This window comes from Manis pentadactyla, chromosome 3, assembly GCF_030020395.1.
Source record: "Manis pentadactyla isolate mManPen7 chromosome 3, mManPen7.hap1, whole genome shotgun sequence".
NCBI classification, from domain to species: domain Eukaryota; kingdom Metazoa; phylum Chordata; class Mammalia; order Pholidota; family Manidae; genus Manis; species Manis pentadactyla.
Genome location: NC_080021.1, coordinates 131,438,644 through 131,560,539, shown reverse-complemented (window position 1 = coordinate 131,560,539; position 121,896 = coordinate 131,438,644). Strand labels below are relative to the sequence as shown.

The 121,896-nt window shown below is 45.2% G+C and overlaps 1 protein-coding gene across 4 annotated transcripts; it reads right to left on the bottom strand.

Moving 5' to 3' along the window:
- Positions 1-2,203: 2,203 nt before the first annotated feature.
- Positions 2,204-87,824, bottom strand: SYK (spleen associated tyrosine kinase). 4 transcript variants are annotated; one of them, XM_057498456.1, is made up of 15 exons: positions 87,365-87,824; positions 51,310-51,762; positions 49,233-49,393; positions 36,265-36,403; positions 32,861-32,942; positions 32,413-32,462; positions 30,737-30,805; positions 24,673-24,754; positions 23,140-23,317; positions 20,438-20,674; positions 19,549-19,758; positions 18,435-18,624; positions 12,247-12,387; positions 11,460-11,572; positions 2,204-3,021 (listed from the first exon to the last, which is right to left on the bottom strand). In XM_057498456.1, exons 2-15 carry the CDS (start codon positions 51,721-51,723, stop codon positions 2,949-2,951), a joined length of 2,139 nt encoding a protein of 712 aa, XP_057354439.1. In that variant the 5' UTR covers positions 51,724-51,762; positions 87,365-87,824; the 3' UTR covers positions 2,204-2,948. The 4 variants fall into 4 exon arrangements, with proteins under 4 accessions (XP_057354439.1, XP_057354440.1, XP_057354441.1 ...); XM_057498457.1 differs by lacking the exon at positions 30,737-30,805 and having other exon boundaries at positions 87,365-87,823; XM_057498458.1 differs by lacking the exon at positions 20,438-20,674 and having other exon boundaries at positions 87,365-87,621.
- Positions 87,825-121,896: the final 34,072 nt, after the last annotated feature.

Genomic DNA, 121,896 nt, shown 5'->3' with positions numbered 1-121,896 from the left:
AGTGCATGGTGTGTGTGGTGTGCATGCACACGTGAGTGTGTGAGTGTGTGTGTATAACTTCCTTGCAAACAGGAGGTGACAGGGGCTCTGGAAGCCATTCCTCAGCTCTCCCAGTGCTCCACAAGCTATGGCCTCATAGGCAGGGAAAGCTCACAATCCACTCCCCACTTTGGCCCCTTCCGGGTTTCTGAATCTTGTCAGTTCACCTCCATAGGGGTACAGTGTGGGCTGTCAGGCTTTCGCTGGGCAATCCCCACCCTGAGCAGAGGATGGCAGCCACCAGGCACCCCTCTACCAGGCCTGCTCCTAACATGCAAGAGCTCCCAAGCCTGCTCCCAGGGGTCTGCGCCCATCCTTTCTGTTAAGACACAGTTAGGGACTTAGCATTTTGTTAGGAAATGTGCTCTGCACCTTACAATGCTGGTTAACATTTTTGACAGTGTAGTCTATCATATTCTAATAACATCCATGAAAATCATCACAAAGCTTATTTCAAATTTGTATTAAAGATCAGTTAAAAGAAGTCCAGTGTTGAAAGTTACCTCTTCTGAAATGGGTGGAGCATGCTGCTCAACCGGCCGGCGTACTCTGGGGCTGTGGGCCTGAAAATCTGGCGGCCGCCTGTGTATATGAAAACCCTTGGGCTGGTGGAAATGTGAGGTGGCTATCCAAAAGATAAAAGGCAAGACTGGGGGACAGCAGGTGCAGAGAAAGGACATGCTCAAATGAAAAACATACAATTATTTTACCCGTAGAGTGTATTATGTGGGCTCTGCTATAGAAACACTGGGTCCCACTGGGGTGCAAGGTGTTTGTGACACCAGCAGTCAACTGGTGCAGCTGGGGCGGCCTGCATATCCTCAAGGCCCTTTTGTTCCCAGTGAACAAGGACTGGAGGGTGCATGAAGGCACAGGGGGTGAGCCCAGGCCCAGGCAGATGTGGTTAGGACCAGCAGAAGGACAGCACACGTGTGGGAATGTCACCCAGGCCACATGCCCGGTAGGCAGCCCTTACTTCCCAAATGGAGCTCAGCCACATTATCAATCTTTCTTCACTTAAGTGGCCCTCCACACCCTCCTCTGTGGCCCCAGGGGAGAGTCACTGGTGTCCACAGGATAGGGCTAGACAATAGACAGGACTCGTGCCCTGGACCACCGTGTGAACGTATACCCGGAGCTCTCTCCCCAGCAGGAGGGCATGGAGGTGGGAGGCAGAGTGGCTCCACTCACATTTCAGATGCTCTCCATCCCCAGTTCCCGGTGGGGGAAGGGGAGGGCACTGTGGAGCCGAACAGCCCAGAGCACAGAAGGAAAGAGCTCTGTGTGCCTACTGTGTGCATGCCATCTGCCTCCTGTGACGGTGTGGCTTTGCTGAGGACACAGTCTGGGGCGGAGAAGGAAAACCTCCGCCATCTGGGCACCAGCTCTTGCTGAGATGTCACCACCACTCCACCCAACCCACCCTTTAGGATTCTAAGTGTACATATGTAAGAGACGCTATCATGCATCTTTTTAATGTCAGGGGCTCTGCGTGTGTATCGTGTTTTGCATGGCTGCTCAGCATGCAGGGACCCTAGCTAACAAAATGACTGAACCCCAGGCAGCTGACTCACAAAAGCCTGGGTGGCTTCTAAAATCATCTCCACACATGTTGCACCAGTGAACCGTGTCTTCTGGCTAAGCAAGGGTGCTGCTTCCACTTGCCTCTGTGTCCCCCCTCAGGAGTAGGGACAGCGCTCCCATCCACAGGCTGGATGTCCACCTAAAATGTCTCAGGTGCAGCTGAAGACTAGACAGTGAGTTTGTGTCTGACTGACCTAGGAAGGATAGCTGTCTCCTGCAGGGCCATGGAAAACTGCTATCAGTGGGCTGATGACTTGTCTAATCAAACACTTATCAAGGACTAACTGAGACCAGGAGACTAGGAAAGGATTCCCGAGTCTTGTATCTTCAACCCCGAGTCACATTCAGCGAGGCATACCTGCAGAGGGTCAGGCTCTGTGGCTTTATTATGAATTAATACTTTCTTTAGAAACTCATTTGTAGGTGGCTTTGGCCACCAGCTTGTCCCCCACTAGGGGGACAAGTCAGGAAGTCCTGGCGACACCTTCTCTCTAGGGGAGAGGAAGTTGCGCTGCCTAAGTGGACTATGTGGCAGCCTTGCCTGGCGGGACCTGAGATGACAGACATTCTCTCCCCCACATGATCTCCACAAACTTTATTTACTAGTCCCCAAGTGCAGACCCCAGAGAGTCCATGGGAGCAGCACCAGGAGGAGCGTCAGCCAAGCCGGCCCATCCCCAGAGGCTCCTCACATGCAGACAGAGTCTTCTGCCTCAGACACACAGAGCAAATGCAGAATCCAGACTTTTCCCGTCACTGGCTATGTGCTGAGAAACTGCAGTGGTCCAGCGTGGCTGCTTTTGAAGCCTCAAATGGTTTTTTGTGGTCAGGAAAGCCTCTCAGGGTAGGGCTCAGTCCTGCGGCCGTGCCGTCAAGTTCTGGAGGCAGCGCCACCCGCCCAGGCGCAGCCTTCCTTCCTCCGCAGGGGCTCAGGCTCACAGCCTTTGGGCCACTGCCAACACCCGGGTGGGCGAGGCCACCACCTCACATGATGCTCAGGGCCAGAGGGCTGGAAGGCACATCGGGACTCTGGAAACAGACCCTGGGAAGACCACACCATGAAAACCACAGGCAGCGCTTCTATCGGTGCTCAGATCCGGGTGTGCATCTTTCTTCCTGAAGCTCTTCTGACACGGGTTTGCTGTGCACAGGCTGGATTTCGGGACAGGCCTAGGGAGCAACAGCCAGGGGTATGTTCCACCTAGGTCGGTTCTCCTGCCAGGCCAAGGGAGGTGGAGACTCAAAATCGACACGCGACACGCTGGGCCATGTCTCCCTGCGGCTGCCCTTCTGCTCACAGGCGGCCACAGACAGGCGCGGGGCGCTTAGTTGACCACGTCGTAGTAGTAATTGCGCAGCTTCAGTTCCACCGCTACAAATCCTGGCCTGTTCTCCACCCTGGGAGGGAAGAGGTGTGTTACTGTTTTGTCCCTGCCCTTGGGAAAAGCCCATCCCAGCTGGGTGGCAGCTGTGCAGATGACTGCGCCCCCAGGCGGCCTCCTCCAGAGCGCCTGCATGCCCCAGCACCCTGCTTGGGGACCATGAGCCTGTGCAGAACATTGTGCCAGGTTGACCACAGACCCACAGAACCCTCCTGCACCCTGCAAGATCCCGCAGTGGCCCATGTCCACCTTAAAGGTGCAGACAGTTTGTTCCAACTGGGGTCTTTTACCCCTAGGTTCACAGACTGGCCCTCAGAACATCTTGTAAGGCTTCCTTAGGACTCCCTCCTTTACACCACAGAGAGGCTGCTGCTAGGGAGCCAGGACAATGCTGAGCCTCAGCAGAAGGGGGTGGGCAAGTGTCCTGCCGGGTGCTGGCTTCCTGTGGGCCCCTTGCCACCTGTGTCTGCCTCCCTGGCCTGGGTTGCTCTTTCCACTCTGGACCTTGTGCTGGAAGCCCCCTCCTTTCCTGCACCAAGCCCATCATCCTGCAGTTCTGGGGATGCCACTCCCTAAAGGAGGCAACGTGGATCCTAAGGGACTTCTGCAGCCTCACTCAGAGCTCCCATGATTTGCTCTGCAGTAGCTATCAGGTGTGATAATGTGTTTATGTGGGTTGATTTGTTGCATGTTTGCCTAGCAACAGCCAGCCCAGCCTGCAACCACCATGAGGTGTGTGCTCAACCCCTGGTCGGCAGTCAGTGGAGTGTGCCTGTGATAAATCTCAAAGTGCAGGAGAGGGGATTAAAGCTGGCAGCGTGAGAGGTGAGACAGAGGCTTCCTCCTAAAACCGCATATAATACGAAAATATAATTAATACAACTAATCCTGAGAGAGCAACAGGAAAGAGGACTGCACCAGACTGCATACACCTGGAGAAAAGAGCAGACCTCACCGAACGGGGTAACATACCAAAGCTGTGGCCCGGCGGGACCCAAGCCCTTCCCCCAACCTAGCTCACCAGTGGGAGGAAGAGAAACGGAGTGGGAGAGGGAGTGGAGGCCTGGGACTGCTGAATACCTAACTCCAGAGATCTGCTCTGGGAGCACAAACCTACATTTCATGGTGCTTTCATGATAGTCTCGTGATTACAGGGTTGGAAAGCTAGGACAGACAGAATTTCTGGAGAGACAGATTCCAGCTGCTTGTGGAAAGCAGGGATCCATATCCAGCTGCTCTGGGACAAAAGCTTATACCTTTGTGCTCAGCCCACTGGTTCAGGCAGTGGAGACAGGCATAGCAGCCAGGAAGCGGGGAACAGCTCTTTCCTCCCCCCAGGCATCAATCCCACTCCCCGTGACCCCTGACATTGCTTCAGGGGCTGAGCAGCTCCAGAGAGTAGAGCTTCTGGACACAAGAGGGCGCCATATACAAATATGAAACGCCAAAGGAACCTGGTACAGAGTGAAATTAATATAACCCCTGAGAAAGATGACGTGGATCTCATGACTCTTCCTGAAAGGGAGTTCAAAATAAAAATCATTAACATGCTAATGGAGGTATGGAAAGACATTCAAGAACTCAGGAATGAATTCCGGTTGGAGATCCAATCGTTGAAGAACATGATGGAGGGTATTAAAAGCAGGTTGGGTACAGTGGAGGAGACAATAAATGAAATAGAAACTAGAGAAGAGGAATACAAAGAAGCTGAGGCACAGAGAGAAAAAGGATCCCTAAGAATGAAAGAATATTGAGAGAAATGTGTGACCAATCCAAATGGAACAATATTTGCATTATAGAGATACCAGAAGAAGAAGAAGAGAGAGAGAAAGAGATAGAAAGTGTCATTGAGGAAGTAGTTCCTGAAAACTTCCCCAATCTGGGGAAGGAGATAGTATCTCAGTCCATGGATATCCACAGATCTCCCAACATAAGGAACCCAAGGAAGACACAACCAAGACATATAGTAATTAAAATGACAAAGATCAAGGATGAGGACACACTGTTAAAAGCAGCCAGAGAGAGAAATAAGATAACATACACAGGAAAGCCCATCAGGCTAACATCATACTTCTCAGCAGAAACCTTACAGGCCAGAAGGGAGTGGCATGATGTATTTAATGCCATGAAGCAGAAGGGCCTGGAACCAAGATTATTTTATCCAGCAAGATTATAATTTAAATTTGAAAGAGGGATTAAACAATTTCCAGATAAGCAAAAGCTGAGAGAGTTTATGTCCCACAAACCATCTCTACAGTCTATTTTGGAGGGACTGCTATAGATGGAAGTGTTCCTGAGGTTTAATAGCTGTCACCAGAGGTAATAAAACCACAGTAAAGAAAGTAGAACAGCTAATTACTAAGAAAATGCAAAATTAAATTAACTATCCCCAAAGTCAATCAAGGGATAGACAAAGAGTACAGAATATGATACCTAATATATAAAGAATGGAGGAGGAAGAAAAAGGAGGAGAAAAAGAAAAGAACCCTTAGATTATGTTTGTAATAGCATATTAAGTGAGTTAAGTTAGACCTTAGATAGTAAGGAAGTTACCCTTGAACCTTTGGTAACCACAAATCTAAACTCTGCAATGGCAATAAGTACATACCTATCAATAATCACCCTAAATGTAAATGGACTGAATGCACCAATCAAAAGACACAGAGTCACTGAATGGATTAAAAAACAAGACTCATCTATATGCTGCCTACAAGAGACTCACTTTAAACCCAAAGACATACACAGACTAAAAGTGAAGGGATGGAAAAAGATATTTCATGCAACTAATAGAGAGAAAAAAGCAGGTGTTGCAGTACTTGTATCAGACAAAATAGACTTCAAAAAAAAGAAAGTTACAAGAGACAAAGAAGGACATTACATAACGATAAAGGAGTCAATCCAACAAGAATATTTAACCATTATAAATGTCTATGCTCCCAACACAGGAGCACCTACATATGTGAAACAAATACTAACTGAATTAAAAGGGGAAATAGAATGCAATGCATTCATTCTAGGAGTCTTCAACACTCCACTCACTCTGAAGGACAGATCAACCAGACAGAAAATAAGTAAGGACACAGAGGCTCTGAACAACACATTAGAACAGATGGACCTAACAGACATCTACAGAACTCTACACCCAAAAGCAGCAGAATACACATTCTTCTCAAGTGCACATGAGATATTTTCAAGAATAGATCATATACTAGACCACAAAAAGAGCCTCCATAAATTAAAAAAGATTGAAATTGTACCAACCAGTTTCTCAGACCACAAAGGTATGAAACTAGAAATAAATTATGCAAAGAAAATGAAAAATCCCACAAACACATGGAGGCTTCACAACATGCTCCTAAATAACCAATGGATCAATGACCAAATAAAAACAGGGATCAAGCAATATATGGAGACAAATGAGAATAATAATTAAACACCGCAAAATCTGTGGGACGCAGTCAAGGCCGTGCTAAGAGGAAAGTATATTGCAATACAGGCCTACCTCAGGAAAGAAGAACAATCCCATATAAGCAGTCTAAATTTACAATTAATGAAACTAGAAAAAGAAGAACAAATGAGGCCCAAAGTCAGAAGGAGGGACATAATAAAGATTAGAGCAAAAATAAATAAAATCAAGAATAAAACAATACAAATAATCAGTGAAAGCAAGAGCTGGTTATTCGAGAAAATAAACAAAACAGATAAACCCCTAGCCATACTTAGCAAGAAAAAAAGAGAGTCTATATACATAAACAGAATCAGAAATGAGAAAGGAAAAATCACTATGGACACCACAGAAATACAAAGAATTATTAGAGAATACTATGAAAAATTATATGCTAACAAACTGGATAACCTAGAAGAAATAGACAACTTTCTAGAAAAATACAACCTTCCAAGGCTGACCCAGGAAGAAACAGAAAATCTGAACAGACCAACTACCAGCAATGAAATCGAGCTGGCAATCAAAAAACTACCTAAGAACAAAATGCCTGGACCAGATGGCTTCACTGCTGAATTTTATCAAACATTTAGTGAAGGCCTAACACCCATCCTCCTCTAAGTTTTCCAAAGAGTAGAAGAAGAGGGAATACTTCCAAACTCATTCTATGAGACCAGCATCACTCTAATATCAAAACCAGGCAACAACACCACAAAAAAAGAAAATTACAGACCAATATCCCTGATAAACATAGATGCAAAAATACTCAACAAAATATTAGCAAACTGAATTAAAAAATATCATCCATCATGATCAAGTAGGATTTATTCCAGGGATGCAAGGATGGTACAACATTAAAAAATCCATCAACATCATCCACCATATCAACAAAAAGAAGGACAAAAACCACACGATCATCTTCATAGATGCTGAAAAAGCATTTGACAAAATTCAACATCCATTCATGAAAAAAACTCTCAACAAAATGGGTATAGAGGGCAAGTACCTCAGCATAATAAGGGCCATATATGACAAACCCACAGCCAACATCATACGTAACAGGGAGAAGCTGAAAGCTTTTCCTTTAAGATTGGGAACAAGACAAGGATGCCCACTTTTCCCACTTCTATCCAACATAGTACTAGAGATCCTAGCCATGGCAATCAGACAACATGAAGCAGTAAAAGCCATCCAGATTGGCAAGGAAGAAGTTAAACTGTCCCTGTTTGTAGATGACATGATATTGTACGTTAAAAAAAACCCTAAAGAATCCACTCCAAAACTCCTAGATCTAATATCTATATTCATCAAAGTTGCAGGATACAAAATTAATACACAGAAATCATGCCATTCCTATACACTAACAATGAACTAGCAGAGAGAGAAATCAGGAAAACAATTCCATTCACAGTTGCATCAAAAAGAATACCTAGGAATAAACCTCACCAAGGAAGTGAAAGACCTATACCCTGAAAACTACAAGACACTTTTAAGAGAAATTAAAGAAAATACCAATAATTGGAAACATCCCATGCTCATGGATAGGAAGAATTAATATTGTCAAAATTGCCATCTTGCCTAAAGCAATCTATAGATTCAATGCAATTCCTATCAAAATACCAACAGCATTCTTCAATGAACTAGAGAAAATCGTTCTAAAATTCATATGGAACCACAAAAGACCTCGAATAGCCAAAGCAATTCTGAGAAGGAAGAATAAAGTGTGGAGCATTATGCTCTACTACAAAGCCACAGTAATGAAGACAAATTGGTACTGGCACAAGAACAGACCCATAGACCAATGGAACAGACTAGACAGCCCTGATATAAACTCAACCATATGTGGTCAATTAATATACAATAAAGGATCCATGGATATACAACGGGGAAACAACAGCCTCTTCAACAGCTGGTGTTGGCAAAAATGGACAGCTACATGCAAGAAAATGAAACTGGATTATTGTTTAACCTCATACACAAAAGTAAACTCGAAATAGATTAAAGACTTGAATGTAAGTCATGAAACCATAAAACTCTTAGAAGACAACACAGGCAAACATCTCCTGAATATAAACATGAGCAACTTCTTCCTGAATGCATCTCCTCGAGCAAGGAAAACAAAAGCAAAAATGAACTCATGGGACTACATCAAACTAAAAAGTTTCTGTACGGCAAAGGACACCATCAACAGAACAAAAAGGCATCCTACAGTATGGGAGAATATATTCATAAATGACATACCCGATAAAGGGTTGACATCCAAAATATATAAAGAGCTCACATACCTCAACAACAACAAAAAAGCAAATAAGCCAATTAAAAAAATGCACATAGGATCTGAACAGACACTTCTCCAAACAGGAAATTCAGATGGCCAACAGGCACATGAAAAGTAGCTCACATCGCTAATCATCAGAGAAATGCAAATTAAAACCACAGTGAGATATCACCTCACATCAGTTAGGATGGTCATCATCCAAAAGACAGACAACAACAAATGTTGGCGAGGATGTGGAGAAAGGGGAACCCTCCTACACTGCTGGTGGGAATGTAAATTAACTCATCTATTGTGGAAAGCAGTATGGAGGTTCCTCAAAACCTCAAAATAGAAACACCATTTGACCCAGGAATTCCACTCCCAGGAATTTACCCTAAGAATGCAGGAGCCTAGTTTGAAAAAGATAGATGCACCCCTATGTTTATTGCAGCACTATTTACAATAGCTCAGAAATGGAAGTAACCTAAGTGTCCATCAGTAGATGAATGGATAAAGATGTGGTACACAATGGAATATTATTCAGCCATAAGAAGAAAACAAATCCTACCATTTGCAACAATATGGATGGAGCTAGAGGGTATTATGCTCAGTGAAATAAGCCAGGTGGAGAAACACAAGTATCAAATGATTTCACTCATCTGTGGAGTATAAGAACAAAGAAAAAACTGAGGGAACAAAACAGCAGCAGACTCACAGAACCCAAGAATGGACTAACAGTTACCAAAGGGAAAGGGACTGGGGAGCATGGGAGGGAAGGGAGGGAGGGAGAAGGGGAATAAGGGCCATTACGATTAGCACACATAATGTAGCGGCGGGGGGATACGGGGTAGGCAGTATAACACAGAGAAGATGACTAGTGATTCTGTATCATGTTTCTATGCTGATGGACAGTGACTGTAATGGGGTATGTGCTGGGAATTTGATGATGGGGGGAGTCTAGTAACCATAATGTTGCTCATGTAATTGTACATTAATGATATCAAATAACAAAACAAAACAAAACAATCCAGGTGTGGTAAAGAGCTGCTAGTTCTAATTTTAGGTGTGCGCTGTCACCACTATTTCTGTTCAACTGATAGTGAAATCCTGTGGCTGGTTCCTAGATATGGACGTGGGGCTCACAGAAAGCCCTCCTGCAGCTGGGGGTGATGTCAGCTGGGCTAAGGCACCTTGGCCTGTAAGCGTACTTGGACTGTACCCGAAATCTCCAGGTGGGAAAGTGCTTAGAGAGGGTATGTACTCAGCTCCAGCTCCAGAGAAGAGCCAGGGGAACTGATTTCCCTTCGTGTCTTCCCTGTGGACCATCCTGGCAGTAACAGCACAAGGGGCCGTGTGTGTCCAGGGGACCCAGACAGGCAGAGAAGCTCCCGATTATCTCAGTAACAAGCAGATCTGCCCAGGAGCTAAGCACATCTGGCAGCTCACCACACCCCATGAGGCCAAGTGGGCTGTGCCCTGGCTGCATCACCCCTTCCCCCGGTTCACCCCGCCTGCAGGCCACATCTGCCAGCACCCTGTCCCTGTGTGGAGCTCTCTCCCCTGCCTGCCCTTCCACTCCTCACTGGTAAACACAACAAACAGCCTGCAGAAATAGCTTCAGCGCTAACATTAAAGGCAAAAACGTTGATTAACTATCTCCCTGACAGTTCACTTGGATTCCAGATTTTCATTTGTTGAAGTATGATTTAAAGTTCCTGTTCCCTGCAGAAGCGAAACCATTCAAAGGAAGTTGATGGCAGGGCAGGAGAGCACTTGTAGCAAATGCTCACAGGCTTACGTGCCCTGGTGAGGTAGGGGTGGGCATCATGCTCCAGTCACTGCTGCTGGCGTCACTTGACCCAGCATCCTCAGGCAGGAGAAGTCACTTAGACCACAGGCCCGGATCAAGGCACACTGAGGGCAGGCACCATGAGCTCCCAGCTCCCCGCCAGTCCTCAGGGCCTGCCAGTCCCCGGGCCCCGGGGGGCATGGTGCCTACTGAAAGCGGGAAAAGCCTGCCCTGTTCCCAATGGCTTTACGGGTCCTTAGGAGCTGTGTTGCCAGGAGAAGCTTAATGGGTGCACACATTTATGGGATTCTTGCAAAGTCTCAGAGTGGGTGCCTTTCAGAGATACCTGGCAGTGGGCTCTCAGCAGAGGTGTGGCAGCAATAATGCCAAGGCCTGTAGCATCATCTTGGGGGTAATTTGTCTTCTTTTTCCTATGAGCCCCACCCCCACCCCACCCTGTCATGGCTAATTGCCAACTGCAATTTTGGAAATGGCTAGGCCCCACGTGTCAGGGGTTTGAACAGCACTAGTCTGGGCATAGTTCATGGACTGGACAGCCCTCCCCACCTCAGATCTACTCCTAGCATTTCTAGGATGAAAGGTGACCAGGAATTAGGACAGCATGTCACTCTGCTGCTGTGCTCCTCCGCCACCCTCTGTTGTCAGAAATGGTACACAGCTCCAGACGAGACTCTTACAAACATCTTTTAGACCACACCTACCTCTGGCTGGTATGCTCTACATTTAAATCTTGATACCCTGGATTAGAGTAATTATGTAAACTAATTCTAGACTGAAGAATACAAGTGCATGGTCCATGGAGCAAGACCTTTTTCCCATTGTTCAGTTAGCAGGGCGCACATCCTGGCTCTTTAACACAACTGATGCTGACAGCTTCTTTTTAGTGCCCAGCCACTCCCTCTGCCTCCAGAATGTGGCAAAAAGTCACAAGTGTTGGGTACTCACTCGTACGTCCAGCAGAGCTTCATCAGCTCGTACATCTCTCTCGGACAGCCCTGGGGGCACCCCATCCTCTCTCCTTTCTCCAGCATGGCAGACACTTCACTTCCTTTCATTCCCTAAAACATGCAAAATGCACCTGAGCTTTTTCAACACAGCATTCAGCAAAGCAAAACAAACAAGTCCCACCCCCCTAAAGAAACAAGAGTACATGTACTTTTCCATTTGAAAAGTACAAAAACAGGAGCTCCTAACCCATGGCCTAGAAGGCTGGTGAGGTTTCCCCTGCTGGGAGGCCCCCTGCTGGGAGGCCGGTGTGTGCCGGGAAAGCCAGGCTCTCCTGGGGTTCTGTTCTGTTTTGTCAGGGGCGTTGGTTTCCTCAGCGTGTTCCATTTGTGGAAGCTGATCACACTGTACCCTAGCATTTATGTACTTTTTGGTATATAAATCTTGATTTTTAAAAACTCAACAAAATGTAACTAAGCTGCAAATTTGATACTGCAAATAGTCATTATTTCTATTTCAGTTCTAATTCATGTTGATTGGGGCATATTTTATGCATATTTATATGTGTAATATACAATAAGAAAACATCAAATACTCAGTTAAGATCAAATATTTCTTTTTCAGTCTAGAATAAACTGAGGCCATATTAACTGCCCACTGTCATAAGACAGTGAAAGACTCAGAAGGGGAACCCAGATTTTATGATTTCCAGGGTCCTGTAACAATAAGCTGGTGCTTATTTGTTCTGATGGTCACATAATTAGGAACTGGAAGCACACTGGCTCACTCGATACGGCTTTTGCCCGTAAGAAAACGCTTCCCACATCAGCACTCCGAAGCTCCAGACGTCACTCTTGCTGGAGAACTTGTAGTAGTTGATGCACTCTGGAGCGTACCACTTCACCGGCCACTTCCCGTGGGTCTGCGCCTGGAAACAAGGCAAAGGGAGACGGTCCACTGAAATCCACATGTGGGCACTGGGACTGAAAACAGAAGTACCGTATGGCTCAGTAACTCCACCCTCTGGGAATCTACCTGAAGAAAACGGAATCACTAATTTGGAAAGAAGTACAGACCCATGTGTCTATTGCCCCACAGTAGCCCAGATATGGAAAGAACTGAGGTGTCCATCAGAAACTGATGGATAGAGAAGATGTGGTATTTATACACAATGGAATATTATTCAGCCATAAGAAGAAAGAAATCCTGCCATTTGCAACAACATGGATAGACCTAGCAGGCATTATGCTCAGAGAAATAAGCCAGGTGGAGAAAGACAAATACCATATGATTTCACTTACATGTGGAATCTAAAACCAAAATGGGAGAACAAACGAAACAGAAATAGATTAATAAATACAGAGAACAGACTGGTGGTTGCCTTAGGGGAGGGTGGTGGGGGAACGGGTAAAATAGATGAAGAGGATAAAGAGGTACAAACTTCCAATTATAAAATTAGTCATGGAGAGGAAAGCTCAGCATAGGGAACACAGTCAATAATGTCAAATCTTTACATGTTGACAGATGGTGACTACATTTATCATGGCGACAGATGGTGAGCACTTGGGTATATATTTGTTGAATCACTAAGTTGTATACCTGAAACCAGTATAATATTTTACATCAAATATATTTCAGTTAAAAAAGGTCACCACTATAAAAAAAGAGTACTCTTATTCAGCAATAATTTAAAAATATCACAAGTACAAAGAAGATGGCTTTTTTTTTACTGAAAAAGTGTTGTGGATACCCACATTCACAGCAGCACTATTCCCTACAGCTAAAGGCAGAAATGATCCCAGTGTCCGTGGGTGAACGGATAACCACGTGGAGTCTCTATCCTCACAATGGGATATGGTTCAGCCTCAAAGAGGACGGGAGTCCTGGCCCCTGCCACAACAGGGGTGAACCCTGAGGACACTGCGCTGACAGAGAGGAGCCAGGCAAGCCCCCAAAGGACAAATCATGGTGAGTCCAAGCATCCGAGGCCCCTGCAGTCAACCCATTCACAATCAGAGAGTAGAACGATGGGCTCCCGGGATAGAGGCAGGAATGAGGGGAGTTTTCTGATGGGCACAAAGTTCCGTTTGGGAAGATGGGAGGAATACTGTAACTTGGTTGTAAACACAGTGATGTACTTAGCATTGCTGAACTGGGCACTTAAAAATGGTTAAGATGGTAAAATTCATGTTACATGTATTTTACCACACTTAAAAAAGGGGAATAGAAGCATGACTCACAAAATGCCCTTTGTGTGTGTGCATGTATGTGTTTGGTATGAATCTTAAGAAATATGATTAGATGTTAAAACTTTACATTTTTAAGACTTAAATACGTATCTTTAAGATCCAGGCAGAACGTCCTCTAGCTTTCTGTCTTCTCCCGCCTCTCCCTTTGGCCCTCACAGCCTCGTGGAGGTCATCAGGCAATGCGAGAGCCAGGCCTGGACGTTACTTCCTGGTTATGCACCAAGACATACTGGGCTGTTCACAGTGTATTTAACTATTGCTGGATATTTGTCTACAATTTTAAGCTGAAATGAATTATTTTGGCACAGACTGTTTGCTAATATCATTTTTAAAATAGTTTAAACTTTCTAATTTAAGAAGCAAGTGGTAGTAGAGAGACCAAAATCCTGCCTGCCAACCCCCTTTCCTTTGGGACGTGGGGTTCAGTGTGGTGTGGGGGAGGCCTGCTGCCTCCTGGCGATCCAGGGGCAGAGGGAGGGGGTGAGTGCCCCACGGTGGGTCAGGAGGGGCAACTTGGGGACACCAACCTAAGATGCAGGAGGTGTGGCACTGCTCTAAATGACACACTGACCATGCTTCTGTCTCCAGTACGTAATGCCTTATTCCCAGATTTTGATTTCAAAGTTGTGGACAATACTGTCACATGTTATTTCAAGTTTATTCTGAATTTTGAACAGGTAAAAGATAAACCTTTGACAAATCCTGAAAAGTTAGTCTCTCTCCACTACCCACTCTCAATCCTCATCACAGACACCACCAAGTGTTTTTCTTAAATCCTGCCCGAGAAGTCTATATACAAGTACCAATAGATGATATATATTTTTGGGGAGTGGTAAAGCTAGGGGTATATGCTTTTTGCACTTCACTTTTAACATTTTTCTACTTAACCATGTGTCGTAGATATATTTCTATGCCAGCACGTGCAGATAAAGTCATGTTCAGATGAGTTAACTGCATGCTTTGTACAAATCTACTATGACTGATTTAACCAGCCTCCTACTGAGAGGACATTAGTCTCCTGATTTTTGCTATTACACATCATGCTAAAGTGAGTATTACAATAGTGTGCATCTGCCCAGCGTGTAGGGTTCTTGTAAGGAGTAGCTAGGTCAAAGAGCACTTGCTTTCACTGTTTTGGTGCTGCATAAATCCATGCAGCCATGCATGGCCCTTTGAGTGCTAAACTAATCTGCTTCCATCACTGTCATTTCCCCTTAATCTTGTTTAACTCATTACTTTTTCCATTTCGCCTTGTTTTCTTTAAGAAATCCTCCAGGTCCCCACCTTTCCAGCAGTGTTCAGTCCGTTTTTGCTGCTTCTAACATGGCTTTTATTTTTTTTCTACCATATGATGATTGAGCCCCAAATATATTGTGAACTGTTTACCACAGTAAGGTCAGGTGACACACCCTTCACCTGACAAAACTACCATCTTTTGTTGTTGCAGTGACAGCATTTAAGGTCTACTCTCTCAGCCACTTCCAAACATATGATACAGTCCTGCTAATAACAGTCACCATGCTATGCACTACATCCCGAGTTTATTCTTCTTATTACTAGAATTTTGTGCCCTTTGATCAACATCTTCTAATTTCCCCCATCTCCCAGCCCTTAGCAACCAAAATCTACTGTTTCTGTGAGTATGGTGTTTTCGGATTCTACATACAGATCATACGGTATTTGTCTTTCTCTTTCTGACTTATTTCACTTAGAATAATACCTTCTAGGTCCACCCATGCTGTCACACACACACACATAAAAAAAAATGGCAGGATTTCCTCCTTTTTTTATGGCTGAATATATTCCACGTATTTGTCTACATTTTTAAGCCAATGCACAGATATGTGCACTTATATGTATATACACATCTTTTTTTATCCGCTCATCTGTCAATGGATACTTAGGGTGTTTCCATGTCTTGGCTACTGGGAAAAATGCTGCAAGGGACATGGGGTTGCAGCTGTCTCTATCAGATAGGGATTCGTGTCCTTCAGATACATATGCAGAAGCAGGATTGCTGGATCACATGGCAGTTCTATTGTTAGTTTTTGAGGAACCACCATTTAGTTTTCCAGTGGCTGCACCAATTTACATTCCCACCAAGAGTGCACAAGCGTTCTGTTTTCTCTACACCCTGAAGATTTGTTAACTCTTGTTTTCTTGATAATGGCCACTCTAACAGGTGTGCGGTGATATCGCACTGTGGTTCTGATCTCCATTTCCCTGATGATTAGTAACAGTAGCTTTACATGTATCTGTTGGCCATTTGTATGTCTTCTCTGGCCACAGAAATATAGAAAAACATAGAAAATGTCTATTCAGGCCCTTTGCCCATTTAAAAATCCGGTCTGTTTTTGCTATTGTGTGATTTCCTTATATTTTTTGGATATTTATCCCATATCATACAGCTGGTTTGCAATATTTTCTCCCATTCTGTAGGTAGACATTTTATTCTGTTGTTTATTTTGGCATACAGGAACATTTTCATTTGATGTGACCTCCCTTGTTGATTTCTGTGCTTTTGGCGTCATATCCAAAGTTATTGCCAAGATCAGTGTTGAGGGGCTTTTTCCATGTTCTCTTTAGGAGTTTCATGGTTTTCAGGTCTTACGTTTAAGTCCTTAATCCATCTGAATTAATTTTCATAAATGGTATAATACATGGGTCCACTTTCATTATTTTGCATGTGACTATCCAGTTTTTCCAACATCACTTATTGAAGAGACCATCCTTTGCTGATTGAGTACTGTTGGCTCCCTTGTCAAATATCAGTTTACCACATATGCACGGATTTATTTCTGGGCTCTTGATTCTGTTTCATTGGTCCAGAATCTATTTCTATTTTGATTACTATAGCTCTGTAGTATAGTTTGAAATTAGGAAGCATGCTGCCTCCAGTTTTGCATTTTTTCAAGATTGCTTTGGCTATTCAGGGTCTTTTGTGGTTCCATATGAATTTTAACATTTTTTTCTGTTTCTTTGAAAAATGCCACTGGGACCCTGATGGGGACATGCATTAAATTGACAGATGGCTTTGGATAGTACGGGCATTTCAACAATAACTCTTCTGATCCATGAGCATAGGATATCTTTCCACTCATTTGTGTTCTCTAATTTCTTTCACTGATGTCTTATAGTTTTCAGTGTATAGGTCTTTCACATCCTTGGCTTTTATTTCTATAGTGTCTTATATTTTTTTCCTCTCCACTGATTTTTCAGAGATTTGCTGATTTACTCTTCAACAGTATTTTGCTAAACATAGCAGTTTTAAAATGCGGCCCTCCTGTCCATTCACCTCCCAAGAGGGGGGACTATCCTCCCTTCTTCCTTGAATCTTGGTGGGCTGTGGATGCTCTGACCAATAAAATGAGGTGGCTGTGACTCAGAGCCAGTTCCCAGACCCCAGCCTTAGGAGCCTCACAGCCTCCGCTTCCCAGCTCTCGAGTACCTTGTTCTTAGGACTCAGCCACCATGCTGTGAGGCAAGCCAGTGGAGGTCCCAGATGAGAGCCCATGTCAAGTCAGTCACTAGCTGTGACAGTGAGCAGGGTGGAAAAGGATCCTCCTGCCAGACTGACAAGACACTGTGGAGCAGAGATGCACCATCCCCGCCTGGCCTGGCCCATTCTGCAGGACTGTGAGTGAACAGATGCTTGGTGGTGTTTTAGTGCACTAAATTTTGGGATGATTTGGTATTTCAACTTCTCCATCTCCTGTTTAGTCCTTTTGTAGCCAGTCTATATTTTCTTCTCTCTTCAATTATCATGATCAAGTACATGTTCCAAAGTGCCTCCAGTGTTGAAGCCTACTTTTTTTCTGGCATGTCCCTAAGGTTGTCATTTTAGGCTATTGCTTCCTTTGCCCCATTTCCCAGCATTTGCTGAAAAGGGCTCACCCAGTGCTTTTCTAATGATGGCTCATCACAGAAGGGACTTTGGTTGGGGGCCAGCTTCTCCATGAAGAATGAAATGAGAAGGAGCTGTAATGGGAGCTCATCTCCTGATGCTTGTCCTTCCTGCTGTCCCTGAGTGGACCAAGGTCCACTGTCCCCCCCCCCTCCACCTGCCATACTCATGCCTGGACTCTCAGAGAAAAGGTGAGGGGGTGGGTATGGTCACTTTGGCATGACCCCAGGGTATGGGACTCAAGGAAACCCCACAGCCCCATCCTGCCATTTGCTAGTTAGATACTCAGGATATGTCATCTATTTCTGAGAAGGCCAGACATTCCCAGGACCTGAGGAGCCGGAAATCTGTCTTGGCATCCCCCTTCCATTCTGTCCCCTTCCCATTACATTTTCCAGTCAACCAACATAGACTCTGCTGGGTACTAGGAAGGGCATGGGGCGTTCTTACTTTTCCCTCCTCTTTTAGTTGCTATTAGTTCATTTCAGGGTTTAGAGAAGGGTTCTGAGAAATCCTGTAAGAGGAACTTGCTCAACCCCTATTTTCCAAAGTAATTTAATGAAGGAATTCTATTCCTGTTTCTTTGAAATGAATCATTGGTTAATACCTCGATTCTCTATTGTTCCAAGAAACAGTTTGGAAGATGCTTTTATGAGTAAGTCTCAAGCTATGCCGTATTACAGTAGTTCCATTATTTTAAAGAGCAGAATCAAAGCTTGTAAGAACCCTTCTTATATAATTATTTTTAAATGGGGAAATTGCTTCCTGAAACCTCACCATCATAAAATAGTAAAGCACCCATTTTCCACCTGCTGTTCCTACCTTGTAGTAGTTCTCGTCAGCACGGAGAGCTTTGGAAAGTCCAAAATCACTGATCTTGGCATAATGCTGAGTAACCAGCAATACATTTCTTGCGGCCAGATCTCTGTGCACAAAATTGCATTCCTCCAAGTATTTCATTCCCATAGAAACCTGATGAACCAGCTCTATAATGTTCTTATCCTTGACGTGCCTGGAAGTCAAAATGTGTCATTAGTGACAGTCTGTTTCAGAGTCACTGTGCTTCTCATACAGACAGAAGATGAATCCTCTCTCTCCCTACTCCTAATCAAGAGTTGCGACTGGTGGCAGATGAACTTGCTAACCTACTACTGTTCAAAACGGAAGACAATTCTCCTGATGTTCAGCTGGTACCATTTTCAAGGCGTGCATTATAATGGGGTGCTCAGACCTGGCTCACAGAGACCAGACTTCAGCTGGATTCCTGTTCCAATGTCAGACAGATCACAAAACCAACTCTGAATCTCAGTTTCTTGCCTGTGCAGTGGGGGTGACAATACCTCCTGTTTACGGAGAGTGAAGACATAATTTAAAGCAAAGTACAAACACAATGTAGCAAGTGGGATGAAGTAATCATGGCTATGGTTGTGACATTCCACATGAGTTCCTCTATTTTAATAATGGCTGTAGATGAGCACAGAATGATTACCCCACTGATGGTTGTAATCAACTAACAGGAATAGGTATTTTCAAAATACTTACTCATGGGAATGTACAGGTCAGCTAGACATGTAAGAAATCACTGTTATCCCTTATAAAATGCTTACTTAAATATTTCTTTTAAAAAAGCATTTTCTGACTAGTGAGGGGAGTGGCTTGCCAAGATATTCTGAGTCTATCACAAGGCTACTACAAAGAGAGCAGAGGAGAAAGAAGACAAAATTGTTGGATTAGAGTTTTCCCTTGTACAACAAGAGCTAAAGGAGCACTTGGTTCAAAGACTTCAGCTCCCCCCCTGCCTGCCTCCAGGTCCCTGTGTGGACAACACTGGGAAGGCACCGGAGGAGAGAAGATTCCACAGATGCAAGGTTTGCTGTGCACCAGGTAGGTGGGCCCTGCCCCTCCCAGCACAAGCTTCTGGGATACCTGAAGATACCTGTTCTGCTGTAAGTATTTATTGAGTGGGCCAAGTTCTGCCATCTCCATCACCAGCATCCAGGACTCGGCCTCGCATATCCCGATCATGCGCACGATGTATGGGTTGTCGAGTTGCTGCATGACATTGGCTTCCGCTAACAACTCGTCTTTAAGAGCAGGGTCATTGGCCTCATTTTTCAGTATTTTCACAGCCACTGTTTTCACGACTCTACAAAAAGACATATATTACATGAGCCATCGCATGAGAAAATTTTCAAAGTGGCTCACTTCTAGATAATTGTCTTCCATGAAGCATGATTCCTATGCCAGAAATGATGTTGTGGAAATATCTGCAACAGAATGCAAATGTGTCCTAAGAAGCCATGTAATAAATGACTAGTTTTCCAATGTTTTCTCATTTTATAGACAAGGAGAGTAATACCACATTCATTAAAAATAATGGAGGAGTGTATGTACTGAAAAAATGTCCCAACCAAGCAGGAAGACTTAATATTGCAGAATACTTAAATAACTTTTAAATAAACCTTACAAACTATGACAACATGGATTCCTTCTTGAGATTCACCATCGCAGATTAGTGCAATGCATGTGAACACAACATTCCTTTGATATATGTTAGAAATGAATTCCTGGATGCAAAATTTAAAAAGTATACATTAAAAAGTATATGGAAAACACTTTCTACCAATGAGCTTTGTTCATTTTAAGCAAGCCTTAACAAGTTTGCAAAAAATTAATTATTTCTCATTTCCTAATAAAAATGTCACATTTGATAACATGGGTAAAATAAGAGAATAACAGAGCAAATGCAACATACATTCAGAGAAGCACCTTCAGCGTGGAATTCAATGAGTGTTTACACACTGGGTGCACGCTGTCGCTCTTACCCAGACAGAGGTTCAGACCACCACCAGCACCTGGGTGGGCCCCTCATTCTCCTCCCGAGATCATGGAAATATTCTCCTAAGTCATCTTTACACAGTTTGTTCCTTTGCGTTTCACAGTTCAGTCTACCATCCATCTGGAGCTGGTTTTGTGGATGGTGTAAGGTAGGGGTCAAAATTAACAAGCAGAAACCTCTTAATGCTTCCCAGGTTTTAAGGGAGAAACAATATTCACAAACTCTTTCAGAAAAGAACAGAGAAGAAAACTTACCAACTCATTTTATGAGGCCAGCATTATACTGAAGCTAAAATCAAAGAAATTATAAGAAAATAATTTACTGATATCCCTCATGAACATAGATGCAAAAATTCTAAGAGAAAGATTAGTCAACTAAATTCAGGGATTTATGAAAAAGATATAATAATGAATATATAATTCAAAACAAGACAGGCTTATTCCAGGAATGCAAGGTGGGGTGGGTTTAACATTTGAAAGTTAATCAGTATAATTCACCACATAAACAATAAAAAAGAAACACCGTATGGTCATCTCTGCAGAGGGAAAAAAGTACTCAATAAAATGCAATACAGATTCATGATTAAAAATAAACCTCTCAGAAAAGTAAGAACAGAAGGAAACAGGAAACTTTCCTCATCTGACAAACAGCAGCACAAACCTAACAGTGACATATTGAACGTTTTCCCTCTGAAATTAGGAATAAGGGGGCTGCTGCCACTTGTATTCAACCCTGAACCACAATTTCCAGCTAAAACAATAAGAAAAGGAAGAAATATCAAAAGTATAGGATCAGACAGGATGAGAGAAAACTGTTATTGTTTATAGATGACACATACCTGGGTCAAAGTATCAACTAAACTGCTAGAAATAATAAGTGAGAAATAACAGGTAAATTCAGCAAGGTTGCTGGGTATCAGGATAACAGACAAAACCAGTTATAGTTCCACATCCAAGCAGCACCAGAGATAAGCAAATACAATTTTAAAAATTATGCCATCTATATTCACATCAAAAATACCAAAGGCCTATGAATGGATCCAACAGAAAGTTGTGTAAGAACTCTGCAGAGGAAACTAAACAACTCTGCTGAGAGAACCTGAGAGAAATTAAAGATGGCCTAAGTAAATGGAGGGCTGGGTCACGTTCACTGATCAGAAGGCTCAACATGGTGAAGACGTCGCTGTGCCCCAAACTGACCCTGCAGGGCTCCTCCTTTCCCCTGACTCTGGAGGTGAATTTATGTTTCTACAGTCACATCTATGTTAATCACAAATTTAATTGAGCAAGTAATTTAAGTATCACAAACTACTTGAGAAAATGTATGCCTTAACACAGGGTAATTTATATTCATTTTACAAAATGACTATGATAGACATATATTTTAAAATAAGCCTATCAAATACACACATACACACACACACACATATACACATAAAATACATGTGTATAAAGTTGAGCTTTGAACAACGCATGATTAGGGGCACCAACCTTCCACACAGTTGAAAATCTGTGGGTAACTTGACTCCCCCAAAACTTAACTATGAGTAACCTACTGTTGATTGGAAGCTTTACCAATAACATAAACAGTTGATTAACATATATTTTGCATGCTATAAATATTATATACTGTATTCTTACAATAAAGTAAGCTGGAGAGAAGAAAATGCATTTTCAAATTGTTGCAAATTTCCAAAAAATATTCCAATGTATTTACTGAAAAAAACCTGCATTTAAGTGGACCCTCACAGTACACACACATACACACACACACACACACACACACACACACACACGTGAAGGGGAAAGATTGAAAGCAAGTGCTTCTGTTCATACTTTTGTCTATACTCTTGACCCTTGTATCATATAAATTACTGACTCAAGAAAATTTTCCTAAGTTTTTAAAAATTTAAAATAAAATCAAACAACTCAACACAACTATATTCACATCAGTAACATACAGATTCAAACAGACATATTTAAAAAGAGTGTTTGTTTCAAAGGACTTTAAAACTAATACTTCACTTAACATTCTGTGTGGGATGGCTTCTAAACACCAAATGAAGTACAAAGAGATTTCAGTAATTTAACAATTCTAATTGTTGCATAATATGTATTGTTATTTGATATTATAGGATAAAGCAAATAAATAATCATATTAATACTATTTGTAATCAGGACTTTTCTAAATAGGCAAAATGAGACACAATTTAAAAGCTCAAAGAAAATAAGTGGAAACGTGTTGCTATCAGTGAGTGACTGCATTTTAATTAAACAATACATATGTGTACGTGTGTGCACATAAACATCTAAAAAATATAAACACTAAGGTTAGTTAACAGTAGTGGTATTTGGGTGATGGAAATGTGATGTTTTTATTTTCTTACATTTTGCTTGTTTCTGTTTTCTAGTTTTCTATAAGTTTCTGTTTTCTAGTTTTCAGCACACATACTACATCTAAATTAATGTACAGAGTTATTATATACACAGTTAGTGTATATAATGGATGCTTTCATTGTAATTGTACCAGAAATGAACAAAAATCACACTGTTAATAAAAAAGGGTTTTCAACCACACGAGGTCACACGCTGTGTTTGGGATTAAGTGAACACAGTCCTTGACCATGCAGTGTCTAGCATGTAAGTGCTCATGCAGTGAGTGGTGTGGCGGTGCAAAGCTGTGACTCACTTTTTCATCTGGTAGTAGCCCTTCTTCACGGTCCCAAAGTTACCAGAGCCCAGTTCCTGCTCCTCCAGCGTCAGCAGCTTTCGGTCCAGGTAGACCTCCTTGGGCCTGATCTCCTCGGGGTCCGCGTAGGGGCTTTCGTACACTTCTGTGTCCATGGGCAAGGCTTCTCTCTGGGTTTCTGCAGTGCAGTCCAGAAACACAACCGTGGGGCCGGGCTCCTCATTGAAAACCCTACAGCCTGCCACTCCTGGCTCCTTTGGCCACCCTCACCTTTCAAGACCTCGGTTGCCTTGGGCAGTAATGGTGCCAGTGAGGACGCAAGGCATGGTCTCTCCCAGCTGATGGGAGCAGCCAGAAGCCCCTGTCCCTGATGGGCCCCACCCACATCCTTACACTAGTGTGCATGGAGGCAAACACGGGTGGGTAAAACCCCTAATGGACTGTGGTGGCTATAAACTGTCTGAAAACTTTGACACTCCTTCAGTTAAGAGGTGGAGCCTATGTCATCTCCCCTCGGCGGCTCTGTAACTGGGTCAGCCAACAGAGTGTACTGGAGTGGCGCTCGTGATACCCTCGGGAGAGGCTGTCAGAGGCCATGCACCTCCCACGGCCTTTGCTGGGTAACTGGCTCTAGAAGCTGCAGACTCCATGCAAGGTGTCCGGCTGCCCTGGAGCCTTCTACATTGTGGGAAAGCCCAAGCCAATCTCCATGGGGAGACCAGAGAGAGAGGCCATAAGAGCAGACAGAAAGATGCTGGCCAACCCCTGTGCCCGCCCTCCCAGGGGCCACCACCCACTGGCCCAGCTCCAGCCCAATCTGACTGCAAGAGGGCCCCAGCAGCAACCGCCCAGCCAAGCCTTGCCCAAATTCCTGCCTTACACCAGATAAGTAAATGAGAGGCAATTCAATGATTGTGTCATTTTAAGGTACTAAGCTTTGGGGAGGCTTCTGTAGCAACAAGCAGACCAAGTTACCAATAAAAACATAACCTAGGGTCACCCAGAGAACCAAGCAGGCCCCCCAGAGGCCCTGTTTCTGGCAAATCTAGTCAAGGGCTACTGAGTTCATCCAGGGCTTAGTGTCCTGAACTGTGTCCTCTCGTGGCCTCGCACAGTCACTACAATTCCCAACCCATGTCTGGAATTCCAACATCTCAGACATTCCTTGAGTTTTACCACCCCTCCCATCAGCGCACCTTCGGCTGACACCTATCAGCCACATGGTCATCGTCCAGGACACCATCTTAGAGATGTGACCTGGGAGTGTCAGTATCAGCAGGGACGGAAACGTTGGAAGGACCTGCACTGCAGAACACATTCACTGGCCAGCTGATGGTGGGGGAGGCCACGCAGGCCACCCTCCATTCACAGACATGTGACATCTGCCTCTGCCCCCAGGCCCAAGGGTCACTCACTATGACCATCACTATGTGGAGCATGCTGATGGGGAATCAGGGACCAGCTCTACACTCCGCAGGTGACTGAGAAGCACTTCTCTGCGGGGAATGTCTGTGCCTAATGGGCAGCTCTCACCTCGGTCCGAGGGCCCCCGGTCTGGCTCGTAAGGGTTGAAGGACACGGAGCTCTCTGGCCGGCTCCCTTGGGATGAGGGGGTCTGAAGCACACAAATGAGAGCAGGTCATTTTCCTCCATGGATGCACCATTTGACTTCATCTGTATAATTATTTTTATTTTCAAATAATCACATTTCAACTCATGTGGAAAAGATAAAGGAAAGAAACAGGAAGAGAGAGAGAGACAGAAAATAAACAACATGGCTTATCTCATTCTTCAGGCAACTGCTTGGATCTTGTGAGAGCTAAACAGAGCTCGCCTCCTACAACTCCAGGGCCTGCAGTTCCCGGAAGCTGTTGTGAGAGAAGTGACCGGAACTGTTGAGGCAGAGCGCCCTGCCCCGCTACGAGCCCTTCCAAATCCTGCTTCCACCTGCCAAAAGATGCTAGGATTTCATCATCCCCTTTCATCCTTTTCCTCCATTAACTCTTTTGCTTCAGTTTGATATCATATGGAAGTATTTAAAAAGAAACATATAATGAAATATCCACCAGCTGCTTCCACCCACTTACCAACTCCAAAGCCTCTCTGTGTTGCTATTTTCCGCCTGTATTTTTGTCTTCCGTGGAAATCTAGCAACACTGGGTAGGTGCCAGAGGGCGGCACTGGCCAGGAGTTAGAGGGCCTAGGGGTGGCTGCCACCAGCCCAGGGCCGTGCTAATGCAGTGATAATGCTTATGGCCATGATAATGGCCGAAATGGAGACCGTGAGGTGGGAAAGCCTCTTTTCACTAAGCTGAAGGAATGTAATTCTTCCTTGTTCCCATACCAAGACAAAGCTTTGCTGCCATTATTAGCAGCAAACTTCCCTATTATATATTTGATTTACATCAACTTGCACCATGAAATAATGGGGGGGGATCTACTCCTCTTATTTCATAGCAAAAGTCTCTATCTCCTGTTCTTTCTGACCCATCCTCTCTCCCAACCTAAAACAAGGGTCTTGCTACTAAATTTGGCTTCGCAGGAAAACCACAGTCCAAACCATTTTTCTGGTGTGAGTTGAGTAGAAATTTCATATATCCATGTACCTTATCAATGACCAAACACTGGCCGTGAAGAAATGAGATACTGCCAGATTTTTGGAAGTTTAAAGAAACAGGGACATTAAGCTTAATTTTACACCGTCACTATCTCTCGCACACACGGAATCCTCACCTGCCTCCCAGGAACCAGAAGTACAATAACTAAGCCACTGTCACCACTTGTCTCCAGAGCTTGACTTCCTTCTTCATACCTCTGCTGAGTGCTAAAGAGCCACTGCCTGGAGGGCAGAGGGCCCTGACCAGGCTAAGGACATTCACTCTCACATGTCTGCAGGATGTTGTCGGATCACTTACTCATGACTATCTCAGAGTTCTTACCAAACTGCTTCATGGAAGTAGGTATGATGGGTCAAAAAGGACAACAGAGCATAAGTTCCAGGGGGCAAAGTTATTCACTACTGAATTAGAACTTTGCCATAATCAGTGAAAAGTGTGTCCAGCAAACACATGAAGAATGAATGATGAATGAATGAATGAATGAATGAATGGAGATAATGTCTTAAAACTGGGACATGTGAAGTGCAAACCAGTGTGATTTTAATAACCTCTCAAGTTTTTGTACTAACTGCATGACTAAGTCCAAATGATTCTCTCTTTTAAAACTGTGTGTGATTACAAGGACTATGAGACCTGCTCAGAGTTCACTTCTCATTTAAAATACAATCACCCTGTCTCAACAGACCCATCATAGAAGAAATGAGGTAATTTCCAAGGTTTTCAATCCTCCCCCTCTGCTCAGCGACCTCCTAAAAACTCCAAGATGGAAACAGTTTTCAAATTTTAAAAAAACCATCTCTTTTTAGGTTCATTTCACTGATTTCCTTACATGTAGCAAAGTCCTGCGATCCAGAACTTTCAAGGCTCCAGCACTGGCCATCCAAGGCAAGGAGAAGATACTGGCACCCCTTCTCTTGACCTTAAGACCTTTGGCTTCTGCCTACGTAGCGCCGTATCCTGGGGCTGCAGCCTCTCCACCCTGACTGAATGTTCTCCAGAGCAGGGGGCCTTCATAAAGGCTGTTCCAAAAAACCCAGAGCAGGTATAAAAATACTGCAAAGATACTAGGGCATAGGGAGTAAGAGTTAGTGATGGACAGAGCGCCCTCAAGTGCTGGACAGGGTAAAGCATACCCTGACTGGTTGTGTGCTGCTCACCCTAACGTGTCTTGCTACTGTTAAGGAAATGGGTTTGGAGCACCTCTGCAACTGCCCTGCAGCTGAGGTGGCCCCAGGGCTTCAGAGCCTGGCAGGGTGAGTCCACGTTTCTCTCAGTTAACCACCTCTGCCTCTCACGTGGATCCCTCAGCCCTTCCTGCCCTCGTAGGGACAGAGGATGGTGCTACACTCAGGAATGCTCTCTGGAAGAATTGGGAGAAATTTTCTTTTGTGCCTGGCAAAAGGGTGGGGGTGACTTCATGATGAAGATGGGGATTCAAACCACAAGCCGATGAGTGTGCCACTTAGTAGGACCACACTGAAGCCCTCTGGAATTGAATGCTCAGTTGAAAAGAAGAGTCTGAGGACTTCATAGAGAAGGAACTCTAAGGCATAATGATAAATTACAAATGTATCAATTCATATTTAAAATTTAATGAAATGTTAATGAACAACATATGGTTGGTCTGCTATTTCATTTGTCATTATTCCATCTGCTCTGTGGTTTATAATTTATTCTGCCCTAATCAAAAGCATCACCTTTTCTTCATAGAGAACAAGGTGTAAATGAAATGCTGACAACTCCTTTTTCCCATTTTTGCGGAAAAATCGTATCAGAGGTCAGACTGGCAGGATACCACTAGATGGCGCCAACTACCTCAGCTGTCTCCCATTCAGAATGATTTGCAATTTTTAAGTTTCATAAATTTGGGTAAAAACAGGTCACTGCACAATAATATAAAGAAAATTAGGTTAGATTATAAAGTATGATCCCTGATCTCTATTGTCCAGGCTTAAATTTATTTGACAAATATTCTTTGAGTTGCCTATGTGTAAGAGGTGGGGATTCAGAAATGAACCAAAGAGAAAACATACATTGCTTTTATGGTGCTGACAGGCTAATTTGGAGTCTTCTAGATTCAATAGTATAACGTCCATTTCTAGATCGTAGTTTTTAGACTTCTGCAAAGATTTTCAAACGAGGCCACTGCAGTGATGATGATAACAAGTCAGAATTGCAGTGACAAGAGAGCCAGTGGGCTGGGGAGGCCTGGCTGCCGTTGGCACAGTGCCGACCTCTGCTGGCGTGACCGCAGCCATGCGTGGGGTGAGGCCCCACAGTGCAGGGCAGGCCCCCTTTGGCCAGGGCATGGGATCATGTTAGGTTTGCTCAAATCCATGAAAATAAACACTTGACCCTCACTATTAACCTTCCCTCAGCCCAGAAGTGCCCGCTGCTCCGCGTCACCCGGTGAGTGGGTATGACCTGAGAGTGAATCGCATAGTTGAGTGTGTCTTAAAATAGTCCAATCATCAGTGCCTGTTTTGGAATAAAACATGAAAACGGGTTTTAGCTGAAATTCTGGAGCCCACTGCTACAGGAAGGCGCCCCGAAGGCCGCGCCTCGTCTAAGGAACTACGCCTTTGAGTCCTGAAGCACGTGGCTCCCCAACTCAGCTGGTTTCCCTGGATCGGAGGATCGGCTCATGTACTTAAAGGAGCAAAGAAAAATATTCCAGAGCTAATAGTACAGGGGTTTTCCTTATTTAAGGACACCAGTCCCTATAGGAAGTGTATGGCAGGGGTAGTAGGGCAATGGCTGAATCATACTGGAATTTAGTTAAATTCATTTACAATTTTAAGTATTAAAATGTTACTAATCTCTAAAGGAAAGTTTAAAATATACCTGCCCTTCATTTGTTACTATGGAATTTCGAATGATCTAATACCTATCTTCACATCAGAAACATACTTTTCATTCGCTACCTGCATGTTCGTTAATTCAAGTTTTAACATGTACTTTTTGTGCCTGAATCATAAAAAACAACTATTTAAATTGATCGAATTAATAAATTCAAGAAAGTGATTTACACCTTAGCTAAACAGAATATTTGACATAATTCCCACAAGTCTTCTCTCATGACTGGTTAAATAATGGAAAATTCTATCTGTGAAAACAAATGTGAGTTCTCGTAAAATATTTCTGATGAGCAATATTTCTGATGAGCAATTAAAATAAAATCCTTCTCTCTTTTATCAATTATTGATATTTTGACATCTATGAAAATCCAACGCATACTTCAAAGGTGTTTTAAATTTAAATAGACAATGGCCTCTTTTTGGCCAGAAAATATTTTATTAGTATTTGTTAATCACAGTATTCATTGATCACATTAGCTACTTTCTAATTCTCTTTTCCAAAAGTTGATTAAATAGTCTGGATATTTTTCAGTCACTGTGAGTGGCCTGATCTGGCTTCAGCCTGCCTGGGACAATGATGGTGGAGAGAAGCCTGTCTCACCAGGCTGGAGATACCTCCTGGCAGGATGGCTTTTGATGTGTCAGCCCAGCCAGCCTGCATTGTCCTCCCTTACTGAATCAAACTGTGATCTAAGTGCCTCTGTGGAGGGATTCTGAAGTAAGTGGACTGATTTAAGTTAGGGGGATGATCCTAGGAGCATCTGGTTTAATCAGTCAAGAGTCCTTAGAAGAAGAGTTGAGGCTTTCTCAAGAGAGAAAGATGAGCGGAGGGGCGCAGTGGACCCCTGGCTGTGGGTGACCGCTTAGGCCGGCCTGAGGGGCTGCACCTGCTCCTCCCCTTCAGCTGCTGACAGCCTGCCCTCTGGGCGTCAGACTGGCCTAGCCAGCCCCTATGGCTGCACAAGGAGAGCCCCTGTGATAGTCTGCATGAGTGTGCGTGTGTGTGTGTGTGTGTGTAGACAGATGTGCACACTGCCAATGTGACACTGAAGTAGACCACGATTCCATTCAGGTTTATCCCAGACTCTCCTTTTAAACCACTGCTCTGTTCGGTGGCCAGTGCAGGGACATCCTGAATATGACTGCCCACTTTGAAAATTCTTATTAAGTAAGATCTCAGGGCTAACATCTTTCTATTTCCATGGTTTCTAGTAAGTACTTTAAGCAGTCTGCTTCATGAATTGTTGCTGTTATATGCCGAAATGTCTGGAAGAATACAACTGATGTGAAATGGGAAGAATTATTAATGAAAGAATTAATTTTATACCAAAATAGGAAGGAAAAGAAAGCATGTTTTATCTATATAGACATATAAAATGTAATATTATGTATATAGGTATATATAACATGTGTAAGATGTTTATATATTTTTGAGGGAGGTGATTCATTATAAATAGAAGAACTTATATTTTTAAAAATAAAAGTTCATTAAAAAGAACTTATTTCCCTCATAATTTGATCTACAGCAAAATATAAAAATGCATCAGGCATCAACTTTACTGCCTCATAAAGAAAAGTAGTGTTTCTAATCCTCAAATTCCATCTGAGCTTTACACATGTTATGTATAAATTTCCAGGTTGGAATTCTACAGCCCCAGTGAAGTTACTGTGGCACTCCATATGTATAAAATAAACAGCCTTAGGCACTCCCTGTGCATAGGCACAAAACCTTGGCTTCCCACTCACTGACATGTAATTTATACACTCGATGAGCAAAGCATGGCAGCATGGATTCCGGCAACTCAAAAGGACCTTGACTATCTCTGCAAAGATTTTTCCCACATGAGCACGAGCTCTTGCCTCTTCCGCAGACCAAACGACTTTCAAGTGCACATTTTAGCAGAGGGAGCACGCTCACAGTGATGGACTTTGCAGCAAAGTGACCAGGACCCACATGGAAAGCAGAGCGAGCACCGGGAGGGCTCCACAGAACAAAGGGACATGAGGCTGGAGCAGCAGGAGGGCCAGCGCAGCACACGGAGGCAGCCAGCCGGCGAGCGTGGGGGCCGAGTGCGGGGCAGTCCTACCACTTGGGGACAGCAAGCAGGGGCACTTTGGCACCTTTCTGTGGCCAGGCTTTGGGAAGGAGTATGATTTGATTCTTGAGATTATTCCACCCGCCGACCAAGTCTAGAAACCATAATGGCAAAAAGGAACAGTAAATGTGCAGCAAACAAGTACAGGCTACCTCACCTGACACACTATCTCACTTTGCTTTACAGTTACACCGCCAACCCCTCCACACTCTGCAGATGGGCATCACCGTGAGCAGTACTTGGTCATTAGGAACGCTTCCAGAAAAGCCCACCACCTGAGCAGAGGGATCTGGAAAAATATTTTGGTAGTATTTTCCACAGAAGGCTATAACATTTGGGATGGTGCATTAAGTAGCCCATGTTTCCTATGGAATTACTAAGTCACAAACTCAAGACAAATCACCCTAACAAAACTCAAAGAAAACCTGACTGCCCAGCCTTGTTATTCCTTCAGGGTGCTGGCTCCACGGTGTCAGTGGAAATACACTGAGTTGGACACTTGGGGCATGTGCATGTTTTTCTGCATGTCATCGGTTAATATAAAATTTTCCCAAGACATCTAAGTTTTTGAAGCTGTGGGATGATGCCTGGAAAAATAAAGGGCTTGAAATTCTTTAAAGAGTTCTCAGCCCTAAGCCATCATCCGTCTTGAGGAAAATGGATCTGCCTCATGGAACACACAGCATCAAAGTGGGCTTTCCCGACCAGGAGCCACACAATGGGCCAAAGTGACGGCTCCAAAAAGGTACCATATTTCAAAAGCTGATCCCCGAATTTTGAGGGGTCAATAATCCCTACTTGGGGCAGAATGTACATTCTAGTCTTTGGAGATTTTGCTTTTTAAGGGTTAACATGCAAAAATTGAGGTGTAGAGCACACAGCTCATGATGGGGGATTTTTACATTTCACAGATGGCATTTAATGTCAGCAAAGGTCCACAACGATGTCCCTCCAAAAGGACCAGGAAGCCTAACCCGCTTTCAGTCTAAATCTGTGCATCAGCTCATAAAATCTGTGCATCAGCTCATAAAAAAAAAAAGAGAAGAGAGTGGTAGAATTCTCTCTCTTTAGGGGCATCAGGTATGCATCAGGAAACCCACACACGAAAGTGTGGACAGGTCATGTTTTCACCTCCTATTGGTGTGGAGGGGAAGGTGGGTTCTGGCTAAGCCCTGGACTCCCTCCTCCTGTAGGGGCTTCTCTTGATGCCACTGAGCACCCCCATTCCAAGCCTTTCTCCACTAAGCTACTGTCAAACCAGTTCTCCTAGAGAGGGTGTGTCTTCTGATAACAATGTGTCGGTTGATTTCACCAGGACAGTTGGGCAGGCAACCTCAGTGAGCCACCTTATATACCAAGCTCGTGACACCATCATGCACACAAGGTCTGCATGGGGTACAAGGTGGAGCCTGAACAATACGTTACCATTTCCCAAATCTGCCAGGAGGCATATTTCTGATTTGACATTGAGTTTCATGGTCCTTTGGTATACTTTTAGAAAATGGAGGGAATTTAACTTACCGGAGCTATTAACTTGGCTAGCTTGGAACTGAAATAGACTGATTCTAGTTAACACTCACCAGCAATCCCAGTTCATCAAGTGTTATTAAAAACAACCACCCTACTCCTACCAGCTAAAACATGCTTTTCACTGTGCTAATAAGCAACTGCTTCATGTGTGGGATGTTTAATAACACTTACCATAAAATGGGAACTTGGAAGTTGTGCACGACCTCCAAAATTAATATTTCCTGGTGAGAAAGAACATGGACAATTACTCTATTACATCAGTGAAAGCCACTATTTACACCGTGCACCTCCACTACCACTCTGTAGGCCAGTCACCGTAATTGTGAGATGTTATGGCTTGAGAAGCAGAAACATGTTCTGCACACATTTCTTTCTGTCTCCTTTCCCTCAACTTGCTCCCCCATGCAATTAGAATTACTTAGTTTTTTTAAATTAAACTTATTTACTATTTTTTGATAAAAGACATATATGTATATAATTGGAGCAATCGGACATCACCTTTTGCCAATCAGGTAAAACAAGACCTCCTCTCACCTGAATTTGCAACAGGCCAAGTCTAAAATGAGGCTGATCATTATCAATACCCGAAAGACTAAGCTCCAGTGTCTTCGTGACTCACCCATTTGCCCGCCAATTTTCTGACATGGAACTGTAAGAACTCTTAACAGACCATCTGGCTTATAAGAATAATGCTCGACTAGCTGAAAGAGAAAAAGTAAGAAAGTACAATGAAAAATGGGAAATCCTACCTGGAGCAGCCAACTCCCCTTCCGGCCTGTAAAGTGACTCACGGACAATCCTGAACCACAAAACCTGCTTCCTTTGGTGGGTCTCCCTGGTCTCTCCCCATGCCTCTCTCCTCCTGGTCTCAGACTTCTGGACAGAAGTCCACACACAGCTCCCTCTGGTCCCCAGTATGCTCTCAGCTCAATGCCTGCCTTTCTTTTTTTGAAAGCAAGTTGCATTTATTCATTTATATTCTCCTACATCCATGTCATGTTATGAAAACAAATTCAGCATGCTAACATTCGTTCCTTTATTCAGTCATTCAGCAAACATTCACGTGCTAGGCCCTGAAACAGGACAAACAATAAACTAAGGGGAATTAGACACATTTCCTCACTTGAGATGCTCACTTTCTTGGTGGAGAGGCAGATAAATGAATCACAATGTAGAGTGATTAATGCTGTAACTGTGCGGTGGGCAAAGGCTTTGGAGGGACCAAATGATGCAGCCCAAAAGTTCCAGAGAGAAGACATCACAGCACAGGTTATACAGGAGCAGGGACACAAGGAAAGGAGGCCTTTTGGGGAATGGAGAGTGTTGACAGGTCATGGACATCCTTGGTGAATGGTTCCCAGAAAGCTATGGATTGTGATGCCCAACATCTTCATTAAAAATAAATTGTGGAAGGTTTATTTCCATCTAATTAAAATTATACAAAATGAAGACAGCATTGGTATTAATGCTGTAACTGTGCGGTGGGCAAAGGCTTTGGAGGGACCAAATGATGCAGCCCAAAAGTTCCAGAGAGAAGACATCACAGCACAGGTTATACAGGAGCAGGGACACAAGGAAAGGAGGCCTTTTGGGGAATGGAGAGTGTTGACAGGTCATGGACATCCTTGGTGAATGGTTCCCAGAAAGCTATGGATTGTGATGCCCAACATCTTCATTAAAAATAAATTGTGGAAGGTTTATTTCCATCTAATTAAAATTATACAAAATGAAGACAGCATTGGTATTTCCTGTTTTCTTTCCATATACAGATGTTTCCTCTTCAATTAACCTAAAGTCTTCATATCTGATATTTCTTCCTTATCTATTCATTGGTGCTCTTTCCAGTCAAGGGCTCTGTGCTCCTGACTCTTCTTTCCTCTCAAAGCTTACCTAATTGAGTGAATGTTTGTTGAATGAATATATTTTACCTGTCCAGGTAGCATGCTTTTTAAAAATTTTATTTGATTGTATCTACCCTTGAAACAAATGTGTTCATCTCACCTGCCCTAACCCCATACTGAACGGACTGCAAAGTCTCCCTGTTCTGTTAAACACAAGAGTGTGTTCTCAGGCTGACAGCGTTCAGGGTTGCAAACCAGTGGAAATACCCTACCCATCTCTCCAATGTCACTCAAATACCTCCTTAAATTATTTTGTTTTCAGACAATCTACTCCGCAAGGGTGGCTGGGAGGCGGGTGTCCATGCAAGGACTTCCCTCCTGGCAGGAGTCTGCTAACTTTTTCTGTAAAGGGCCAGGGAGTGATATTTCTAGCTTTTCTGGGCCACATACCATCTTTGTCACACATTGCTTTATTTATTTTTAAAACAACCCTTTCAAGTGTAAAAACCATTTTCTTCAAGTACTGCGCAAGCACAGGCTAGGGGCCAGGCTTGGTGTGTGCGTTTGCTGCCTCCTCCCAAGCACGGGACGCCAGAGCGATGTGGCCAGGGCCAACTCTCAGGAAAACGGCGCAGCTCCTGATGGGGAGCGGGGCACCTGGCGCCCCTGTCAAGGAAACTAATGAAGTCACGCCTGTAAAAACGGAAGGGGCTGCTAGCGGTCTGTGTGCTCTTTCTTTAACACAGCGGCCGGAAAATATACAACGGGGAAGATAGCATCAGGGCCGAACACGATGATGTGCTGGAAGAATCGATAAATACGGGAAAGAGTCTTGGGAAGGAGCTTTCCGACAATTAGAAGCATTTTACATGACAGTGCGTGTGCATACTTTGCAGTGGTGAATGAACTCACACCAGGAAATGGTCAGCCAGGAGAAGCCAATGGCCGTGTGCCAGAGACGGTGCCCAGGGCTCCACGCGATGGGTGGGCAGATGGACTCTGGTACCTTAAATGCACCATCAACCACTCTCGTAGGAGGCAGAGACTTAGATGGGAAATGAATCCTGAAGGAGAGTTTTCATGCTCATCTCTCAGGTGTGCACTGAGCACTGGTGCCCAACAGGCTAAACGCTCATTCAGATTGATCCCATTCAGATAAAGCAAAGCCTATGATCGATAATGAGCCATTTTCCCATGAGCCACAAACCTAAAGACAATGCCAGTATTAACAACTAGAATGAATAAATGTTGTAATAATCGACATTCAGAAAGGAAGGAATTTTCCCCCAAACACAGCTACAGGGGCTAAAATACATTATGTGGTTGTTCCTCTAAGTTCTTTCAAGGTAATGAGGATCCCTGGTGCCAGTGCTTAAGAAGATGGAGTTCTGAGTCAGCCCTTTCCTACTATTACCACACGTGAGGTTCCTGGTGGGGCCTGGGTGTGCATGTGCTCCTGATGACACCCCTCACCCACAGAATCTCGAGGTGACAGAGTCCCTTGGAAGTCCTGTCTCTAGACCCACTGCAGCTTACAGGCTGCTTTGCTAAAATGAAGTGTGTGGCATGATTACTGTCATTTCCTCACGCTGTGACTGACAGGACAAGCTGTGTATGCCCACCAGCACGACAGGAAGCTTAGCACTTGGCAGTGCCAAAGTAACTCCCAAGCTGGAGCTACTTCAGGGTTTACTAACAGTTGGGGCAAAAATAAACCCTTCTTAGACCAGGTCCGAGCAGTCCTGTGCACATGGTAGAGATGCAGTTTGCAGAGAGAATGGTGCCTGACAGTTTATATTCAGTTTGTCCTCCCACAGCTCAAGAACAGCCCAACCAGCCACCGTCAGGCCCCCTTTCCCAGACATCTGTGCCTTTACTTTGTGTGCATTTGTCTGAAAACCTGCCCTGGGTTCCAGGTGGAATGTAGAAATGTTTTCTAGTCCCCGAGGCAGGGTCAGAGCCCCTGTTAAACTCCAAGTGCAGCCATCTGCAGGCATGCCTCCTGGGGCTGAGAGCGAGGGGCCCTGGACAAGTTACAGAACCTTCTGGAACTTGTTCACCTAACATCATAATCCCTAGAGCAGCGCTGTGAGGCACTGCAGGTGGACGGCAGGCTCTGAGTGGGCGGGTCTCGGGCAGGGACCCAGGTGGGCTGGTTCCTGTCCTTCCTGGGGACGTGTACCTGCCAGAGTGTGTCGAACTTCTTTCCGTCAGGGATGGAAAGCTTCCCCGTTTTGTCCTTGTCGATGCGGTAGTGCAGCACCTTCCCCTCGTGCAGCAGGCACAGGGCGTAAGACCCGTTGCCATCCCTGGCCCTGATCCTGGAAGACAGGAAATGGCCACATCACCTAGGCCGCCCATCCCTTGGAGAGATGTGCCCTGGGCAGGTGGCCCACAGGAGCACCTGACCTTGGGGGCAAGGGCTCTGCCCTCCAATCCCAGGAAGGCCCAGCTCTCCGTCCAGTGATGCCAGGGAGCTCACAAGGAAATGCTGTGGCTGGGGACGGGCTGCAGGCACGATCCGGTGGCCCAGGGTCCCCAGTGGGCTCTGCACGCAGCACTCGGCCCACAGGAACAGCAGCCACTCAGGCCACCTGCACGTGGGACCCCAGGACCGGGAGAGGGTGCAGGCCCCTCTGCACTCACCTCCTCTCTTCACTGAGGTCGGCCTTTGGGTCAGAGCCCTGCTGGGTCGTGCTGACCGCGGGGCTCTGCTTCCTCGTCCTTGCGGGTTCTCCTTGGGGCCACCCCATCCCCCCACAGCGATGCCCAGGATGGAGGCTCTGCCTCTGGGGAGGGAGGCCTATTGGAAGGCCTCGGGGATCTGGGAGGGCATGTTCCTGGGGGCCATACAGGCACGAAATGGACACTGACCCCTCCTGAAATGTGGCGCTTAGGCATCCCTGTCCTCGGCTGGTCTCCCCTTCCAGCAAATCAAGCCCTTCAGACCAGGCACTCTGAGAGTGAGTGTCACGGAGGTCCCAGAAGGCTGCTCTGGCCCTGCCATTTTCTAAAATGAGGAAACCAAAACCCTAAAATGTTAGGCTATGTGCCCAAATGCATCACAGTTTGGGAAGAGTTCAAATGTGTCAAGCTGCCATGGGACTTCGAGTTTGGGGAAGTGTCTGATGTTCTGTCTTGGTCGAAAAGGTCACATCCATGAGGCAGGCTCTAGAAATGGATGTGGTCACCCTTCCCTGGCCTTGTACACTCACCTTAAAAAGCTGACCCGAGACTCAGGAGCTGAGCTTTGTTTTGTAGGGTTGAAATTTTGCATTAAGAGTACATTTCAAGTTGTGCTTGGCTGTGCACAGTGGATCAGTTCCCTCCACACCCCACAGCTCGGGGCAGCCGGAGCAGGCGTGGGGACACACCCAGGGCCTTGGCGGCTGCAGCAGGAGCAGCCTCTGAAACGTCCACACCTTGAACACAGCTCCTTACTCCCAACCCGGCCAAGCCGCCAGCACCCCGAGGCATGAACCCCTTCACAGTCACATGACCGATTCAGGCCAGTTGGTCAAACTTAAAAACAACCACACAGAAAAGATAAAACACATTTTTAAATGGGGGAGAGCTTAGTCTACTATTTTATACTGTGGGAGGTGGGACTGTTCATATTTCATTTTGTAAACATTAGTGGCAAACAAATGGGATGGTTTGGAGGTATAAAGAACCATAGAAAATTAATGCCAAGCATTAAGAATTTACACACATGCGCATATAAGGTGACCCTGGCAGAATGCTGTCCACAGGCCATCCCAAAATATCATTCCCCTGGACTTAGGGTCTTTTATCCTTTGCCCTCAGGGCCCTGAGCACAGTCAACGGGCTCTGACATCTGGTTTCTGAATTCATGCCCAGCCTCTCTATCTTGCCCGTGCCTCAATTGTCCTTTCCTTGTTCAAACTGAGACAGAGGGCGGCAGATTTTCCAGGAAGATGGTGCAATCATCTTCTTAGAAATCTGGGACATGCCAAGTAAGCCCACATTGGGGCCACCATCACCCGCCCACCAGCCAGGCAGGCGGAGAATCCTAGTGGTGCTGACGACAGGCATCCTCTGCTGCCGGTGGGAGTGTGAATCCCGCTGTTTGCTGGGCTGCACTTTGCAGGTCTCCACTGAAGCTGAACCTGTTCAAGCCTAGTAAGTCAGCCCTTCCCTCCCAGGTTTACAACCCCTGCGCACACACTCCCAGAAAGCATGCTGGGATGCGGACAGCAGCTTACCTGTGATTCCTGAAAGCCATAAATAAGCAACCTAAAGGTTCACTGACTGCGGCGTGAGTAAACAACCTGCAGGGTATCCATGTGATGAATATCACACACCAATTAAATGACCAGCCCAGACGACTCTCAGGAGCATAAAACGTGGTGTCATGCATGAGGCTCCCCAACAGGCGAAAGCAAGCACCTTTGTTTAGAGATGTACACTGGGGCCTTAGGTGGCAAAGTTAAAAAAAGAGAAGTGAGGGCTTCTGGACACAGAGCCAGGAAGTGGCGTCCCGGGGGCAGGTGTGAGTGGGGAGGGCCTGCTGCAACTCTGCGGTCATTTCTTGACTCCGGTGGTGTTGGCTTTTAATGATTCATTAAGCCTCACAGATAGAGTGCCGTGCTCTTCGTGTGCTTCCTATTTCAGAATAAAAACAGTATAAAGACAGGGCTGCTGCCAGGCGGAAACAGAGCATCTCTTGCTTTTGGGAAAGTGGTTTCTGTGAGGGCACCTGCTTCTCTGAAGCCCCCCCAGAGAACTGACCCTGGAGGACAGCCCGCCTCTCCCAGAGCTCCAGCCAGGCCGCTCCCTGTGAGCCGCTCTAAGGACAGCAGGCACAGGGACAGCCATGGACATGCAGCCTGACATCCCCCGGCAGCTGGCAGGAAACAAGAGCAGAGAAGGGAAACCCACATCTGTAGGTGGCAAAGACCAGAGGCTTGGCGACACCAACAGCCAGCAGCCGGGAGTGTCTGCTGGCTGCAGGCAGACCAGGGCTGGGCTATTTTCATCTACCTGACGGGAAGGACTGCTTTGGAAGCGGGTGGCTCCTCCTCTTGGCCCATCCCGCTCCTCAGAGAGCCCGCCTCTGCCACTGCACACCCACCAGGTCTGTCACCCAAAGGGCAGAAGGGCAGAGGCCAGTCTTCTGGCTCCTTCAGGGCTGCTGCCTTCCTCCCTGGGTCAACAGCTCTCATCATGTCCACAGAAGCCCTAGGATATTTTTTGCCCTGTGAGTATCTTGGAAGAAGCAAGCCTACAAAGATTTGAGTTTTGCTCTTACACAGTGTGGGTTTTCAGTGCTCTGAACCCAGCTGGGCTGCAAAGTTGTCCTAATTTGCCTTGACACAGTCCTGATGTCGTGTGTCCTGGTGACTCTCCTTAGTGAGGGAGTGGGAGGGCCACCTGCCTCCAGGGGTGGATGGCCTTAGGCTCTGTGATGAGCTGGCCTCGCACACAGAGACACTTAGCAAAGGAGAGGTGAGGAGTGTTTGTTCTGCCTGGCACAGCCTGCAGAGGCTGAACCCCTTCCCTGCCCTCCTGTGCCCTCCCAGAGCAGAGAGAATGGGTGGCGGCAATGCCTGGACACTGGTGGGGACGTGAGGACAGGACACGGTGGGACTTTCAAGTATGCCCCCACCCTGGTCCCTGGGCATTGCACTGTGTCTGCTGCAGATGGAACAGAACAGCAGGGACCTAGTCCAGCCCAGCCCAGGAGTACTCATTCTCCATGCATCCTGGTCCATGGCAGAGGGGGCACAACCGGCTGGAGGGGAAGGAGGGTGCCTGTGATGGCAGTGTGCCTGTGACGGACGCAATAGGCCATTCAGATGGACAGGGAGGGCTCCATGCCACTGGGCCTTCACCCTCCCATCCAGGGTTGACCCTGTGGAGTCTCAGTTCAGTCCTCGGTCAACCATCTACCCAAAAGTGTCTTCTCAGTGAAGGAGAAGTGGGAACCCAACTCAGAAGGGTGCTAGTCCTAAGGATCCACAAAAGACAAAAGAAAATGCAACTTCTGGGTGCTCTGGCCCTACACCAGAGCAAAATCTAGGCACATGCACATTCCATGCCAACAATAAAGCAGTGTCAGGACAGAACATGGGTCCAAGCCTGCAGCCATGCCAAGCTGTTCTTTCACACCTCTGCCTGTTAGAAATTTCATTATAAATTCCTTTTCTCTGGAACTAGGTCCCACCATTTCTCTTCCAGCTTCAAAGGGACCTTGACCAGACCAACAAACCGACATCAGTCCACAGTTCCCTTTGAACTTGAGGCAGGCTGTGACTCTCTGCTGGCCTGGTGCTGCAGAACCACACATGTCAAATAAAATGATGTCCTTTGATCAACTACAGCTATACATAAAAGCTGACAGAACTTAGCCTTTATTGTGGCATGTGAGGCTCATGAGAGCCTAATGTAGTCTCCCTCATCAATAACAAGGGTAAGTGTTTTCTAAACCCACAATTTGCTTTTGAAATTTAAGTACATAACAAAAAGTCAGGTGAAAGTTGAGCAGGGATGAGTGAATGGCAAACAAGAGGGAACATGTGCATTTGGCCTGAGAGCACATGCCAATATCAGCAGTGCCATGGATAGGGGACGACCTCCAGGCCAACAGAACGGGGGCGCTGCAACCCGAGGTCCCCACTTTAGAGCAAGGAAACCTCTTCAGCACTGGGGGACAGCATACCATTCCCAGGAACTCTCAGGATTCCCACAGATGAACATCAGCAAGTAGGAGCTCAAAAAGATCACAAAAACATAAGGAAACATGAGTGACGGGAAAGGAGGCAGGGAGAGGAAAAAGGTGGGGAAGAGACTCTGCCCCTAAGGACTTTCTGTACTGGAATCATCAGATACGGAATATAAGCCTACTGTGTAGGAGATTCTCAAAGACACAAAAGACAGAGTCATGAAAACTAGGAAAAACTACGCTCAAACACGCCCAGGAATAACTGAGAAAAACAAAAAACAGAACTGCTAGAAATAAAGAAAATGTAATTGGTGGAAAAAGAAAATCAGCGGATGAATTTGGCAGCAGATGAGACACAGCTGAAGTGAAAATGAGTGAGGTGGGAGACCAACCCAGACAGTGCAGGGCACAGCTAAGGGAAAACAAGCAAAGGCAACAGAAAATAAGAAAGAATAGAGAGGATGAACTGAGGAGGTCCAGCATGTTTGATAGGAATCCCTGAAGGAAGAAATGCTAAGAAAGGAGAGAGTAATAGTTGTAGAAAACATAGCTGATGTTTTCCAGAACTGACAAAAGAAAAGAGCCCATGGTTGTAAAAGCACAGATACATGATCACCAGTCACTTAGCTTTGTATACATCATCTTGTTCATCTCCATAAAAGCTCAGATAAAACATTAGTTTCCCCATTTTATCATTGCATAAACGGAGGCCAGAGAGATGAATTAAGTTGTCTAAATCACAGGCCTACTCAATAGTGGGGCCTGTTTTGACTTCAAGGCCTGACAAATAGAAGCAGTTTTAAGGTTCACTCTTCTCCACCAGTCAAATATTGGGGGGGTGTTGCAGGGACATCCCCACTGGCACATGTGGTTACAGACCCTTCATAGAACTCTGACAATCTCAAGTGATCACTGTTCTTGATCAAGCTTAGGTTCTTGATCAGGGTAGGCACCAGGCATCTGGAACAGGTTCAAATGTGGTCCCCAGACTGCCGCAGCACCCAGGAATGTGTCAAAAATGCACATTCTTGAGCCGTACCCAGATCTAGTGAGTTACACACCAGCAATGGGGAAGGTGACCAGCAATGTGTGCTTCAATGGGAGTCCAGGTGATTCACCCACACAAGCTGAGAAACACTCTGACATCATCTCTTCTGGACCTTGTGGAGTTCAAAGGAACCCAACTGAAGGCACTCCTTTCGTTCTTCATCTTTTACCCTAATTTAATTTGTCCCTTGCCATAGAGAATACAAGTGTGTCCTCTTATAAGCTATCTTGATGTCTTTAAGAAACTTGTCATAGTGGGAATGTGTTTTTAATGGGTGGGAGGCATCCACCTGTCACCCAGTCCACCTGGTGGGGTGGGGGAGAGTGAGAGGAAGGCATTGGTGAGAGTATTGCTCTAATACTCAAGGGTGATGGGTATGCCCTCCAGTGCCCCAAAGCCCAGTCCATCCTGGACAAGGAGCACATGGCTCTGATTTGCACACCCCTGATTCTGGGTGGGCATGACCCTTTTCCTTAGAAAGCCATTATCAAGGAAGCTTCTAGTCCCCAGGTGTGTCCAACCCTTGCTGGACCATCTGTTGCTTTACCTACAGGGCTTCCAGATGCAAGGGGCATGAGTGAGTGTGTGTGTGTGTGTGTGTGTGTGTGTGTGTGTGCGTGTGTATGAGGAAGAGAGGGGTGTAGGGGTGTAATGGGAAAGGATATGGTGGGGAGAGGGAGGCAGGAAATAAGAGAGAGGTATCCTCTACCTGGAAAATGGCTAATAAAGATGGAGTGGCTCAAAGATTAAAGTGCTTATTTCTCCTTGAGGGGCTAGGGCGGAAAGTCAGGGGACAGCTGAACCTCAGACGCAGAGCATGTGAGAGAATGTCACATAGGAAGGCAGCTACCGAGGCCCCAGGGCAAACTGCACTGCTGCCTGGTGCTGCACAGAGGGCTTCTGCTCCGCCCGGATTCCTAGCCTGCAGCGGACAGGCCCCCTGGGGATTACTAGGGAATAGGGAACATACGAAGGACTGGCCTAGTGGGTCCTACCCATCCTGTGAGCAACTGCAGGCCAGCTCTGGTGCCAGGCCACCCCCACCGCGGGGATGGAGCGCTCTGCCAGTCCAGGGCCAGCAAAGCCCACGGCCATGCTCCCAGCCCATGCACACGGACTCCCCTGGGCTTCCTCTCTGGCTCCATCTCTCACCCTCCCTGCCTGCCCACCGTGGCCTGGGGGAACCACTGGGCCTGCTCTGAGACCTGCCACTCACCTGCCTCTCCCCTCAGTGCCACTACCCTGCACCCCCACTCCAGGCAGCAGGGCAAGAGCTCAGGGGCTTCCTACATGGCCCAGCAGGCTCTGCAAGGCAGGGCCGGGAGGAGGCCTCCTAGAGGAGGCTCAGCTCAGCTCCATGCAGCCTCCATGTCCCTGGCCTCCCTGCCTTCTCCCACACCTCTTGGAACCAGGATGCCCTTCTACCACCTCCACTGCCTCCCCAGCCCCAGCGGCTCCCTTGCTCTTCTGCTCTGCTGTCACAGCTGCCCTCACACCTCAATCTCAGTAACCCTAATGGGCCGGCTTACCCCAAGGACCAAGAGGCAAGCACTACACGGGGCACACAAATGGGGGGACCACGCAGCCTGAGGAGCCCTGCGGACCACTGCCATCCCTTCTCCCACCCTGTTAGTGGCTCCTTTCACTCTCAAAGTGTCCCCGAGTAGACAGTCCATTACACACACACCCTCGGGATCAGGGGACTTCCTGTGGTCTGACAGCTTGCTGCTCCTGATGGGCCCTGTGCATCACCACTTCCTGCTACCCAGGACCACTTTCTTTTCCTTCTCTGCACTCTTCTCCTCCTTGCTCAAAGTTAAATGTCCCTTCACCCGTGACAATGGCATCTAGAACCAGTGGGATGAGGGACAGTATACAGCAGACAAAAACAAAACAAAATGGAGATATCGGGTGGCCACAGTGTCATTACATCAGACAGGAAGGCCGCAGGGATGGGAGGTCACACAGCCTGCAATGTGTCCTCTGGGCCGACACCTCCCCCGGCCTGCAGCCATGGTGAGGGCATGTCTGCTCAGCTGTCACAGCCTTCAGGCTCCCCTTGAGCCTGGTGCGAGCCTGGTGGAATGCATGGATATTTTGCTGAATGAACGACTATTTTTGTGGCTTCTTTTTTTAAACAGTACAATTCTAAAACCAGGAAGTAGAAACTACAGTGAAGATGACATTGGTGACTTACTGATTTGAGGACTCCTTCAGCGAATCCGAAATACCTCCTTCTCTCTGTAACATTCATTCAGCTATTTAATGAGCTGCTATCTGTGTATTTTAAAGGTCACCTTGAAATTTCTCTTGTCTTGGTAAGATATGCAAGGAGTTTGGGCCAAAAACTATAAATATCTACCTGGGTATGAAACACAAAGAAAGTGACAATTCCTTTTTTTTTTTTACTTTTGCAGGACAAGGAATTTTTGAAGTGTTTCCATTCTAAGATACTTCCACAATGAAACAAAGCACGTGGCATGATGCCCTTCAGCGGCATGCTGCGCACTTGGAGATGTTCATGCTTGAGGCTATGCCCAGCCTCACGAACCACATATGTCTGCACAGCCTCTATCCGGCCCAGACCAGGCCCAGCAATGTGACCACATGACCTTAGGGTTTTGTATGATCTGTAAAAGATATTTCATCCCCACCAGAGAATGCTGCTCTTTCCTCCACGCCAACTTCCTTCCCGAAACTTGACAATGATTAGAAAACCATGCATGTGTTATTATATATAACAAGCTGTAAGCCTGGAGGAAAGACTGAGTTTTCTTGTTTTTGTATTGAAGAATAATATTACTGCATCACTGTCCAATGAAGAGGAAAACACTGTGCAGTCAAAAAATGGAGAAAATAAACTATACTATCAAGATACATCATGTGGTTAAAGAAAAATTATATTTTTTTCCTGAATTTTATATGTTTGTAGTATTTATCAGCTTTAAAAATTGTTATTTATTGCATTTTTTTCCTATTCAAAAAAATATGTTTTTCTACCTGATCTTGTACTTTTTAAAAGGAGGGTCCCCAAGTAGTATGTGCCTTGCACCCCACCAACCCTAGATCCTTCCTTTGTGGGAGGGGATACATAATTTTTGGAAATTAAGCTTTGTTCCCCTTTTCTGAGGTATTGATTTTTCAGTCATACCTGAGCTGTGATTTCTCAGTAGGTAAACGTGCTGCCAGGTGAGGCCTCAGAGAGCTGAGGGGATGCACCCCGAAAACCTTGGCCCCTAGGCTCACTGATGAGGCAGAGCTTGGATTCCTGCCCACACAGGGCCTGGACTGAGGGGCCCTGTCCACTGCTCACGTCTGGCTTAGCAGACCCCAGGCATGGACAGGCATCTGAGCCAGAATACCAGAGAACGGGAGGCTTAAGCAGCAGACATCTCTGGAGGCTGCAGTACAGGATCAAAATGACAGTAGAGTCAGTACCTGGTAAGGGCCTGCTCCTGGCCCCTAGACAATCACCATCTAGCTATGTGCTCAACATGGCCCTGCCTCCATGTGGGCACTAATCCCATCATGGGGCCCCACCCTCATGACCCCATGTAAACCTAATGGTTACTCAGAGGCTAAGGCTTCAATATGTGAATCTGCGGAGATGCAGACATTCAGGCCATGACAGCAGATGATGGGTAACCATTTAGAAACATCACGGATGACCTTGAGAGGGGGTCTCTAGACCCATACCATCCATCCCTTCCATAAAGAACCTTTGCGCCTATGTTCTTTACTCCCTGAGTACAATATAAAGTCCCTGATGCTGCCTTCCTGAAGTCTCTCCTGAAGAATCATGACTTAGCTGTGTGGGCAGGAGACAAGAGGGGGGATGCCGACACTTCACGTGGACGTGCCCTGGTGCCACGCCTTGCATGGGGAGTGGGGTGGGAGCCCGTGGTAGTGGTGTCCCTGGATGAGGTGTTTGCTGGCACCTGCTTTCAGCCCAGACACATCAGAGACCCTGGATTTGGGTCTCCTAGGGACAGACAGCCTCGGACAAGCTCCCCCGTGCCTCAGTCCTTTTTTGAAAGCCAAAGGATTTAGACCCACTAGTGATGGGGTCCCTTCTGGCTCATGTGCTCTGCCTCTGCACACGGATTTCACACCACCATTCATGAGGGGGGCCGGCATCCCCCCGACACTAGCCATCTCGATGATTAGGAGTTCCTGGGATATAGCTTCTGCATGTTAGACTAGACTAGCGAGGGTTTACAACCTTGACAAGGTCTCATCCTTTTTGAAATATGTTGCCTTTCCATCAGTGTTTTCAGTGAGTGGCAAGAGCGTGTGTTTTCCCAAGAGAAAACATTTCCCAACTGAAATGTAAATCAGAGGTTCCAGAACGAACTCTTGTATTTCCACAATTGACTCTCCATGTCATTCCCTAAACAAGAAATTTCCTAAATGGGAACTGCAAGCATCCAACACCACCTGTGGGCATCCCTTGGTTCATTAATGACTCAAAACCAGCTTATACAGATGGCTCCTGATGGTTTGACTTATGTTTTTTAATTTTACATTGGTGTAAAAGTGACATACACTTAGAAGAAACCATACTTCGAATTTTGAGTTTTGGTCCTTTCTAGTGATATGTGGTCTGATTCTATTTAGTGATGCTGGGCTGGGCAGCCAGCAGGAGCTCCTAGTCGGCCCCACAATTACCAGGGTCAAAAACCCTTATGTTGATGTCCACCCTGCACCCACACAACCATTCTCTTTCTCACTTTCAGTCTAGTATTCAATAAATTACCCAAGAGAGTCAGCACTTTATTATAAAATAGGCTTAACATTACATGATTTTGCCCAGCTGTAGGCTAAGGTAAGTGTTCTGATCACATTTTAAATGGGCTAGGCTAGGTTCAGTAGGTTAGGTGTACTAAAGACATTTTTGACATATGGTATTTGCAATTTAAGATGGGTTTATCAGGATGTAAGCCTATCATACATCAGGGAAGATATGTATTTATTAACCATTCTACAATGTGCTTGACATTATTCATGGCATGTTCACGTACATTAATGTATTTTAAGTCAAGTTCACGAAGCCTAGCCTTCAGAGTCACAAAAACTAGGTTCTGTTTCTGAAGCTGAGAGCCTCATAGGCTCGGGTTCTGCCAGGCCCTGCTGGGAGGTCCCAGGTAAGGCAGGCCCCTTGGCAAGTCTAAGACGGAGTCAGGCGGGAGACCAGCACTTGGGTGTGGTGGGGCTGAGTGGAGCAGAGGGCTGTGAGCAGCAGGCGGGGCAGCTGGCTAGAGCCAAACCAACCAGGAAAGGCTGGGAACACCAGCGTAGGAAACCAGAAGCACCGTGGAGCAGGAACGGCCACCTGGAGTGGGGAAAATCAAGTAGCAAGAGGAAGCTGGACACGGAACCACACCATTGGGATAAGGGAGGGTGGGTGTGAGGTCCATCCTTGGGCACAGCAGGGCCGTCCCCAGCCCAGAATCCTGCCTTCCTCCTGCGGAGCGTGCCACCAAAGACAGGCCGCAGATGCACCACTGCTCCCAGTGAGAAGGGCATGTCTGCACAGAAAAGACACCCTGACCCCTTGGGTGGTGGCCAGTGCATGAGCGGGGCCATGCTGCAGGCCCACGCCACTCCCTTCCCCTTCCACTGTGTTAACGCAGCCCCTGCAGGCACGAGGAGGCCAAGGCCCTGAAATCACTGCAGAAAGGTGAGCACTGCACTTTGGTTCAAACATGGGAGTGTGCAGCCTCCATCGTGCCCATGCCCACACACCTGACTGCCTCAGCTACACCCGCCATTGGCCCGCCGAGCACCTGCTAGATCTGTCCTCACCTTCCCCACCAGGCAGGGACGAACAGCAAGTCCTCCCAGTGTCCGCGAGCCTGGCCTTCGGGGTGCTCCCCTCTTGGGGCACCCCCGTGCTGTTCCCTTGCGGATGGCTCCCGGCTGTGGGGCTCACACCCTGCCCCCAGTGCCCAGGATGGTGCCAGCATCCAGTGCCCCAAGCAGCTACTAATGGTGGTAAATGTCGGCTCGTGGATGGATACGCTGATTTAAATGATTAGAAAGTAGGCAGGAGACACATTCTTGAGGGAAGCCTGAGTGAGGCCTGAGAAGATTCACTGGCAAGGACCCCACCCCACACCCCTCACTGGCAGACAGGGCTGCCCCCGGGAAGGCACCCCATTGCTAGAGGGGAGCGGGCCTCCTGCCCCAACCACAGCAGCCCCCCAGCGAGAAGGCGGGAGGCCTCACCGCCGTTTGGATTATGCAATGTGGGGCTGACTTCACATGCCAAGATACTATGTGGGCAGTCCCAGGACATTTGTGTTGGAAATTATTCCTCAGACGATGCAAAAGATCTGAACCTCAGGGAAAATGAGTTGACAGGGACCACGTTAAGGAAAATAATATCTGGCGAACAGGATTCCTGCCGGTACCATTACTGCACCCACAAACCCATCCTGCTGGGCACCAGTGCGTGCCAACCCCACTCCTCTGCTTTTGTTTACAGGGTCACTTTTCAAAAAAGATCACTGTGTTCAATCTCATTCTTCAAATAAAGAGATTCTATGGTAAAATTGGAGGAAAATTCTTTAAATAGATGGGACACTCAGAGAAAACACTTCTATTTCTAGTAAATGTGTACAAAGTCACCTGGGTGTGAGCCCACATGCCTGACTGTGGGTACATAGCCGTTTGTAAGTGTCCATAGTGGCTGTCCCCCGAGGCACCCAGCGAGCATCTCTAGAGGGTCACTGACAAACAGGCAAGTATGCCCCTAGGGCACTTCAGGAGAATGAGGCTCACACCCGCCCAGAACTTTCCTTACCTTCTCATGAGCACCGACTCTACCCTCAGGTAGCCTATGGCTCCAGGACCTCCGGTACCCAGGTCTACCAGCCACTGAGGATGACAGTGACCACGGGGTGGGGTACACGCCTCATGCCTGAGTGTATAAGGCTGGAGCCTGCAATCCTGCTCCTGATGCAGCAGCCGTACTACCCCTTCTGTGAGCTGCTCAGAGAATTTTCCTTAACATCCACCCTAAGGGCTCTCAGTTCCACATGAAAATAGAAGTGAAGTCTGCAATCTTGTGAGACATGTGAGTGACCAGTGTGCATGTTTTCATTTTAGAAGGATGGCCACAGATGTGTCACAAAGCTTCTATTTGCCACTAAAAGCCAAGTATGTGGCTGAATAACATTTTCCTTAAACACTGTGCCCCTGGGCATCCAAGAAGACTGCTCATTTTTGGGTCAGACTGGGCACCACAAATGGTAAATTACAAGTGATAGCTTTGATTTGGAACATCCTTATGGCAGGCCAATGTACAGGGTATCAGGTGACAGCATGTGACCCCTTCCCCAGGTCACATGGAGACCAGCAATGGGGAACTGAGCTGTCCCGAAGTGTCTAAGCAGGGACAAGACACAATACTCACAAAAATTTTCCATTTGTCTTTGATCCTATCAGTACAATCTGCTCAGATTCGTCCCGGGAGATTTTTCCGTGGAACCAGGGCATTTTTTCATGGGCTGTGGTGGCGATCAGTTTCTCCAGCTGAGGTTTCTGGCTGATGATGGCCTGCTCCAGAGCTTGGCCCTGCCAGGGGGAGAGGGAAACAGAGCGACTAAGTAAAAATGAGAAAAAGACGCAGAAATCATTTCTAATCTCCCTCAACTCCTGATATGCTAAAATTAAATAAGTTAGTTTGTTCAATAAATAAAAGCAGATCTTTATGTATATTTAAGTGCCTTCAAGTATAGATATAATAGAATAGACTTCAGAATACAGAGACTGGCCTTTGAAAGCTGGACAGGGCTTTAGAAAGCATCTGTGCGACCCTGTGGCCTAGAGAGCAGGTCGCCTGCTCTCTTGGGATCAGCACTGTCTATAGGAACGGACCATTCAGTGTGAGAACCTCATCATTCATGACAGCCAGGAAACCTGAAGATTGTGCAAAGAGACACTGGCTTTCCTGTAGCGTCTGCATGTCCTGCCCTGGGCCCTCACACAGCCTGCTGCCCGGAGCTGCAGACAGAACTCCAGAGAGCGGACGCGGTGCATCCTGCCACCTCAGGATGACAACCTGAAGAGCAAAAATGGGTGGGTCGGCAGCTGGATGAGTTCATTCCTCATTGTTTTTCTCCAGGGAAGGAAATGAAGACCCAGGGTCTGGTTATTTTGAAGGTGTAAAAAGAACCAAAAGAAGTACAAATAAAAATATAACCAACCCAAACTAGGAGATGGCAGCAGGAAAGGTAACCATGGAAAACTTGCCATGAGAAACAAAGGCAGAGACAGGTTACAGACCAGGGAAGCTTCTGGAACAGAGGGAGTGAAGGTCAAGTATAGGGTGTGAAGCACCACTTGCCACAGTGGAGAAAGGACACGGATGCAACACTGCTGAACCCCAAGTGCATTACGCTGAGTGGACGAGGTCAGCCTGGAAAGGTACCTGTGTGTGAGTCCTTTTACATATAACATCAGGTGGCCAGGGGCTGGGAAGGGCAGGCATGAGGGTGTTGGGTGATGGAAGTATTACGTGACTTGATGGTGCTGGGGGCCATGTGATACTGTGCATTTGCCCAGATCACAGACCCACACACCTCACAGGATGAATTTCACTGTATATGAATTACAACTGAAGAAATCTGATTGATCTGACTTTAAAAAGGGTAAGGGGGTGGCCTCGGACAGATCTAATTGAATGCTAGTGAGAAATAGTGATACACAGGATTGCTGTCCGTCTGCAAGGCTGCGTGCAGGGCAGGACATGATAAAGGTGGGGAAGGAGGCACTGTGACGCTCACAAGGCCTGCACTCTCACATATCTGAACATGGCAGGAAACACAGGGGATGCGTGGCACACGCCTCCAGGAAACGCCAGAGAAATGGCCAAACACGTGAATACGACCAGGAGACGGTCCCCATTCTGCTGGCTCCTGACCATTGCCGGTAGTGTGGCAGGACTGTGAGTTGTCACAACCTCTGAGACCCCTGTGGCTGATGACCTGTCAGTCTATGCAAATAAAACATACATGGCCTTTGCTGTGGCAAACCCAACCCCTTCAGAGTTATCCTGCACATACTGCAGAACACCTTGGAGAGAGGCGTAGAGCGGGTGCTCCCAGCAAGATTCTACATGCCTGTCAATGGTACCATTTACATAAACTCTGGTGTGTGGGAGGGACTATCAGGCAGCCAACACAGGCCCAGGCTGCATGTGTGTACTAACATGGGAATGTTCTGCAGGAGGCGCTATGGAGCTACACAATTAAGTGCCAGTCTGTGACCCCTCAGGTACGTAAAAACCAGAAGCTATCTGGGGTGCTTCCTTCAGAAGGCCCGCCATGAACTGGGTGACAATGGTTTCCTTCCGACTGTGCAAAGAGGGAAGGCTGCCTTATTGGAGTGAGGCAACGTGTGGCTCAAGGCGGTGACTCGGGGTGGCTGTACATCTGAGCACCATCGCACGGCTCTGCTGGGCCCCCGGCGCCCATGGGGCATGCTCTCACCTGCAGGTTCCAGGTCTGCTTCACATACTCCCGGATGAGGTTCTCCTTCAGGTCCTCAAATGGCCCAGTCTTGGGCTGCACGCCAGGCGGCCGGTTGCAGGGCCTCTTGAGGAGGCAGACGAGGCCATCTGACTCCTGGGAGTGGTACTGGCAGAGCTCAGCGGGGCTGCTGTGCGCACGGCCCCCCGCGATGGCATAGGTGCCATTGAGCTCGCGCTCAATGGTGTAGTGGTGTGCCTTGCGGTCGTGTGCCACTGACAGTGCAAAGCCGCCCAGGTAGTTGCGGCTCTGGCGCAGCAGGTAGAGCCCGTCGCTCATGCCCCCCTGCACCAGGTAGTCCTCTGCCTCCTCCCGGGTGATGTTGCCGAAGAAGAAGGGCAGGTGGTTGGCGCTGTCGCCCATGCTTCCAGCCATGTCAGCGCCTGCGGGTCACCGAGGGCACGCAGGGGTCTCCTGGGCAAAGCAGAGAGAGGGACACAGTCAGGTCCCACAAGCAGTCCTTAACCAGCAGGGCCCCAGCACAGGGATGAACACCCCCACTAGGGCAGCAGCTCTCCCCACCCCGGGACATGGGTGCAGAGCCCTAAGAGTCATTCCCCCCATCATTATTATATCCCAAACACCCCTTTCAACACTGAACCCCAAAGAGCATCACACAAATGTGACCAACACATGTCACACACACAGAGACACACAGGAATACATGTGTTTGCCCTTCTTGTTTGGTGGGGGCGGAATTCTGAGAGATACACTAAAATGGGAAGTCCCATTGCAAAACAGGGCTTAGGAGCTGCCCCTGTGGTGGGCAGGTACCCAGCAGTGGGGGGCACCCAGGGGCTAACGCCCACCCCTCGAGATAACTGTGAAGAACCCTGGCTGTGCTCAGTTATGTGTAGTGAGGAAGTCACTGGCACTGTCCCATGAGAACACCCAGGGTCTACCGTCTAGTCATCATTGTAGTTAGGCACCAAGAGCTGATGCTGGCCATGTCTACACACCATGTAAAACCGTGTGAGCAGTACCCTCGGCCTTCCCTCCTCAGCCAGCGCTAGGACCACCCACCACCACCGAGACGCACAACAGGGCCTTTCCCACAGTCCATCTCAGGTGGCACACGTCTCCTTGGACTCCCCTACCCAACTCCAGACCACTTCCTGGCACTGCCTTGGACCACCGCTTGGCCGATACCGAATAGCGCCAGTTCCATGCTTGAGGACACCTGTCCTGAAAAGGGACTTCTTGCCCTTAACAGACGCTATGAAGGGAAGAGTGAAGGCAGTAGATACAGTTTTAACCGTGTGTGTGTGTGTGTGTGTGTGTGTGTGTGTGTGTTTGGGGGGGAGGAGGTGGTGTTTTCTTTCAGTGTGGTTGTGGATGAGCACTATATACTGCCAGTCCAAAAAGCACCCACAAGGTGTATTTTAACTGAAAGAAGCTTGTCATCAATGGAGAAATTGAGATGACTCCATGTATGCATCTAGGGAGAAAAGTGTATACACTTCATCACACACATAGACAGACAGAAACACATGTAAAACACACAGACACACACACGATTATGTGAAACAGCCTCTTCTCAATGTGAATCAACCTACAAGTAGCTGTATGTACAGCATAAGAATACCAGTCTGCAGAGGTAACAATTTTCTCTAGGCAATATTGCCAAATCCATTGTCCTGAGTGAGCCCCTAAATAAGATCTGAGCTTTAGTACATTTTGATGTACAAATAACTTTTGCATGTTGCTTTAACATTTGATGATCAATGACTCATTTTTCTTTGTCCAAGTTTCTAATAATTCTCTCCACAAGACTTTTGAGTACAATCCACATTTGCACTTAAGTCTAGGAACGCTATTAACAAAAAGGTAAGTCTGGAAAGACAGAACTGATATGTCCTTCGGAAGCAATATTTGCCTGTTTCCTGGGCTAATCCTGCCCTTCTGCATGGGCGGCGCTTTGGCCTGCCCCTGCCCTGCGCAGGCTGTGAGCTCTCCTTCCTCAGCACCCCCAGCGCCCTGTAGCCTGTGCCTCTCAAGCTCCCCTGTGCCCACACAGCGCCCCGACTACCTCACAGCGCAGGGGTCTGCAGTGCAGCAGGGAACAATCCCAGCAGGGCCTCCAAGCCCAGAGGGCCGATGCTGCACCCTGATGTGCCAAGATCTCCATGCTGCCTGCCTCCGGGGGCAGCCTCTGCCCCAGTCAGCAGCCTGCAGCCCTCCCGGAGCCCTTGATTTCTCTAAGGCTGGTTTTCCAAATGGCTTTGGCGTTGCTCCTCTGCTCCCTCCTCTCCGCACCTGCTACCTGTCTGCGCTTACATCTCAGCCCCATGCATGCCTGGAGGCCCACTGGCCTGGACCCTGGCCCTCTGGCTCCCACAGTGCCCTCCGCCCTGTCCATCCTGCCAGTCAGCCTGGCTCCTACCAGGCCGCTCCCCGCCGGCAGTTGCCCACCCTCTGCCAGAGGGGACCATCCTGCAGACATGCCTCAGATGCACCTTCGCTGTGTCACTGTCCCTACCTCTGGGTCCCCATTACATAACTGCCAGCCACAGAAACCCTCAACAGAAACCTGTAAGTCCTCAAGAAAAATACTGCAAATATTCACTAATGCTTTAAAACTGTATAAGTCTTAACACAATTACCGTTTTGAAAATTCACCAGTTTGTCACTAATATTTACATCGGGGCTGACCCTCAGGGTGGAGCCCATGATGGGACAGGACAGGCTGGAAGGGGGCGGCCTGCTGGGCACACACCCCAGGCACATGCTGGGATATCCCCTGTGACCCTTCAGCTTCCCCGGGGTGGGGACACCTGGCTGCAGTGGGGTGAGCAGCACCCTGGCTGGGCAGCTCTTTTCGAGGGTGTTTTTTCCTGGGCTGGAGGGAGCACTGGGCCTGGACCTGAAGGTCGACACCTTTGGCCACTGGTGGTGGATTTAACCTGAGAGAAGCTTCACTGCCAGTACAGCTTACAGCACATTCTTGGGCCATTTAATTTTGGGGGTAAACACCTTTGATGCCCTGCGTATGCCCCCATTGGTGCCCACCTCTACTTTCTCTTGGTTGCCAACCTGTCCACAACACAGGTCGTGTGGACAAAAACAGTCCCCTCTGTCTCCTCCACCATCCACAGGAGCTCCACCCCTTCCTGTTCTCAGCCATTTTCAGACACCAGCTCCTGCTCACTGGCAAGCCTCTAGTTCTGCCTTTACACTTGGCCCTGCTCTGGGTCAGCTGTCATCCCAGCAGCCCCTACATCATTGTAGGGGCCTCCACCACTGCCCAGTCACTCGTCCAGCCCATGGCACCTGCTTACAGGCAAGACTTAAATCTGCTTTTCTGCAGCCCCAGGGGAAGCCTGTTGCTCAAACTCTGTTTAACACCCATGGGGATAACTTATAACAGCAGTGCCTAGAACTTGCCATCTCTTTTTTGTCTTTCAACTTCCCCAGTTATTTTTCTCCACGTGTGAAACTGCTTTATGGAGAAGCTCAAAACTGAGAAACAAAAGAGGCCTTTGGTCCACACAGGCCAGACCCCACTTCTCCACACCCCACCAGTACAGCAGGGGTGCTCCCTTGCCCAGGCTATGCTCCAGGAGGGCAGGCGTCGGCCGCTGCCCGGTGAGCACCTCCATCCCTCAGCCCCACTCTACCTGCAGGAGATGCTCAGAGGCCCCGGCCCTGAAGCCCCTAAGGGCAAAGAGTAGATCCCAACATTCAGATGTATTTATTGTCCCTGACAGCACTGTGACCCATCAACCTGCACAGGGCCTTCTTTTTCCTTCCCCAGTTCATCAGGACTACTCTTGGCTCTATTATCTTTTCATCTTATGCATGAACCAAGGTACAGTTGATTGCCGTTATTCGTGGTAGTTACAGTCTATAAATTCACCATGAACACTAACTCTCCAATACTGAACCATTGCTCTTGGACAAAAGACAGGGTTAGCTTCCTGCCGGCCCCTGGTCTACAACATTTTTGTCAAGTGACATGTAACCTTGTTTTATGTGTGCTCCCGTTTAAAGAAACTTATTTCACATATGTTGTTGACTTACTACCACTGTACTCTAGTCTGACAGCCTGAACAAAGCTTCTCTAGCAGGCATTTTCTCCATAAGGCACATCCTGGGCTTCTTGCACTGAGCACGTGAGCCAGCACCATGCTTGGGGCCATTTTAAATAATGAAATCACCAGTGAAAAGCACACACACAAAATGCAAAAATCATGGCACTGAAAAGACCACCAGGATATGTTTGTCACATGCTCTGAGACAGGAAGGCAGATCAGCCTCAACTGGGAACATACGTGTTGGGTGACTCCCATTTTGTCTGCTCTGCGTACGTCTGCAAATGTCCACACACTCTGCATACTGATTTGGGGGGGAGGGTTTGTAAATAGGTTTTAGGGAGATGAATTCATAAATATGGAATCCGCGAATAATGAAGTTCCCTGTGATTTTCCTCACTATCCCCCACCTTCTGTAAGAGCCATCCTACCTGCATGGAGAGAGGTACGCACTGTTGCCTTGGTATAAGACAGTGTTCTTCAATGTATCGCTCTTGTTCCCTAAATCTGTGTTCACTGCAGTGCTTTTAAATTTGGCATGAAACCAGAAGATGTTGTCTGTGTCTTCGCACTTTTTTTTTTAACCCTATCTGCTTTGGTTATCTGAAGACCAGACTTGTGGCTGAAGGCATCTGCTTTTCTCAAGACCCATTGAACCATGACTCCTGCAGGTGCTCCTGCTCAACTACAGGGTGAAGCCCCACCCACTTCCTGAGGAGAACGTTGCCAACAGCACTTAGTACGTTAAGGTGGCTGATTTCACATCACTGGGCCAGAGAGCCTCCCCATCTAGTATGGATTGAGGTGTCCATGGCAGAAGTAAATGGTACCCTAGGGAAGCAACACATGGGGCCAGTTTCTGCATGGCCCCACCACATAGGGAACATCAGGGAGATGCAGAAAGCTATCTTGGCTCATGTTCACAGCCATGTGGCCACCTCAAATGAAAAGCAGCCCTGACAAAATCTGCCTGGGAGTTTCCTTTGCAGCTTGAAGCTGACAAAATTAGGTGTCAGGACTTTGGTAAAAGGAAAACTTCACTGTGGGTTTGATTAATTTTCATAAAAAAGGAAAAAGAGTCCAGCCTGGAGGAGGAATGCATCTTTCTAGACCAGTCAGGGACAGAAATGACCAAGCCAAGGGACAAGCAGTGGGACTGTCCCAAAGAGCACCAGCAGGCAGCCACCCTCAAGGGGTTTTCACAGGGCTGGGGACACTGCTGGCTCAGAAAGAAAACACATGAGCACAGAACTGTGACTGCAATGTGGAGAAATGAACCCACAGCACCCAGCCAGAGTCAGCCCATGCCTACCTGGCTTCCTGGGCCACGTCCCCAGCCTCCCTGGGGCCTGCCGGGCCTGTCACATGGCTGCAGACCCGGCCTCCAGAGGCCGAGCCAGACATTGAGATTTCTGGCGAGCACAGAATTTCTTAGAATATAGAGACACACATTTCAGAAACAAAAAGTAAATCTAAGGCTGGAGAACATGATTTGTTTACTAATATAGTTGACCCTTGAACACCATGGGTTTGAACTGTGTGGGTCCACGTATGTGTAGATTTTTTTCAATAAATATATTGGAGAACTTTTTGGAGGTTTATGACAATTTGCAACATTTTCTCTTCTCCAGCTTACTTTATTGTAAGAAGGTTGTATATAACAAATGTAATGCAGAAAATGGGTGTTAATTGTTTATCAGTAAGGCTTTTGGTCAACAGTGAGCTATTAGTAATTAAGGTTTTGAGGAGTTGAAAGTTCTATGTGGATTTTTGACTGTGGTAGGTGTCATTGCCCCAATCCCCATGTTATTCAAGGGTCAGTTGTATTTAGAAATAGAGGGGACCTTTCAATCGTTGCAACATTATCCAAATCTTCAACCAAGTTTCTTTGCTGTGACTTCAGAAGTTGAAGATCCTGAAAACTCAAGTAAAGATGGACTGATCGCAGCCAACACCTGGACTTTCAATTCCACCACCGGAGATGGTCAAGAACATGTGTTCTATGTCTACCTCATATTTCTCCCTCAACATTATTCAGACATGTCACAGATATTGTGCCTTGACAGCAACATAAATGTTAATTCTCACCAAATCTGTTACAAAGCAGCAGCCCACTGTAAGTGAATTGAACTTTAAAATACAATTACCTACTCACTCAGTATGCAGGTTGAGCACCTACCATGTCATTTTGTTGGGTACCATGTGGGACTGGAAGTGAACCTCTCTGCCTCTGGACAACAAGCAAGCAGAAGTGGCTCATGGGAGAAAGGATCTGCTCCAGGGCCCCACTTTCACCCCAGGACTGTTGGAATCCAGGTCCCTGCTGTCTGCTCCCCTCCTTGCCTCTCAGGGTAGCCACCAGAGCCCCTTCAGATTCCACTTCCACCCACCTAGGCCCCGACTTCCTCAGGCCCTGCCGCCGACTCAGCCCTGGAAATGGGAGTCCAGCCCAGCTCGGGCCCAGCAGGGACAGTGTAGGGATGGACAGCCTGAATTGTAAAGAGCTTCCCTGGCAATTTTCAGGCACTCTCACCTCGGTCCCGCTCGGGGCATCCTTTGTGTTTCCTTTGCAATACCAACCACAGTTCTGACTTAATTTTAATTTACCTTCACTGAGATGTATGTGATTATGTGATGGATGGTGACCTCACCAGTGAGGGCAGAGGCTGTTTCTATCCATCTCTCTCTCTCTTTTCCTTTTCAAATGCAGTTTTACCTTTTGAATGTATTTAAATTTTAGAAAAACTGCAAAGATAGTAGAGTTTCCATATGCCTCACATCCAGTTTCCTCTATTGTTAACATTGTATGTGACTCTGGTCTATTTCTCACAATTAGGGAACCAACAGTGACATTATTATCAACTAAGGCTCATACTTTATTACTTTGTTTGGATTATTTTTACCTAATGTCTTTTTTTTTTTCCTGTTTCAGGACCCCGCCAAAGATCCCACATCATATTTAGTTGTATGCTTTCTTAGGCATCTGTTGGCTCTGACAGGTTCTCAGACCTTTCTTGTTTTTATGACCTTGACGGCTTTGAGGAGGTACTGTCAGATAGCTTGTGAATGTCCTCAACTGGGGATGTCTGATATTGCTGTCATGGTTAAACTGGGCGTATGTGTTTGGGGAGGAAACACAGAGGTGTAGTGCTTTTCTCACACTCTGTCGGGGGTGCAAGCTGTCAACACGACTTATCACATTGATGTTAATCTCTGACCCCTGGCAGAGGTGATTCTCGTCACCTTCCTCCACTTCGACGGTGCTACCTGCCAGCCCCTTTCCATCCCATCCTCTCTGGAAGGAAAAACTACGCGGCCCGCACTTCAGGGGAGAGGAGATATCCTTGAGAGCAGAGTATCTCTGTAAACTGGAATTTTTCTGCAGAAATGTGTCTATTTGCCCCCATATGTTTGTTTATATAAGTATGGATTCAAGATATTTATTTCATACATCCGGTTATAACCAACTACTTTCCCCTGCTGCTCAAGTTGTGCCAGCTTGGCTGCTGGCAGCCTTTCCAGCTGGCTCCTTGTCCCTTTGACAAACTTCCATCATTGTGGGTATTTTGTTTTGTTTTCTGAGCACTTCCTTACTTCTGACACTAAAGATACTCCAGGCTTTTCTTGTGTATTTCTTGCTCCAGGACTAGACTGGCCCATTTCTGTACTCCTTATAATTGGGAGTGGCATTAGAAACCAAGATCTGGGAAGTAGGTGTGCTCATTGCTACCAGCATGTCACCTTCCCAGGTGACAGAGCAAGGAAATGTATATGTATATACTTAACCTGTATATGTACACATATCTAAAGTATTTCTATGTATATCCACCTGTGTCTATATCAATTTAAATGTCACTTCATACTGATGCCTTCAACCCTCTATTTTCTAGAAGAGAATATTGTTGAAAATTGGCATAATTTCATCCTTAAACGTCTAATAAAATTCACTAATGAAACCATCTGTGTGTGGTTCTTTGTTGGAGGAGAGGTTATATATTATTGACTTAAATTGAAAAGAGGGCTACTCAGGCTATTTTTCCTTCTGTATGTTTCCATAGATCATGTCTTTCAAGGATTAATCTATTTCACCAAAGTTGTCACATTTGTGAGTAGAGAACCATCCAGAGTGCTCCTTACTGTCCTTCTCATGTCCATTGGATCAGTAGGGGTGACCTCTCTTTTATTTCTGATAGTGGTAATTTGTGTCTTCTTTTTTTTCTTGTTTGCCTTGGCTAAAGGTCTATTGATTTTATTGATCATTTCAAAACACCACCTTTGGGTTTTGTTGATTTTGTCTATTGCTTTCCTGCTTTCAATTTCAATGATTTCTGTTTTAATTTTAATAATTTCTTATCTTCTTGCTTTAAGCTTAACTTATGCTTTCTTCTGTAGTTTTCTAAGGTGGAAGCATAGGTTATTGATTTTATATATTCCTTTTTCCTAATATTAGTACTTAAGGCTATAAATTTCCTTCTAAGCACTACTTATGCAGCATCCTACAAATTTTGGTAAGTTGTATTTTAATTCTTATTATGTTCAAAATGTTTCAAAATTTCTCTTCAGACTTCTTCTTTGACCTAAAAGGTATTTAAAAGTCTGTTTATGAATTTCCAAATATTTGGGGATTTAACAGCTATCTTTAGGTTACCCATTTCTAGTTTAATTCCATTGTTTCCTGAGAACGTAATTTACATTATTTTTTATTCATTTACATTTGTTTACATATGTTTTCCAAGAATGTGCTCTGTCTTGATGAATCTTCTATGTGAACTTGAGAAGCATGTGTATTTTTCTGCTGTTGACTGAATATTTTCTAAGTGTCAAGTGGATGGAGGGAACTGATAGTGCTGCTCAGGCTGCCTATATCTTTACTGATTTTTGATCTACCTAACCTATCAGTTACTGACAGACATCACAGAAATCTCCAGTTATAATGTTGGATTTGTCTCCTTTTCATTGTAGGTTTGTCTTGTGCGTTTCAATGCTCTTTTGTTATGTGCATACATGTTTAAGATTGTTATGTCTCCTTGGATAACTGTTCCCTTTATCATAGCTTAACACCCTTCCTCATTCCTGCTAATCTTCTATTTTCTTAAGTCTGCTTTATTTAAAATTCATATAGTGACTCCATCTTTCTTTTGATTACTGTTAGCATGGAATATATTTCTTGTTCCTTTACTTTTACTACATATGTATATTTACATTTAAAGTGGGCTTCTTGTAGACAACATATAATAGGATCTTGTTTTTTGATCCATTCTGACAAACTCTGTGCTTTAGGTGGTATACTTAGACCATTTGCATTTAAAGTGACTATTGATTTAGTTGGAGTACTACTTACCAGGTTTGTAACTGCTTTTTATTCATTGCTTTTGCTCTTTCTTTGTTTTTCTCTTTTTTTGCCTTCTTTGATTTCAATCAAGTATTATATATGATTCCATTTTATATCCTCCCAGCATATTTTTTAAAAATATTTTAGTGTTTGCCGAGTATTTTCCAGTATACATTTTAAATCTAAATTCCATTTTCAAATAACACTATATTGCTTCACATATAGTACAGGTATCTCCTAACAGGAGTCTGAATCCTTCCCTCCCATCCGTGACAATTCTGCCATTCATTTTACTTATCCAAGTGCTAGAGTCCCTCAATAGTTACTTCTACTGCTTTAAACAGCTACCTTTTAAATCAGTTAAGAATAAGAAAAATAAGAAAAATATTTTATCTTATGTTTACTTTTCCTTCTCTGATATTCGTCCTTTCTTCAAAGAGATCCAAGTCTCAGGACTACATCATTTTCTTGCTGCCATTTTATAGGGCCAGGCAGCTAGTGGTGAATTTTCTCAGTATGTGTTTGTCTAAGAAAGTGTTTATTTTTCCTTTACTTTAGGAGGATAGTTTAGCTGGATATATTCCATTGCCAATCCAGGTCAGTGACAGGCAGGGTGACGACTCAGAGCGCACCCTCACTCTGGGGGTGGGAAGCAGCTCCTCAGGCAGATTTTCTCATCATCCCCCCAGGAAGGTATGTCCATACATCCCTCTTCATCAGCCTCTGTAGCTGTGCCCTGCAAGCAGGCTGGAGGACTTCCCATGAGTACAAATGTTATCCTAATGCTAATTGTGCGTGGTGGGATAATTGCATTATTATAATACATGCATTTCAAGAAAAGTACACTGAAGTGCTTAGAGGTGAAATTTTATGATGTCTGTAGTTTACTTTAAAATTTGTCACCAAAATATCACCACAACTAAGTCATGAGTATAAACATGATTATTGTACTATTCTCTGTATGAGCCTGTACACTTGAAAATATTCATCAGTAAGTTTTTTATTGCAAAAAAATATAAAAGCAGAGGACAAAATTCACCTATATAACATGGGCTTTAAAGATGAGTTTAAAGCATGTCCCCATCAGTCACTGCTCTGACTGCATGAGGCCCCAAGTCCTGCACACAGGTGCACCAGCTATAGCAGGTCAACACGATCAATAAAGATGTCCTGTGCTTTACGGATCTTACTGGAGAAAATGTGGATGACCACAATGTTCTACAAGCAAACAGCCTCCTAGGACACTGAGCAATGGAGAGGATCAAAGAATCCTCTTGTGAGACTTTGAAAGCAGAGCCGCCATAAAAACTTCTCTTTTGTTATGATGTTACCTAAAACATTTTGTTCACAAAAACCTCCAACTACCAAAATGCCCAACATTTTACCCTCCCAGGAACATATGTTCATCATCACAAGATTGCTGGGGGTCAACATTTCCCATATGGCCCCACCAGAGACTCTGCTTCATCTCTCATTGGCCACACAGCATCTTTCATTAGTCAGCACTGCTTATGGCAAAAATTACCCCTAGTGTATAAACTGCAGCTGGGCTGGCGGAAATACCTGATAAAAACAAAGCTTGGGGCCCATTTCTGGTGGGTCCTAGAAGCTCTGCCTAGAGGTGAACGGATAACTGGCAGGCTCCCAGAGCACCTGTCCCCGTGCACCTGAGCTGTCTGAGGCACTAAAGACCCACTGAAGGAAAATGCTGGCTGTTGCCCTGCTGTAGGAGGAGACTATTGGCTGAGAGTCTCTCAGTCAGCCTGTGCTGAACATGGCCTGTGATAACATGGGGTCAGCCTATTCTGAGCCCCAGGACCTCCTGGTGGGTATGCATTATGCTACATTATCACCAGTCTCCAGCTTGTGCAGATGGTAAACTTGCCATGAAGTCAGTTTCTGGTAATAAGAAAAACATTAACTTAGAAATATTTGCTACAAAAAATTATTCTTTGTTGTACACTTGAAACTCATGTAATGTAATACTGTGTGTCACCTACCCTTCAATAAAAAAAAAAAAAAAAAAAAAAAAAAATTATTCTTTCTCATGAAAAACACTTGTGAGAGAATTAGAAGAGTCTTTTTATGAGAACTCATGGGGCTTGCTACCAACCTAAAAATGGAACTATCAACTTGATGGCACTGCTTTGAATCCTGACGACTGTGGTCTGAACTTGGAACCTGTTCACTAGTACCATCCTAGTACCAGAACAGTGCCAGGCACATAGTTGGAACTCAAGAAAAATCTGCCAATTCAAAGAACTAGTACAACATGCAAGCCTAAGAGGTTTCACTGTATTATAATAGAGTTCATTAGTTTCAAAATCACAGCTCTTATAAAAACAGTCAAATTTAAGTTGGTTTAAATATTATTTCCCTGGTTTGTACAAGAAAGCCAATGCTTGTTATTTGTAGTCATTATGTTCTATAAAGCTGCCCTGAACACTGAATTAGCAAATACTGGAACATTGCTCCTAAGAGAAATGCAGGCTAAGGTTTCTAAGAGTCTGTGGTCATAACATTTTTGTCAACCAATCAAGGCATAACCTTGGTTTATGTGTGTCTGTTTCAAGACACCTTATTTAATATATATTATTGATCAATTCACAAGAAACTCATGGCCATCAGTACTGTGACTCATGCCCAAATGAAGCTTATCTAACATGTATTTTCTCACAAGGTTCATCTCTGGCTGCTTGTTTTCTTCATAAGGCACACACTAGAGCTCAGTCCATCCTACGCTCATGGACACTTTAACAGCAAAATCAACCACAAAAAGCTTGAAAGAAAAGTTTGACAAATGTGGCACTCAGCGGGCAGGACCAGGCCCTTGCAGGGTGTTGCCCTGTTCAACATTGGTGGGAAGATGCCTATCCAGGAGCTCAGAGGCTTCTCGCTCTGTACGTGTCCACACGGGACCACAAAAGCACCATAATTCTGATTCTGTGGTCCCAGATAAATGTTAGTAGGTGAATTCACAAATGCAGAACCTGCGAATAATGAGAATCAGCTGTACTTTATTTTATGCTAGAATGCTAAATTAAGTCTTAGATTTATTCTTTATCCATTTTGAGTAGCTTCTAGAATATTCATGAGGGGTGTTGATGGTCACAAGCAAATGAGATAGGAAAGTAAAGGAAAAAAATCAATCCAAGGGTGAACAGATACTAATATTTGGGAAATTTCTATCTCAATTAGTCTTAGCTCCTGATAACCACATCTCTCTGACAAATGTTCCCCGGCATCCTCAAAAACACAGGTGTTACTTACATATACTAAAACTCAGTCCATGGCATGAACTCTGGTTTACTGTGACAGGCAAACATTACAGATGAGCCACACAGCTAAGGTGGCCTACTCAATGCAGTGGAGCAAATACCAGACAGACAGCCTTTGCACCCAAAGGGACCTGAGCTTAATCCAGCCCTGTTTCTCGCCAGCTCTCTGGCCTCAGGCAAATTATTCTCCACAAAAATTAGCTTCTACTTTGGTTTGTTCTTCTTTCAGGAGAACTAAAGGTAAAAATGATAAAAGAGCAACATTTGTTAATTATGAGTGGTGCTGCACTTTTCGGCATCTTCACAATTTCCCCTCAAAAACTGGTTGCTGTGAAGAATAATGAGGTTGCACCAATCAAGACCTGGTGCTAGACTCCTGGTCTTTCTTTCACTCTGGCTTTAAGTAACTTGAGTGCAGGGAAGGATCTTGGCTACTGCTACAGCCTCAGAGCCCAGCACTATTCCCCACTGGTGGGAAGTGGCCAATAAGTGAACATGCTGAATGAGTCAAAGAACCAGCCAACAAATGACCCAGATCATCCACGTAGGTCAGAGAGGCTGGCAGAAGCCAAGGGCCACGTGGACCTTTTAAGTCATTCTTAAGTTTCCTGTTTACTTGTGTATTTTTAACTGTTCTTGCAGAAGCTCAGTTGTTCAATGAAAATGCCAAATACTCTAAGTTACTCTGCAAGAGAAATACCAAGATAGCAAGTAGCTTGGGTGTTGACAGAGTGAACAAGTCATGACATCCTTCTCTCTGAAATCGCCCCACAACAAGGGTGAGAACGAGGAATGACAGGGCACTAGTGGACACCTCCGACCTGAGCCACAACCCAGGGGGTGGAGCCAGGTGCAGCAGGGGCTGCGCTGGGAACCTGAAGAGCAGGGGTGGGCAGCGGCAGGCCTCAGGGGGAACCTGTACAGGGCGTGCTCACAGCGGTGGGGGGCCAGCCATCTCCTGGGGTGGAGAGGAGATTCTGAATGGCTAGCAGCCTCCTTGGGAGGAAATACATATTAAACCCATTCTCTCTCTTTCTCCCTCTTTCTAACACACACATGCACAGTGTTACTGAGAATGAGGAAAACACTCTGTTAGGCTCAAACACACCCTGGGCTGCTCCGTACTGTGATTCATTCCAGGATGATGAACCTATCCTGCATCTTTACAGTTTTACTAAAAGAATAAACAGAGAGAAGTAGTAGGACAGACAAATGTCACATAAATATTATTCACCAAAAATTGTCCCGAAGGACAAATGAAGTCTCGACCACATACATATATGGCCACGGAATCAAAGAACTTGAATGAATAATTACTTTGTTCAAACAGTAGCTCAAACTGGAGATGCCAAAGTTAGTGGAGGAGATGGGGAGGCAAGAAAAGCCACCAGAAATAAGCCGGCAGAGATCAGGGAAAGCGAGGAAGAAGTGGTGGCTTTTATTTCATGCAGCAACAAGAGAACAGACATTCAACTTAAAGAGCATGAAGGACAGGATGGGGAAGCTTGAGAAAAAGGAAATGGAAATTAACAAAGAGGGAAAGAACTCAACAGAAAAATACTAGGCAAACAAAGGAGATCCCCAGGAGGCAAGACCAATTCCCCTGAAGTCCAGAAGTTAAATAAAGTGGGGAGGGAAAATGCTGAGAGTCAGAGTTACAGTAAATGCCCAGAAATAACAGAGGACTTTCCTCCTGGATTCTCTTGCACAGGAGCCTGCGAGGGAAAGTAAATCACAGGGCCTCACGCTTCTCAGCCACACTGCGAGCCGAAGCCAGGAGCGCCATCCCCAGAGGGGCAGTTGTGCCCACCCAGAGGCAGGTGGTCCACCCGGGCGAAGGGCTGAGCTGGGCAGTGCAACTTCAGCACAAGGAAGGGAGGGAGGCTCTGATACCTCTGCCAGAATCAGAAGGCCAGAGCAGAGCTTTCACACCTTCCAGACACCTGCTGTAAATCACTCCAGATGCCTCCTGAGTGAGCCACCCGAGTGAGAGCCGAGGGCCAGTCTGCTGTCCAGGGTGTTACTTCTGCACATTAAATCCTAAGGGCCACTGCTCTCCTTAGCAATCTCTAGTAACAACAAGACGACGGAAAGCTCTAGACCAATACTGTGCCTCTCCATCATGGCTGCTGGTTAAAATCACCAGGGGTCTCTTCTTCTAAAAGCTGGTGATGGGCTCTAAATGGACCCAAACAGAGCTGACTGGGAGAAGCAACACGAGCTCCCCCAGGGGGAGACGCACAGAAGCAGAATTACAAGTTCTCCGTAGGAGGCCAAAGGAGTAACACGAGGCACATTTAGTGACAGACATCGTCACCCCACTAACTCTGAGGCCTGCAACCCTCACTAACACAGCTATTTAGGGGACAGAGTCCTGTCCGTGTCCTTCCTGGCGGACGGTGACTGCACACTGGCCAAGGCACAGAGCCAGCCTGTGGGAGGGAACACGAGTTGCGACACTTCCAACGGCTGCTGTGTCATGAAAGGAAGTTCTGTAATTCCCGAACCTTTCAGAATCGCTTCTCTGGTGGTTTCTCTCTCCTCCGACTGGGCAGCCCAGGAATCTAGAGCCGGGCTGACTGCTCTCTCGCCAGCTGCCCAGAATGGGGCGAGGCAGAGCTCCCGCCGTGGGGGCAGGTGGCACACCACCAGGGGCCCGGGCACCACCACCCCGCCCAGCGCAGGCTCCCAGGGGCCACCTCCCCAGGACGCACCTGCCCAGCCCGCCTCAGGTCCCCCACGGCCCTCCACGAGCCCACAGTGCTCACTCCCAGGAAGGCCTTTCCTTGTCCAGAGAGACTAGAACACGGTCATGCGACCAGCATTAGTCACCTCATTTTGCCTCAACGAGGACCATGTTCCCTCTTCAAATGTTCCTTTCTGAATGGACAGAGCCTCATATTCATATTTGAGGACAGTACCTCAAATATTCTGAGAAAATGATGTTGAATTTTTCTTAACTGCAGAGAAATGAAGAAGTACTAAGGTTTTCTTTTGCCTCCAAATCCTCTTGAACAAAAACCTACTTTATTCTTCCAGAAACTGTACTAAACCAAACATGCACAACCCAAGGGCACATCAGTTAGTGACTTTCTCCAAGGCTGGGTTCTACTCCACAGCAACAGCCAGGAACCATTCGGTCCCATGTGACTCATCACTAACCTGTCGCTAAGCTGGACTGTGACGGTGTGTGTGTGCCTGTGTGTGTGTGTGCAGGCAGTATTTGTGGGGTGGGGGCACACACATGTGCATGTATGTACACATGCATGTCATGTCATGCACATGGCCATGTATGCCATGTGTATGTGGGTATGAGTCTGCACTCATGTGCACATGTGTGTTGGAGGCATGTAGTGTGTGTGTATGTGTTGGGGGAGGCTGTTGTGTTGATTAAGAAACTGATACTGTCTTGTGGATGGAGGCCAGGCCAGACAGATCCTGTGGACAAGACTCGGGGTCCTATCTGAAAGACGTGGGCATCCTGGTGCTGCCATTGCCGCCCAGTGTCAGAGCCTCTTCAAGAAATAGGAGGCACCCAGGTGTCCTTGTGGAAAAGTGTTATGACGCACTCTCCACGCTCGTCCAGAGCCAGGCAAGGTGGGAGAGGTGGGAGCTTTTGTGCCCCTGGCCCCAGGAAGGATGGCACAGGGCTCGGGTCTAACACGGATCCGGGTTCAGGTCTAACTCTAGATCCAGCCCCCAGATCGTGCTGCAATGATGGAGAGGCTTGCTCTGCACTGTCCCACAGCCACTAGCCACGTGTAGCTACTGCCCTTAAAATGGGGCTAGTGTGACTGAATACTGATTTTTAAATTTCACTTCATTTTAAGGGCTTGAAATGTAAAGGGTGGCAACGAACTGAACAGCACAGTTCTAGATTCTTGGCAGGGAAGCTGGAGAAAGGCCTTCTGTCCTCACCTGGGACAGGCACCAGAGATGGAGCAGCACATGGGAGCCCCTGGGGCCAATGCAAGGGGACTTCAGGCCAACAAGGAGAAACCGACAAATTCACCTGAGAGGCAGGCTGCACGCTGCAGATGCCTCCCCCTTCCAGATGTTTCTCCTCCTTGGGCCAAACATGAGGCTCCAGGCTTTTTATTAAGGGGAGACACATTTTATTCCAAATATTTGGTTTACTGTCTCCACATCCTATCTAATACACTGAAATGTAGGGAAGAACTTCCAGAGTGCCCAGGGTGTGCAAAGAGGGCTCCATGCTGGAAGCACAGGGCCAAAACCATGTCATAAACTGTTCTAGTGCTTCAGGTAAGAGTGGCGCTGTGACCCTTGGGGGGGAGGGGCTGCTCCCAGTGGAGCTCAGGGCAGCTGAAGAAAACGCTCCCTGAGTGTTGCCTGTTAAAACCCACAGGGTGAAGAGCCAACATGGTGGCGTGAGTAGGACAGTGGGAATCTCCTCCCAAAAACATGTATTTTTGAAAATACAACAAATACAACTAATCCTAAAAGAGAGACCAGAAAACACAGGACAACAGCCTGACTACATCCACACATGTGAGAGCCCAGCGCCTGGTGAAAGGGGTAAGATACAACCCCGGCCCGGCGGGACCCGAGCACACCTCCCCAGAGCTCCCGGCGGGAGGGAGAGGGAGCCCAGTACTGCTAAACACCCAGCCCCAGCCACCCGCATCAGAGAACAGACACAGTGCATGCATGGAGGGCTGGAAACTAGGGAAATAGGGCAGCAAGACGTCTGAGCGGGTGCCGAAGCTGATGCTCCTGTGACAAAGAAAAGCAAGAGCTTTTTGAAAGTATTAAAGGGACAGGGATTTAACAGATAGACGGAAACAACACAGGTCACAGCCCAGGGGCTGGAAATTACAGGGAAAACCGGGCGCACTAACCCCCTGGGCAACATCTCTGAGACCCCTCACGGAGGTAAACAGCCAAACAGCCCCCACATCCATTACCCCTCCAGGCACTGCGAAAGCAGAGAAACAGCCTAAGGCAAAACACGCCCACAGAAAGGAAAATTCCTACACTTCGGTAGGGCAAGACACAAAGACCCACTCTACACGCAATTACCCAACACAAGCCACTAGGGGTCGCAGTTGTCCCAGTAAAGAAAAGCCAGTACCAAGTGAAAAGTTTGGTCCTCCCAGCAGACAGTCAATAGCACCTGTCAACATGAAAAGGCAAAAAAAATATGACCCAGACAAGACTAACCCAGACAGCTTCGGCATCTGCTACATCTTCCCCTGAGAAGGAACCTGGGGAGATTGATTTAGCCAGTCTTCCTGAAAAAGAATTCAAAACAAAAGTCATAACCATGCTGATGGACTTGCAGAGAAATATGCAAGAACTAAGGAAGGAGAATACAGAAATAAAACAAGCTCTGGAAGGACTTCAAAACAGAATGGAAGAGATGCAAGAGACCATTAATGGACTAGAAAAAAGAGAACAGGAATGCAGAGAAGCTGATGCAGAGAGAGATAAAAGGATCTCCAGGAATGAAAGAATTTTAAGAGAGCTGAGTGACCAATGGAAAAGAAACAATATATGCATTATAGGAATACCAGAAGAAGAAGAAGAGAGAGAAAAAGGGACAGAAAGTGTTTTTGAAGAAATAATTGCCAAAAACTTCCCCAACTAGGGGAAGAAATGGCCTCTCAGACCACAGAGGTACACAGAACTCCCATGACAAGGGATCCAAGGTGGGCAACACCAAGACACATAATAATTAAAATGGCAAAGATCAAAGACAAGGACAAAGTATTAAAGGCAGCCAGAGAGAAAAAAAAAAGGTTACCTACAAAGGAAAACCCATCAGGCTATCATCAGACTTCTCAACAGAAATCCTACAGGCCAGAAGAGAATGGCATGATATACTTAATGCAATGAAACAGAAGGGCCTCGAACCAAGACTACTGTATCCAGCACGAATATCATTTAAATATGAAGGAGGGATTAAACAATCCCCAGACAAGCAAAAGTTGAGGGAATTTGCCTCCCACAAACCACCTCTTCAGGGCATCCTACAGGGACTGCTCCAGATGGGAGCACTCCTAAAAAGAGCACAGAACAAAACACCCAACATATGAAGAAGGGAGGAGGAGGAATAAGAAGGGAGAGAAATAAAGAATCATCAGACCGTGTTTATAATAGCTCAACAAGTGAGTTAAGTTAGACAGTAAGATAGTAAAGAAGCTAACCCTGAACCTTTGGTAACCACAAACTTAAAGCCTGCAATGGCAATAAATTCATACCTTTCAATAATCACCCTAAATGTAAATGGACTGAATGCACCAATCAAAAGACACAGAGTAATAGAATGGATAAAAAAGCAAGATCCATCCATATGCTGCTTACAAGAGACTCACCTCAAACCCAAAGACATGCACAGACTTAAAGTCAAGGGATGGAAAAAGATATTTCATGCAAACAACAAAGAGAAGAAAGCAGGTGTTGCAATTCTGGTATCAGACAAAACAGACTTCAAAATAAAGAAAGTAACAGAAGACAAAGAAGGATGTTACATAATGATAAAGGGCTCAGTCCAACAAGAGGATATAACCATTATAAATATATATGCACCCAACACAGGAGCACCAACATACCTGAAACAAATATTAACAGAACTAAAGGAGGAAGTAGAATGCAATGCATTCATTCTAGGAGACTTCAACACACCACTCACTCCAAAGGACAGATCCACCGGACAGAAAATAAGTAAGGACACAGAGGCACTGAACAACACACTAGAACAGATGGACCTAATAGACATCTACAGAACTCTACATCCAAAAGCAACAGGATACACATTCTTCTCAAGTGCACATGGAACATTCTCCAGAATAGACCACATACTAGGCCACAAAAAGAGCCTCAGTAAATTCCAAAAGATTGAAATCCTACCAACCAACTTTTCAGACCACAAAGGCATAAAAAAAGAAATAAACTGTTCAAAGAAAGCAAAAAGGCTCACAAACACATGGAGGCTTAACAACATGCTCCTAAATAATCAATGGATAAATGACCAAATCAAAATGGAGGTCCAGCAATATATGGAAACAAATGACAACAACAACACTAAGCCCCAACTTCTGTGGGACACAGCAAAAGCAGTCTTAAGAGGAAAGTATATAGCAATCCAAGCATATTTAAAAAAGGAAGAGCAAACCGAAATGAATGGTCTAATGTCACAATTATCGAAATTGGAAAAAGAAGAACAGATGTGGCCTAAGGTCAGCAGAAGGAGGGACATAATAAAGATCAGAGAAGAAATAAATAAAATTGAGAAGAATAAAACAATAGCAAAAATCAATGAAACCAAGAGCTGGTTCTTCGAGAAAATAAACAAAATAGGTAAGCCTCTAGGCAGACTTATTAAGAGGAAAAGAGAGTCAACACAAATCAACAGTATCAGAAACGAGAAAGGAAAAATCACGACGGACCCCACAGAAATACAAAGAATTATTAGAGAATACTATGAAAACCTATATGCTAACAAGCTGGGAAACCTAGGAGAAATGGACAACTTCCTAGAAAAATACAACCTTCCAAGACTGACCCAGAAAGAAACAGAAAATCTAAACAGACCAATTATCAGCAACGAAATTGAAGTGGTAATCAAAAAACTACCAAAGAACAAAACCCCTGGGCCAGATGGATTTACCTTGGAATTTTATCATACAGGAAAGACATAATACCCATTCTCCTTAACGTTTTCCAAAAAATAGAAGAGGAGGGGATACTCCCAAACTCATTCTATGAAGCTAACATCACCCTAATACCAAAACCAGGCAAAGAACCCACCAAAAAAGAAAACTACAGACCAACATCCCTGACGAACATAGATGCAAAAATACTCAACAAAATATTAGCAAACCGAATTCAAAAATACATCAAAAGGATCATACACCATGACCAAGTGGGATTCATCCCAGGGATGCAAGGATGGCACAACATTCGAAAGTCCATCAACATCATCCACCACATCAACAAAAAGAAAGACAAAAACCACATGATCATCTCCATAGATGCTGAAAAAGCATTTGACAAAGTTCAACACCCATTCATGATAAAAACTCTCAGCAAAATGGGAATAGAGGGCAAGTACCTCAACATAATAAAGGCCATCTATGAAAAACCCACAGCCAACATTATATTGAACAGCGAGAAGCTGAAAGCATTTCCTCTGAGATCGGGAACTAGACAGGGATGCCCACTCTCCCCACTGTTATTTAACATAGTACTGGAGGTCCTAGCCATGGCAATCAGACAAAATAAAAAAATACAAGGAATCCAGATTGGTAAAGAAGAAGTTAAACTGTCACTATTTGCAGATGACATGATACTGTACATAAAAAACCCTAAAGACTCCACCCCAAAACTACTAGAACTGATATCGGAATACAGCAAAGTTGCAGGATACAAAATCAACACACAGAAATCTGTGGCTTTCCTATACACTAACAATGAACGAACAGAAAGAGATATCAGGAAAACAACTCCATTCACAATTGCATCAAAAAGAATAAAATACCTAGGAATAAACCTAACCAAAGAAGTGAAAGACTTATACTCTGAAAACTACAAGTCACTCTTAAGAGAAATTAAAGGGGACACTAACAGATGGAAACGCATTCCATGCTCGTGGCTAGGAAGAATTAATATTGTCAAAATGGCCATGCTGCCCAAAGCAATATACAGATTTGATGAAATCCCTATGAAACTACCAGCAACATTCTTCAATGAACTGGAACAAATAATTCAAAAATTCATATGGAAACACCAAAGACCCCGAATATCCAAAGCAATCCTGAGAAAGAAGAATAAAGCAGGGGGGTTCTCACTCCCCAACTTCAAGCTCTACTATAAAGCCATAGTAATCAAGACAATTTGGTACTGGCACAAGAGCAGAGCCACAGACCAATGGAACAGACTAGAGAATCCAGACATTAACCCAGACATATATGGTCAATTAATATTTGATAAAGGAGCCATGGACATACAATGGCGAAATGACAGTCTCTTCAACAGATGGTGCTGGCAAAACTGGACAGCTACATGTAGGAGAATGAAACTGGACCATTGTCTAACCCCATATACAAAAGTAAACTCAAAATGGATCAAAGTCCTGAATGTAAGTCATGAAACCATTAAACTCTTGGAAAAAAACATAGGCAAAAACCTCTTAGACATAAACATGAGTGACCTCTTCTTGAACATATCTCCCCGGGCAAGGAAAACAACAGCAAAAATGAGTAAGTGGGACTATATTAAGCTGAAAAGCTTCTGTACAGCAAAAGACACCATCAATAGAACAAAAAGGAACCCTACAGTATGGGAGAATATATTTGAAAATGACACATCCAATAAAGGCTTGATGTCCAGAATATATAAAGAGCTCACAGGCGTCAACAAACAAAAAACAAATAACCCAATTAAAAAATGGGCAGAGGAACTGAACAGACGGTTCTCCAAAAAAGAAATACAGATGGCCAACAGACACATGAAAAGATGCTCCACATCGCTAATTATCAGAGAAATGCAAATTAAAACTACAATGAGGTATCACCTCACACCAGTAAGGATGGCTGCCATCCAAAATAGAAACAACAACAAATGTTGGCGAGGCTGTGGAGAAAGGGGAACCCTCCTACACTGCTGGTGGGAATGTAAGTTAGTTCAACCATTGTGGAAAGCAGTATGGAGGTACATCAAAATGCTCAAAACAGACTTACCATTTGACCCAGGAATTCCACTCCTAGGAATTTACCCTAAGAACGCAGCAATCAAGTTTGAGAAAGACAGATGCACCCCTATGTTTATTGCAGCACTATTTACAATAGCCAAGAATTGGAAGCAACCTAAATGTCCATCGATAGATGAATGGATAAAGAAGATGTGGTACATATACACAATGGAATACTACTCAGCCATAAGAAAAGGGCAAATCCAATCATTTGCAGCAACATGGATGGAGCTGGAGGGTATTATGCTCAGTGAAACAAGCCAAGCGGAGAAAGAGAAATACCAAATGATTTCACTTACCTGTGGAATATAAGAACAAAGGAAAAACTGAAGGAACAAAACAGCAGCAGAATCACAGAACTCAAGAATGGACTAACAGGTACCAAAGGGAAAGGGACTGGGGAGGATGGGTGGGTAGGGAGGGATAAAGGGGGGATAAGTAGGGGGGTATTAAGATTAACATGCATGGGGGGGGTAGGAGAAAAGGGAGGGCTGTACAACACAGAGAAGGCAAGTAGTGATTCTACAACATTTTGCTACGCTGATGGACAGTGACTGTAAAGGGGTATATAGGGGGGACCTGGTATAGGGGAGAGCCTAGTAAACAAAATATTCGTCATGTAAGTGTAGATTAATGATAAAAAAAAAAAGCAGCTCCTGTGTGGTGACCTCCAATGAGTTCTACACAATGATATAAAGGGCATATAAAAGTGTAGGCAAAGGGTCTGTTTGTGTTTATACAGAGGATCAAAGCCTAATTTGGCTACCCCAAAAATGAACTAAGATATGACATGAGAAAGAACTTCCAACATCAGCAGTCTCTGGAAAAAGACTCATGCCAGAAGATGATCATCAAAAAACCCCAACAAAGATCCACGCACTGCTACAGCTGTAGATGCACTCATCCCACCAGCTCCTGGACTTGCCATGGGAATGAAGAAGGAGATATCTAAGCCGGCCTGTGCATACAGTAAAACAACAAATTTGACTGGATCTATACTGTTGGAACTCAACCAAGAATTAGGAGAAGTGCAAATTGTAGCTCTCCAAAATCTTACAACTACAGACTATTTACTGTTAAAAGAACATATGGGATGTGAACAGTCCCCAGGAATGGGTTGTTTTAATTTGTCTGATTTCTCTCAGACTGTTCAAGTTCAGTTGGACAATATCCACCATATCATAGATAAGTTTTCACAAATGCCTAAGGTGCCTAACTGGTTTTCTTGGTTTCACTGGAGAGGGCTGGTACTTACAGGTATGCTTTGGTTATGTAACTGTACTCCTATTATGTTAATGTGTGTGCGCAATTTAATTAGTAGTTTAAAACCTATACATGCTGAAGTTACTCTACAAGAAGATATGTCAAAGAAATAATCAATCTTCCCATGTTTTCTTCCACCTGCTATTTCTATAGCTTTTCTCCTTCCTTCCTAACTACAACCCTTAAATAGAATTCGTGCCTCATATCAAATTTACCGAGTATCATAATTCTTCCAAGTGGTAAAGACACCTCAAGACAAATGCTGGGCATAGAAGCCACAGGGCATAAATATGCAAAGAAGTAAAAAGCTAACCTTTTCAAACAATAAGGCTTCTTTCGCACTTATCAACTTTACATTTCCCTGTATGGCCCCGGAAGATGACTGGTTAGCCAGAGACGGGTAAGATTCCTCAAGGGAGGAACAACCTAAGACAGGCAAAGTTGCAGGGGGCCCATCAGGTGAGAAAATGGGGTCCAACAGAGGTGAGGCTTAGAACCTCCCCCCCACTGTTCTGAGAGAAATCTTCTGCATACGTGGATGTTTTATTGCCCTTGTCTAGCTTGGATTAACACATAGTCTACAGGCACACACCTGATCATCTACATTTGCTCTCTTACAACACTAAGCTATGTTTTCTACCTTTATCTTGTACCTACCTACCACTTCAGTGTTTTATTAAAAATAATAATAATAAAGAGAGAAATGTGGTATCCACATATAAATCAAGTATAAAAATCAAATGAATATTCATATTTGAACTGACTGTTTATAGTTCATAATGCATGAGCAAAACCGAAAGCTTCTGTGATGACTGCCCTTGTAATGTTCACCATGTAACTTATTCACTATGTAAGAATTTGTTCTCCATGTAAGAACTTGTTCGTTATGCTTCAGAAGATTGGAGACTGACAAAAATTAGGCTTGGGGTGGATTAATGTTTGTGCATTGAGCATTGATCCCCACTATACAGAATTTAATTGTTGTTAACAACCATTTGATCAATAAATATGAGAGATGCCCTCACACATAAAAAAAAAATATATATATATACACACTTCCAATTGTAAAATAAATAAGTAACCGGGATGTAATATATAGCATAAGGAATATAGTCAAAATGTTGTAACAACTTGGTATGGTGATAGCTGGTACCTAGAATTATCATGTATATAAATGTTGAATCACTGTGTTGTACACCTGAAACTAATGTAATACTGTGTGTCAACTACCCTTCAATAAAAAATAATTATCTAAAAAAAAAAAAGAAATTAAAGATGGAAAAAATGAATTATGCAAATAAAAAACAAGTTCCTATAACTATGCACTAGTGGACAACATAAACTTTAAGATGCATCATTAGAGATACTTTGCTTGAAGATCCTATGATTACTTTGAGGTTGTTGACTTGCAAGGGTGTTACTGTTTCTCATGCTCCTCTCCCTTTATATCTGCAACATTAATGACTATAATCAAATGTCAGGATACTCTGAAAGACTAATTATAAAGTCAAACCTAAAGATCAAAAATGTTACTGAAATTTGATACTTTGTCTAAGATCATATAGAGAATACATGAAGGAATGTTTTCACCAGGGACTCCAATAAAATGTGAAATGAGACTGTAAAAAAAAAAAAAAAAACCCACAGGGTTTCCAAATGCATCACAAGGGAATTAACAGTATTCTGCAGTCAGGTGACACTGTTGGGTAGGACTGCTGTTTCTGTGATGAGCCCACAAAGTCTTTTAAACCATTTGTCACTAAAAGACCCATTGTTTCAATCCCAGGTAAACAGATTCTACTGAGCTCCTTGATTTCCAGCACCTGACCACGACCCTTTTGCAGGCGGTGTCTCCCTTGCACGCTGTCAGCTCAAGGCTCTGCACGGGCATCCCTGCGCCCACATCCGCCAAGGGTGGCTCCTTGCAGCCAACATTTTGCAGATGAAGTAGCAAGAGTCTCAGCAGTTTCAAGGGATGATGGAATCCAGATCCACGTGCCTGGTGTGCTGCTGCCACGTGCTGTCCCCAGAGAGAGGCTTTGGGTGTATAGGATGAGCCCTCAAGGGCTCGACATGGAACAGTGCTCCCACGCATGTGTGTGAATGGAAGGGTCAGTGCTGGGGAGGGCCCAGGCTCAGACTGTCCTCAAATGGCTGCAGGGAGAGGAGCTCCCATGCCACCACCTGCTGCAGCCTGATGGGACCAGAGGCCAAGCCCCAGACGCGGAGACGTCACGGCCTCAGCTCTCACCCTACAGAGACCGCTCATGTCCTTCTCCCGAGAAAAACCTATCTCATACAGCGCAGGCAGACAACAAGCGTGTGACAGAAAGGACGTCCAGTGGGCCTGGGAGGCTGCTAAAGTAATCTTACAGGCAGAAACCACTCACACCACCTGTTTAGGAAATGCTACAGGTGGATTTTACTTTCAGGCCAGTGCACACATTCTTTCTCTAAGAATCATGCACATGCTCTCCCCTCCTACAGGCCTGACAGCATGCGCTGAGAATGCGCTGATATCCTCACATGCCTTCCCGCTCGCCTTCCACAGACCTCCACGCCTTCTCCTACATGTTCCCAAGCCATGGAGCTCCCACAGCAAGAGGACATGCGAGTTCTCACTTGCTCTCTCACACGCAGACACACACACGAGGGCACAGGCAGCTCTGACATGCCCAGGGGCTTTGTGATCAAAGGTACACAGAACTGCCATTACACCAGCACCCCTCAGCTCTGCACCTGGCAGGGAGGCCTTAGTCAGCATCCAAAGGCGTGCCGCCTGCCGGACAGCATCAGCAGCAAGGGAGGCAGCCTGGCATCAGCAGGCGAGACAAGGTCAGGTGATGGGTTTGCACAGGTCCATTTCAGGATATCTTAGTATGATCACTGTCAGTACTTCTACCTTCTATATGCAGAGCAAAAATATACATTCGCTTTGTTCTCCAAACCAATTCTAATACCCTCCCCAGATAACTGTTGCTCACAGTTTGACATCTTTGTTACCAGGTGTCTGAGGATTTACACACACACACACACACACACACACACACCAGTATAGCCACATTAGCATCTAAGGTAGTAAATAATCAAATGTAGCCTACACTGCTATGTTCACATTGTGTTTTAAAAATATATACAATGATGTGTTACCTCTTCCTTTTTCACTGACCATTACTTGGGCATCTTTATATTTCCGTCTACAGAGATTCTGCACTTTTTAAAAGACCACGTAGGATTACAGTGCATGAATACATCATGATTTATTTACCTAGTCTCCCTCCTGATATGTATTTCTTTTTTCCTTTCTTTTTTTTTATTTTGCTATTACAAAATGAAATGTTGCAATGAATTACTATATGCATACATATTTCCTCATTTTTGTCCATTGATGTGTAACAAGTTCCCAAAAGTGAAGTTGTTGAGTCAAAGCAAATGTGCATTTTAAATTTCATAAGACACTGTCCGGCAGCCCTGCCAGCTCCCACCTGTGTGAGCGGCTCTTGCCCCCACACCGTGGTGCACAGCAGACCTCTAAAGCTGTGCTCACTTCAGAGAGCATGCTCACACGAGCTCTTGGATCATTTGCATTTTTAACTGCTTGTCATGTCCTTGACTATGCTTTCTACTGGACTGTGTTTATTTTTCTCATTGATTTGAAAGAACTCACTGCATATTAAAGTTATTGGCCCTTTACCACAGCACTGAAAATAAATGTGTCTTACAGGATTTTTCCCACTTATCTATATATACGTTTCACTCATAGAGGTACTTGCTTAAAATTCTAGGAAGATTAATTTCACTGATCTTTTTCTATTGTGGTTTCATATTTTCTGTCATATTGAGAACGGCCATCCTCCAGCCACAATGATTTAAAAACTCACCTGTTGTCGTTTAGTATTCTTAGGTTGCTGTTATATTTTTATTCTTTGTTCAACGTGGGATGTACTTTGTATAAAGAGCAAAGCTTTACTTTTTCAAGTTGTTAGCCAGCTTTCCCAGGATTCCTACTGACTGTCTTGTGCCCCCTTCCTTGACTGGTGGGCAATGGCATCCTGGTCTTGCATTAAACCTCCATGTGCAACTGGCTCTGTTGCTCCTCCCTCCGCTGCTCATTTGCCTTAAGGGCCCGTGGGGTTTGTCAATGCTTGGCACCCTCATTCTTCATCCTTTCTCTAGGCCTTCTCATAAGTTTCTTTTTTTTACACTTTGTCGATTGAAGGTGGAAGAAAAATTATATCTTAAGCATTTTAGCTTGCTTAGTTTTGTCTGGTGCTTATGTGCACAAGGCTCTGTAGCTGTCCCTGTACAAGGCTCACCTTGGCTGGCTTAGACGTCCCTCTGCCAGAGGCCTGGAGCGCCCCTCGAGCTCCTGCTGGAAGCACAGCAAGGCCGCTGCAAGGAGGCACCAGGATCCACTTAACCACACTATGGGCCGAGTCACCCCGTCCCCCAAATCCATATGTTGAAGTCTTAGCCCCCAGGACCTCAGAATGGGACTGTATTTGGAGGTGATTGAAATGAGGTCATTAAGGTGGATCCTAATCCAATCAGAATGGTGTCCTTATAAGAAGCGATTAGGACACAGACACTCCCAGAGGGATGCCCATGTGAGGACCCAGGGAAAGGACCACGTCTACATGTCAGAGAGCGAGGCCTCAGAGGAGCCCCATCCTGCCAACACTGTGCTCTCGGACTCCCAGCCTCCAGAACTATGGGAAAACAAATGTCTGCTGTTTAAGCCACCCATGCTGGAGTGCTTTGCTCTGGCCACCCTAGCAAATGAATACACCATCACGTGATTAATGGACACTGATGCTGTTTCCAGAGTTTTCTCAGAAGAGGAGAACTAGGAGGAATAAGTTACAAATCTGTTTTTGCAGATATTGGTGGTTTCATTGGGGAATCACACGTGACTTCATCTGCACCTCCTCCCCGTCCACACCCTCTGCCCATCCACATCTTACCCCCATCTGCACCCCCTGCTCATCGCACCCTCTCCCTGTCTGCACCCTCCCCATCCTCACCCTCTCCCCATAGTTGTCGAGCTGCCCTTCTTTGACTGACTCACTGAAATCCCACCTGCATCATGACGGTTTCCACAATAGAATGGAACTGAGCTGGAAATTTTCCTTCTCCAGCTCTCTATCCTATCCCTTCAGGACACCCATCCTTCCCCTGCCAGCCCTCCCACAGTAATGCCCACAGGAAGCAGCAGCTCTTCCCACGGGTACAGCCAGGGATAGGAAAGCCTGAGGTATAAATCAGCCCCCACATTACTTGTTCAATTTGGATGGTAAATTTGGAAGAAGGTTTAATCTGCATTGAGAGGAGGCATAGACAGAGCATCAGATGTTCTCATATTAACCTCATTCATTCAAGATTTATGGCCCAACTTCTATCAAATTAGCTTAAATTGTCAACACAAAGCTATAAAGATAATAACCCATTTTCTATAAGTACTGTAAGAGTGAAATCAACAAGTCACACTGAGCTCACCCCTCAGCCCCTGCCTCCTTGGGCTTCCCTGTGTCCACTGAGAGGACTTTAAATCTTGCCATCACTGGGCACAAGGGCAGATGCCTTCATAGTCCTTATCAGAATGGTGGATAAGAATCCTAGCTCTGGATTAGAAGCACACAGGTTTGAGACTTCAAACCCCAGCGTGTCACAGGTTTGGGCAAGTCACTTCACTTTCCTGAGCCTCACTGCTTCTCAGCAGGTTGATTAGGTGGTCCCTGAGATCCCTCCTCCTTAAACATCTTATGCACCCCTAAACATGCTTTTGAGAAATGTGGCTCTGGGTCTGGCGCTTTCCTAATAATCAGACAGACTTTTAACCATGCAGCCCTGTCGTTCAGCACGCTTCCTGCCTGACTGCCCAGGCAGTGGGCACGGCTCCCAGGGCAACAGCCAAGACCAGAGAAGCCCCATGCCTGTGTCCACCCTACCTAGCGAGCTCCTCTCCTTCCTTCTCCCTGTCACTTCCTTCAAGCAGCTGGGACCATCAGTTGATTGGTGTTGCTAAAAAAAAAAAAGGAAGTGGTGGACTTCCGCTTCAAGCTTATGCAGCTTATGCAGAGAAAGGAAAGAAACAGAATCAGATGCAGTAACAGAATATGAATCCAAAGCCATGCTGGGAGCAAAGGCGACATGCCACCGGAGCACCATCGCTGAATGACACAGAGCAGGACAGGCTCACACTGAAGAGGGAAACGACAACCAAGGGTGGGCAGCCGGGGGCAGCTGTGAGGTGGGACAAGGCCCCAGGCTGTGGTGTTTTGCAAATGGAGGGACCTGGCGGGCTGGGTGGGGGAAGCAGCCAGGCCCTCCCCAGGACCTCAGCTGCTGGCACCCTTCAGAGCAACACAAGTCCGTCCGCAGGAAAGACATGCGCTTGGAGAGGTAGGGCAGGGCCGAGTCGGCAAGGAGCAGGGGGCCCTACAGCCCACACGCTGGCTGCTGGTCACCTGCCCTGGGTTTATATAGCCCTCCTCCCATCTCACTGGGTACAGGCTACAGGAGGGCCACACAACAAAGGCAGCCTGGAAAGACTAGCTTCTAGAGCACCTCAAAAAAAACAAAGAAAGAAAAGGGCCCGCACACACCTTAGGAATACCACGCATGTCAGGCAGGCTGACCCAGGGAAGGCCAGTGGGCATGCGGTGCCTGGGCGAAGGAGGCAGGGGTCCTGGAGGAGGAAGGGCATGTTCGCCCTGCGCTGGGGATGAGCACAAGTTACTGTGTAACTAACATTATAAGACGGAACCACATTCCTTGGCAATTTAACCACCTGCTGAGTGAAAAGCAGTACAGACTGAGTAAGAGGACGGGATGGTCAGGGCTGAGACCTCTCTCCAGGTAATGAGTCACCTGATGGCTTCGTGAAACACAGCACAGCCGGCAGAAGAGAGGGAAGACAGGGAGGAAGCGTGCAGCCGCCACAGCTTTGTTTATAACAACAGAAATCGGGGGGAAAACCCACATGTTTTTCAATAAAGGATCATGTTTTCACTCTGTGGAATAAAACATACAGACCACTGATAGGAGAGCTGCCCCATCCTGGCATTCGGTTACTTACAAAGGAAAGTTGCAGAATGATATTGGTATTGAGATCTCACACACACACACACACACACACACACACCCTCCAACATGGTATCTTCCAAAGATACATGTACACATGCACTTATTTATGCCCAGGATGAAGGGCTGGAAGCAGACACACAAAGCTGTCCTCCAGCCGTGGGGTGGGCCAGGGCAGGGAGGGTGCGAAAGAGGGTATCAGGCTGTCCAGCTTCCTGCATCTGAGTTCTTCACTAATACGTATGGGCTTGTGCATTAGTTATGTAATTTAACACTTCCCAAAAAGAAAATGAGAAAAAATTATCCCATCTTGGAGGCCAGAGACACTAACTTTAGAAATGGCACTTATTCAGCTGTGATCGGTTTGGGAGTGCTATCATTAGCCTCCATCCACAGCTGCAGGAGCAGATTCCCCCCTGGGGAAGGCTGTGACAATTGAGCCCCTTCTAACCACAGGCCAGGTAAAGGGGCACTTTGTAAAGGGGCAACAGGAGTCACCCAGCATTTCCCAAAGTGGACCTCAGGAACCCCAGTCCCCAAGGTGCTCCAAGAGACAACGCACCCCGGGGCCAGACAGATGTGTGCACGTGCCAACACATGCCACCTCCACACACAGAATCACCTGAACAGAGAGGGCCTGCCACAGATCCCACCAACTCAACTTTATTCCATCTAGCATTTCACTCACTTGAACAAGGAAAGCTTCCTGGGGATGATAGCACGTAAAATCACACAGCACCATTTCAGGAATCAAAAGAAGCCATCTGATTAAAGCCCTGGGGATGCCCCATTCCCAGGAAAACCCATACTCCCACCAACAGGATAATAAACCATCAGTGTCATCACACACACGGAGCTGACACTGACCCTGATTTAAAAGGTACCAACTGCTAAATTGGAGTTAAAAATAACCTTTCAGTAGACTTGATTCAGAATACGTCAATGGAAGAAATTATAAAAGTTTTAAAGAAGATTATAAAAGTTCTACTACAAAAAAAGTAATAATAATAGAGTATGTAAAAAAAAATAACCCATAGAAATAAGTCTGGGGAAAATGTTTTCAACAATTATGCCAATGGATTTACAATAGGTAAAATGTGTGTGGATTTGATGAGAGGTATGTTAAGATCCCAAAGGGGAAATAAAGGCCTGATGAACAATTTGTAGAGCATCCACCAATTCCTTGAAACATGCTCCAGTGATCAACACGTGTATAACAAGACTGAAGAGAACCTATTCAGCCTGGAGCAAGAAGATGGAGAGTTCCAGAAAAAAGTGAGAAAAGGAACTGACAGATCACGTGGTATATCTGACTCTGGGGGAAATCGAGCCAAGGGGCTTTTAGTGTCATGCGGAGAGATGGGAAGATGATCACACCAGGCCGAGGGCCCGCCGAGAAAACACAGAGTGGGCATTTACCCAGGAAAAGCAACATGGAACTGTGGTGTGCACTCGCTTCAGCAGTAACAGTCACAGGGGGCACCAAGTGGCTTCTTAACCCCAATTTACAGAATAATTTTCCGGAGGGATGGTAGGGTAGGGCTTACTTCTCAGAGCAGGAAGTCAGCAGACACTGTCTAAAACTGATACCTCAAAGGGAAAAAGAAAAAAAGTAAACGAGGATATTATCAGGAATATATCCTACATAAGGAGGAGAATTCTAGAATAAATAACCCAAAAGATTAGACTGCTTTTGGGGAGCAGTACCAGAGGATGGGAAGGCACTGTTGTAAGTTAAAATTAAATAGAAAGAAAAATTAGCTCTGGTCACACCAAAACACTTCTGTGACAATTCAGTAGAAATGAGTAGATTTAATAAATTATCAGACTGACCAGGACAGATCGAACATCCATCAATTAAGACAAACAGATGGAATGGAAAAGTAGGAGGTCACATTTGGACACGTTCGGATGCTCTTTGTAGCCATCAAGTGTATAAATAAACAAACCACCATTCACAGTGTGGCTTTTTATAACCTAACGCTCGGCCCTCCGCCTCTTCCGTGCTGCTCTACCCCCATGGACTGACTCCAGGCCTGGGCTCTGCTCACCCTGACACCATCCCAGCCTGCTCCCTGTTCCTCGGCTGCCTGCTCGGCCTCCTCTCATCAAGGCAGCACACAGAGCAGGCTGCTCTGGAAGTCTGCTATCCTGTGCTCCTGCCAGGGCTCCAAGAGCAGGAGGGGCTCTGCCTTCTCCAGTTTCAGGAGCCAGGACCCCAGGCTCAGAGCGAGGCACCCCTGGGACAGACGATGCTGCCTACCACACATTGTCCAGTTCCAAGTTCCCAGTATGGCCTTCATAGGAAATCAAGGTTCACCCATATTCTAAATCCCCATCCCCATCATCAGCCCTTGGCGGCCTCCAAAGGTAAACACATGGTTTCCCAGACATAAAAGAATCCAGAGTCATTTATAATTTGTTAAACCTAGTGTAATATAAACTAAATGTTCTTCTTTTTATTGGTATCTTTGTACTTGGGTAAATGTGGCTATAGTTAGGATTCCAATTCAACCAATAGGGCAAAACTTACATAATTAATCCTTAAGGTAAAAAAAAAACTCTTTTCAAATGATGCAAGCTAACCTTTTGCCAGACAAAATTAAAAACTAATAGAAAATTTCCCTGTTAATACAATGTCAAAATGAACAAATGAAATTTTCCTTTAAAATACAATCAGCCTAGTTTTTTTAACCTTCCCACAATTCTTCAGTAAAAACTAAAAGCCTCTTTTTTCCAAGTGAAGAAGAACAAATTTGTTCAAATTCAAGGTACATGGTAAGACATGATTAAGTCAGGCAATTTAATTCCAATCTCTCTTTAAAACTGCCTTTTCATTTCAGTTGCTTTAAAAGAGAAAAAGTTCAGTGTGCATTTAAAAAAATTCTCCCCAAAGGCCTAAATTTCTAATTTTTTCTCCACTCATTCACAGCTAGACCAATTCAGAAGTGGAAGAAAATGTTAAGACTTGCAAATGAGGGAGAAGAGATGAGTTTTAGGGTAACTGGGAAAAAAATCTATACAGTAAAAGTTGACAAAGCAAAAATTAGCTCAGATTGTACAAAGTGCCCTGCCATTCCCTAGACACAGGTAACAGAGATAGAGGCAGATGCAAAGTGAAAGGACATGGTGGTTACTGCAAGGACATACCACAGCTGTAAGAGGTGACAATACCCCTTCTCTGAGTAACTACTGAGTTCTTGCTCCAAAATCATAGACTGTCAGAAACTTCTGTTTAAAAGCATGTAAGGATGAAATATTCTATTCTCACTTGGAAGATCTATTTTTTGATCATTATTGAAAATTCAGTCAAGTCTTGCTATTTCAGACTCCCTGAAAAGGGGGAACTGTCCATCTGATTACTGGAAAGTATGAGTTATTAGGAAACAGAAATGCAATTTGCTTTCAAAAGCAACAGCAGCTTGATGATTGAATCTAATGCCATTCTTTAGCCTTAAAACCAAAAGCTCTAAAGAACAAGTTCTTTGGTAAGTTTTAAGGAACCTCATTTAGTGAGAACACCTGCCTTAAACTGACACACAGGTATTTACAGTCTCTATATTTATTCCACTTAGACTATTCACAGGGTTCATGCAGAAACATTAATAGGCAGATTTCAGGCTGCTGCCCAGACTCTACTGGAGTGGTACATAACACGTGGTGTCAGCTTGTGTGTGTGCCTGTCTAAATGATGAGAAATGTCTTCATCAGTGCTGAAGTTATATTCTACATTTGAATTTTAAATTCAGAAAAATCTTGAACTCCAAAATATATCTTGGCACAGGGCTTTGATTATGGTTATGCTATGTGCTATGTAAGTGATGTCCTTGAAGTCTTTGGTTTAAAAACAGGGAAATCAGACCTGTACTTAGAATATTAAATATGAGCCTAAAGAAAGCTAAGGTGGGTTATCTCTGAAATGCATATCTAGCAATGAAAGGATCATCACTAGATTCACCCCTTAGGAAAAGTAAAGACCTAAAGTATACACCTCATTTTTATCCTAGCTTAAAACATTTAAACATTCTAGTTTTAAGATTATTTTTAAAATCTTATATATCAAAGCACTCCAAATACAAAGAATACAAATGAATTCCTATTTTGCTGCAAAATTTCTCAAAATGCATCAAAAGTATGATGTAGGTAGAGCAAATGATTTGATAACATAATTTCAACTTAACAAGATTTCTCACTTAACACACCTAAAACAAGTATTTAAACCTTTTATCTCAAATACAAACATATTCATGAGCTACCTGGACTTTGGGGAGAGCCACACATATCAATGAATTTAATTGCATTTAATTAAAATGTTGCCTGTGTAATACAGTGAATTTGTTTATAAAACAGAGAAATCAGATACTAGAATCATCCTGTCTCTTCCAGGAATTCTCTATCATCACATGATAATTATTATTTTCTTAACATGAAAATTCTGAGATGGGACAGCTCTAGCTCTTAACCACAGGTTGAAATGCTTGGAGGGTTTAAAAAAAAGAACATCTCTAGTCAACGGTTTTACTTGGGTTCAATGGAATCTTCAAACTCTTTAAGATAATCTGCAACACTGTTACCAGTGTAAAAAGATTCAGACTTCACTGTCTTTCCAGTTGTTGAATATCCAAACAAGACGGAAATTGAATCTCCAGTTATTTAGGTGGGTCTAAAGTTTTTGTTGCATATTGCCAAAAAACATATTTAACTCAAATTTACATTTTACTACACAAAACTTTCCTGCTCTCCAAGTCATTCCCTGGCTAATCAAGTTACTTTACCATGAAAATGTGTTGAGTAAGGCGCAAGCACACTAGATTTTAGTTCGGAAAGTTTTGTTATTATGCAACTCCTTTTTCTTTCTGCAGTACAAGAATTGTACAGATAAAACCTTTGCAGGCATATGAACATTTCTACACTGAGTCACTTCGATAAACCCGGGAGAATTTTCCAGTGGCTCCTGTAAGTGGCCCAACGAACACGCGCTCTTGCGGAGCCGAGGCCGTGGCGCCCGCGGGTCGCGCCCGGGTCTCCCAAGCCTGGCGCGCTCACTGCGCTCGCTCGGCAGCACCGGGAGTCCCGGCCCGGCGCGGACCCGGCTGCCTCCGCCTCCAGAGGCACTAGGCGGAGGAGAAAAACTGGCACAGCCTGACTCGTTTTAGTAGAAAGACTGTCACAAGGTGCCCCTTCTTTTGCACAGGCCGAAGGCCCTGAGCGCCCCGCCGCGGGGTGGCTGGTCCCAGCCTCGGCCCGGGGCACGGCCGCGCAGGGCGCTTCGGGGCTCCGCGGCCGGGCGGAGGGCGCGCGCCGATTCCCCTACCTGTGCCGGGCGCGGAGAGGGCGGGCCGCGGGCCGGAGCAGCGTCCGGGGCAGCTCGGGGCGCAGCGCGGGGCCGCCCGCTGCTTGCTCCTGCCGTCGCCGGAGTGCTGCAACCGCCCGACGCTCGGCGCTTCCTCATTTTGGGCAACTTCCTTAACGCGCCCGGGCAGGCTCCGCACTTCCTCCCGCCCGCCGCGCCCCCGGCGCGCGCCGCGTCCCCAGAGCTCCCGCTGCAGCTGTCCCTGAGCGCCCCAACGCCCCCGCAGCTCCCCAGCTCCCCCGGCGCCCCAGAGTTCCGGCGTCTCCAGAGTTCCCAGCTTCCGGGCAGGCAGGGGCGGCTGGAGTAGGGGAGGCAGTAGATTAAGGGGAGAGGGGCGCGGGGGTCCTCTGCCCTCTTCCCAGGCTCAGAAGACCCGAGCAAGGGGCCTTCCTATGCGAAGGGGTGCTGCGGTCCGCAGGAACCTCTGGCCAGCCTCCAGCCTGCCGCCTGATCCTTCCCGGCCGACATCCACTCAGGGGAGTGTCCGCTTCGCCGAGCAATTGCTTGGGAATAGAATCTTGTTCACCATGCGGTGCATTCCCAGCCATCGACCCAAGACTCTTCTGCTGGCCAGTGATCAAGAGGCCTGTAGAATCCTGCAGGTGGCCTGCTGCCTTAGGTGAACAGACTTCATGGCACACCTTTGGGTGGCCCAGCCTGTGCAGCACCTCCATTATTACAAGGTTCTTGGCAGTGAGTTTAACTGCTTCCTTCTACCACAACCGGTTCTGAGGGTCTGGAGCTAAATAAATTAAATTTAATCCTTTTCTGTAGTCCTTAAAATGGTTTAAAAACTCCTACCTAGTTTCCTTCCCCCCTTTTTGGACAGTCTTCTTTAAAATTTTTCCATGAAACTGTTCCCAGACCCTCATATTCTTCCCAACACTGGGTGGCAGTGCCTACTTTAAAAGGCTGTACCCTGAGGAGCCCAGCTACAATAACTGAAATAAAACATACTGTCTGTTCGGTGATAGTTGCCATGGAGACCAAGAAGGTGACAGGGGGGTCCTGGCGCTCAGTTGGAGCCTCTCCGGCTTGCCCACTTGGACATTCTCCTCCCTCCAGTCATATTGGCCATTACATTATTTTAGCTTTAAAGAAGGATTTTTATTATGGTTATGCTGCTTAACCACTGGACTTAATTCTGCTTCAGGAAACCCAATCTCTCACTAAATGGAGGCTGCAGAATGTCTATACAGGAAGTTTTCAGAGTTGGTGGTGGTGTTGCAAATGAGCACTGGGAAAAGCAAAGCCAAGTGTTGACTGAGACTACCTGTTTCCTTAGGCTGCTAACAGAGATGAGGTTCTAGACCCACCTCCATGCCACCCACAAACACTGCTGTTGGCCTTCCTACCTTTGAGTCATCTTAAAAAGTCATCTTAAAAAGTACTGACCTTTTTTAAAAAAGTTAAAATCGTCACAAAAATACGTAGAAAAAAAATCTTCCTAAAAGTCAACACATTTCTCCTAGCCTTCCTTTGCTCTCCCATGTGCCTTAGCCCTTTGCTGACTTGGTTGTATGTCTTTCACTCCGCTAAATCTCAGCTGTGACTATATGTGGGGTCCTGGAGGCCCTCCTAGTGAATCCAGCACCTGATGGTCTCAGGGACACCTGTTCCCTGCATATACTGAATATATATTTTTTTAATTCCTTTAATATTTGTTTTCTGATTTTGCTGTGTTAATTCCAACATCTGAAGTCTCTCCTTGTCTATTTATGTTGTGTATTTCCACAGGTTCTTGCTCATAGTGCCTGTCTTCCTTGTGTGATTGGTTACTTCAACTGTGTGAGCCACTCATTGCCCTGGAAAATTATTTGTGGGTATTAGTTGAGGTCTAGGAAGAAGGTACTTTCTTTCAGAATTTGCCTTTGCTTCTGTCAAAATCCTAGTGTGCAACTAGACTTTGGGCATATTGAGGTAAATTGTCAGCTTATGTTTTTTGGACCAAGTAGGTGATATGAGTTTGGGCTGGAAATTTGGGCACAGTTTTGGCCAACTTGTGCTTAAGGATTCTTAAGGACTTTTTTTTTTCTGTTTCTACTCTATGCTCCCTTCACTTTTATCTTGGAGTCTGTGTGTCCTGTATCCCATGCCTTTCTTTGCTTTAGTTTACTCCATCCTTTTGTTGAAACAACCTCCGTTTGTTTCCTGAGACATGGAATTAAATATCATAAAGACCTTCCATATCCAAAAAGGTTCTACCCTCAAGTTTGATAGATGGTTTAGACTGTATGGAATTCTAGTTCAAAAATTACTTTTTTTCACAATTTTTAAGTCATTACTCTATCATTTTCTTGCTTCAAGTTGGTTTTTGGGAAATCCAAACCACTCTGGTTCTTTATCCTTTACCCCTTATCTTTCTGATTCTTTGTCCCTTTTAACATCATTTTTTAGTCCATTGTTTTCACCTTGTCCCTGCTTGGCAGCTTTCTCCAGACCTTTTTGCTCATCTTGGTCCTTACATCAGACCCTTTTCCTTTCCCCTTTCTGGTTACAATTTGAGGACTTCGTATTTTCTTTACACCTAATTTTCCATATCCCTTGAGCATGGGGGAATGGACTAAGATGAAGTTCTGCTAGCTGTGGTGAATAATAGAGTTGGCAGGGCTGGGGGAAGAGCTTTCCCACTCCTTCCTGGCACCTCTGAGCATCAGCTCAGTACCCCAACCAATGGAGGTCCAGGAGGCATCACACTTGGGCCAGATTGCTGATATGTCTCTCTTTCTCTCATCTCCAGAGCAGCCATTTTCACTATACTATAGTCAAAAGCTGGAAAAATTTAAAGTAGACAATGACTCCTTTTTTTTCTCTGAAGATTTGAGGGAGAACTTCTGGGCTTTGTAGACTCACAAGACGTGGTGTTTGGGAGGTAGGAGTGTGCCCTCACTGTGATACTGTCAGACTTCTGTTTTTCCTGTGAGCTAGCACTTTCTGAATGTCTTCTCATTAAGTGGTTCTCCTTTTCTTGTTTGGTTACTATTGGTAACTGCTACATTTTTATTTTCTTTCCCCCTTCCCTTTTTTTCTTGGGGAGGGGTGGGAGGGGGTGGAGAGTTCTTTTTTACTCTCCAAAGTAGGGTCTTGAGAATCTCCAAATGGTTCACCATATTTTATCCAGAACTTAATGCTACACATTTCTTTACTATAGAATGTACATTGCGCATTTTAATACCTAGAATGCAAGGCCCTCACTTTCATATCTTTCAAATAGAAAATTTCACAGCTCATCTGTGATACACCTGTTAGCATGGTTTAGGTTGCAAGTAAGTGAATATTTAACTCCCACTATTGAAATAATAAGATTTTATTACTTCCAAAGTTATAACATTCCACAGTTAGGACATCAGCTGTACTTTCATACAAATCATTTTGAGATACGTGGGTAAAATTGTATATTTCCAGAATATCTCACCTGGCTTTAATATATTTACATATCAATAGGCATTCAGAGGTGTAAAGAAGTATGGCTTTAGTACATTTCCATCATTCCTCAGGGGTGGAGAGAAGTTCATCTCTGTATCAATGGGTAATTACCTGGGCAACGGAGGGCTTATCTGTACCTGAGAGGAGAGGGGAGGGCCAGTTTTGCTGCTGCATGAGCAGGAGAGAGATGGGCCGGTCTGCAGTTTGTAAGCAATAAACCGGTTTTAAACTTTATTTCTCCCTTGGACTGATTTCGGTTTTTAGAGGTATTTTGCCCGGGGATTTCCTCTCCTTGAACTTAAAAGATAAAAGTCACATGATGCAAAATTCACCACTTTAACCATTTGAAAGTAAAGGTGTTTCTTTTAAAATATAATAACTCAACTCTATCTTGTCTTAGGAAGGCAAATTAATTCTGACAGACCAGCTTTGCTGAATCTCAGCGATTCCCTCCACCTGGTCACATCTGCCTCTCTGCCAAAATGCCACTGAACATGGCAGGAAGACCAGCCTCCTTCTGCTGGAGTTCCCTTGCTAGTTCATCTTGATTTGAAAAGTGACCTTTCACCTGCTAATGGTGGACTTCCTTCTTTTTCTGTAGTCAATGAGGTTGTGAGCAACAAAGAGAGTAGTTCTATTCTGTGGACTGTTGGGTCCATGCAATCGACCTCCAAATAACCGGGAGACACGTGGATGCAAAAACAAGAGCGTTTATTGGGTGGCCAGCATGCTGGGGTCTCACACTCGCAGGTGGAGACCCCAAAGTACAAGTTCATTCTTCTTTTATACATAGGAATGGGGTCGTGTGTAGAGCGGGCCGTGCACAGACTGGGCTGTGTGCAGAGTGGGCCATGTGCAGAGCAGAATGGGCCGTGCACAGACCAGGCTGTGCGCAGACCGGGTCCAGATATGACCTGATCCTCACCACAACCAACCCACTCACCAACCACCTGGACCAGTTCCCTCCAGGTGAGCGACACTCCCGACCACCGGGTGAGCGAGCCATCCACTTTCCACTGGCCGGGAGCATCTGGCCAGCCCTGGCAACTGTGTTGGCCAAATCCCTGCAACTCCTGTAACCTCCCCCCGATGTGACTCGTCTCTCACAAAATAAAGTCACCTACAAAATGGAGCAGCATTGGTCAGGACTCTTCATTCCCCCCACCCCTTAAGTTTTACTCTACTTCAAATCTTTGAAGTAATGGAATAGGGTCTTCCTTACTCAAGGGCCTGTACTGAGATCTAAGGACTATGAGTTGGATGGTGGAGATCCGTTTCTGTACAAATTTGAGGAGGGCATTGATAAGGCAGGGGCCACATGTAAAAGCCAGTATCAGAAGCAAGAGGGGACCTGCTACTGCTGATAATAAAGTTGTTAGCCATGGGGACCAACTGAAAAGGTGTCTTGGACCTGAAACAAAGCTTGTAGGGAGGAAAGAAAGTTTTTATCATTTTGCTCAGTTAACAGATCCAGCTTGCAAATTGGGAAGGATCGGGGGAGGCCTGCCAAACAGGATTTCAAACGGGGTCATGCCCAATCTATAGGGAGTGTTCCTGATCCTGAACAGAATGAAGGGGAGGAGAGTCACCCAGTCACCACCAGTTTCTAGGGTTAATTTGGTTAAAATCTCCTTAATTGTCCGATTCATCCTTTCTACTTGACCTGAGCTTTGGGGATGATATGCACAGTGCAGCTTCCAATTAGTCCTCAATATATGACTCAGCCCTTGTGTTACCTGAGAGATGAAAGCTGGTACATTGTCTGATCCAATAAAAGTGGGAAGGCCATACCTTGGAATAATGTCCTCCAGGAATTTCTTGGCAACTACTACAGAAGTAGTTTCTCTTTTGGTTGCAAAGGCTTCTACCCATCCGGAAAAGGTATCTACCTAGTTCAACAAAGCCAGGAATCCAGAGGCGGCAGAACCCCGTTGTCCCCAAGAACTCTCTGACAGCCCATCTGCAGTCTGGAAAATAGTCTCTTTTCCAGCCTGGGATAGACATCAGCGTCCCCCTTTGAATTTGTATCCCAAGTAGGTGATTTCTTTCAGATCTTCGTGGAGGGCCTCATCGAAGATGGTCAGTGAGTTCTTGAATCCCTGAGGCAACCTGGTCCATGTTAGTTGACCATTCAATCTGTCCTCCGGATCTCTCCATTCAAAAGCAAACAGCGGTTGACTCGAGGTAGCTAACAGTAAGCTTTGCTTCTTGGGGGATCGGGTACTGCCACACACGGACAGGGGTGGCATGGCCTTTAGTTGGGCTATTATAGGTGCCTGATGTTTTGTCCATCCGATGCCTCCCATCTCAGCCCATACTTCCGGGATCTCTTTTAGCCATTTATGAAGGAGCTCATAGTTGTCTTTTTCTCTTCTTGGGCTGGTGTAAAGTCTATGTTCATCATTAAGCAATAAGGTAAGAATGCTGAAGGGGGCTCCACTCTGGTCGTTTATGGAAACTGAGTTGCCCTCAAAGTGGATGTGGGCTCCCACCTTGGATAGCAAATCTCTCCCCAGAAGAGGGTAGGGGCACTCAGGGATAACCATGAATGAGTGGGATACCCCTCCCAGTTTTAGATCTACAGATCTTTGGGTAGTCCATGAGTACCGGTTAGATCCTGTGGCTCCCTGTACCCAGGACTGTTTGGGAGAAAGGGGCCCCATGGGGTTCTTAAGGATTGAAGGTTCTGCTCCAGTGTCGATCATAAAAGTCACTGGCTTCCCCTCCACATTCAGGGTTACCCAAGGCTTGGGGAGGGGGACCGAACCCCAACCCCCTCAGTCATCTGAGCCTTCTATCTGGAGGACCTTGGGTTGTTCCCTGGCTTCTCTCTTGGGGCACTCACTTTTCCAGTGGCCTCTCTCTTTGCAGTAGGCACACTGGTCTCTCTGCAGCGGGTTCTGACCCCTGGGGGAGGTTTTGGGATCTCAAGGGCCCCATTTCAGTCAGCCTTTTTAATTCTTGGTTCCGGGCAGGACCTTCTAACGAATTAGCCAACAAAATCTTAGCCAACTGGTGGGTCTGTCGCTCTTCTGGTGTGTCTCAGTTATTGAACACTTTCTCAGCCACTGCCAAAAGTTCGGCTAGCCTATTTTCCTCAAAACCTTCTGATCTTTGTAACTTTGGCCTGATCTCTGGGACCGATTGACTGACAAAGGCCAAACTTACCGCGGACCCGTTTTCAGCAGCTTCTGGGTCCAGGGGAGTATAGGTCCTGTAGGCTTCCAGCAGTCTCTCAAGGAAAGCTCCAGGAGGTTCTGTGGGCTCCTGTTTCACCTGACTTACTTTAGACAAATTGGTGGGATGGCATGCTGCCGCCCAGAGATCCCCCCATCAGAATCTGGCAGTAGACAGTGAGACTCTCCTTACCTTCATCCATATTGAAGTCCCAGTTGGGCCTACTCGAGGGGAATCTGATGTTTATAATATCTAAATCCGTGGTTGGTCTCCCATCAATCCCTGGGACTAGTTTCCGGGCTTCAGTCAGGGCTCTCTCTCTCTCTCTTCAGTAGTGAAGAGAACCTGATCAGGGTGCCCAGGACGTCCATATACAAGGCCCTTGACCCTGAAAATGGTGGGGAGATCAAACGTGCCCTCCTCAGGCCACCCAACTCCCAACTTAGGCCATTCGTTTCTGCAAAAGATAGAAAGTTTACCCTTTTTGACAGCAAGACCAAGATTTTTAGCCTGGGTTTGAAAGTCACTGAAGCAAGATATGAAGATAGACAGAGGAGTAGAGGGAGGAGATTGCGACCGTCCCATGCTGAAGAGAAACAAGAAGACAAGACAGACAAATATGAGTATACATACAGAGAACACAATGTTAGGGTGCCTTTTTCCAAAAAGAAACCAGACTAAGAGGGACGGCCTCTCCCGTAAAAGGGCTCCATCAGGGAGTGACCTCCCATCTCCCACCAGACTGAAAAATAAATTCCGTGCTCACCAAGGTGTGGGGAAAAATAGTGCATCCACCTAGTCCCCGGACCACTAGATCAGGTTTTCGCTGGCACAAATACAAGAACACACGGCACATAAACAGGTGATCAAACACTGCAGTCACACTCACACTTACCCGCATGCTCCACACGGTCACCGGTTATGGGAGCTCGATACTGGACGAGCCCCCAAATGTTGAGTCCGTGCAACCGACCTCCAAATAACTGGGAGACACGTGGATGCAAAAGCAAGAGCATTTATTGGGTGGCCAGCATGCTGGGGTCTCACACTCGCAGGTGGAGACCCCAAAGTACAAGTTCATTCTTCTTTTATACATAGGAATGGGGTTATGTGTAGAGCGGGCCGTGTGCAGACCAGGCTGTGCACAGAGTGGACCATGTGCAGAGCAGAATGGGCTGTGCGCAGACCGGGCCATGCGCAGAACGGACCGTGTGCAGAGTGGGCCGTGCGCAGACTGGGCCCAGATATGACCTGACCCTCACCACAACCAACCCGCTCACCAACCACCTGGACCAGTTCCCTCCAAATGGAGTGACACTCCCAACCACTGGGTGGGCGAGCTGTCCACCTTCCACTGGCCGGGAGCATCTGGCCAGCCCTAGCAACTGTGTTGGCCAAATCCCTGCAATTCCTGCAACCTCCCCCTGATGTGATCCGTCTCTCACAAAATAAAGTCACCTACAGAATGGAGCAGCATTAGTCAGGACTCTACATGGACCAAGGATAGCATTTGAACTTGGACCACATGGGTTTCCACCAGTGGTAATGACGCTGCTCAGAAAGCATGAGCCGCTCCTTTCCTGAGAGTGTGGCTCTAAGCAAGTCAGGTTTTCTCTGTGCACATGTGATTTATTATTTTTAGTGCAATTATTTTTAGAACAATTCCTGTGCATCCTTTATTGCCAGACATGATCCTAAGCATTAGGATTAAAAAGAATGAAAAAGAATGGGAAATTTATGCTCAAAAATAACTTTCCCCTTGACATATCTCAAGAGCTAGCCATGCTAAAAGGTTACTCTGTAAAAATTTATTACTTAATTGAAAAGTAGCTCAAGCCGTTATTTTGCCTTAATGAAAATCCCTTCGATCAAATGGCTTTTCTCATATCAAGATCTTTTATTTCTTTTTTTAAAGTGTAATTCGAATTTTAGCATCTTTTATATAACAAATATTATACAACCTATCAAAGTGTACAATTCAATTGTTTTAAGTATATTCACGCAGTCATGCAACCACCACCACAATCTTATTTTACCCTCAAAAGAAACCCTGCACCCATTAGCAGCTACTCCCCATTCTCCCCATCCCACAGTCCTCCCCATACCCTGCAGCTATAGGAAAACACTAACCTCCTTTCTGTCTCTATAGGTATGCCTATTGTGGACATTTCACATAAATAGAATCACACAGTAAGTGCTTGTTCTGACTGACTGCTTTCATTGTTATATTTTTAAGCTTCATTTGCATACATACATTAACATTTCATTCCTTTTTATTGCCAAATACAATTCCTTTGTACAGATAGACCACTTTTACTTATCTACTTGTTGGCTATTATGAATAATCCTGCCATGAACATTTGTGTGCAAGTTTTTGTATGGATATGTGTTTTTATTTTTCTTGAGTAGATAAATAGAAGTGGAATTACTGGGTGATACAGTAACTCTGCATTTAACTTTCTGAGGAACCACCAGACAGTTCTCCAGTGTGGCTTTCGCCATTTTTAGATTTCCACTGGCAATATGGGAGGATTCCAGATTCTCCACATCCCTGTCAACTCATGTTGTCATTTTGATTATAGGCACCCTAGTGCGTGTGGAGTGGTATCATACTGCAATTTTGATCTGCATTTGCTTTATGACTAGTAAAGAGAATCTTTTGATGTGATTAGCCATTTGTGTATCTTCTTTGAGGAAATGTCTGCTCAGATGCTTTGCCCACTTTTCAATAGACTCACTTAATTATTGACTTATGAGTTCTTTATACATTTTGGATACATGTCCCTTATTAGATACAGGATTCTCAAGTACTTTCTTCCATTCTGAGGGTCGTCTTTTCACTTTCTTGATGGTGTCATTTGCAGAACAAAGTCTTTAACTTTGAAGAAGTTTAATTTATCCAGTTTTTATTCTGATGCTTGTGATTTGCATTATATCTAAGAAATCATTGCTTAGCCCAAGGTTGTGAAAATTAACTCCTATGTTTTCCTCTAAGAGTTTTATAGTTTGTGCTCTTACATGTATGTCTCAGACCCATTCTTAGTTAATTTTTTTTTTATGTATAGTTTGGTGCAGAGGCCCAACTTCAGTTTTTTTGCCTGCATAAACCAGTTGTCCCAGCACCAGAGTAGTTGTTGGAACAGCTATTCTGTCCACAATTAGTTGTCCCGACACCCTTATTGAAGATCAATGTAAAGGTTTATTTCTGGATTCAACCTCATTGATCTATATATCTATTCTTACATCACAACTATAGAGTCTTCATTACTGTGGTTCTGTAGTAACCTTGGAAATTGGGCGTTTGAGTTGTCCAACTTTGCTCTTTTTCAAGATTGTTTTGTTGTTATGGTTCCTTTGTACTGTTATAAGAAGTTTAGAATCAGCTTGTCAGTTATGCAGGAAACAGAAGCTAGGACTTTGGTAGAGATTGTGTTGACTGTGTAGATAAATTTGGGAGAAGTATCATCTTAATATATGTTAAATATTCTCATTCATAGTAGATGAATGGATAAAGAAAATGTGGTACATATACACAGTGGAATATTATTCAGCCATAAGAAAACAAATCCTACCATTTGCAACAACGTGGATGGAGCTAGAGGGCTTTATGCTCAGTGAAATAAGTCAGGTGGAGAAAGACAAGTACCAAATGATTTCACTCATCTGTGGAGTATAAGAACAAAGCAAAAATGGAAGGAACAAAACAGCAGCAGACTCACAGAACCCAAGAATGAACTAACAATTACCAAAGGGAATGGGACTGGGGAGGGGCGGTGGGAGGGAGGGATAAGGGAATTAAGGGCATTATGATTAGCACACATAATGTAGGGGGCTTCATGTGGAAGGCAATATAGCACAGAGAGGACAAGTAGTGACTCTACAGCATCTTCAATGATGATGGACAGTGACTGTAATGGGGTATGTGATGTGGACTTGATAATGGGGGGAATCTAGTCACCACAGTGTTCCTCATGTGATTGTATATTAAAGATACCATAAAAATATATATATTCTCATCCATGAATATGATCCTTTTTTTTTTTTAGGTTTTCTTTGATTTTCATGTTTTTAAAGCCTGATTCCTTTACTGCTTTGAACATACTTATAATAACTCCCCTGAAGTCTTGGTCCACTAGGTCTACCACCTGGGGCCCAACAAAGGCTGTTTCTATTGCCTGCTTCCTATTCCTGTGTATGAGAGATGGTTCACTGATTCTGTGCATGTCTCATCTTCTTTTTTGGTTGAAAATTAGACATTTAGGTATCTATATATGGGAAGCTTATAGACTGAGCCCTGTCCCCAGGGCTTGTTGGTGTTGCCTGTTTGCTCATGCGTTTGTCTGGTGTGTTGACTGTACTATTTCCCTGGCTGTGGCCAGCCTGTGATGACCGCCAGTAGAGGGTGCAGCCTTGGGTGCGTGACAGTATCTCTGACCAGGAATGACTGTGGCCTTTGTGGGGCTCTCTTTGGCCCTTTCCTGTGACTTCCCTGAAGAGTTTCTGGCTGGCTTACTGTTGGTATCACACCCAGATTTTAGCCTCTTTTAATTGCCTGTTGATTTGTTTTCAGCATCCTGGGGTATAAACTGCTCCAATATCTGATCCAATTAAAGCTGGTCCCCTTTGCAGGAGCAGTTGCTGCCAGCCTCTGAGGCTGCTCCTCCCCAGGAGGGCTCTTCTTGGCATCCCCTTGTCCTGGTCCTCTCTGCTCATCTTCCCCTGGCCTGTTTTGCTTGCTGCTACTAGTATCATCAAATTACCAGCCTCCTTTCAATGGCTCACTTCCAGGATCTCCACTCTTCTTAACAACATGTCAGCACCTACCGTCCAGCTGTGGGAGTTCCGGGGAGCCGTCTGTTCTCACAGCCCACCTCTCCCTGGGGAGGAACCTCGTGGTTCCTGTGCCGGAGCTGGGCTTGATGATGGTAGGCTGCTTCTCCCAAAGTGACGCCTGTTCCCCCTGGGGCATTGGGAGAGAGTGGGAGCCTTGGTCTCCTGGGGAAACTTCTGCCCCGCATGTGGGGCTGTGTGGGGGTGGATGGGAGAGGCGGCTGACCTGCCCCTTCTGGGGGAAACTGCAGTTGTGGGCTGGGAGCTGGGGAGAGGGATCCGCCTCCTTGACTGCACCTGCCCGGAGTAGGACTTCAGTCCTGCCGAGGGTCGGGGTGGAAACGGGAGGAGGTCACAGCTTAAATTACACAGACACTCCTATTCTTACTCTGACTTCATAAGTTTCTTGAATATTCTTCCATTTGCTGTTTGTCCTTAGGACAATTTCCAGAGGTTCAACAAAAATTTTAATATACAATATCTGCCAGTTAAATAATAGTTGCACTTGAGAGAGCTTCCAGGAACTCCTCATTCTCCTCACCCCAGAAATATGACTCATCCTCTTTTCCTGAAGCCCTGAAGTTGGAGGCTTCTACGGAAGGGGTCGGCGTGGAGAGAGAAACACGGGTGGAGGGCAGGACTGGGATCCAGGGGAGGAGGGCCTTGGCTAGCCAGAGCTCAGGGAGAAGGGAAGAGGAGGCCAGACACAGGGGGAGGCTAAGGACACCAGCCGTCCATGGTGTTCTTGGGCTGCAGTGGTAGTGAGCAGCCGGCTCCTGCTGGACCCAGATAAACACTCTTGTTAAGTGCCTATCCCTGGCAGTAGGAAATGAGACTTGCAAAATTGACCCTGTGTGATAAATCGCTGGTATTTTCCTTTCAATTCAGTGATGCTCAAATGAATTTTGTTTCTTTACGTCTTTTTGTGGTCTTAGGGGGATGGCGAATGATTCATGGGGAAACTAAGTTAAATATAAATTAAGTAACTTGATGAGCAATATGACATTATTTTAGAGTATTTTAATATACAGCATAAAGTGTGTTGTTGTGAAATCCTACGAAATATTACCACCCTTGGAATCATACTCTATTTTAAGTGTACCCAGAAAAAAAATGCCTAGAAATAAAGAACAGAAGTTATATTTTCTGACCCAAAATGTGTTTCAGTTCATGAGTGGGCATTTCCTGCCTGCCCATACATCTGTTCCACTGATCTGAATTTTCAGGTTTGATCTGGGGTTGACATTGCCACCCTGAACCTCTGTGAAGAATGAAAACTTTTCTTTCTTTTCATTCATACAAATGGCTAAGACGTACATGAAAAGATGCTCAACATTATTAACCATCAGGAAAATGCAAGTAAACCACAAAGAGATATCGCCTCACACAAGAATGGCAATTATCCAGAAGACAAGAAATAACAAGTGTTGGCAAGGATGCGGAGAAAAGGGAACTTTTGTGCACTGCTGGGAACAGTAAATTGGTGGGAACGTAGATTGGTGCGGCCATTATGGAAAACAGGATGGAGGTTCAAAAATTTAAAAATAGAGCTACCATATGATCCAGCAATTACACATTTGAGTATTTATCCAAAGAAAATGAAAACACTAACTAAATAAACCACTATGTTTATTGTTTCATTATTTACAATAGCCAAGAGATTGAAGCAACTTAACTGTCCATCAGTGGATGAATAAATAAAGGAATTGTGATATATTTATATAATGGAATATTACTCGGCCATAAAAAAATGGATTCTTGCCATTTGTGACAACATGGACAGACTTTGAGGCCATTATGCTTAGTGAAATAAGCCAGACAAAGACAAATCCCATATGATCTCTCTTACATGTGGAATATAAGAATAATAATATAATATATATAACATATAATATAATATAGATACCAAGCTCATAGATATGAGAATAGATTGGTGATTGACAGAAACAGGGAGTTGGGGGTAGGGGAGAGAAATAATGGACTGGTTTTATTTTTGCAGTTTAAATAAATTATACTTCTTTTTAACATTTTTTTAAAATTGAAAGTTTTTAAACTAATGTATCTTTTGTAGTTTTTAATACAGTTTGCTCTAAAAAGTGATTGCCAGGTAGAAACTGAATAAAGGAGTGATTAGCCAAAGTTATATACCTCTCCTGACCTTTCAGTCTGCCCCTTTCCAAAAGGAGGGTCTTCAATTTCAGTCCCAGACAAAATAGATTGCAAGGAACATCTGGGGACCACTGGACCAGTGGGGATAAATTAGGACAGAATTCATAAACAGAACAAGCTCAATAAAGAACTCTGGTTTCCCAAAGATACTACAGAAATATTATTTAACTCTCAGATAATATAGAGATATTAGAAACTTTAATAAAGAGGGTAAAATATAAAAGCCACCCTGAATCACAACCCTAGAGGCAACTATTCAAACTTTCCTTGTGTGGTTTCAGTCATCTGTCTACCTATGGACACGTAAGTGAAAGTGTGGCTATTTATGTGGTTTTGTCAGCTGGCTATTAGGTGAGATGCCATGTTGAGGAAACACTTTTGCACCATCTTCTTACTGTCTGCATAGTATTCTCTTGAACACCAGAACCATGAGTCATAAGAAATCCCTGACTGCTGTGTAGGTGACTGTTACCAAGCTTTTGCTATTGTAAATAACCTTGCCACTAACATCTCTGTTTACACATCTTTGATCCTTGATGGAGTTTTCTGGGATAAATTCCCCCAAGCTGTCCTGTTGGGTCAGAGGAGATGCTGATTTATCTGCGATGTCTGTTGCCGAATTGTGCTCTGGAAAGGTGGGATTCCTATTTATACTCCACCCGTGCTGGTGGTGCTCAACACAGGGTCAGGGGCTGGAGGGCAGACCCCACTCTGCTTGGTCAGCAGGGAGCTGCATCTGCCCAGAGGAAGGGTGGCCGATCCTTCAGGGCACACAGACGCCACACAGGCCAGAGAAACCCTGGCGCTAGCCAGCAGTTTGTGGGGGTGGCCCTTGCCTGCTCCCTCTAGTAATTGATTCTGAGCTCTGTCAATGTTTGTATCTGATGTAGTGTGAGAGGGGAAAGAAATCTCACTGTTTCTAATTCATACCATGTAACTTGAGAGATTGAATATCATTTTATGTTTGTTGACTATTCATATTGATATTTTTTTGTGAAATGTTTGTTCATCACATTTCCCATTTCTTTCATCACAGGCTAATTTTTCTTTACTGATTTCCAAAGTTTCAGTGGTTTCAGTTTCTTCTACTGGGTTTGGTTCTTCAATTTCTACTTGGCAATCATGTTTTAGAGCGAACGTATTAAAACTACAAAAGATAATTTAGTTGAAAAATGTACAATTTAAAAAAATGTTTAAAATAAATGTAATTTATTTAAACTAAAAAAACACCTGATCAACCTTATTCCTTTCTGTGTTTCCCAGTTATGCTGTGAACTCTTTCTCCAGTTTGTTCTTTGACTCTTGACTTTCTGTAGTTCACTTATTTATGTGTGCCAAAAATAAAATTTAAATATTTTTATCTAGAAAAACACCTGTTGTTTCTAGCTTTCATGCCTTTGTTATCCCCAAATACATAAGAGTATTCACACCTTCTTACATTCATATCTGTATAACCCATTTGGGATTTATTTCATTATAAAAAGTGAGGTAGGTATCCCATCTTTTCCCAAATGGCTAGTTAGTTATTCAACATCCTTCTCCCTGATCGGTGAAAAAACTTTATCAAATACTGAACTGCACAACACGTGGGTCTGTTTCTGCCCTTTCCATTCTCTTTCACTCATCTGTCCAACAATCGAGGGCATTACTGTTTAAACTGCTATACCTTTGGGATTTTGCTTTGTTATAATTATTTTTTGGGATTTGAAAAAGTTCTTTGATAGCAAAGGCCCTCCCTGACATGATAGGACTTTTACTTTTATTATCAGCAGACTGAATATACATATGTGTGTGAATTCTTAGTCGCAGGTCCTCGGCTTCAGTGTTAAGGAGATAGAGAAGGATACAGGCCACGGTCCTCCCGTTCACGGCTGTCGGTTAAGAGTGGTCTGACATGGTGGTCCACGCTTCTCTACTGCTGGGCTATTCGGTTGGATAGGTTTCCTGGTTGCTGTTGGCAGCCTGCCACAGAGTGAAAACCTAGTGCCGATCAGTCTGCTGACTCTTCACAAACACAAGTGGACACATACATATTTATTATCGGTTGTGGTATAGAATGTGTTTACGCTAGTTTACAACTCAGAAGCCACTGACTGTTGGTACATCTTCTGGAATGACTGATTAAACTGCATTTCCCCATTCAGTGTTTGTTTGATATTCTGAAGTGTCTTTCATAGGGAGTTTGCATCGGAACAAACTTTCTGTTAAATAAAACAGATGCATGGACTGCACAGAACTGAGGTACTTAGGGGCTTCTGTTGTTTATTTCTCCTACACTTAAGAGGACTACAGCTTGCAGGTAATATACAAGCACATCCCCTATGCCAACCTTCTGTATTAGAGAAGGTAAAGTTTAGAATGTGGCTGGGTCCCCTGACAATGTGGAAGGGACAGTGTCTGTGGCCACAGTCAGGATAGGCAGCCCGAAGCAGCGGGGGGGCAGAGCACATGTCCGTGTCTTGCATTCCTGCCGTGTGACTGGGAGCAACCCGGAGCTCATGGCCATGGAGGGTGTCAACCTTGGTAAGTGGAAGGTGTGGTTTGGGGCATCCCAGACACGTCCCTTATTCTGCATCCTTCCTCCTTAGCAGAGGCTGCATGGAGGGCTGGAAACAACCTGAGCAATTAGAGCATTAGAGTATCTCACAGTCAGGGAGAAGCCAACGGTGGCTCCATCAGGACTGGATGGTCCTCTGCTCTCCACCTCCTCAGAGGAGAAGCAGAGGCAGAGCTCAGAAAGTCCTTCCTGGATGTGCTGTCTGAGCAGGTCAGAGAGGGGATGGGCATCAGAGGCAGGGGAGGAGAAGCCGGGAGACAGCAGGCTGTTTAACTCGGCTGAGTGAGCACCTTCAGCTCATACTAGCACCTGAGATGGGAGTTGGCCAGTCCTCCAGGCCCCCAGGACTGCAGCCTCAGGGCTTGGGGGGCTCCCGGGTCCCATGAGCAGGATCCTTGACCAGTGGTTGCATGAGCCTCTGGCTTGCTGACCAAAGCCCACAGCCCTCCCACCCAGCCAAGACTCACTGCCTGACCAGGCCCTGGCCTGGGAAATGGCCCTGGAAAGAATGCTCTGTCATCTCAGGGAAAGGTTTATAATCTTTTTTCCCTTGAGACGTTTTCGTAAAAAATAAAAATTAAAGATACTGTCAACAGGGATCAGCACACTCCAGCCACTTGCCAGATAATATCAGTGGACTCTTCATATGCCCTCTCATGCCAAGAATGGTTTTTATATTTTTAAAGGATTGTTTAAAAAAAAAAACAGCCTGTGCTCCAGAGAGTCTATGTGGCCCACAAAACCTAACATGGTTACTATCTGGCTCCCTATCAAGCAAGTGTGCTGACCTCTGACACAGATAATCTAAATTATTCAAGGACCTTAACAAGTCAAGGCACTGTGAACCTTCTATGTAGTCAGTGAAGATTCTTTATACAAAATCAGAGACAGGCAGGATGGTGCAGAGCCAGAGATAATACAGTAAGTTCATGTAGTAGATGGAAACAATTTAACTGAAAGTTAGGTGCTGCTTTAAAAAGCACATTCGAGTCACTTGGAACTAAGCAGCTGTTCAGAGCTGGGTGATTCTGGTCTCAGGAAAAAGAAGCACATCGCCCTCAGAGCACCCAAGCTCGCCACCTCCTTCCCTCCCCTTCCATGCGGCTCTGGCAGGGACCTGGTCCCTGGACATGCCTCACTCCAGAAGCTGGAGGTTATGCCTTGGCTTATATAAAATCTTCTATTACATACGAAATATTTGTCGTAGGCTTGCCCACGCTTGCTCTTTCAGATATAATAGTGAAAGGAAGAAAACAGAAAAATATAAAAAGCAAGCAGAACGTTCTTTTTCCTTTCATTGGCAGTACGGCTACTATGTAAACTTTTCAAAAGGATGATTCAGTTCAAAAAACGGTGGTGCATGCTAATTTACATAGGAGTATCAGTTTGAAACATTATTATTTTTTTATCAGTATGTGTCACTCTAAGTTCTTTTTTAACTTATATGAAGGTTTTAGTTTCTTTGAAAGTTTTCATTTTATCTCATGGATAATAGTGAATAGTGAGAGAGAAATTTGTTGATTTGTTTAATCTTTGGAAATCTTGAATGGAGATCCTGATTTAAACACATGTTAAAGTATTAAAAATGTCTTATTACTCAGTATAGAAAATAAATACAACTCAAAAATATTAATAAATTGAATCTGTACTTCATTTTTCATATATCTTTAATTTTGGAATAATTTTAGATTTACAGGAAAGTTGCAAAGATGATACAAATGGTGGTCTTGTATGTTGCTCCCAGCTTCTCCTGTCGACATTTATATAGCTACGTGCATTCATCAGAACTGCAGTTATCAGTGGTGCAACACTGTTAAGTAGACTGTAGACTTTGTTTGGACTTCCCCACCTTCCCCACTAATGTTCTTTTTCCACTCAGGGTCCCAGGATGCCACCAATAATGCATGCACACTTAGGTGTTAAACTGAGAAGTCTGGACCTTCTGCTTTCAAAGCTTCCTTTCAGATCTGATTTTCAATTCATTAATATAAAAAGCATATGACAGAAAGAGATAAAGAATTCCCCTGCTTATGTTTAGTGCTTTTAAAAGAACTAAGGAACTCTGGCTATATGCCCAGCCCATGCTGACAGAATGAAATCCTTAGTAATCTTTCTTAGAGTCAAAACTCTGGTAGTTAAAAAGTTCTTCCTAAATTCCAAATTAAATCCCTTCTGGGGCAGTCTAATTCAGCAGGATCAATGAGTTTATCATTATAATTGATAGAAATAAATCACTGGCTGGTGGGTCTAACTTGTCCTGGGTATTGGGGAGCTGGAGGGGGAACTTGGTGGCCATGGGGGCAGAGAGCCAAGAACCATGGCAGGCGGTTTCCAGGCCGTGGCAGGAGAGAGAGGAGAGCTCCCTCGGGGGGCTGATGGCTCTGCCAAGGCACCCGTGAGGCCCTGGAGGCTGCTGGCTCCACAGCTCAGCAGAGTCCGTTGTCATGGCCACAGCTGGGTGAGCGAAGCATCACGGTCCTTTAGCTGCAGATGCCTGGAAATCGAAGCCAGAAGCCAAAAACCTAGAAACTTGCCAAAACCACCCCAAGAAACCTCTCAGAAAAGTGGCAGTTACACCACAGGAACTTCAGCTTCAGCTTGCTCGTGACAGCTTCACACCGAGTATTTGTGCGCTGGTATTTAAAACAGTGGCAGAAACTTAGTGCGAAGAAACCACATGTTCTAGTGTTCCCAGTTAATCTGTGGATAACCTCATAGAGAGAGAGTTGGAGTCACTCCCACTCCATCAGGAAAAAAGTTCTGAGAAAATGCCAGGGCGCCAGGTCAGGGCTGCAAAACCCAGCCCTGGGTGTCACCCCAAACTGAGTCCCCAGGGCCGCCTTGGCTCAGCGGGACACACCCCTTCTCTGGGGCTGGCTCCGTGCATCTCACATGCCCTGGCCGGCTTCTGCTGGGGATTTGTGCCTCTATGCAGAGAGCAGAAGGGATCACCTCCGAGCTCCGGGGAGCATGTGGGTCAGCGTGGGTGTTAAATGGAAGTGTCAAGAGTGGTGTCCTTCCTTGTCTCTGATCTTAGAGGAAAAACTGTCGTTTTTTCATTGTTGACTGAATATGATATTATCTGTGGGCTTTTCAAATGTGCACTTTATTAAGCTGAGATCATTTCCTTCTATTTCTAGTTTGCTCAAGGGGTGTTCAATTTTGTCAGATGCTTTTTCTGTGTTCATTAAGGCGATCCCGCGACTTTTAGTCTCCATCCCATTAACGTGGCATACCACACCGATTCAAATGTCCATGTGGAACTCTCCGTGCATCCCAGGAATAAATCCCACTGGGTCGTGGGGCATAGTCCTTTTAAATTGCTGCTGAATTCAGTCTGCTACTATTTTTTTGAGAACTTTGCATCTATATTCATCAGGGATATTGGTCGGTAGTTTTCTTTTTTTGTAGTGTCTTTTTTCTGGCTTTGATATGAGGATAATGCTGGTCTCTTAAAATGAGTTTGGGAGTGTTCCCACCTTTCAATTTTGTGGAAGAGTTTTAGAAGGATTGGCATTAATTATTTAAATGTTTGGTAGAGTTCCCCAGTGAAGCCATTTATTCCTGGGATTTTCTTTGTTGGGAGGTTTTTGATTACTGATTCCATCACTTTACTCATTATTAAGCTGTTCAGTTCTTGATTCAATCTTTGTAGGTTGTATGTTTGTAAGGAATTTATTCATTTCTTACAGGTTATCCAATTTGTTGGCAAATAATTGTTCAGAGTAGTCTCAAGATCCTTTTCATTTCTGTGGCAACAATCATAATGTCTCCTCTTTCATTTCTGATTTTATTTATTTGAGTCTTTTCTTAAATTTTGTCAAGGTTTTTTGATTTTTTTCTCCAAAAACAGCCCTTAGTTTTATTGATTTTTTTTTCTAGTGTCTATTTAGTTTCTTCATGCTATTATTTTCATTATGTACTCCCTTGTAACCTCGGGCTTAGTTTGTTCTTTTTCTAGTGCCAATGAGGTCATCCCATGGTGTAAAAGTCAATGACTGGGCAAGTGGTGGGCATGTCACTCAATGAGGGTTCATGAAGATGCTTCCCTGAGATCTGACATAGGAACCATGGTAAAGAGAGAGTGTCTCCTCCCTTTAGGTTTTGTGCTGGAAGGATATAGCCCTGGGGCTTCCAGAACCAATTTCTTGCCCCACAGAGAAAGCCTGTCTGATATAGGAGGGAATGAGGCCAACATGTAAGGAGAAAGAGAGAACGTGGCTGGGAGAAGGCAGCAGTGAGAGAGAGCACACCATTCATGTGTCATTTAACCTGTGGGGCTTCCAGCTATAACAAAACTCCAGCTCTACTTTGCTGTTCTGGTTGTGGAAGCCAACAGATCCTCTCTCGCACTGTCTCTCATGCATGCACACACACACATACAAGCACACACATACACTTTCTCACTTCTCCCACCCTTGCTCTTTTTTCTTTCCATCTTAAGCCATTTTGAGGTAGGTTTGCATCTCTAGTAAACAAAACTATACTGAACAATATGCTACTGTAGTTTGTTGTTGTGAAAGCTAAAAGAGATAACTTTTGTAAGATCCCTGACATCAGTGAAGATTAGTTTATTTTTAGTTCTCTAGATTCTAGTTCCTTTTTTTTTCTAGCCTACATAACAACTTCTACAGCTTCTTTGACTCAAGACAGGAGACTTCCCTTTTTTCATTGCATTGAGAGCACCCACCATAGCCCTTTGTTTGTAAGAGGCACTAAAGAAATATCTATGAAAGCTCCAGGCACTGTGCTACAGTCCTTCCTTGTATTATTGACTTCTTTCTTCAACACAGCCTGTGAGGTGGGTACCAGTATTGTCTCCATTTTGTAGATGAAGACACTGAGGAAGAAGAGGTAAGGTAAGGTGCCCACAGTCCCACAGGCAGGACATTGCAGAACCAGGACTGGAACCAGGTACCTCTGGTCCTGGAGCCCTTGCTCCTGGATTTGTTCTTTAGCATTCTAGGAACCAAAAGGGTGCATATAACAACCCAGAGAACAGTTTTAGGACTAAGCATACATGTGCTTCAGAACATCTGTAATGTAGTTTCACAGTTCAAAACAAAGACTAACCACTTTCTATTAGTTCAACAAATAATAAGGATATTATGATAATTCCAGAAAAATGAGAAAAGGTAAGTGTCACCAGTGGAGACACTTCAAGTCTCCCATGTGAGCATTCATTTATGCAGGCTTCCACTCTAACCTTGGGAAAGAGACCCTGGTCCACACCAGAAAACAGGGCTTGTGACTTCCTTCATCTGGATGTAGGAACCTGAAATGGTCCTTGAGGTGTGTATTGTGAGACCAAAGAAACATCCAAATTAGAATGGTGTTCACATTTGTATTTCACACTCCATAGCTATTTTCACAAAGCTATTCAGAAATGTGCCTGAGAATTAGATTTGCTTATACTTGTCAAGGCTTGGGAGAGTTATTTGAAAGTATGCTTATTTCTTTGAAAAATCTGTCAACTTCCATCTTGGAAAAGGTCCTGGATATTGCTGATGAAGGATGTTATTATTAATGTATAGTTGATAAGACTTACTGATTGAACTCTGTACATCTAGCCAGCAAGCCAAATGAATACGACACTTGGCATCTTTACATCTTCATGTCTGTATGCCATGTCTACAGTGCACCAGTTGGTTCTAAAACCCTGGAGATAAGAGACAGACAAGATCTCTGTCTCCAGAAACTAACACTTCAGTGGGCAGAGAGACAATCAACAAGTAAGGTAATAAAATATGCAATTGATTTCTGGTAGAATTAGTGCTATGATGAATTACAGTCCAGGAAGGTGTCTCTGAAGCAAAGACCTCTAAGGCATGAATAAATGAAGAGATTAATGAATTAATGATCTGTGGGAAGATACGGGGCAGAAATGTTCTAAAGAGAGGAAAGAGGTGCAAAGGATCTGGAATGCTCAAGCCGGGATATCTGGGGTGGAGTTAGGTGTGAAGTTGAGTGACAGGAGGTAAGACTGGGGAGAAGGAGAGAGGCCAGATCAGGTCCACCTTGTAAATCACAGCAAATGCTTTGACTTTGTTATAAAGCCAAGGAGAAGCCATAGGAAGATTTTGATGAGAGGAGGAACTTCATTGGGCTATTTCTTTTTAAATTATTGGACATAGGAAACTAGGGCATTGTAAAATTTTAATCTCACTGGGTTGATCTTGATCTGTTTATAAAATTAAGGCATCATCCACATACGATAAATATACAAACCTCTTGTGCATGTTTTGGTTAGTTCTGACAAATGTGTATAAATGTATCTACTTAGGTCACCATCACCACAAGAAAGCTAAAGAGAATTTCCACCACCAAGAAACTGTCCCCTGGCAGCCAGACTCCACTTTCCCAGAGTCAATTACAATTCTGATTTCTATCGACTTAGATTAGTTTTCCCTGTTCTTGAACTTTACTTAAATAAAATCATACACTTATATACTGTTGTGCGTCTGGCTTCCTTTCTTCAACATCATGTTCTTAAGATTCATCCAGATTGTTTGTTCGTTTATTTTTATTGGATAAATATTTATTTGTCCATTTTCCTGTTGATGGGTATTTGAGCTGCTTCCGGGTTTTCCTGTTCTGAATAAAGCTGCTCCTAACATTCGTATGTGAGTCTTTCTTGTGGATGTATACTTTTATTCATCTTGAGTAAATTCCTTGGATCTAGTATGGAATTGCTGAATTAAGTGGCCTGTTAGGCTTTATGGGAAACTGTTCTAAAAAGGTTCTAAAACAACTGTATCATTTTATGAACAAGATGTTGCAAAGAGTTTCAGTTGCTTCTCATCCTTGCCAACACTTGATGTTACCAAACTATTTTTTAACTCTTCATGTGAAAGCAGAGTGATAGCTCACTGTAATTTTAGATGCTAGGTCCTTTTTATTCCCTATAAATAAAACCATTTGGCTTATTATTTCTTCCTTGGATTTTGATTGGTATTGAATTGACTCTGTAGATCAAATTAGGGAGGAATGACACCTTAACAATATTGAACATATTTTTACATGCTTATTGACCCTTCTTTTATTTTTTTATAAAGTTCTTGTCCAATATTTTGCCCATTAAAATGTTAGACTGTCTTTTGATTATTGACTTGTGGGGCTTTTAAAAATATATTCTTGATACAAGTCCTTTGTCAGGTATGCTTGTGGCACACAAGCTCTCTTTTCATTTTCTTATTGTTGCCTTTTAATGAGCAGAAGTTATTGATTTTGATTAAGTCAAAGTGATCAATTTTCTTATTTTAAGATGAGAGCTATTTTTCATCAGTCTAAGAACTCTTTACCTACCCTGTGAAATAGCCTCTTATCTTTTTAAGGAAACTCTATAGCTTTTAGATTTAATAAAAATCTTGAGTTAACTTTTCTGTATGCTGTAAGATGAGGTGTTTTTTTTTTTCTGTACAAATATCTAGTTGTTTCAGCATCATTTCCTGAAAGGATTTTTTTTCCCTTTTGAATTGATTTGATGAATTTCTCAAAAATCACATAACTTAAATCATTGAACTTAAAAATGCTTAAAGAGTATTATCTGGACTATCTATTCAGTTTTAATGATTTATGGATCCTTACACAAATACCACGTCATACACTTACTGTGCTCCAGTAAGACATATCATGGATTTTAATTTCTCCATTTTGTTTTTCAGTTTTCAAGACTGTCAGGATGATGCTAGGTCATTTTTATTCCCTATAAATAAAACCACTTGGCTTATTATTTCTTTCTTGGATTCTGATTGGTATTGAATTGACTGTAGATCAAATTAGGGAGGAATGGCACCTTAACAATATTGAATTTCTCAATCTAAGAACATAGCATATTACTTCATTAATTCATATCCTCTTTACTTTCAGTAGTGCTGTGTAGTTTTTAGCATATAGGTCTTGCACAATTTTATTTGTATATTTCTAAGAATTTTATGCTATTGCAAAATGATATCAGTTTTGTCAATTTTGTTTTCCCATTTTTGTTGATAGTACATAGGTACACAATTGAAATTTGTATTTTAGTTTGTGTCCTGAGACCTTAATATATTCAGTTGTGTGTTAGAGTAGTTTCTTTGTAGACTTGTTAGGATTTTTGATGTAAACAATTATGTCACATGCAAATAGAGGCAGTTTTATTTTTTTAATTTCTTTTATTTCTTTTTTCTTGCCTTATTGCAATGCTTAAGACCTCTTAGTACAGCAGTGAATAAAGTTAGTGAAAGTGACCATTCCTGTCTTCTTCCCAGTGTTAGAGAAAAGCATTCACTATGTCACAATTAAGTATGATAGTAGATATAGGCTTTTTCATTGATGGTCTTGATTGTGAAAAGTTCCTTATCGCTATTAAGTGCAACTTCTCCAAGAGGCCTTGGGGCCTGTTTTGAGTTGAAAGGACTTTAAAAAAGGTCAAAAGCACTATTTCTCAGTAATAAGTATATGCGTTGCTCTAAATATTAACTGATTGAATCCTGAAACAGTGTTGGGGCACTAGGATCTCCATTTTGTAGTAGAGAAAACTGAGGCACAATTGGTGAAGAACTTGCCTGAGGTCAGGCAGCTGGGAAGTGGTAGAACCCTACAGTCTGTCTCCTGAGATCATAGGCTGCCACCCCTATAACCTCATGCATGAAGTTGCTATCCTTGCAGACCCCTTCTGCCTTCACTTGCCCATTGGAAAGTAGCAGATGCTACTGAACGATACCTTCTTTTGGGGGTGGGGAGGCAAGGACTACTGAGTGTGTTTAATAGCAGATTATTTCTACAGCTGGTTATAACTTCCCACATTGCAAACAGGTAAGTCAGTCTACCTAAAGTACATACACATACATGTGATTTCTCTTTTATTTCTTCAGAATATTTAACAAAACAAATGAGAAATGCTGATTTGAACCCTCAAAACTAGTTTAAATTTCATTTTTATTTAGTGACTCTCTCCCCAACTTTCCATAAAATGTGCTTTAAGAGATGACACAGCAGATATCTTCACAAATCAAAGCAGTATGCATTTTTTTTTCTTTCTCATTTGGCTAAGCGTACTTATTTATCCCTTGTAATCCTAAGCATGTACATTCTTTACTCTTCTCCAGTATTAGACTAAATATTTTACACACAAAAACAGAAATAGAGTATTTTATATGCATTAATGCGTGTATATAAATTCACATATACACAGTCCATATGTGTATTTTGTGTGGGTGTGAAATAATGAACTGGCTACTGTTAGGCTGGAGAAAGGGAAAACAAGGACATGCCAACAGAACAGAGAAATGCCATAGGGGGAGAACAGGCCAGACCCCAAAGTCCGTGCTGTATATGGAAAGGGAACAGCTCTCCTGAATTCCATCCTGATGTGCCAACTAAGACCCGGATGTCAGCCTCCTCCCTCTTGGAAAGAAAAAAGTTTCTAGTTGACTATTTTGTCACCTTTAGCCAATCATACCTCTCAACACCCCCCTAAGATAGTTTGCCCACTCCTCCCCCTCCTAATCCCTTATAATCACGCCCCTAACCGGCGTGACTTCTCTGGCCTCCGGCAAGAAGGCCATAGAACCTCACCCGGGGGTATTTAAATAAATTACCTGGCCCTTTGTTACCTCTCTTTGCCTGCTTATTCCGGCTAGAATTTATCTTACAGCTACCCTTTAGTTATTGCCCATTCTAGGGAGACAACCAGGAGCTCAACATTTACTGTCTCTAAGTCTTATAACATTTTTGCAAGATAAATATTATTCCTGTGATCTGATGAGAAGTTGGAGACAAGAAGGTGAAACATTCTATTGAAAGTGGTCCAGCTGGGATTATTTCTGGAATTACCATCCTAACCCATTAGCAGTGGTGCAGTGACCCCCTGGTGCTGGCAGGCCTGATGCCCAGTGGTGGCTGTGCCTACAGGACCTGTTGAAAGAGCAACCATGGTGTTAAGCAACCTGTGGACATGGACGGCCAGTGCTCGCATACATGTTAATTCAGGGGCACAAGATTTTAAGTCAATGTGAGCCCTCACCTGCTCAAACTTGTTTATTATTGGTACTGTTTACCCCACGGGATCTTATGGGAATGCCCCGGTAGGGGTGTGGCAAACCACAAGAAAGCGGAACCAGTCCACCCCCCAGGTGCACCAGGCTGGTGTAGAACCAGCTGGAGCTCCATGGTTAACTGCTCTTTTTAATGAGTGCTGAGAAGACTTGCTTGGCCAGTGGTGTTAAGAATACTTGCAAACAAATGGCTATAAATGAGTGAGTGAACCTTCCTATGGCTCAGGAAGTTCAGTGAGTTGATGGTCCTGCTCTCCGACCCCACTGCCCCAACCAGTTGTTCATGGTATGTGGAATTTTCTCCCCACTTTGAGAATCATGCTAGCTTCACATTGTCCTCTGCAGAACAGAGCCTGCCAGTGAGCTGCTCTGCCGAGGGAAAGGGTAACATTTCCTTGTGTGGATGATGGAGTTGGGCAGGCAAAGAGTCAGCCCCAGGTATCCGCTGAGGTTGGGGAGTGGAAGCTCAGTAGAGCCCAGGACGCATGGGGGAAGCTGCGATTCTGCCCTGGGCCCCCCTCTTTGCACTCCTGAGCAGACGTATGACTTTGGCATCCTCAGTCAAGTCCTCTGAGTAACCAGCATTATTGAAATACAAAGTGCAACACACTCTGCTGACAAACGACTTTGGGAACATTTCCTCTTTAATTTTTGTATATCCTTTTGGAGTCTCCATTTCACACATGAGAAAACTGAGGCTTGAAGGGTTGCCTGGCAGCTGAGACAGTTGTCCCCAGCTGTCTCTCCAGCTCCAAATGCACTGCTGACCTCCTAAGTCTGCCTCTGGATAGGAAGAGACTTTGCAGCTGTAACATCCTCGTTTTGCTTTCCATGCAAAGCTCCTGTGTAATTTTTCTAAACTTTATTAAAATTGAATGAACACTTCTGAGAATTTACCTGCCTGACTTGGCCTCTGATGACCAGCAGAGGGCAGTGCAGTCGCAGGCTGGCGCCTGTACTGGGCGCAACTGGGAAAATACTTCCAGCAAAAACCAACGTAAGCAGCAAAGGGCTGAATCTGCTTGGAGAGGACATTGAGGAGTGTGTTTCAATAGATTCAGGTGAAATCCTATCTCATTAGAAGGCACAGTTTGAACATCGTACCTTGGAAGGTGTTAGAAGGACATTTACAAGAAAATAGAGTTCTCGTTTTTATTTTATGCATGAAAAGAAGTGATAAAGGTTTTCTGCTTCTCCTCACCTCTATTTATAGAAGTTATTAGCATGCCTGCAATAGAAGCCACTTCACTTTTACTGGAACTGATGGTGATGCTAAATGACAGAACAGTGGTACCCACTGCCAAGCATTAGATAAATGGCCCAATGTCCCCAAAATCACCAATTTAAAGAATCTGTGCATGTCATGGGTGCTTTTAAAACCTTATTTTTTCTAGATTATTTTATTTAATGCCTATAAGCTACTATGACTCAGAACTGAACGTCAGATTATCGTAATAAACTCACAGGGGGCTCTGGGTGGCAAGCGTCCCCTCTTGCCAGCTCACTGGCTACACCCCTTCCCTGGCTCTCTGGAGACCAGCTCATGATAGAACAGCAGTGCCTCCATCATTTCGTGGTAGTTTCAGTGGATAAATTATTAAAACCTCCAAGCACCCACTCTATCAGAGCATTTTTAAACAGAAGCAATTCACAAAAGACATAGAAGAAAATGAGCCACTTTTTAAGTACTTTATCTACGTGAACAATCCTCACAACAAGGAAGTGCTACTATCGTCCGCATTTTGCAGAGTGGAAGATGGGGCACAGAGATGCCAAGCCCTGGCTCAAGGTCACAGAGCTGGTAAGGGGTCTGAGCAGGATCCAGTCCCAGATGGTCGCCTGTAGTGCCTGTGCCCCTCCCTCCGGCTCCCCAGCCCTCAGGCACAGTGACAAGTCCCTGGAGGCATGGTTTAGTCAGCCACCTTCTGGAAGAGCTGGTCTCTGCCCGGCTCTCCCTGTGGTGGGCTCCAGAATCTTCTCCCGCAATGTAAGTATTCAGGATTAACTGGAGGGTCACCCAGCCCCATCTGGCCTGTGGGCCCTGCCTGATGCTGTCTGCCTCTGCTAACCAGCAGGAGGCCTCTCTGTCCCCCTTCATGGGGTTTGAGGGCTGGCGATCCACAGCCCTGGAGGTGCCTGCTCCACTGCTGGCAGGTTAGTGTTCAAACGCCCACCTCCCTCCCCTCTGAAGTGGCTTCCTCAGTTTGTAGGCCTGGGGGATGCTGGCCTCATGGGCCCTTCACTGCTGCCTTCTTGTCCCCACCCTTCCCTGTCTCACTTCCCCACTTCGGCTGGGGTGCCCACACCTGCCGATGAAGTCCTTCCACTGGGGTCTCGTCTCTGGGTCTCTGGGGAAGGAGGACAGAAAGGGGTGCGAGTATCCACAGCTAACAGTAACTGGACTTTCTGAAGGTAGCAAAGGATTTATTGGGAATAACGAACTCAAATTCTGGTTTGAAAGTGGGCATCAGGTAAAGAAACACAGATAAACACAAACAGTCCAAAGGAGATGAACGTGGTCTCTGATGCTCTGGCAGAGGCCATCGCCTCCCCTCATCCTGTGGTCAGGGGCAGCTCATGTAAGGCCACTGTGCTTGGGACCCTCTGCCTCACGCCCCGAGGACCTCTGTGGCCACTCACCTGCTTGGCCATCTCCACTGTCAGCGCTTGATGCTGGATCCTGGAGCCACCTTGTCTGTTTTAGGCCCAGGGCATGGCCGCTCGTTGGCCCTGCTCCCCATTCATGATGCCACCTTCCTGGACAGGGACACAGTTACAGATGTCTCTGGAGGGAAGGATCTTTTCAGAAGAACTGAACCACTTTTCTGCCTGGGGAGGGCACTTGACTGATGGTGATAGTTAATTCCCTGATTCTCTGAACCACGGTCCCTCTAACAATACTGATGGATTGTTTCCTCTGTGCCAGACAGCCTGATTAAGTGCTTTGCTCACATTAACCATGGTGTGGGAGTGGGATCCACTGGCCTTCACACACAGGCCCGAGTCACACCCAGGCTTATAGTTCTTCCTGCACCACGCTGTCCAATGACACACAAAGCTGGAGAGGTTCTAAGTTCCTCTTTTCCTTTTCACACTCCATCCTTGTCCAGTAACACCCTGGTTATGCCGTGTACATGGTTGTTTTTCTAGCAAAACATCTGTGCCTCGCAGTTTTAAAAGTCAAATCAATGCAAACACATAGTAAAAAAAATGTGTCTGAAAGCAAGCACTGCCTCAGAGGCTGCTCCCTTTAGCTGGGGTGCTCGTGTACCTGCAGGGGAGGAAGGTGTCAGGGGCAGGGACTCACACCACTGCCATCTGAAAAGTGATGCCCTCGCTTTCAGGAAAGCAGCCTGGGCCTGCACGGGAGCATGTCCAGAGTTCCTGGTTAGGTGCACTTGGCTGAATGTGTGCAGGTAACTCCCCACTAATTAGGACTCGAAGAGCTGGGGCAACAAGTTATAGCACCTTCAGCTGCTCAGAGGGTCTTCCATCTCCGGAAGAGGCAGCCAGGCTCTGTGAGGGCCAAAGATGCCTCTTCGGTGTGGATATTTGACTCCAGGTAAATGAAAGTGAGATCAAAACAAAGGAAACCAAAAAAACGAGAGCGAGAGAGCAAGGGAGAGAGAATATTGGGACACAAGAAACAGCATTTTAAAATCTGCCAGTGACTCTTTCCATAGCTCTAACTATGTTTTGCCCTATTTCTTCATTGGGCTCCTTCAGCCTTCATACACTGAGCACACACTCCCACAGATGGTGCTGCAGCTCGTTTTATTTACCTGCGAATTACCTGTCCTTCCAGTTTCAACACGAATTACTTCAGTTTCTCTCTTGGTTTTCTAGTAACTTTTCCAGACTTTCTTTGTCTGGCCCATTTAGACACAGCTCCAGACACCCTTTGCCCGCCCTCTCCCCTACAGGCCGAGGGGCCCACACTCCTGAATTCCCTCTCAGTCCTTCCCAAACATAGCTTTGCTGCTACTTCATCAAACCTCGTGACACTTCGTTTTGTTTTCTTACCCGTCGTACACAGAGTCATGGCCCTCTGAACATCCACGCCGACCCTCAGACCGCGGCGCATGCTGCCCTTTAGGACAAAGGGGCTTTGCAGGTGACATTAAGGTGAGCTCGGGGTTGGGCAGATGAGCCTGGATGATCCAGTGGGCCTGGGGTCAGCACAAGGTCCTTACAAGGGAAGGAGGGAGGCAGGAGGGGCAGAGTCAGAGGAGACGTGGTGCTGGGAGCAGGTTGGGGCAGTGCAGGGCCACCCGCCAGGGAACGTAGGCGCCTTGAGGGAACAAAGGCAAAGACACAGATTCTTCAGGAGGAGCCAACACCTTGATTTTAGCCCAGAGAGACCCGTGTCAGACTTCTGAGCTCCAGCATGACCAGGTGGTACATTTTGTGATATTTTCAGCCGCTAAGTTCATGATAGCTTGTTTTGCCCGACAACAGGAGCTGTGTGCAGGACTGTAGCTAAGCCTTCTGGAATTTACTCTGTGGGCTGTTCACGACCACCTCTGGGGGCTTTACACAGGCTCCTCCCGTGCCTCCTCTTCCCCTACTGCCCTGACTCAGGTCACCGGCGAGGACGAGCCAGACCCTGCACGCAGACGGAGAGCTGACCGCCTCCAGGCCTTACACCCGATCCCTCTTTACTCAGCTTATACTTATTTACAATTAGCTCGTAATTATTCCAACAAAAAACTGAACAAGCAAACAAAACCTGAGAGCTCTAGTGAGGCTCGTAGCCGCCAGTTTTTTTCTTAATATTTCTAGGATTCTGTCTTCTATCTCAGGGAAGGGCTCATCGCTGTCAGTTATGTTTTTGTACTCAAAATGTTTGAAAAACAGTCCCTGAATTTCTCCGGTAAGCTACATTTCCTGTAAGAAGCTGCTTCTCATTATTTCCCCTAGTCTGCTGAGTTCCTATATTAAGTGGATGTATGAAATGACCCTTTCAGACTGAGAATACTGCTGTATTCACAACAACTCCTCTTATAGCTGCAGAACAATTCAATATTCTTATGGTGATAACAAGGCTGCGATCCTTTTACTATACAAAATTTTTTCCAGTAAGTATTTGCCGTCTGCCTCCCGGAATGCGTTGAATGACAAACATGCCAAGTGGTTAGAGCAGGCTGTCTGGTTGATTTGGCTCATTGGCTGAAAATTTCTTAGAGAAGTTCTCGGAGCACAGGGATGACCCCTCCCCCATGGGCCTGGCCCCTGGCACAGTGGAGAGAGATTTGAGGAAGCGTGGGGTCCCTTGTGGCAAAACTCAGTTTCGGTGTTTGGCAGGAACATGAAGCCCCGGTGTTTGTGAAGGTAGGACGTCGACTCTAAAAACTGTCACTTCTTCTGTTCAAGGCTTAGTAAAGAAAGACCATCCCAACACAAGCAAGTATGCACATGTATGGAAACCGGAAGCTACACCCATTGGTAAAAACGGTCACTCTACTTCTGAATTTGGACAAAGGGGACCCTTTTTCATCTAAATTACCTGCCAGCTGCTTCTGTACAGGCAGAGGTGAAGAGGCATTTTGCACACTGTTTTACACACAGCAGCTCCTTTCAGGTTCCCAGACCCTATTCTAAGGCATGTGTGTGGGAGGGGGTCTTACCACGCCCAATATCAAGCAGTTCTCAAGCACCAGCAGGGTGTCTGAGAACTCAACTCAATTCTGACACTACCTGCCCAGAGACAGCACCAGATTCCCAGGTTAAGGGCTCCATCCTACAAGACTGCCCTCCACCCCCCACTCCAGACGTTGGTCATAAGCCCCGGGCAGTTCCCTGTGCTTCTGACCTATCAGCTAACAGGTTAGGGGTTCCAATAAACTACTCCTTAGGTTTGATTAAATAGCTAGAGGGGCTCACAGAACTCAGGAAAACACTTAAGTTTACCAGTTTAATGAAGAATAACTTGAAGGATACTAGTCAACAGACAGATAAAGAGAGACATAGGGCAAGGTCTCTGTGGGTAAAATTGTAATATTTCCAGAATATCTCGCCTGGCCTTAGTGCATCTGCATCCTCAGGGGTGGAGAGAAGTATGGCTTTAGTATCTGCATATCAATAGGCATTCCTTAAGGGTGGAGAGTTCATTTCCATATCAATGGATAATTACCTGGGCAACAAGGGCTTATCTGAACCTGGGAGGGGAGGGCTGGTTTTCACTTCTGCCGGAGCAGGAGAGAGAAACTGCCCGGTGCAGTTTGTAAGCAATAAACGGATTTTAAACTTGACTTCTCCCTTTGACTGATTTCGGTTTTAGAGGTATTTTGCCCTGGGATTTCCTTTCCCCGGACTTATAATCCCAAATAAAGCAGCTTCTATCCTTGTGGAGCTTGGTGCCTGACTCAGTGGCACGTGGAGGCCCTCTGGTTCCCCCACCCCAAGCATAGAAGCTCTCTTCCATAGAGCAGGATGCGAATGGGGAGAAAGATATGCTCTGCTCATGGGATTTTTTTGTGAGGGCTTCATTGCACAGTCGCAGTCGGCTAAGACATCAGGCGCTGTTTACAGGTTCAGATCATTCTCCTTGGCTTTGTCCCCACTGTAAGGCTGGAGGCACTGGAGGGAGGAAAGCGCGGACGGTGCAAACAGAACAAAGACAGCACCAAATAGCTCTGTGCCATATAAGGAAGGAACGGACAGCTCTTCCAGGATTCCAGTACTGTGAAGTACCGACAAACCCAGGATTCAGATGCTCTCCATCCGGAAGGAGGAGACCACTGGCTGTCCATCACCCAACCTTGAGCCAATAAAAAAATTCCCCACATACCCCCTAGCACAGCCCACTTTCCCCTCCCTTCCCTGTCTCTTAAAAACTCCCCGCCTCCCCTCCTAGGCGCAAACTTCCCCAGCCTGTGTTTCAGCCTGGTGAACCTCGCCCGGGAATTGCGCTCAAATAAACTGCCTGGCCCTTTGTTGCCTTTCATCACCTGCTTATTTTGGCTAGAATTTATCTTACACCCACCACAAGAATTGGAAAGCTGAGACACAGTAGCAAAGCAGAGGGAAAGTTTTACTTGAATACCCTCCAAGGGAGGAGCGGGCCAGAGTCAAGGCAGACAAAGGTCTCAATCTGTTAGGCAGGAAGCTTATATATTGCATTCTGGTTAGGAGGCAACTCTGTGACTAACAAGGTGGGGTTATTTGATTGCCAAGTCCTTCTATATCCCCATCCCTCTCAGTGAGCCTGTACTTTCCCCATGCTGGGGTGTGATCTGGGCAGTTCTTAGTCCCAACCATTGGGATCTAGTTGGGGAGGAAGTTATCTCCCTGAAAAGCCTTTGTTGTCTCCACCTGGGACCTCTGCTACCTGGGCAGGATTTGGGCAGCTTTTTCTTTGAACCTTATCTGGGCTGCTGCTTGGAGCCTCACCTTCCCCCTTTGCACATGCTCCTGTGTATCTTTCTAGCTAAGATTCCTATCAATTGACTGATTCAATCTCCAGCCCCTACCCTTGAGTTGGATCCGAAAGTCTCATTAACCTGGTAAGACACCCATTTCACCTTCAAGGCTCTGAAAGTGCTTTCAGAAACTGTGGATGAAGACCAAACATACCTGGGAAATGTACATTTGGTCTGAATGACCAAATACCTCATTATACTGCGCACACTCTATTCTGCTGAGAGGTCCTCCATGGCCTCTGTAAGTCTGGGGAGAGGAAATCCCAGGGCAAAATAACTCTAAAACTGAAATCAGTCAAAGGGAGAAATAAAGTTTAAGCTCCTTTTATTGCTTACAAACTGCAGTCCAGGGCCGTTTCTCTTTCCTGCTGCAGCAGAAGCAAAACTGGCCCTCCCCTCACCTCTAAGGTACAGATAAGCCTTCGGTTGCCCAGGTAATTACCCATTGATATGGAGATGAACCTTTATCCACCCCTGTGGAATACCTGTTAATATGCAGATGCACTTAAAGCCAGGCAAGATATTCTAGAAATATTACAATTTTACCCACAGCCTCTTACCTATGAAAAGATAAGGTGTCTTAGCTTTTTTTTTTTTACTGCTGCTGCTATAAAGTACAACAAACTTAGTGGCTTCAAAGAGATTAAATTTATTATCTCACAGTTCTGATGTTCAGAGATCTGACATGGGTCTAACTAAGCTTAAAAAGGAAGTATGCCCAGGACTCTTTTCTTTCTTGGAGTGTCCAGGAGATCAGTTACATGGATTTTCTTAGCTTCCAGAGGCTGCCTGCCTACTGTGGCTTGAGGCCCCTTTTTCCTACTCAAAGCTAGCGATGACTGGTTGAATCCTTCTCACAGGCCATCACTGGCTCTG

Excerpts from the sequence above, each read along its gene's own strand:
- SYK (XM_057498456.1), bottom strand. The coding sequence starts at position 51,723 with ATGGCTGGAAGCATGGGCGACAGCGCCAACCACCTGCCCTTCTTCTTC. Across the intron at positions 32,943-36,264 it reads AGTTCGACACACTCTGGCAG|CTAGTCGAGCATTATTCTTA; the intron begins GTACACGTCCCC and ends TTTCTCTTTCAG. Across the intron at positions 11,573-12,246 it reads ACGGGCAAAAGCCGTATCGA|GGAATGAAAGGAAGTGAAGT; the intron begins GTGAGCCAGTGT and ends TGCATGTTTTAG.